Genomic DNA, 144,179 nt, shown 5'->3' with positions numbered 1-144,179 from the left:
AACTATTCTTCAATACATCATTTATTCTCAAACAATTCTCTAATTTTTTTTAATATGGCTTCAGAAGTTCATTGAAATATATAACAGACTTATATAAACATGGTTTTTTTTTCAGTAGAAAATTAAGGAAACTGTAAAAATTTACATCATTTAATCGAAACCATTTTGTAGATATAAGTTCGACAAATGACTAAAATGAAAATATAAAGATTGAAGTGGGTATTTTTTATTCATATTCAATAGAATAAGCCTACTGGTAGTATTCATTTCAGTTATTACTTTGATGTGTATACAATATTATATAAGATTTTTAAAAGTGACTTGTTCACACTTTCCCATATAATTATCTTTAATGTCAAAATGGTATAAAAAAATCCATACATGACCATAAACAAACTATCTGTATTAATTATCTTTTTTAGCCTATACAATACATAATTTTGTCCTTTGTAATAAACTTGCTATATAAAATCTCATCTCAGATGTTTTCAAATAACAAATTGCAATTCGTAATTTTAACAATCCAGTCTCCAAACACTTCCTAATACTTTGTATTTTCAACCCTTTTAACATTTTCATTATTTAGTTTTAATTTAAAATAAAAGAGTATAAGATCAAGATGACTGGAAAAAATTATCCAAACTGTCTTATGTATATTTAAAAGATAAAATCTGGTTAGATTGAAATATCCTATCAGTTATGAGATGTTGTAACTTATATTTTACCTTTATTCCAGTTATTAGATAAGTATAATACTGCTGTGTCATCTGCATAAGAAATAATTATGGAATCATCATCTGAGTTAACACTAAAAATGTCATTTATATAAATAATAAAGTGGTCCTAAGGCAGTACTGTGAGGTACTCGCATTTCATTGTAAAAGGCTCACTTTTAGTATTTTTTTTTATATTTACTACCAGTTGCCTATTTTTTAAATAATCCTTTACAAATTCTCTAGTAACAACTCTTATTCCAATTTTATTAAGTTTTCAAATAAAATTTCATAAGAAAAATAATCAGTATCAAAGACCAGACCAATAAACACTACAGTAAAGAGTTCTTCCCATTTACATTTTCATTACAGGGGTGGTCAAACCTATTTTTTTTTGGGGGGATTTTTTTTGCTGTTCTGTTTTGAAAATTAATTAGTATCTAAATGGAAATGATGCTACAAAAAAATCATATCCATATTTGATTTACAACCTCCTAGGGTAAATAACTGTCATTTACAAGAAACACTGTATATCAGATACAATTTAACCTAGAAAACAAATTCTTTAACCGAAATAAACGGAGTTTTGCTCTGCGATGTATAGAGACAGTATTTTTTGCAAGTTTTCACTCCATCAGAAAAAACACTTTTGCGAAAATTGACAAAAATAACGTTTCGTTGATATTTTAGTTTTTATTTAATTTCATGCGAATTATTTTAAGATAACATCCCTTCACATCACAGATCACATCAAAATATCATGTATACATGCTTTGTTCATGCATACAATATCATGCACAATATTTTCTGTGCTAATGTCACCTGTACTTTCATAAAAAGGGCCATCATTTGGTTAATTATCTTTAATCTCAGGAGCTACAAGGGCAACTAGATTTTTTCCAAATATTTTTCGTTCATAATTTGAATTTTGAGTTCATCTTATGTTTTTGTGAAGTACGTTGTTTTGTTGGTTCCATATAATGATTTAATTTATACATTAATAAACTAATCAAATAAAAATTATAACAAATGTAAACTAAAAAAAGAAAAAAAAACAAAAGTCTGTACCTATAACCTAAATACTACAATCACATACGAACAATGTTTTAAAAATGCCACCTTATTTATCCCAAATAACTAAAAAAAGGTGGAATAAAAAACAATGATACAATGTAAATAATTTCCGTCAGAAATCCAGAACTATTTGTCAAAATATTACACAATAAACAAAAGTAAACGACACAATTGAGTAAACTAGTGAAGGTGTATTGCTACTATCAGGTAGAAAAAAATTGTACTGAACACAAAATAAGCTTAAAACCAGTCCTAAATGAACTGCTTGTTACTATTAAAACCACTGAAATATAAAAATATTGGAATGGGCACTAGCGTTAGAAATCCGCGCCAACAAAGATAGCTGATTTAGAGGTTTACCTACCTCTTTTTGTCTACAGTCCGTTCAAAATGTTTGTGATGCACTCTCATCACAAATCACAAGTTATCTTTCATAATTCAAGTTATTGTAGAAAGTTTTTATAAAAACATTTATATGATACAATGATTAACTCAACATTTATTTAATATTCATAAGCATTGAAATTTTTCTATTAATTAAATAGAATTAAGAGATTTTATCACTTAATATTAACTACAATTAAGTTTTATGGAATCACTTTCTGAAGGGACAGTACGTTAGGTACAATGCGCATGCGCTGCACTGTGCGACAATGAAAACTATACCTCTAAATCTATCTGTCTCACGTTCGTTTTCCGCTCACGTTGGACATAGGCAGTGCATTAAAACCCAAGAATTTTTTTTTTTAAATCGACAAATATTTTGTTTAAAAAGATAAAATTTCACACAACAACGATCGATAATAAAATATATTTCTTTATGAGTCAATAAATGAAAAATAATTTTTTTTTAGTCAAAAGTTTGGTTGACTACCCCTTTAACACACTGTATTATTTTTTCAAATGCATTTTGAGTTTCTACACCTCTACCAATGCCAAATTACAGATTATAAATTATACTGTGTTTATCCAAAAATGTAACAATTGTGCTATGCAATAATGTTTTTAAATATTTTAGTGAAATTAGAGAATAAAGAGATTGATCTGTAATTAGTAGCAAGTTAATGATTTCAAAATTTTAAAACAGGAGTTATTTAAGCTAATTTAAAATGAGTTAGACATTAACAACTTTGAAAATAAGATTATATACACCAGCAGTTTAGCAATATAGCAGAATCAACTTCAATGCACTTTCATATATACCATGTATCCAGTATATATATTTTTTTAATTGTAAAATAATGAGAACATCTCATTGGCAGATACTGGTTTTATAATACACTACTTCATGCTTTTTTTTTATTTTCACTGTTAGATAAATTGATTGATGAATACTTAATAATCTTGGTCACAACTTCTTCATTAACACTTACAAAATAATCATTAAAATAGTTAGTTATTTCATTATTATTAGTCATATGTACATTTTGGTCATTAATTATGACATTTATTTGGGTTATAAGTAAATTATATAAAAGAGTTACTAAATATCTACAGAAAAATTTCCTTGTATGAAGTGAAGTATCGTAATCGTGAAAAACTTCTGTTTTCAAATTTCAACAGAAATATCCATTTTGACCACCCCTGAATCCAGTTGATTACAATTACCCCACCTCCCATTTTGATTACAATTGACTGGGCCAAAAAAGCCCAAAAACCAAAACATTTGGATTTTGGACTTTTTCTTAACTGCAGTAATAAGCCCTTGTCGAGTGCTTTTCAACGATATGTATCATAAGCAGTACTTATTATAGCCAGATATAATTTTAATTAATAAGATATTTGGATCTTACAAATAAAAATGTATATCAAAAATTGGTGCTGATTCATTTAAACAAATTGAGTCTTACGTAGTTATTCCTATACATCTGAATCTTTATACAAATTATTGTATCCATAAATGTATTGACTGAAATAAGTCTTAGTCAGAGACTGGAACAGGACTACCGGAAACAGAACAGAATGCAAGGGTGACGGGTGTTTATATTGTCTCTCTACTAATTGCAGAACCTGGACAAAGTCTCTTGTTGCAGGTCTTTCTTTTATCGAGCAGATTATTGGTTGTTTGGTGGCGGTTATAAATTTTCATGTTTTATTTATGGATGAATTTGGTATTTGCGTTCCAATCCTATAGACCAGTGTGAAACGATTTACCGAGCTGATCATGAGGGACTAAGTGTGTATGAGCCTCATACTCCTGGCGTAATTCCCCTTCAGTCCATCCGCTAAAGTCCTTTCGGTGCTAACCCCTTTCCAGCTAGCAGGAATATGCCTACCAGGAGCCCTAGTTTTTGGAGGAAGCAATGCGCTCCCTTCTCCGGAGGGAGTAGCATGTGCTGGCTGAAGCAAATTTGTAGGTTTGGAAAGGAAGGTGGATAGTTGGTAAAGAGAATTAAAGAACTCCTTCTTTTCTGGCTGCCCTTCCTACTGCTTCTCTGATGGGATCTTCTACCGTACTCCAGTTGGTGGCGGTGAGTCACGTTGTGGTTCTTTGTTCTTTTTCTTCTTCTGTTGACAGAATGAAGTAAGGAGCTTGCTTAAATACTGTATATGGAGCCGCTGAATCGTCAGGAGCCGAGTATATCCGCAAGGAGCCCAAATTTAAATGTAAATAATATGATATGAGTAAACAATAAGAATCAATGAATAAATCTTTCATATAACATAGGTAGACAATATCCACCTTTCTTTTGTAATATTAACAATTGTAAAGATACAAAATAAATATCAAAAACTATGCTATTAATTATTCAGACCAGATGCTCGAAAGTCCTCCAGGCCCCTCGCATCTGATAACTTTGACTATACATATTAATTACTCTTACTTAGACAAAGTAATTGGCAAACCTCTTTTGTTTGTTGGCAACAGATTTTGTAATAATTAACTTATTATTGAAGTTCAAAAGCCCCTGAGCACGAGCCAAGTGGCTTCACTTTGGCTAGACATACTTCCATCGAAGCACATTAATATAGGAGATTGCCATATAGCTGACCATCATTTAGCTGACAGTCATTTCCACCAGCAGTGCTATTACTTAACTTTTCTGCAAAAGTCATCCACCAGTATTACAGTAAACTGATAAACATAAAACTTATTTAATTTTATTCACAAAAATTAGTCACTTCTTACTGTATGTCTTCTCATAAAAAAAGTATATATTATGACTACATTGTTAAACTGTAACAGTGTAAAACCATTGGTAAAAAATGAACCTGAACCTACTTTAAACCGCTATAAAAGATCTTGTTACTAATAACAAATATATCTTACTTACTCAAATGTTTAAGATAAACTCCATTATACTCTATTTATTCTTTATGACTTACTTAAATATTTAATTCTTATGATTTATGTAAGATGGTAAATTTTTTTTTGATTCACCAATTGTGAAAGTACTTTTTTAATATTAATGATTTTACTCCTAATACTACTATTAAGGATTTTTACTTTCAATAAACTGCCTAGAAATAAGTTTAACAGACTTAAGAGGAAAATCAGTATGCAATAATTATCGATGTACAATATTCTAAGATTACTAAAAATCAAATTACTTTAATTTTTTTAACATAACTACAGAAAAATGTAAACGTAAATCTAATCTATAAAAAATCATTTGAACGATTGAAAAGAAAATGAAGGCAAGTAAAATATAACTTTCAATAATGATGAACTTAACTATGCCTGTTTGGGAACGGTTTATGAGCGCATGAATCAAAAATATATTAGTTCAGGATTAATTATTCAAACTCAAGCTTTTCAAGCAACAAGAAAACTAGAATTGTAGGAAGGAGAAAAATTTAGTACGGAAAAAAACAGATTCAAAGCACTGAAAGACGGGCTTGAATGCTTAAAAACCATATGGCATTGTATGGAATTAATTTTGTATCAACGATATAACAAAGTATTTAGTACCATAATAGAAGAGTAAACAGTTTCAGGTTAAGAGTTACAATTGCAGGTATCACCCTTGTTTTCTTTAAAGAAATGATTTTGTAGCTTATGAAAAACGCCAAGTATGACTGGGATTCAAACCCAGCACTTTCCAGTTGGAGACAACCATTCAGTCATGAAGGTCATTTTTTGGAGTCTTGTTTCTTTATTTTATTGTATGTAGAAAGTAAAATCATATGTACAAAGTGTGCATTTTTACCAAAAATAAATATATTATCATTAATAATATTTTGGAGCGCTGTTATTTTCCCAAAACAGATGACATAGTACTTTATTATGAACTCTTATTATGCTTATAGATAGAAAATAAAATGAAGTAAAGAATGTAAAGAAAATAAATTATCATAAATTTTGGCTTAAGACCCATTAAAATATTGGAAGATACAAATAAATATTATTAATAAAAAAATGTTTAATTCTTCAATAATGGTCTTTCACTAGAATAGTTTAAATACAGGCGTACCATTAAATTAAATATCAATGCCAATTCCTCATACTTAAAAAAAAAAAAAAAAATGTTAGACGGCCTATTTGTTTAACATAAAAATTAAACAGTTTAAATTTTGAGTCAGTTGTATGGAACACTATACAAATAAACCATTTTTATGAACTAATTCTTATTGATCTAAGATTTGGCAAGATTAAATTTAATATTTGCTAAGATTTAAATAGACTTTAAAGATTAAAGAGAAAGATCTTTTTCTCATTTTAGAGTGTATTTATTTAAAGTCAGATTTTTTATTTAAAATGTTTGTAGAGCTATAAAAAATGCTATCCGATGAAAAAAAGATCGTTAGCAAGAAATAAGAAGATGAAAAACCTGTATCTTGATAAAATTTATTTTCTTAAGAAAATAAATGTACAGAAATGAAGAAAACAGATTACCACCAAGGCATGAACTAAGGCCCTCAGGAAAGTAAAAACAAATATTATTTTTTAGCTTAAGTTTCCCAAATAATTCTTTGTAATTGTTATGTGAAATATTATGAATATCAGAATTATTTCAGGCTGTATAAATGTAAAAAATTTAGATTTTAGTATTAATAAATAACAATTAAGTAATTAAGCAACAAAAAAGAAAAGTATCTTCATCATGTAATTCTTTATTAAATAAAAATGAAAACGGTTCTCCTTATTTATTTGTAAAAACAAACAATAATACCACCAAAAGACCTTCCTTTACAAATTAAAATAACATTAATATCCATCTAATTCTTTAGCTAACACATACAGGTGAATTTTCAAAGTTGCTTTCATTTATTATGTTGTAGAATTGTTAATAAAAAATAAAAATGAAAAAAGAATCTGAACAAAACTTTTGGATAAATTTTTGTTGAATAAAAGAGTTAATAATAAATCTGACCAGCTAACATAAAGCCGACAATTCTTATCCCATCAATGTAAGTTTGAAAAAAGTGAGAAAATATTTGTAAAGCATTTCATACTGAACTATAAAGGTAATTTCTAAAATAGGTAGCTAATTTATTAATCACCAAATGCAGACACAGGCAAAAGATTTTGTTATTAATAGAAACCTAAGTTTTTTTTAAACAAAATCAGAACAGTATATCAGTACTTACTTGAAAGCAAATTATTTTTATTATATATTTTTATTAAGTAATCTGTATAAACTTTATTTAATTTAAATTAAAATATATTTGTTTAAGCTTAAATATAATAATTTTTTAAAACCTTACAAAGTGTGCATTTAGTTCATTCAATTCCGATAATTCTTAAGTATTCCGATAAACCTTGTAATTAATATTAACAAACATGCAAATCACATTATTTAATTGTATACTATTTTTCTTAATATTAAATATTATTACTGAAAGAACTTACCTACTTTACATGTAAAATTCTTCTCTGAACGGTTGTTTATATTAGATTCATATAAAATACTGCTAATATACTGAATAGGCTAATTACAAACATTCAAGTAAACAAAATTTTATGCCGTTTTAAAAACGTCACTATAGATGGTAAAGAAATACATATTTACTAACTATGACAACGTTATTCATTAATAACACTTATATTAAATTAATAAGTTATCAAAACAAAAAATACAGTATTAGCTAATATACTTTGTAAATTTTGTTTATTTTCACAACATTGTTTTATATAATGGAAGCAGCTAATAATATTATAAACAAGTGTAATTTTTCATCAACGTAACACACATTTTGACGAACTGACAAGAATTGTTTTGACGAACAAGAATGAGAGTGATGCGCGCGGGCGCACACACACACACACACACACACACACACACAGCAATTAAGCTATATTGTTCCACTCTCTGTACACACTTCCTCCGACAATCGCCACTACGTACAAAGTTATCAAAGGAAGTAAATTTGTTTTCTTCCACTCCATCATTGTTCAGAAGCAACCTCTTTATTTTTTTAATGTTAGGTTTTTTTTATTATTACTTCCATATTTATCTGCCCTCCTCTATGAATCATGAGACCTTGCCGTTGGTGAGGGGGCTTGAGTGCTCAGGGATACAGAATAGCTGGACCGAAGGTGCAACCATATCGGAGAGGTATCTGTTGAGAGCCAGACTAAGGAATGATTCCTGAAAGAGGGCAGCAGCTCTTTCAGTAGTTGTTAGGGGCGTGAGTCAGGACGACTTAAACGGCCGTATCAACATCACTCAGTCCTCTGAGTACTGCGCAGCTGAAAGCAATGGAAAACTACAGCTGTTTTTTTTTTTCCAAGAAAATGTGGCTCTGCATTTTCAAAAGCAATAATGGAGGCGCCTTCCTTGGTAAAATATTCCGGAGGTAAAATAGTCCCCCGTTCGGATCTTCGGGTGGGGACTACTAAGGAAGGGGTCACCAGAAAAGTTAAAAATAACATTCTACGAGTCGGAGCGTGGAATGTTAGAAGCTTAAAAAAGGTTGGTAGGCTAGAGAATTTAAAAAGGGAAATGGATAGGGTAAACGTGGATATAGTAGGAATTAGTGAGGTTCGGTGGGAAGAGGAAGGCGACTTTTGGTCGGGTGACTTTAGAGTAATTAACTCAGCGTCAAATAATGGGCAGGCAGGAGTAGGTTTCGTGATGAACAAGAAAATAGGGAGGAGAGTGGAGTATTTCAAGACGCATAGCGATAGAGTCATTGTAATAAGGATAAATTCAAAACCTAAACCGACAACGATTGTTAACGTCTATATGCCTACAAGCGCCCATGATGATGATGAGGTAGAATGTGTATACGAAGAGATTGATGAAGCAATTAAACACGTAAAAGGAGATGAAAATTTAATAATAGTTGGAGATTGGAATGCAAGCATTGGAAAAGGCAAGGAAGGAAATATAGTGGGTGAATACGGGCTGGGCAAAAGGAATGAAAGAGGGGACCGACTTATAGAGTTTTGCACGAAGTATAATTTAGTAATTGCCAACACCCAATTTAAAAATCATAATAGAAGAATATACACTTGGAAAAAGCCAGGCGATACTGCAAGGTATCAGATAGATTATATCATGGTTAAGCAAAGATTTAGAAATCAACTCGTGGACTGCAAAACTTACCCTGGAGCAGACATTGATAGCGACCATAATTTGGTGATAATGAAATGTAGATTGGGGTTTAAAAACCTGAAGAAAAGGTGTCAGATGAATCGGTGGAATTTAGAGAAGCTTGAGGAAGAGGAGGTAAAGAAGATTTTTGAGGAGGACATCGCTAGAGGTCTGAGTAAAAAAGATAAGATAGAAAATGTAGAAGAAGAATGGGAGAATGTTAAAAAGGAAATTCTTAAATCAGCAGAAGCGAACTTAGGCGGAATAAAGAGAACTGGTAGAAAACCTTGGGTTTCAGACGATATATTGCAGCTGATGGATGAACGTAGAAAATATAAGAATGCTAGTGATGAAGAAAGTAAAAGGAACTATCGGCAATTAAGAAATGCTATAAACAGGAAGTGCAAACTGGCGAAAGAAGAGTGGATTAAAGAAAAGTGTTCAGAAGTGGAAAGAGAAATGAACATTGGTAAAATAGACGGAGCATACAGGAAAGTTAAGGAAAATTTTGGGGTACATAAATTAAAATCTAATAATGTGTTAAACAAAGATGGTACACCTATATATAATACGAAAGGTAAAGTCGATAGATGGGTGGAATATATTGAAGAGTTATACGGAGGAAATGAATTAGAAAATGGTTTTATAGAGGAAGAAGAGGAAGTTGAGGAGGATGAAATGGGAGAAACAATACTGAGATCTGAATTTAAGAGAGCATGAAAAGATTTAAATGGCAGAAAGACTCCTGGAATACACGGAATACCTGTAGAATTACTGTGCAGTGCAGGGGAGGAGGCGATTGATAGATTATACAAACTGGTGTGTAATATTTATGAAAAAGGGGAATTTCCGTCAGACTTCAAAAAAAGTGTTATAGTAATGATACCAAAGAAATCAGGGGCAGATAAATGTGAAGAATACAGAACAATTAGTTTAACTAGTCATGCATCAAAAATCTTAACTAGAATTCTATACAGAAGAATTGAGAGGAGAGTGGAGGAAGTGTTAGGAGAAGACCAATTTGGTTTCAGGAAAAGTATAGGGACAAGGGAAGCAATTTTAGGCCTCAGATTAATAGTAGAAGGAAGATTAAAGAAAAACAAACCAACATACTTGGCGTTTATAGACCTAGAAAAGGCATTCGATAACGTAGACTGGAATAAAATGTTCAGCATTTTTAAAAAATTAGGGTTCAAATACAGAGATAGAAGAACAATTGCTAACATGTACAGGAACCAAACAGCAACAGTAGCAATTGAAGAACATAAGAAAGAAGCCATAATAAGAAAGGGAGTCCGACAAGGATGTTCTCTATCTCCGTTACTTTTTAATCTTTACATGGAACTAGCAGTTAATGATGTTAAAGAACAATTTAGATTCGGAGTAACAGTACAAGGTGAAAAGATAAAGATGCTACGATTTGCTGATGATATAGTAATTCTAGCCGAGAATAAAAAGGATTTAGAAGAAACAATGAACGGCATAGATGAAGTCCTACGCAAGAACTATCGCATGAAAATAAACAAGAACAAAACAAAAGTAATGAAATGTAGTAGAAATAACAAAGATGGACCGCTGAATGTGAAAATAGGAGGAGAAAAGATTATGGAGGTAGAAGAATTTTGTTATTTGGGAAGTAGAATTACTAAAGATGGACGAAGCAGGAGCGATATAAAATGCCGAATAGCACAAGCTAAACGAGCCTTCAGTAAGAAATATAAGTTGTTTACATCAAAAATTAATTTAAATGTCAGGAAAAGATTTTTGAAAGTGTATGTTTGGAGTGTCGCTTTATATGGAAGTGAAACTTGGACAATCGGAGTATCTGAGAAGAAAAGGTTAGAAGCTTTTGAAATGTGGTGCTATAGGAGAATGTTAAAAATCAGATGGGTGGATAAAGTGACAAATGAGGAGGTATTGCGGCAAATAGATGAAGAAAGAAGCATTTGGAAAAATATAGTTAAAAGAAGAGACAGACTTATAGGCCACATACTAAGGCATCCTGGAATAGTCGCTTTAATTTTGGAAGGACAGGTAGAAGGGAAAAATTGTGTAGGCAGGCCACGTTTGGAATATGTAAAACAAATTGTTAGGGATGTAGGATGTAGAGGGTATACTGAAATGAAACGACTAGCACTAGATAGGGAATCTTGGAGAGCTGCATCAAACCAGTCAAATGACTGAAGACAAAAAAAAAAATTTATCTGCATTCATTAGTTTTAATTTTCGAATTAATAGTTTTTTACATTATAATACTTTTAATCTATTTTCAATACAATTTATTTAAAAATGTATTTTTTAAATCTAATAAATAACTTTTTCACAAAAAATGGTTTAATTTTGCTTTAGATTTTATTTTCAATTAGAATTGCATTATCTTAAATGAAGTGTAATGGTTTTCTGAGAAAAATAAATTATAACTATAAAAAAGTAATCAGGTATACTATGTTGCTTTCCAAGCTGTTAACTGCTACCTGTGAATGGTATTAAGTAATGATTTTACAGCCTAGGAACTCTTTATAACCGTATTTGAAAATATATAAAGTTTCATGCGATAAGTATGAAAAAATTCCTCAATGATAGATAGAAAGCTTAAAATCACTGAAGAGGAATATGCAATAATATATTAAATTACTAAGTACTACGATTATATCAGGTAATGACATTTAAAAAATAATTATTTTTGTAAAATACTTGAATAGAAAAAATATATATAATTCTTCTAATTGCATTAGAAAATAATTAGGTATGAAGAACCGGATAATCGACTGTTCCGCAAATATTATTTTCACAGTACGCTGTACTTATTTTGATGAAAATATTTAATCATTAATCAAATTTCAAAACGCAAAAATACGATAGATTAATAAATAAATTATAGTGTTGACTCTTGTGTTTAAAAAAAACCGTTTGAAAATAAAAGTATGTTACAAAAGGGGTCTCGCTTCGAGTCCCAATCTGGCTCAATATTTTTACACTCAAAAAATTAATTTCATAATTAGAGAAAAAATAAATCGATATTAATATGTTCAATTCAAATTAATACATTATATAAGATAAGTAGATATGAATATTTGTTTTAGTAATGCGTGATGATAAAAGTTCCTTGCCGCGCTGCCTGGCCGGCGCCTGGTAACTTGCTAACGAAACGTTTTCGGACCTATGTTTATATGAACTTTTTATTTTTAGCCTCTAGAATGAGTTGTCAAAGTATTGCCCTATCCTCCTGAATCACTCTGTATATTGAGTTTGATTACGAATATAAACTGATTATTAGATGATATAAATAAATAAATAAGTGAAAATCTCGTTATAAGCTCCTTTGTGTATGGTTGGCTGTTATAGTAATACGTACATTCATAGTTTAAGTGAAAAGTTATTCTCTTTAATATTTTGTGTAATTATAAGTTTGTCAAGACTGATAATAAATTATAATAAAAAAAATAAAATAGTTTAATATTAGACAACATATAACGGATGGTCTGTTGTTAAAAAAAAAAAAAAAACTGATCGTGAATGAAACAGTTTGCGGACCAAATTTTACATGGAGTAATTTTTGATGACGCTTTGTTGTTTATAAGTAGAGGTTGTTGATGATGTATGTCGATGTCAGAAAAACATGATGACTGTACAAAAAAACGTTACGAAATCTAACCAGTTTTGTACTTATTGGCGGGGAATTGTCGGTAGAGTATTACTCAATACTACAGTGCCTCTAGTCGATATTGTTGTTTAAACCTAACTGATTCACTTGTTAATGTATCCAGTTTACTTTTTAATGAGATATTATGATTAAAGTAAGTTTTATTTTTTCGTTAATATTATTACAATTTCTGAAATGAAAATTTGCAATTGCTTTATTCTTTGTTTGTACTATTCAAATTATTTATCAGGTTAAAAATGTTAGACTCGAGATTAAATTCATTTATTTTTACAAAATAAATTAATAAATTAAATTTATTTTGTAAAAATAATTTACAGTATTTATCTCTTAATAATGTATCCAAATAGTTCTAAATAGTAGCAAAACAATATAAAAAAAGCAAATAAAACGAAACAAGTTAAATATTTGGTTATACTTTGGGTTATTTGACCATTAATTAACCAAAGAAGTAAAATACGTCCATCGTATATCAAATTTAACAGTACGTGATATAAGCAAAGTGTATTTCTGTGTAAAAAGAAAGTTTTTAAACATGTAATTTTACATGTTTTAAGTCTGAAACATACTAGCAAGAAGAGTGAAGCATACTAGCAAGAAAAAAATTCGTATCTGTATCGTTATTAAAAATATACTGATTACTGAGGCTCCTGGGTTCAACTCCCAGATAATTTACCATTTGTCCGCCGATATCAGTTCGTGTCGTTAATTATTTATAAATCAATATATACTTAGGAATAACACAAAAAAGCAACTAATTTTTGCTTGGAAAGGAAGCAAGATATAACATTTTAATAAATTTGTATAAATATATTTTTCAAATTTATCGGCTTTGGTAGTAGTTTTTATTTAAATTATATATATATAAAGGAACGGAGCTACCAATAAAATTTTAACGAAGTTTATACAAAAAAAATTTAGAACATTCTATCAGTTTTTATTTTTGTAATTACAAAGGTTTTGCTATAACAAATTTGAATGAGAAAAAAATAAATTTATACAGAGTAATACATTTCAATATATATAATTAAAATTGTGCGCGCAAGTGTGATTATACAAATAAATAAATAATTTAATTAATATATTATTTATAAAGAGATAATAAGGTTTACTTAAACTGAAAATTACTCCAAAATTATGTAAGACACCCGTTCGCTTAGGTTAACGTACAGACATTATTGTCTGTATAGGGACAGTATAGACAGTATTGTCTGTTAATAGGGAGTTGTATTAATAACACAGTTCTAACATTTACTGATGCTATGACAGACGCTATGTTGCCATTTAAACTGATTTTGTTCCTCCCTTGCCAGAGTACTCGTCAAAGTTGGGTATCAGATAAATCGCTGCGTTGCATTTGTCTTATATCTTATTCAATTCATTTTCATAGAATAAATCTTCCAACAAGCTATCCAGTAAGGAAATGAATAAAAAAAAATTTTTATTACTTATGGTAAAATTTTTATAATTATTTTTCTTAATTTAATAACGAATCATTATATTATCATTTTACTATTTTTTATAAAAAAAATATAAAAAAAATAAATAAATTTCCAACAATATTTAAAGTTGATGTTATATTTTCCATTTGCAATACGGTTGTACTCGAGTTACCAGAGATTTTCTTATAACAAAAAACAGAAATTAATTCTGAATCAAATTAAAAAATATAATCTGAGATTGATGTTCATTAAAACGTCGATTATTCAGACCTCCATATCTAAAACATTTTTCGACTTAAAAGCGGTGACAAATCTAAGAGATAGATAAATATTAAAATATTGTTTGTTGAACCAAGACTCGGATTTAACCAAGAGTGTATTTGTAACGAAGTTATTAGTTACGTAATTTCACAGCCGATGGTAAATAATGACGTAATGCGCTAGCATTTCACTTAATCAATTTTACCTTCTCAATTCATAGATTTAAAGCGTATGAAAAATACCAAATCTTACCGGGATTAAACCCAGAACTCTCCACTGATTCTACCGTTCTTTCCGTCGTGTGTGTTTCCTCAGTTCATTCAGGAAATGTTATTCTGTTTTATATTTGCGGTAGATATAGGCCGACATTTTTTCATTATATTTTATTCATTTACTAATTATTAACTCGTAACAAAAAATAAAGCTAATTAGCCAACCCGTTAATTTAAATAGTTATCGATTCTTCGACTGTTTTGTTCACAAAAACGTTTTTCTGCAATTACACTCTCAAACTGTTCCTTCATAAAAATAAAGATTATATGAAAGTAATTTGGAAATCATAAAAGTTTTATAGTCATTTTACTAAAAATTAATTAAACTTACAAAATTAATGATCTTCTCCACCAATAGTATTTTATGGGGACTGGTGCATATAATTTTTTAACGTCTTAAAAAATTATTATTTATTATTTTCATTTCATTAAAATTAAAAAATAATAAACTGTACTTAAATTGTAATATTTTTTTATTGTTATAATTATCCGAGATATGATTATGCATAAAGGGTGCATGACTGTGCCGCAGGGTTGAACATAGAGCAACGCCCGTGCGAAGTTACGTTGGGTAACTAATTGTAGTACTAGACTGCATCTTAAGCGAAAAATAATATTACTGTCTTTTTACCTCATACCGAGCGTGGGAACACATGCACAGGTAAGGAGTATTTCAGACCTTTTTTACTTCCTTGTACGAAGTAAAGGAAGTATTGTGATCGCGAAAAATTTCGCTTTTCAGATTTCAACCAAAATATTCATTTTGACCATCCCTGAATCCATTTGACAGTTTCGGCGTGACCTCTGTACTTATGTATGTATCTCGCATTACTTAAAAACTATTAACCGTAGTATGTTTAAATTTTGGATTTAGGACTGTTGTAACATCTAGTTGTGCACTCCTCCTTTTATTGCAATCGATTGAACCAAAAGTGTCCAAAAAAGCCCACTATTTCTTAACTGCAGTAATAAGCCCTGATTGAGAGCTTTTCAACGATATATCATATATGGTACTTATTTTCATTGGTTCCAGAGTTATAGCCAAGTAAAAGTTTAATGAAATATTTGGATTTTACAAGGAGAAGGCACATCGGTTTGAATCAGACTTCATCTCCTTTTTTTAACTTCTTTTATTTAAATATGTTGATTTATTAATTTATTAAACTCTCATTGTAAAAAAACTTTTACTATGAATAATAATTCAGTAATAACCAAAAAGAAAAAAAAATATCATGAATTTTTATGAAATAAAATTACATACTTTTTCATTTAAAAAAAACGTGTAAATATAATTTAATTTATTAACCTGTGATTGTAAAAAAATTACAATAAATAATAATTCAATAATATGAAGAAAAAAAAATCAAAAAATTCTTTATTAAAGAATTAGAGGATCGTATTTCACTTTCAAATGAAATAAGTTTATACCAAATGAAGCAAAAAATGTGTATATGTAATTTAATAGGCATACAAGGAAGTTATGTGGTGTCCCACATCAATTTTTTTTTTTTTAATTATGACAGTGAGGTAGATAAATATTTTCGTACGTAAAAAATTAACGGGATTCGGATCCAGAACCTTTTGGATATAAATCAATTTTGTGATACATTTAATCTGATAAAGTAAAATGAAGTGTACATTGTTTTGTCAACCAGAACGGTAGTAATAAAAAAAACAAAAAAAACAAGAAAATTGTATCCTGTTACCATTTTAATACGTATTATGTGTTGACTGTTAGTGAAGCGTGTCAATTGATTTAATTTCTAATGCAGTAAATTTTTTGTAAAAAAATACTCTTCCCGTACATTTTTTGGGTCAATGAAATCAAAAGAATGAATTCGTGATGTACAAAAAATTTCAAGTTTTAAGACTGTTGCGTAATTAAAGAATAATGGAGGGGCGCGCGCTCACACACACACACACACAATGTTTTATTAACTTACTCGTATGTATTGTTAAACCAGTCAGAGTGACGTTGCATCTGAATTAACGTTCTTTTTGTATAGTAAAGAATTCTGGGTTCGATTTCCGGTTACGTTATCTTACATTATTATCAAAATTCATAACATGAAAAATTAAAAATCATAACCTAAATAAAATTGGGTGAATAGTAACTGACGTTTGTCGGCCTCCGTGGCGCGAGTGATAGTGTCTTAGCCTTTTGTCCGGAGGTCCCGGGTTCGAATCCCGGTTAGGCATGGCATTTTTACACGCTACAAAATTATAATTTCATCTCATCTTGTGAAGCAAATACATAACGGATGGCCCGAGGAATGGAGCAAATATATATATACTTTGTATGTTGTCAATACGATTAAAATAAATTAAAAAAAAAGAAATGGTTATAAATATTCGTTTTATTTATTGAGAGATAATTTTACAAATTACACTGCGCTATCGTAGACAAAACTGCTCGCCGACGCGCTGTCTACTACTCCAGTTGCTATGAGACGTACAACTGTTTCAAGGTTAAACTACACAACTGCCGTCTCGAACGCGCGGCTGCATAAAGCACGTTTAACAATAATAATAATTTACAAATGTTTAATACTGTAAAGTAAAGCCATTCGGTTTATTTCTTTTTCACACCCTCCGAGATTTTTATTCTACTTTTTATTTTTTTATAAATTTTATAAATTTTACCTTTATAAAATTATTTTAGTTCATTTATAAAACTGATGAATTAATTTTATAAAAATTTCGCGATATTGATATATCAACATCAAAGAAAAAAAAAATTAAAACACCCTTCTTATTTTGAATAAAAAAAATTTGTAAACTGGAAGATTATTAAATAACTAGAATAGATTTAAAATTTAAAAATATCATTAAAACACGAGATTTCATCTAAAAAAAGTGCATCATATAAATTGTAGCAAGGTACTTTTAAAAATCATGTTGAAATTTTAATTTAGTTTTCATTAAACTATAAATGAAAAAAAAGAAATGTTTAATTTTAAACCGATATATTAAAAAAAAAAAAAGTTGTATACAATAAATTAAATCAAATGTTCATAAATTTAAAATAATTTCCTAAACTGTGTGGATTTCCTTTCTAGAAAATTCTTCAGTTACCATACAAACGATATGCATAATAGTAACCGATTTTGATGAGACTGAGAAATGTCTCTTAATTGGCACGACATTATAAGTTTTACAAACAACTTTATTACTTTTCTTTGTTTTTGGCTGGTCGACGATATTAAGAGTTTACTCGCTATATTTTATGTTCTCTAAGACGGAAAAGATATTATTATTTCATCAATTAATATAATGAAAATTGGTAAATATAAAATTAATTTGGTTATAAATTATTTTCTTTTTTTTAAATTTAAATTAAATACCTTAGAATAAATAATTCATAAAATCATTTTATTAAAACATTTGCAGTGAAGAAATTCGAAAAATTCAAATTAGCTTAGTATGGTTTTAGGAGTCAACTACTGATTTCTGTTGAAAGAGGAAGTTAAATCCGTGCGTAAATATTTACTTGATTTACTGATAATCTATTTTTAACAATAAAAATAGATTACAAAATTGTAATCTGTACAATTACACTGTACATCTGTACCTTACACTGTACAATTACAAAATTGTACAGTTTTTAGGTAAGATAATATTTAAGTTTATTATTTTATTTATTAATATTATTTAACTACGTATGTTTCGTAAAAATCATGTTTGTAACTTTCACGTAGGTTAACAATAAATTTTAATCTATTGTAAGTTTAATATTGGATAAATTTATATTCTCTGAGAAAATAAAAATATAAATTACAACTGTAAGTAAAATAAATACTAAAGTTTATAAATATTTTTTAAGGTGGATTATCTACGTATTACAGTTTAATTGTCATATAATTAAAACACTCAGGCAATTTAATAACCTAATAAAACGATTACGAAAGTTCTTGTTATAACAGACACCTTTTTCTTTTAAGATAATTAAATCATTACGTTAGTTAGAAGTTTGTGTGTGGGAATATGGGAAGGAAATTTGTAGTTTGTAAAATAAATACTATGCCTAAATGATTTTCGATCCTGGATCTTCTAGGTGAAAGGCTGAGTTTTTACTACTCTACCATAAATATCAGCGAAGCGATAATCCTACTTAAAAAAAAAACGATTAGAAGTATAGATTATGTTTGTTTAAAATAATTATCAGTTAAAAATACGTAAAAGTAAACAATTTAATTAAACGCTTACCGTATTGTAAATGTGATGAGTTTTACCAAATATTAGTATGATTATTTAAAAATAATATTATTTCTGAATTGCTCTTGATTAAACTGAACTAAAATAGAAACACAATTATGTTATTTTTAAATACAACTATTTAGTAGAAAATAATATTTTCCCTTACAATAAAACCACAATTGTTATTTGTGCTTGAAATATAAAAAATAATTTATATGTATACGTGTACTAGGGGTAAACTAACTTTTAAAATAATATAAAACAAGTGTTGATTTATTTCTTCATCGCAAAGCTGAACAATTGCTACTGTAAAACAGTTAAAAAGATTAAACGTGTGTCCAGTTTAGTCACGTCTTTCTATACCCCGCTTATTCTTTTCTCATTTTACTCCCTCACTCCTTTCAGTATGTTTTTTTTTTATTATAAGCTATAGTGTGTGTATCTTATTTCATGTAGCACGTACTCATTTTTGTCCTTGAAAATTGACTAAACAGCATTTTTTGTTTTAAATATTACCATCAAAACAACACAGAGTTTAACTTTATTCTTGACCATATCATCAGACATGTTTTTTATGTACTTATAAAAATACAATTAACAACTATACTACATCAGCCTTTCTTTTTTTGTTTTTATCCCTCACACACACACACACACACACATATATATATATATATATATATATATATATATATATATACACAGAGAGAGAGAGAGAGAGAGAGAGAGAGAGAGAGAGAGATAGCGCAACATATCAAAAGACTTTGCTTTAAAGGAGACACAGAAGCGACTAATGGTTATAAATAACTGGTAATCTATTCGATAGTTTACAATAGAAAATGAATATAATTTTATGCTACCGTTTTTTTTTTGTCTTCAGTCATTTGACTGGTTTGATGCAGCTCTCCAAGATTCCCTATCTAGTGCTAGTCGTTTCATTTCGGTATACCCCCTACATCCTACATCCCTAACAATTTGTTTTACATATTCCAAACGTGGCCTTCAATCGACAAAACTATCTGTCGATCAACGCTCTCGCCTTTTAATTATGAGCAATGAAATTTTGAAAAACGGAAAAATCGCGATAGAAATAAAACGAGTTAAAATTCCCCCGTAGTAACTTTTTTATTACGTTTTACCTTCAGAATTACATCTAGTGACAAACATTATTCGCTAACTAATTAATTAGATTCGCCTAATTAAGGTCATATTTTATTTAGGCACATTTGTTAACGATTAAAAAATAACATTTGAATAACATTAAAATCTGGAGTTAAGCTTCCCTCATCACCCCTAACATATGGAAAAAACATCAATCGGTAGGTAAGGATTTTCAAATAAAAATACAAATTGACTGTAGTAATTCGTTTAACTATCAGAAGAATAAAATACATATACATACACAAACATGCGCGGGCGCACGCAAACTCACACAAAAATACAAAAAAAAACAATCAAACAAAAATCAACAATAATTTGATGTTTATAAAGGATTAGGACACACAGAGAGAGAGAGAGAAAGAAAGAAAGAATGAAAAAGAGAGAGTGTGAGAGAGAGTGACCGAGCGAGAGAGGGGTTTTAAACAAATTATTCAATACTACTTTTTAAAATATAATACAAAAACGTAATACTTTACATTCTATATTAACTATATAATTAAAAAACGAAACATAGGTGACCACTTAAAAATTAAATATATACGTATTTTAATTAAAATCCTTATGTTTTAATAATTATGTATTAGATAGATCAAATAAAATATGTAAAAAAAAATACATACCAAGATGTTAAAATAAAGACGTTAATTTTGTCTATACAAAGCAACACACACATTTATGATACGTAAATTTAACCCTCGACTGGATCGGGTGAGTTAGACTGTATACTGTATGTTCGTTCATCTCCGCGTACAATTGGTGATCTTCGGTTATACACGTCTTCTTAACTTGAACAATACAGATTAATGTTACTGTTCTTGTGGTACAGTTTTATATGAATTACGTAACACACGTGCGCGCACCCTCACATATACACTCGAGATCTATTTAAAACATAAAATAAATGATTAAAATAAATCTTACAATAAACTGTTAAACATAATTTAAAATTCATTTTATGCGTAAATATTTTTATTTATTAATAACAGTTAAATAGCAAAATAAAGGTTTATTAAAAACAAAAAAAATATATTAATATCAAAAAATTAAATTAAAAAACCATTTAGAAATCGAACCCAGGTTTTAGAAAATATACTGATATAAATTAAGCATACCACTCTTCTGATCACCGTAGCGGAGTGGTAGCCTCTCGGCATTTCATCTGGAGGTCCAAGATTCGAATTGTAATCAAAATATATTTGATTACATATAAAAAATTATTTAAAAAAAAACTTAACTAATATTTATATTAACATTAATATAAAAAAGGAGACATATTATAAAAACCCTGCAAAAAGTAAAAAGTAAGAATTAAAACAAATTGAAAATTTTAAACAAAAAAATATAAAATATTAACAAATATAAGAAATAAAAGAATACCTTGTGATCTGGGGGTGTCCAAGTTAAAAATCGATCCCGAAACCTTCAGTACATTAGTCATTTGCTGTACTATCTCTACTAACTGTGTTACGATAACAGTATATTATCAAAATGAAAATGAGACACAGTTAAATATTTTGTTCAATGTTAACAGCTAATTACTATATAAGAACGAAGTAAGACAAAATCTGAACAAACATAGATTAAATTTCAAACATTACTTTTTGTTAGATTAATAAAAAATAAATCTCTCTTTGTGTGTGTGTGCGCGCGCGCGCGCGTAAAGTAGTAATCGGCTACGATAGATAAATTTAGAAATAATGAAATCATATCATTACATCCTTATGTACCACTCGTTAATCTTTTCTATAATCTATAATAATTTGTAGTTCAGCTGTTTTTCTTTAAAATAATTAGCTATTGAAGAAGTTACAATCTAATTGTGGAAAATTCTTCACATACTAATTTGGAATCGAACCCAAGACCTTTGGTATATTATGTAGCAAGGAAGTACGCTTTCTGTGACACGGTCGCGGCGACATTACATTTTTATTGTTAATTATAATATTCGATTTTTTAAATTTCTGCTTTAAATTAAAATAAAACAATGTTTAGTAAAAAAGAAAAATTATAAAAGCACGCACGTGGTGTACTTTTATATATATGTGCAATAATCACGTTTACGTGCGTGGTTATAATTAATCGAATATTAGGTAAAATTAAATAATTGCAAGCCTCCACATCATTACTCGTTTATGTACCGTTAGCCATGTTCTTTAGCTAACAGATACAAGTGAATTTAAAAAATTGCTTTCATTTATTCATTAGTCTAGTCTTTTTTTAATAAAAAAAAGTAAAAAAAAATGAAAAAGAAATTAGAACAAACATTTTGGCTAAATTTTTGTCGAAAAAAAATTAATAATAAATCTGACCATGTAACATAAAAACCGACCGTTTTGATCTACAGAACATATCAATGTAAATTTCAAGAAAAGTGAGAAAATATTTGTAAAGTATTTCATATGAATAACAAAGGCAATTTATCTTTCTAAAATAGATAGCTAATTTATTAATTACCAAATGTAGACACAGGCAAACGGTTTTGTTGTTAAACAGAAATCTAAATTTTTAAAACAAAAAACAGAACTTCAATAGAATATTGAAACCCGAAATAATTAATAAGTAAAGCACATTTAAATAGAAATAATACGTAAATAAAACGTTTAGTCTACAAAAGATTCAGCAAAACCCCTCTTATAGTGTATCGGTACTTACTTGAAAGCAAATTATTTTAGTTACATATTTTTATAAAGTAATCTGTACTTAATTTTAATTAAAATAACAAGATTAAAAATATATTTGGCTAACCTAAAAATAATCATTTTTGCCAAAATAAAATGTTTAGTTCATTAAACTCCCAAATTCCTCCAATATGTTAACCAATATAATCACATTATTTAATTGTGTACTAATTTCTTATTACAAAATATTATAATTTGAAAGAACTTACCTCATTTACACGTAGAATTATTTTCTATACGGTTGTCAGATTCACGTAAAATATATTTAAATATACTGAATTCTCTAAATACAAATAATCAAATAAACAAAATGTGATAACGGTTTTAAAAACACAACTACAAATCGTGAAGAAATAAACAATTTACTGTATGACAACGTTAATCTTTAATAACACTTTTAATATATTAATCACTTTTAATAGATTAATATCAGAAAGAAAATGTTAGATAATATTATTATGTAAGATTTTTTGATTTTTTTACATCGCTGAATATAATGGAAACAGCTAATAATATTATAATCAATTATAATTTTTCATCAACGTAACACACATTTTGATCTACGTAGTTGTTTTGATGAATTTCGACGCGAAACAGGGGGAGAACGTGAGAGTCAAATGCATTCACATTCTCTCTGCTTTCTCCCCCTCTCCAGTCTCCATACGTACAAACTAACCGCAGTAGTAATATTTTTCCTCCCTTCGATTGTTCAGAAGCCATCTTTTTTTTTATATTGTTAGGTTATTTTTACTTTTAATAAATTGAATCTCGTGTATTAAAAGTGATTAAATACGATGACTGAAGTTTCGAATTTTTTTTAAAAATATTTTTTGTCCAGATAATTTTTTTTTGTGTGTAGTGACAGAGCTTGGGTTATTAATCCTAGGATATCATATTCGAATCCTAATCAGACTCATTAAAATTGTACGAACCACTGTTTTACAGTGTAAAATTTATTATGATGTTTGGTCATCATTACTTTCAACGACAGTGTAATATATGTCTATAATGTCAGTTTAAACTTCAAAATCATCAGTTAAAAGTTCTGATCACTTTTAAATTGATAACGATGTTTTGAAAAAAAAATCGGGCATCATTACTTTCAGCGAAATCGGTATGATAGGTGATAAAGGTTGTAAATTGATTTTTTTTTATGATAGCTAATGACGTTATCTTATATATATTATACATAAGAAAGGGTATATCTTATATTAAATAATGATTTCTAAAAAAAGGGCGTATCTCAAAAATGGTCCACACAGACGATTTTTAACGAAATTTTGAAAGGCTTACTCGAAAGTGTGTTTTCCAACTTCCTGGAACGATAGCCGGCAGTTTCATGTGTCTAGGTCCAACCGTTCTCGACATACTAGCGCGAGCGAAATTCGCATATGTCAGTTCACCTTATGTAAATGAATGAAAGGTGGTTTTCATGCGATTTTTTAAATTTATAATTTTTTTACGACCATAACGACGCCCGACGTTATGGATCGGGCGTCGTTATGGAATATAATTTTTCATTAATATATATATTTTTTTAATTGTGGAGAATTATAATTTTTCAGTAGGGAAGAAGCGGAGCTACAATAGAATTTAAGGAAGTTTATAAAAAAAAAATAAAAAATAGTAAATTTTATCAATTTTTATTTTTGTAATTACAAAGGTTTAGCTAAAACAGATTTTAAGAGAGAAAAAAATTATATTTATATAGAATAGTATATTTTAGTATTTATATATAATTAAAATTGTGCGCGCGTGTGTGAGTATACAAATAAATAAATAATTTAATATATTATTTATTAAGAGATAATAAGGTGGTTTACTGAAACTGAAAATTATTATGACACCCCACCCCGTTCGCTTCGATTAATATACAGAGAATCCTATTCTTAATACGGAGGTTGTATTCATTAAACACAGTTCTAATATTTAGTGGCTATGTTGCCAATTAACCTGAATTTTCCTTCCCTCTTGGCCCCTTGCCAGCCAAGATTGGCATCAGGTATGATGCCAATTTCACTGCGTTGCGTATTTGACTTACTCAACATTTGCATAGAATAAACCTTCCTAGCTATAACCGGTAAGAGATGAAAAAAAAAATTTTAATTTTTACGGTAAAATTTTTTTTTTTTTTTTTTTTTTTTTTTTTTTTATTAACGAATCAGTATATTATACTGATAGTTTTACTATTATTTATATAAAAAAAAATATATATATATTTTCCTAAAATATTTAAAATCGATGTTATATTCCCCATTTGACAATAAATTATTTGATATTTGTCGTTTTATTTAGTAGTGTTAAAAAAAATCATACTTAATAACTTTTTTGCTTATTTTAAGTTTTGTGTTATATAATATAGTTAGTAAAATAATCACTGATTTTATCATCCGACCTCTTAGTTAACCGGAGTTACATACTTTATTATCCGTAAAATTTACATAAATTATTGCTTCTTGAAGTATTCGAATTATTTAAGAGATTTTCTTGTAGATGATTCAGAGATTAATTATGATTCAAATTAAATATAATCTGAGATAACTGTTTGTTAAAACGTCGATTATTCGGACCTCCATATCTCAAATATTTTGCGACTTAAAAGCGATGACAAATCTACGAGAACTTTAACAAATCTTAAATAACTTTTTTGTTTATTTTAATTTTTAAAGTTTTATAATATAGTTTGTAAAATAATCACTGATCTTATCCATCGGCTCTCCCAGTTAACTGGACTTACATGTTTCATTTATCCGTAAAATTTACGTATAAATTATTACTTGTTTTAAGTACTCGAGTTACCAGAGATTTTCTTGTAACAAAATTCAGAATTAATTCAGATTCAAATTAAATATAATCTGAGATTAATGTTTATTAAATTGTCGATTATTCGGATCTCCATATTTCAAACATTATGTGACTTAAAAGCGGTGACAAATCTGAGAGAAAAATAATTATTAAAATGCTGAAAAAAAATCGCTTGTTGAATCAAGACTCAGATTTAAGTTTGTAACTATCACGCATCTTATAAAATTGTCTTTTATAATTTTTTTAATTTCAGAAATTAAAAAATAATAAACTGTATATTTTTTATTGTTATATTTATCCGAGAAATGATTAGGCATAACTGTGCAACAAGGTTGAGCAGCGCCCGTGCGAAGTTAGGTACGGTAACTAACTGTACTATACTGCATCTTAAGTGAAAAATAATATTTTTTCTTTTACCTCATACAGAGCGGGGGAACGCATGCGCATGCGCAAGTAAGGAGTATTTCAGACTTTTTTATTGAAGAGAAATGAATTTGTGTAAGTCTCGACATTTTTTTATCTTACATGGTTTTGGAAGCAGGTCGTGTTAAATGTAATTAAAATATTTAATATTTCCTTTTTTAAATATGAATGGAGCCAACGGGATGAGATTCAGGCAATTCCGATTGTCATTTAGTATTTTTGTTTTATTTCACCAATACGTAACGTTAAATTTTTTTTTTTTAATCGATGCGTTCCCGTAAGCTGCGAGGTATCATTTTTGAAAAAAAGAATGCAACATAGTAAAATTTCTTATGCGAATGTGTTTACTTCCAATAACAAAGGAAGTTTTAATATTAAACTGTCTGTGTCGGTCGGTCGATCGTTATTATGAGAAATGAAACTACAGTGTAGGACATTTTAGATGGTGTGGTTACTTTCACAATTATTTAGCTGTGGCGGTTGAGAAATTAGTTGTAGAGCGACGGCAATTGCAGTGGTGGAGGGCGACAGAGATATTACATATGTGACACAGTATGGAATCCAGTGGCCATCATGGGTTGATTACACAGTTCATTGACTGCGGTAAGTATTTTTATATTATTTTAATATAGCATAAAATAAGTATCATTATTTTTGTATCTATAGTTTACCTATTGTACCCATACTTATCACGTAATAAATTTTATAATACAATTTGCACTCTCCTATTTTTACAAAATAAATTAACTAATTCGTATAGCCAAACATTTCTAACATTGTTTTCTAATTCTAATACCGGCAAAATAATATCCCAAAAATAAACCAACAGAAATGAAATGACTTATAAATTTTTCGTTATCCTGGTTATAAGTTTTACGTTAATCGACCAATAAAATAATCGAGGAAATAAAATTATTGCACAGTCTAAACGAACTGGTCAAGCAAAGTTTGTTTTATGTGTTAAAAATAATTATTTTATAATTTTAGATAATTTACAATTAAATCAACAGCTGACATTTACTTAATATTTCTTATAAATCTATAAATACATAAACTGTTTCATAATTATTATTCTTTTATAAAAGTAAATATTCAGCTAGCCTATCATATCAACTGATAATATTAGTAATTCATTTTTATTAAGGTACTGTTCAGCCTAAATTTAGAGCTCTTACTGTCAACATACACACACATTAACATGTATCTTTTTTATCAATAAAGTAAAATTATTTAAATGTTAACATGTAATAATCATTATAACTTATTAAAATTAATACTTAATCATCAACTGGACAATGTCTTTTATTGACTACAAAATATGAACCAGAAACGTTAATATGTAGGCTAATTACACCTAACTGAGATATTACACTGAAGCGGTTAGTTATTCGAACATATTTTGCTCCTCAAACACGGTTATTGAAGGTTCTGCAATTCAATACTTAAATTCATAATTAATAGCAGAGAAATGATATTGGAGATTCAGATATTATTAATCATTGGAATTGGGTTTGTAACAATTCATATTTAAATTTATCTTTATTATTATCAAAAACAATTTGTATACAAAGAGGTACTTTCATTAACTTTAATTTAATTGTGGAATAAGTGAAGGTTGATACTGTAAAATTTAATATTTTTTTCAGCTATTTAATAAAGTTTTTTTTTCTTATAAAGTAGAAATACTAATTAATTAAATACAGGATCAATGCCACTTTTTTTTTTGTTTTCAGTCATTTGACTGGTTTGATGCAGCTCCAAGATTCCCTATCTAGTGCTAGTCATTTCATTTTGGTATACCCCCTACTATATTTTAAATTAACTGTTCTTTCTACAGTAGTAATCTATGCCTTTGTAATTGTCATTTCAGACATTGTAAAAAGACAGGAGCAAATGTTATAAGTACAGCGGCTTAAAACAAACTAATGGTAACTTACTGAGACAGGCTTTCTTGCATGACCCCACATCAAAATGAAATAAAGTGTATTGAGAATGGACCTAATACAAGGTCCTCAGATATTATTTGCAAACAAATTTTCTTCAAATTTATTCCTGTCAAATATTCCATATATTCCTACATCTATTTCAGAATTAAAAAACACGATTCAAACAAAGTTTAAGTAGAGAATAGTTTAGAATTTAAACATTTTGTTCAAGGTAGAAAAAATCATTTATAGAGAAGATATCTAAAAATATTAAGAGATAAACTATTATGGAGGTTTTAAATGTCTTATATTCATTAAGAATAAATAAAAAATAGATTTTGCTTTTTTTTTTGTCTTCTGTCATTTGACTGGTTTGATGCAGCTCTCCAAGATTCCCTATCTAGTGCTAGTCGTTTCATTTCAGTATACCCTCTACACCCTACATCCCCAACAATTTGTTTTACATACTGCAAACGTGGCCTGCCTACACAATTTTTCCCTTCTACCTGTCCTTCCAATATTAAAGCGACTATTCCAGGATGCTTTAGTATGTGGCCTATAAGTCTGTCTCTTCTTTTAACTATATTTTTCCAAATGCTACTTTCTTCATCTATTTGCCGCAATACCTCTTCATTTGTCACTTTATCCACCCATCTGATTTTTAACATTCTCCTATAGCACCACATTTCAAAAGCTTCTAATCTTTTCTTCTCAGATACTCCGATTGTCCAAGTTTCACTTCCATATAAAGCGACACTCCAAACATACACTTTCAAAAATCTTTTCCTGACATTTAAATTCATTTTTGATGTAAACAAATTATATTTCTTACTGAAGGCTCGTTTAGCTTGTGCTATTCGGCATTTTATATCGCTCCTGCTTCGTCCATCTTTAGTAATTTTACTTCCCAAATAACAAAATTCTTCTACCTCCATAATCTTTTCTCCTCCTATTTTCACATTCAGTGGTCCATCTTTGTTATTTCTACTACATTTCATTACTTTTGTTTTGTTCTTGTTTATTTTCATGCGATAGTTTTTGCGTAGGACTTCATCTATGCCGTTCATTGTTTCTTCTAAATCCTTTTTACTCTCGGCTAGAATTACTATATCATCAGCAAATCGTAGCATCTTTATCTTTTCACCTTGTACTGTTACTCCGAATCTTAATTGTTCTTTAACATCATTAACTGCTAGTTCCATGTAAAGATTAAAAAGTAACGGAGATAGGGAACATCCTTGTCGGACTCCCTTTCTTATTAGGGCTTCTTTCTTATGTTCTTCAATTGTTATTGTTGCTGTTTGGTTCCTGTACATGTTAGCAATTGTTCTTCTATCTCTGTATTTGAACCCTAATTTTTTTAAAATGCTGAACATTTTATTCCAGTCTACGTTATCGAAAGCCTTTTCTAGGTCTATAAACGCCAAGTATGTTGGTTTGTTTTTCTTTAATCTTCCTTCTACTATTAATCTGAGGCCTAAAAATGCTTCCCTTGTCCCTATACTTTTCCTGAAACCAAATTGGTCTTCTCCTAACACTTCTTCTACTCTCCTCTCAATTCTTCTGTATAAAATTCTAGTTAAGATTTTTGATGCATGACTAGTTAAACTAATTGTTCTGTATTCTTCACATTTATCTGCCCCTGCTTTCTTTGGTATCATAACTATAACACTTTTTTTGAAGTCTGATGGAAATTCCCCATTTTCATAAATATTACACACCAGTTTGTATAATCTATCAATCGCTTCCTCACCTGCACTGCGCAGTAATTCTACAGGTATTCCGTCTATTCCAGGAGCCTTTCTGCCATTTCAATCTTTTAATGCTCTCTTAAATTCAGATCTCAGTATTGTTTCTCCCATTTCATCTTCCTCAACTTCCTCTTCTTCCTCTATAACACCATTTTCTAATTCATTTCCTCCGTATAACTCTTCAATATATTCCACCCATCTATCAACTTTACCTTTCGTATTATATATTGGTGTACCATCTTTGTTTAACACATTATTACATTTTAATTTATGTACCACAAAATTTTCCTTAACTTTCCTGTATGCTCCGTCTATTTTACCAATGTTCATTTCTCTTTCCACTTCTGAACACTTTTCTTTAATCCACTCTTCTTTCACCAGTTTGCACTTCCTGACGTTCATCACGAAACCTACTCCTGCCTGCCCATTATTTGACGCTGAGTTAATTACTCTAAAATCACCTGACCAAAAGTCGCCTTCCTCTTCCCACCGAACCTCACTAATTCCTACTATATCCACATTTGTCCTACCCATTTCCCTTTTTAAATTTTCTAGCCTACCAACCTATTTTAAGCTTCTAACATTCCACGCTCCGACTCGTAGAATGTTATTTTTTAATTTTCTGGTGACCCCTTCCTTAGTAGTCCCCACCCGGAGATCCGAACGGGGGACTATTTTACCTCCGGAATATTTTACCAAGGAAGGCGCCTCCATTATTGCTATGTGAAAATGCAGAGAGCCACATTTTCTTGGAAAAAAAGCAGCTGTAGTTTCCCATTGCTTTCAGCTGCGCAGTACTCAGAGGACTAAGTGATGTTGATACGGCCGTTTAAGTCGTCCTGACTCACGCCCCTAACAACTACTGAAAGAGCTGCTGCCCTCTTTCAGGAATCATTCCTTAGTCTGGCTCTCAACAGATACCTCTCCGATATGGTTGCACCTTCGGTCCAGCTACTCTGTATCCCTGAGCACTCAAGCCCCCTCACCAACGGCAAGGTCTCATGATTTATAGAGGAGGAGATTTTGCTATTGAGAACCATTTCATTAAATTTACAAATACCTTTTTATGATGAAATATTATTTTTGAGTCCTTATATATTACAATGTAAAGTTTTTATTGAATTTACCATTTTATTTCAATTCACATCATTTTCAATTGATTATGAAGAACGATAGAAACATTAAAGAAATTTTTCATCTGCTTTAAAAGTTTTGATTAAGATATATTTATGAATGAGTGACAAGTATCAATATAGGTCTGCATATTTTAGATAACAATACAGAAAAAACATTCTTTGGAAATTAACAATTTATTATAAGTTCAACAATTAATTATTCAGACCATTAAGGCTAAGAATGGATCTGAACAAGTGTAATCCTGATCTAGTAATAAAATTTATTTGATTTGAGTGAAAGCTATCATTTAAACACTAGTATGCTAAATAATTTATTAAAATTTGAATTATCATTCATTTTATGGGTTACAGAGCAATGACCTAACAACAAATATGCTAATGCATATAAGATTTTTCCAGGTTATTTTCAGTATTAAATAGAGATCTCAAATGACTATGAAAAGGTGAAGTAAAAGAGATGTTTACATCAATCTAAGATTTAAAATATGCAATAGGTGCTCTGTTGAAGACATCATTGTTGCAACACAGCTTGAATTGCAATTCAATTTCAAATAGTAACATCTGTTAGATGAAGTTAAAGCAAACAAAGCAGTTGTTAATAATACCAATAAAAACATATAAGATCTTTACTTAAATTTATCAATAATATCTGTTTGTCAATTAAGCAGTGTAAATTTAATTGCAGTTTGATGAATGTAAACAATTTCTTAATGCTACATCATTTGCTGTTATTTGATTATTGTAACTGATACACTGAAAGTCGTCCTATTATAATAAATACTATCAAAGATTTCTTAATCCGGCTTCTAGTCAAGGCATTTATTACAAGACAATATGGTTTTTAAAAATTCAGGCTTATTAGCAATATTAAAAAAAGCTTACAATAGTTATTTGTTCATTAAAATATTTTGACATCTGTAAATAATCATTTTTCAAATATCACATTACACTTGTGTTCAGTTCACTCAAGAGTCGCATAGCTGATTTTCAATTCATAATCAGATAAATACAAAAATAAGGATGATCATCATGTTGAAGATTCATTGACTAATCTACAAATAATTGTGGATTTTAGATTAGTTAATGATTGATGGTAAAGAATTAATTGCTAAAATGATCAAACAATCTTTAATAGTACACAGAGATAGCAACAGTTTATAATAAATTTGTTACTGTAATTTGATTATAATTTGTCATTATATTATATTTAATTACAATATTGCAATATGTTTCTAAAGTAGTTGTTTCTTTCAGTAGTTGTTAGGGGCGTGAGTCACAATGACTTAAACGGTCATATCAACATCACTCAGTCCTCTGAGTACTGCGCAGCTGAAAGCAATGGAAAACTACAGCTGCTTTTTTTTCCAAGAAAATGTGGCTCTCTACATTTTCATATAGCAATGATGGAGGCGCCTTCCTTGGTAAAATATTCCGGAAGTAAACTAGTCCCCCGTTCGGATCTCCGGGTGGGGACTACTAAGGAAGGGGTCACCAGAAAATTAAAAAATAACATTCTACGAGTCGGAGCATGGAATGTTAGAAGCTTAAAAAAGGTTGGTAGGTTAGAAAATTTAAAAAGGGAAATTGATAGGATAAATGTGGATGTAGTAGGAATTAGTGAGGTTCGGTGGGAAGAGGAAGGCGACTTTTGGTCAGGTGATTTTAGAGTAATTAACTCAGCTTCAAATAAAGTTGAAGAACATAAGAAAGAAGCCGTAATAAGAAAGGGAGTCCGACAAGGATGTTCCCTATCTCCGTTACTTTTTAATCTTTACATGGAACTAGCAGTTAATGATGTTAAAGAACAATTTAGATTCGGAGTAACAGTACAAGGTGAAAAGATAAAGATGCTACGATTTGCTGATGATATAGTAATTCTATCCGAGAGTAAAAAGGATTTAGAAGAAACAATGAACGGCATAGATGAAGTCCTACGCAAGAACTATCGCATGAAAATAAATAAGAAGAAAACAAAAGTAATGAAATGTAGTAGAAATAACAAAGATGGACCACTGAATGTGAAAATAGGAGGAGAAAAGATTATGGAGGTAGAAGAGTTTTGTTATTTGGGAAGTAGAATTACTAAAGATGGACGAAGCAGGAGCGATATAAAATGCCGAATAGCACAAGCTAAACGAGCCTTCAGTAATAAATATAATTTGTTTACATCAAAAATGAATTTAAATGTCAGGAAAAGATTTTTGAAAGTGTATGTTTGGAGAGTCGCTTTATATGGAAGTGAAACTTGGACAATCGGAGTATCTGAGAAGAAAAGATTAGAAGCTTTTGAAATGCGGTGCTATAGGAGAATGTTAAAAATCAGATGGGTGGATAAAGTGACAAATGAAGAGGTATTGCGGCAAATAGATGAAGAAAGAAGCATTTGGAAAAATATAGTTAAAAGAAGAGACAGACTTATAGGCCACATACTAAAGCATCCTGGAATAGTCGCTTTGATATTGGAAGGACAGGTAGAAGGAAAAAATTGTGTAGGCAGGCCACGTTTGGAATATGTAAAACAAATTGTTAGGGATGTAGGATGTAGAGGGTATACTGAAATGAAACGACTAGCACTAGATAGGGAATCTTGGAGATCTGCATCAAACCAGTCAAATGACTGAAGACAAAAAAAAAAGTTTCTTAAGTGTTAAAACTTAAATTGAACATTTGGTATTTTCAAGTTTATAGGTACTTACAATAATGAATCTATTGATTTCTCATTTATAAATAGTACCATGATTGAATCTGTCAAATTGTGATTCTTCATGGCAGGCGTAGGTTTAAAATCGTGATCAATTGTCATGGTTTTTATGTTTCATTACTAAGACTTATCTCACCCTTTGTCTTGCTAACAAAGCTATTAATCTGGAATTGTATCTGACTTGAACCTTTAAAAGATTCATATCAATTAGCGGTATACCTACTCAAGTCTTTTCTCACAACAGTTTTGAAAAAATATATTAATCATAGTTTATCATTATCATCATTTCCATTGGATTCTTCATATTTTTTCTTGAACCTATTTTCCAAAAAATTCCAGTTAATCATTTAGGCCATTGCAATTACTTCAAAAATTCATGCAATCTATTTGCAGCAATACCATTTATCTCGTAACGTTTCTGTTGGAAATTTGGTGTTGATCAGCAACAAGAATACTTCACCGTCCATTGGAATCAAAATGTTATTCAGATTCTGACAACCTAGCAGGGTTATTGATTTAAATTCTGTTAATGGTCAGCTCCCAAGACCTATGCATAAATTATTTGCTGGCAGTGTCTGACGGTTAATTGAATATTAATTGAAATTAAAAAAAAAGTAACTTCACATGTAACTGAGAATGTTAAAATAATTTTGGTGATAGATATTATACGTTATTATTGTGATTTATATTACGGTTATAAACATTAACTTGTTATTAATGTAATATTCTGTATATTTATATCTTACTCATATGCTCTTCTAACACTACTCTACAGAGTGTACATATATACTATACACACATATGCTGACAACACATAAAACAAGCATTCTCGCACATACATATGTATAACACACAGATATTGTGTGTATGTTAGATGCGATAAGTTGCTAAATGTGTAATAAATCATTTATACATTCTACCCGATAGCCCCATGGTTATTCAAACCATTGGACACATCTTCCGCTGCATCATGAAGAAATTAAAAAAACCCTAGTCGCTATAGATTATAGGTACAAGTGAGTGATAATATGTATACGTTTACCTATATTAAAAGTTAATATTATGAACATAATGATTATTCTTATTATCGTTACATATTTATGATTATCACATAGATTAATGTGTCTATACAGCATTCACTTATTTTATAATACATTCATTTACATCATATTATTGTATGACATATAGAAATAACAAATCAGTCATTACTCTAAAATTTCATTTTAATGTTATAAAAATTTATAACATGATTTTTGGCGGGCAGTATGTTCAGACTCAAGTATCAATTCTTATTATAAAGAATTGCTGCCTTCTTCTTACTCGTTAAAGTATTAAGTTGCCTCGTTCTTCTTACTCTTTTGTAAAAGTAAATAAATTTGTATATTCATCTAGCCTTTTGTCAGCTGAATTCATTATTAATTCATTGTTCAGTCTAAATTTAGAGCTCCTACTGTCGACATACTCATCTTTTTCAACAATGTAATGTAGAGTTATTAAATAAATTAATACTTAATCGACTGGACAATGTTTTTTATTTACTACAAAATATGAACCGGCAAAGTTAATAGGTAGATTAATTACACCAAAGGTGTTAGTTATTCAAACATATTTTGAAGTAAATAAAAGACTGTCTGATGTAGGCTTAATTTACTGTACATTCCATACCGACTGGAGACTGTGTGCAACACATTCTTTCCTGAAGAAAGGGCTTATTAATTTGTCGAATTCTTTCTTATGATTGTGATTAATGTAAACAGTCTGCAGTATAGTTGGAACTAATTACTTTCTTTGATAGTAATGATGCTCGGTATAAGGAAGTGAATATTTCATTTGTACGACTGAACATCATTTCTGTTTTCAGAAGGTTAGTACATTGTAACGCGACAATGTATAAGTGAAGAATCTAACAGGAATCGGCCTCTTCCTAATTCTAAGTACTTCTGGGTGGCTTCTTCCTAAGTTACTAACAGTTTCGAATTATGGTCAGAATTGGCTTTTTTATACGCTTTATTAAAATTTAAAAAAATAAAAGTAAATGATTTTACTTTTAGACCGAATTGATTGTCGGTCTATTGTCGATGTAAAGGAATTGTGTTAGAAGTAGCATTAACAAAAATATGAAATGACTATCTATCAACCGTAGTTAGCCGCATTACTATGGAGACAACACCGCCCCCTCCTCAGACTAATCGTGCTTCTATTTCAGGTTTTTCCATTTTATTACAGCCTTTATAAGAAGATTATTTGGCTTCACTTTGAGCAGTGTAGTACTTATTCCTCCTTTCAAATACCTATTCCTATAACACTTTATTATGTTTACTGGCAATCTCTTTAGTGCCTGTACCTCTACTTTTTTCATGTTGCTGTTTTTACTTTTTTTGCACATAAGTTTATACTGTTCTGTTTTTTCTGAATTTTCTACATATGAGCAGTCTCACAAAGCGATTTCTTCTTTCCTTTTTGTGTTGCCCTTTTTAATTTCTTATTCAGTTTTCTCCATGATCTCTTGTCGTCATATTTCTTGTAAGAAGAAGAATACTCCATGGCCATAGAGATCGCTTCACTCGCCATTCACAATTTGCCAAGGGGAGCAGCACCTTGGACATCCACAGAGCTTGCTTTGGTCACAATTTCCATCTAACCAGATGGCTCAACTCCCTCAATCAACTCACTGTACGTTATCCTCATGGTTGTGAGAATTAATACTGATAAATAATGTTTTTAGTATTCAATCTTTATAGAAACCTGAAAAAACTAAAGGTAGAATAATAGTAAGTATGGTAACTAAAGCACTCAGAACTTTGGCAATGAAAAATTCATAACTAACTTCTGTTGCCATAGTATGAGAAATATAAAAGAAAAGGATTAATTCACCGTTTCACCCATCTTGGGAGTAAAGAAATAATGAATGTTTTTATTATCTTAATCATATACACATTTCCGAATAACCGTGATCTGTTAAATCGAGAGTGTACAGGATGAATGCAAAAGTTAGCCTTCAACTTGCTAAAAAATAACCTGTTTGAATTTTGAAAATCAGACGATTGTTTGGAGAGATATTATAAGAGCACCCCCATTGCACCTTCCAAAAGAGTACCCTGTTTGTTACCACTTTATGGTGATGATTAGTCTAGCCTCCCAGGAGGAGCCCGCATACCTTACCACTCTAGTCTCTTACACAGCCCCCATGGGAGGCATATTATTACTGTGAAAAAGAAATTTATTTAATATTATTTTAAGTAAATTTAATTCTATTACTTTTATAATATTATTCATTCTACTGATTCGAATCATTCAATTCAAATGCAGCTCACACTGTGATAGACTCACAGTTCATTAATTCAAGTCATTAAATGACTTCCAGAAGTAATCTGTATTACTATTGGAAGGTAGAAATCTGTTAATCATTTGTTTTTGTAGCTTAAAATTAACTCTGAAGTATTGTAAGTTTTATGTTTATTTATAGTTTGTTTAATTATTACTGTTTGAGCAACTTAATATTATTTTGGTGATAACCGTACTGGTACCGTTGTATCCCATAGAACTTGTAAATTATAAAAGAGTAGTGTATGATACTGCAATCAATTTTTGTTTTATGTACTGGATACTTTTTTATGCAAATTTAACTACAGTTGACATTAAAAATGTTAGAATGAAAAATAAAGCCGACCTCCGTGGCGCGAGTGGTAGAGTCTCTGTTTTTCATCCGGAGGTCGTCCCGGGTTCGAATCCCAGTCGGGCATGGCATTTTCACACGCCATAAAAATTGTCATTCATTTCATCCCCTGAAGCAATACTTAACGGTGGTCTCGGAGGTTAAAAAAAAAATAGAATGAAAAGTAAATGGTAGAAAAAAAATGAGTCCACCGGGTTGGTCTAGTGGTGAACTCGTCATCGCAAATCAACTGTTTTCGAAGTCGAGAGTTCTAAGGTTCAAATCCTAGTAAATGCAGTTACTTTTTTTTCGGAATTAAATACTACCCACAGGATTGGTCTAGTGGTGAATGGGTCTTCCCAAATCAGCTGATTTTGAAGTCGAGAGTTCCAGCGTTTAAGTCCTAGTAAAGCTAGTTATTTTAATGCAATTTTAATACTAGATCGTGGATATTTTGATGGTTGGATTTCAATTAATCACAAATCTCAGGGATGGTCGACCTGCAGCTATACAAGGCTACAACTTCATTTACGTTCATATATATTATATATATTATATATATATATATATATATATATATTATCCTCATTCAACCTGCAAAGTAATACCTTACGGTGATTCCGGAGGCTAAACAGAAAAAGAAAGATGAATAATGACTGACAACTGTCTAATGAACGAGCGATCTTTCGATTACTAAGTTGAATGTTGACCGTTACACTGATATGTCTGTTTATTTTTGTTTGTGAAAATTCTACTATGCAAAATTATGTACGCCAGTCACATATATAGATAGTCGCTAATTTAACATCAATAACAAAATTAAACTACTGGGCCATTGTACGAATTCAAATCCTATCAGGATTTATTATACCTTTAACACAGTGAATCCTAAGCCCGTGCGTGGATTTTATGGGATATCGACATTTTTGTAGTAATCAGAGCCTTTGAAATCCACGGGCATTCTTATTTAATTTCGTTATAAATTTCATACAGATAGCGTTCGTTGTTACGTTTTACGTTTCATCGGTTAGTTCTTTATTTTATTTGGAATGATTCTTTTGCTTTATTCCCCAGTCTGCCGGATATTTTTGAAAATATCGAGTATAAACTATAGGTTTGTTTTCGTGTTTGAGGTTAGAGATGTTTGTACTATTGAATTGGTTGTAAACAAAGTATATATGTTTTTTTTTTGTGTAATCGTTTATTTTTATTCGTAAGTAAAAATAATAATTATTGACCTGTATTTTAGTGCTAAGTTATGTCGTTATTAACAACGTAATTAGCCTTAATTAACCTAATACAAGCTTTAATTAGGTTCACTTTAATTAGTCTTAATTGCCAATGCCTTTATTTTTTACTGGGAATCACGACCATCACCCTGGAGGCATAAATGTGATTTAGAAAAATTTATTAACTGTGTAGTTAGTTAATTTAATCAAATTAACACGAGTATTTGTATTACGTAGGTTTTTAATATATTTTTACATTTCAATAAATAAAATGAATTAAAAAAACAATTGTTTTTAAATAAATTGTTATCAAATGATTAAAATTGTTCAAATGTTCCTGAATTGTGTAGATGTTCATACTTAAACTAGGATATGGTATTATAGGTTATAATGTAGTTAATGTAAATTATTAAATTTTGTTAGGCTAATATCTAAAACCTAACAAATTTTTTGTTTATTGCTTTAATTTTCTGTTTAAGATTCCCTTCAACTTTGATATGGGTTCCATTGTTTTTACGTATTTGAATTTTCTTATTCAATTATTATATATGGTGTATTGTTTAACAACAGATAATTTTTATTTAGTACATAAATTATAGAAAATATTTAATTTCTGATTTGTGTGGTAATTTTTAGTAAAGTTGTTTTTAGTATGTATTTATTATAGCTTAATTTATAATTGTCTTTGTGGAGTTCCCCTTATAATATTATGAACCATGAAAAATTTTGTTTGCAAAACATATTTATTTATTTGTTAAAACAAGTTTGTTTTTTATTTATCAACTATAGGTATTTTCTTTGTTTTTGATGATATTGTCTGCTAAGATCTTTAGCCACTAAAATATGCCAAAAGCATTAGGGAAATTATATTCAGAGTTACCGAGTCTATTTAATGATATATTGAGTTTTTTTTACATTTGTATCAATTCTACTTTTTAACAAATTAGGTAATTTACAATTTTTTTCTCTTCAAAAAACAAAATTACCATTTACACATTTACAATATTTTTAAAAAGGTACGTTCATTATAAATATTTCATAGTTGTAAAATTAATAGATAGCATTCATTTATAAAATTGTGACTCATTCATTAAAGAGTTCACAGTTTTTTTATATCTTTTCAGTTTTGCAGAACAGGTTGTTATAATATATAATAACAATTTAGATATATTATTTTTGTAAAATGATTTAAGGTTGTTATTTCACTGCATATTATTTTACATCAAAAATAATTTTTTGAAGCAAAGCTTCTTAATGCAGGCCTTGGGATGGGGAGTCAATTGAGAAAAAAACAAGTGTATTTGTTAAATATTATTAACAATATATTAAGTCGCTGTAAAAAGATTCACAATATAATTTTTTTTTTTATAAAGCCTGTAGTTATGTTATTATTGAGTTTGCAGGTATTACTATTTCAGGATATTGTAACTATAAAAATGAGTTGTTAATTTTCCGTTATCATCAATGTACCATGAAGAACCAGTTGATGTTTCACATCAACTGGGGGGTTAGTATTTTCAGTCAAAAATACTGTTAAGACAAATTAGAATGAAGAATCAATTCATATGAAGTAATTCAACCAAAATATTTTTGGCTGCTTCATCATTTTTTATTTTATTTCTTTTATAAGTTATTGCCTAACATACTGGCAGTCCAAAACATGTCTTTTTCTATTCTTATCCCAACCTGCTTGTGACTGGTGGCCATGCTTGTTTTTAGCAGCACATACTCATTTTTGGCTATGCAGACATTAGCATAAACTTTAATGTTTTTGGATTGGATTATGCCAAAAAATTGCAACATATAAACATTTCTTTTTCATCAAATTCTCCTCTTTAATTTGGGTCCTTTATATTAAAACCTTTTAATAGGTAAAAATGACCACCAAAATTTGATATCAAATAATAATAAATTCCCATTTTTACAGTTTAAATATGCAATGAAGGGGTGAAATATCGAGTGGATTTTTCTTTATATTACAAAAGCCACGATACTGACCGTAGAACATTGATAAGTGTTCCTTTCTTTTTTTATTATTATTTTTTTAATTTAAACTTTTAAATCTTTTGAAAGATTGAGGCTTTTTATTTCTGGTGGGGGGCTTTGGATAAAAACCTAATTTTATCAAATAATATGCATCTATGTAGAGCCAATTACAGTAAAAATTTTAATATCTGATTTTGAACAAAGTTAATGAATTATCAAAATATGCACAAATCATGTGCATTTACGCCATTATTAACCACTCTGAAATTTATGAAATATTTATTTATTTTACAAACTTAAATCATAGAACACTTTGTAAATCTGATATTTTGTTTTTAGTACTGAGTAAGCTTTGGAATTAGTCTACAACATATCTAATTTAACTAATAAAAATGAAAAGTTAATTAATCAAATAAAAAGTACAGATTGAAAAAATTAAACTCATTTAAAAGTTTGAAAGTAATTAAGAATAAGTATAGCAGCTAAATACAATGAACACTCAGAATAGCGAACTACCAGTAAAATACTGGAAAATGTGGACAAGATTTTGGAATTCATCTGTGAATTATATATTAATTTTGTAATTGGGTTTGGGGTTTAGAAAAAATCTTAACCAAAAACTTGAGCATGCATCCATCATTCATATGACTGTGAAGTTAGTCCTCGGATATTGCCATCCAAAAGCAGCAATGTGTTCAGGAGAAAATGTGCCTGTTTGTTTAGTATAATTTGACATTTAGACAATATTTCTTCCATCTTTAGACTTTTTTTTCAGGAAATATTGATAAATTATTTGATGAGTTTATTCTAAAATAGTTATATTACATTAAGTCAAACTAAAGTTAAAATTGTTACTAAAACCTAAATTAAATAATAAATTATTTAAAACAAAATAATGTAATTAATACGTAGCAGTTTTGTTATGTTTAATTGCTTCATCTTAGTGTTATTGGTTGTTTGGAGCTCCAAGTTACCAGTTGATTTGAGTGTTTGTAACTACAAAATACCCAGTTATGGACAGAGTGTATTCCTTTTAGTTAAGTTTTAAACAACATGTGAAGTATTATTTGATTCTAAAGCATTTCCAAGCTATTCCACAGTTAGTGTTATTGTAATTTTGGTGACTGTAAATTTAGATGAAATTAGGTCAAATGACTATTAAAGCCAGTTATTTTTACACGGATTTGAATACTAGATCGTGGATACCGGTGTTCTTTGGTGGTTGGGTTTCAATTAACCACACATCTCAGGAACGGTCGAACTGAGAATGTACAAGACTACACTTCATTTACACTCATACATATCATCCTCATTCATCCTCTGAAGAATTATCTAAATGGTAGTTACCGGAGGCTAAACAGGAAAAAGAAAGGTCAAATGACTATTACATATCTCTTTATACCATTTTGAGAGCTTTGCAAGAAATTTTAGCTTGATGTCTGGTAACAGTTAAGGAATTTTTAAATTGCATTAGGAACAAATTATATGCACATCAAATTGAGAATTTTTTGTTCTTTGAAAGTCTTAAAATATGAGTATTTTAAAGTATTATGATTAAAAATATATTTTTTAATATGACTGTTAGTCATTATTGTTAGTAAAAGGAGTGATTGTTGGGTTTACAAACTGTAATAAATTTAAGTAATGTTTTAACACTTATTATTCATAGGCTATATGATTTTGGTGTGATGAAAACTTTCAATGCCAATAGTGAGAATTGATTCTGATTGTTTGTGATGAAGTTCTGATATGTGAACACATTCTTAATAATATAATTTAGTGGATAAATCTCAGAGAGATGCTAGCTTTTGTAAATTGCAGTCGGGCCCATATCCTTACATTCCCTTACTTGCCAATTTTGTCCCTTCTCCTTTTGATATTGACCTTAATACCTGTCACACTTTTCAACATATTTTCCTCTTCTTGCCTCTTGAATATTTGTTGCTCTCTCATCTTGTCCAAAATACTTCCAGTTTACATTTCAGCTTAGTTCAACAAAATATACAGTAATACCCCCAAAGACCACATTTACATTACATGTAAATCTCCATTACATATGCCATACTTTCCTTGCACTTGCACTCCGGTGCATACAGTGTATATTCTGCTTTTGAATCCTTTACAACAATTTTTGTTCTTCAAAGAAACTGATATGCTTTACTAGTCATCTGGTGTTTATTCAACATCTGATTTCCTCTGTAAATTTCTTGTCATGTTGTCTTTAATAAGAAAGCAGTGTTATTTACAGAAAGTAAAAATGATAGTTTTGGACACCGTTCTTATTGTTTAACAATCCTGTTTTATTTGTCTGTATTCTGTCCTCTATGTTTTTCAAGCTCTAAAATTATGCCAAATGAAGTGGTAAGATCTTTGTGGTTTTCCTTCAATGGTTTCAACATAAATATCATTGTTTTTTTGTTTTTCATGGACCGTGATTGATTTAATGTGAAGCCCCCTTATGGATAGTCCATTATTGATTCCATCATTTTTTCAATTGTTTAATTTTCAGTCTTCACCATTCTGAACTAACTTATTTTTATTTGCAGGAGGGGGACAGATAAGCATTTTGTATGTTATATGTCAGTTTTACATATTATATGTTAGCTATTATTGTAGAGATAATAATTTTAGTAGCTTACGTCCATTTTTTTTATAAAATTAATATAATTACTACTGTGTATCGGTTTCTATTTTAGACACTTATTAAATGGGCCGAAAAATTTAAAAAGGATGAAAAAAAAGCTTTTCTTGTTTATTTCTTTGTTATATATTACTGGTGGTGTAAAAATATGCAAGTTTATTGAAGATGACAAGAAATTTGCTTCGCTTTTATTCACTTGTATAGTAAGCACTTGAGAGAGTACATACCCTCTACTATGGTAGTAGAAGGTACTAAGGTAGAACTTACCTTATCTTACGAGTAGTATTATCTTACTATTTTTTATTTCTAGTTATTTAAAAACATCTTGACTTAATTTTTATTTAAAGTGTGGATAGACCTATAAAAACAAAAAAAAGTTTGTAAGAAATGCAAAAATGAAAAAAAATTGCAGAGAAATAATGTAATGAGATTACTATCAAATTTAAGACAAGGCTCTCTCAAATGAAAAAAATATATTATTTTTTGTGCAACTATCAGAATGAAATCATGATATTTGTCGTTATAATAATTCAGTATTAAGCAATGACAGGAATAAATTAATGAACTATTTCTTCAGATTGTCATGTAGAAAATTTGTTTTTTTTTAACCTCTGGTACCATCATTAGGTATTACTTCATAGGATGAGATGAATGACAATTTTTGTAGCATTTAAAAATGCCATGCCTTATCGGGATTTGAACCCGGACCTCCTCATGAAAGGCCGAGGTGTTACCACTTGTGCCACAGAAGCTGGCACTTCTTAATTTATCTGAACATAACGGACAAGACCATCAGAGGAAGTTCTTTAAAATAGAATGTCTGCTTTATGAGGAGTATGATGTGAACATACATAGATATTCATATATAAATTTCATAAAAAAGTTTTTTTTTGTTGATTTCACACTTATTTCTTTATATTAGTTAAAAATAAAGAAACACCTTTCATTTGGTACAAGTAAGTTTAAAGAAATATATATATATATTTAAAAAAAAATATTTTACTGTTTGTAAATGTAATAATTTGATATGAATGTCACTATAGGCCAATGAAGGAAGAAACTAGAGTTTGAGCTTTTATAATTTTATTACGAAGTCGAAAATAAAATAATATTCATGATATGAAACCTTTTATACTGTTTTAATGAGACTAATTTAAACAGCAAGAAATTAATTATATGAAAACACATATAAAACTTATTGAAATAATACATTCATAGAAAAACATTGGAAAACTTGATTCTCATCCCTTTTAAATCTTTATACATTTCCTATATGAAATTTCAGATCTTTTACATATTATGTTTATAAAATATTAATTTCAAGTTGTTTCAGTGATTATTTTGAAGATAAATTGGCCATATAAAAACATAAAGTAATAGCTATGTATTTATTGTGTCAAAACTTTTCTCTTTTACTTTTCTCGGTGTATGCAATTTCTGAGCTGTATAACTTCTGCTAAAGTATTCTACAAAATACGTAGTTAATTTACATTCTAACAATTATTTATTTAAGGAACGGGTGTTTTGTGATTGAATTAATTACATTTTATGAAACTCAACTGTCTACAGCAAATTAAGCATTTATCATTTAGTGGTATTAACAAAAATTCAATTTTCTAATGACAGTGTAGTTTATTACATTGCTTTTTCTTTTGTAAATTAATATTAGAAATTCTCATGAGTCATCTCATTTTTACATTTAGTTAATATTGTTTTCAGCGATATTTGTGGATATTATTCTTTCAGAGAATAAACATTTTGTTTACAGCCAAAATTATTGGATCAAAAGTATTTTCTTTGCTGTTTTGAACCAAACTTAAAGCACATGACTAAGTGCAACAATAAATCTATTTGTTTATAATTAAATTTGCTACTTAATATTAAATTTCCATAATGAAGGTAATATTGCAATGAATAATATTTTTGAACGATGCACTTTGAGAAAATAATTACCTTGAATTACTACTAAGGCCTCATTCATTTTGAGAAAAACATTGCTATTCATTAAATATTATCGTTATATCAGTTACCTCTAGAACATGTAGTTTTTAGAATTATTAGCTAGCTCATATAGAAAAATTGGAGAAAAAATACTAGGGGTATTTGAAAATTTGCTGTTCCAACATTTTTAATTGGATGGTTAAATATAAACCAGTTACCATAATTACATGTTGCACATGTATATCAGTAGTCAACAGTCTGTAATGTCTATACACCCCATATCTGTTGTTCGTTCTTTTGACTGGTAAGTAGATCATGGATTCTGGTGTTCTTTGGTGGTTGGGTTTCAATTAAGCATACATCTCAGGAATGGTCGACCTGAGACTGTACAAGACTACTCTTCATTTACATTCATACATATTATCCTCACTCATCCTCTGAAGTAATACCTTATGGTGGTTCCGGAGGCTAAACAGAAAAGAAAAATTGGTACTAAGAAGTGATATCATTGAAAATTGGAAACTCATTGTACTACTGACTGTGAGGTATGTAATACGATTACTTTTGCAAGTAGGTCACATTGATGATTATGTTGCTTTTAGGGTAAAAATGTTATGAATAACAGCACGGAAAGATCAGTGTCAAAAATTCCAAGAGGATGAGAATGTAAAAGAGACTGATAAATTGTTTCAAAATTTTGAACGTGACTGCTAAATTAAAAACTATTTATACAAATTTTGAAAATGATTGTTTTTTTAGGAAACAAGTGAATGTAGAAGAGATCAAGCAACATCTTGAAAGTTGTGCACGATGTGAATGCAGTGGTGGCATAAAAAAAAGTGTATAGTTACAGTGATTTGGGAATTTGTAGAACTTAGAACCATAATAGTATCAGAAGTTTATTTTAATATGCTGAAGAAGCTGTGCAGGATACTCATTAAGGGTGTTCTTATGTATGAAAGAACATGGATGCTGAAAATTGAACAGTTCAAATGAGAGATTTTCATCTGTTCCCTGTAGCTCAGATGTGATGTCACGAGGTACTATTATCTCTTTAGATGTGATTGGCTAAGTATGCCAGTACTTTTAAAGTAACGAAAGTTTGTTACTTTATATTTTGGTAATATGACAGTTTGAGGGTTGTGACTTAGTGGAGAAGTGATTTAGTAGTTGTGAAGGTAACATATATTTAATAAAATCTTTTTCTTTTTTTATCAGGCAATTAGAAGTTTTTGAACAGCCCTATACATAGATTGGCCTTTAAGCATCCTTGTTTACTCAAACCTAGTGGAAGATGTAAAATCAGAGGGCCAAGAGACTGACAGGCAGAACAGGTATAAAAGCCTTTTGATGATATTGTCTCGTATAATTTAAAAAAACAAACAGTTAAACTATGTTCATAATTTGTATGTACTAATCCTAAGACTTTGTAGAAAAAAATGTTTATTGGTCTATTATGCTTTTTATTATCCAATGTAGATATAATTTATTAATGTAAGTAAAATATTGCATTGAATATATTTCTGAAAATTCTAAAATTACTTATGCAATTTATTTTATCACCGATCATTTAATATAATTTGTTAGGTTTTTATGTTCTGGATATTGTTATTAAAATGTAACAAAATATAACTCCTTAACTAAGTACGTCATTACTAGTTTTTCTGTCCTTTAATGATATCACTTAAAATTCCTTTTACTTTCGGTTCAAACGGAAATAAATGGCACCTGACAATAATGAAAATTTCCCTTTTGTTTTGAAGTAGTTTATAATTGATTCTACATTATATACATCATTTGAATTAATTTAGTAGTTTCATAATTAATCCTAATTTCATTAGTTACAACATAAAGATATTTATCTTCTCTTGCATATATCAGTCGAGAAATGTTACTATTTTCATTTACCTTACTAGAAAAACCAATCTGGCACAAACTTTCTTTTACACAAATTATTTGTTGAAAATTTCATAAATTCTTTGAAAAATGCTGAAATGAACTACATTATTCATATATAGAGAATCATTATCATATTTTTTTCTTTTCGATAACAAGAAAGGGTCATTGGACATTTTCTTTTCTGAACATTTGCTTTCCCTTCATCGAAGGATGAAGGAAAAATTCTTGAATCTAATTTATTTATAACCTCACCACCATATATTTTCATTAACTGCATATAAATAGTTACTGGCCAAAAAGTTTCCTGAATTTAAAAACTGTACCGCATTTCAGAATTACATATTGCAATTATAAAACGTAGTGCAGGTCAGACTGATACGGAGAATTAACCTACTGCATGATTGATGATGGAAGGTTGACTTTGTTAGTGCTACTTGCATATTCTTTATTTTTCTCAGATGAATATATTATGTTAACATATCATACCATCGAAAAATTTGATTAAAGGATTTAAAATTTTTAGCATTTCGAATCAAACAGTAAAATAAAAATAAACATCAGCATATAGTACGTTATTGGTGAAAGCTTTTACTTAACTTGTTTCATCAGTCGTATGGGTTATCAATAATGGATTTATTTTTGTTTTACTCTCTGTTAAGTTTTACCTTCTCAATATTTTTCTACTCCTTTCAAGTAAATAATTATTTAAGTAATAAAATAGTTATTAAAATCTATTTAAAATAGTTATTTAAGAAGGTAGACTCTCTTTACTTTTCTTCTTTCTCTCCTTTATTTATTTAATTCCAGATTCTTTAGCTAAAGTGAGTCATTCTTTCTCCATAATTTTTAATACTTTTAAATATATCAGTCCGTCTTGGCCTTTCATCCAGAAGTCCCGAGTTCGAATCCTGGGCAGGCATGGCATTTTTACATGCTACCTCATCATTCATTTCATTCATTCTATCATTCATCTCATCCTCTTAAACAATACCTAACGGTGGTCCTGGAGGTTAAAAAAAATAAATCTGTCAATTGCTGAGCTGGTTAAATGATCGAAGCAATTTAAAAAAAAAATCTTGTTAAATTTGAAGCTGTTAAATAATAATAATGATAATAGTAATAATAAAATTTGAAGCAGTTCAATAACAATATTAAGAATAGTAGTAATAAAGAGTTTTCCTTTTCAATTTCTAATTTTATTATAACATTTTAAGAAATATTAATCTATTGATTTTTATTGTAAATGGTACAACTTTTTTAAATATCAAATTTTAAATATAACCCTGTAAGATCACCAACTTAATGTACAGGTGTCCCGAGAAGGTTGGCCAAATTTACAACGTCGAAGTAAACAAAAAAATTAAAGTAGAGAAATGCCATATCTCTGTTATTTTCACTCTCTATGCCATTTTGTTTGTTCAATAAAAATGTACATCTTAGAACAGATTGAACTATTTTAATGAAATTTGGTGCACATGTACCTTTAAAAAATTTGGATTTAAATTTTTCAATCAAATTCTGTATTAAATAAAATGTTAATTTTTTTTATTATGAACAAAATTGCATTTCATTTGTTCAAATCCGTTTATAAACTATTGATGTATGGATAAAATCGTTTAATATATTAAATCTTTCTATGTAATTCAAAATTAAAAAAAACAACTGAAAATATTTGAAGAAAAATCTGTAAATTAAAATAAAGGATTTTTAAACTTACCTTATTTTAGATTCAGTGTCCATAATTTAAAATGTTGGAAAATATAATGTAATTATACACTGCTATCAACTGTTACTCACTGTCTGTCTTAGAATTTATTTTCCATATTTCTCCAGATTATGTACTCGTGATTTCTATTTTCAAAATTTTTATGAAACAGATTTTATAATTATTTTATTGTTACTTTAATTTTGAATGCTTTGAATTATTAATATTACTTTTATTATTACTTACAGTGTACAGTTTTTACTTATATTAACGTAAAGCACTTAAGTACTTGCCCTTGCTAATTGCAGCTTTGGTTTTTGATTTATCCAGATACTGAAAACTTTTGACCAGATCATTAACTAAAAAAGTTTTAAAATAACCATTTTAAATTGGTTATTTTTAATATAAAAAAAGTAAAATGTTGACTCTGATACATTTTTGTGGATGTAAATGACAATAAATTAATCCAAAATTAACAGATTAATTATTAAATTATAAAACTGAATTATCGATTTTAACTAAAAATGTAAAAGTTAGCCGATAACAAAAATAATTTTACTGTATTTATTCCAAATTAAAAATGACCAAAATTTCAAAGAACACCATGCAAGTGACCATTGGCTATTAAGGAGACATGTTTATTAGTTTTTTTGTAGGATATTTAATTCTATATTTTAAAAATGAGTTTCAAGAATTTGACGATCTGATTCATTAAAAAATTATCTTTTAAATGATAAGGGCTAGAGCTGTTCTGGTTGCCACCAATTAGTGACTCATTCTGTAAAGATTTTATGAAAATTTTTAGATGAGTACTTACATCATTGTAGTTAGTAAGTAGATTACTATTAAAATCTCATATTGCATATGAACAAATTCTATGTTATAAAACATAAAGAGATGAATTGCTAAAGATTACTAACAGCATCTTGCATCATACAGAAATTAAAATAAATTTCAAAGTAAATTCTTTTATAAAATAAGTACATACAAATGTTACTACATTCCTATAAGCATATGTACAGCACGTCCTAGGAAGTGTTGGCCAATTTTAAGGGTTGATTCAGAACAACATTCAAAATGAGTTAGTGATTTACGATCAAAATCTATAACTGTTATTTAGAAAAAAAATTATGAACCACCGGCCAATATTGATTTTTCTTCTAATATTGATTTCCTTTGGTATCACGACACAGATATAATATAACATCTTGACCAGCATAATCAAGACAAGCTTCATTACTCTTTATTTCATTGATTTTACTCAACATCTAATATTGTATAATGAATAATACGCAATACAAAAAAAAGTGAATAAATAAAAAGTAATCAGTAATTATTAATATAAAAATTATTACCACCCTATAAAATTAAATAAACTAAAATGTGTATGTATTAATAATATAGATGTACTATTTGTATTAAAACACACACATATATATATATATATATATATATATATATATATATATATATATATATATATATATATATATACACACACACACACACACACACACACAAACACAAACACAAACAATTATATAGTACTATGTAACCAAACATTAAAATTTATGGTTTATCAAGATTACTGTAGTGTAGCTTCAAGATGTAATCTTTTTATGACCATATCTTGGTAATAATTATTTTTATATCCAAGGTGTAATAATCTCTTTTGAGATTAGCTGTGGAAAATAACAAATGGGCGTCATTCTAGTTAAAGTTGTTATATGATCTTTATTTATGTCAGAATTATTGGTTTCCAATTCCCTTTAAAATGGTGTATTATAATCCTATTTCTTCATGTTAAATCAATATGAGTTGCTCCCTATGGTAGTCGTCTGAGTGTTGTGGTCTCATACAAAAAAAAATTATTTAGAGGTAGGAAAGTTTGCTAAATTTCACTTTTCTGTGCTCCATGGTTGAAAAGCTATTTAAGGATTACAATACCTTAATGAAGATTCTGTGTATGTAAAGCACAAATGCTTGAATACTTATAGACATACTTATAGACTTATAGAAATTCATATATGCTTGAAATAATAGATATATATGGTAAATATGCGAAGATATGTAAAGGTATGAAAAGATATGTAAATAAAATAAGTAGAAAAAACTTTAGTAAGCATTAATGAGAATTCTGTAAGCACACAATATTTTTGAACATGTACAAAGATGCTGAAGATTCAAATTTTTTTATTCAAATATTATGTTATAAGTATTAAATTAATAAACTACTTGCTATTTTTGTAAAAGCAAATCATTTTGTTTTATTTAAAATAAATCGATAAGAATTTATTAAAAATGATGATGTAAAGATGCAAATATTTTTCATAAACCTATGTATCATACTGTGTTAAAGCAGAACAGTTTTTGTTGTCTGGTGTGATTGAATTTAACAGTATTACTTTTTAGGAATAAATAACTGATATTATTTTTTTATAAGAGAAGTACACTATATTTGCTGTAAAATAATTCCAAGGAAAAGAAAAGAAATATTGAATTGCTAAATTTTGGTCTAAATGATTCATACTTATAGGCACCAAATGACCTGGCCATATTTTCTATCTTGTAAAGTGTTTTGATTTTTGAAGGAATTTTCTTCTAAGAGATTTTATATTTCATTGCTGTTAATAAAATGTACAGTGATAATAAGCTTTGTGTTTTATTAAAATAATTAGAAGCAAGTAATAATGTGGGTTAATTTTGTTGCAAACTAATCAATTTTATTGTACCACAACTATTTGTTAAATAAATACAAGTAAAACAAAATTTACAAAAATAAATGTATAAACAAATGTATATGAATAAATACTATAAATATATATATATATTGAGTCTGCACTTTTAGTTAAAATACTAACAGCATAACCACATTTGAAGCATATTAATCTTGATAAGTGTCGATTGAAAATTATTAATATCTAAAAACATTAATATACAGATAGTATTTTTATTAGCGTTAGAAGTATCTGAAACTTAATTGCTAAGTTATTATGGACTTGAAAATTAATATTTCCTGCTATGATGGAGCATTTTCTTTTATATTTGGCCAAAGTTTTATACTTTTAATTTTATAACTGGTTTATGGTATTTTCCTTAAGAGAGGAAAGTAAAAAAGCATGTGTATCAACACTGTACATATATATATATATATTCACATCATTATTTTTTATAGTTTTACAGTTATAATTGAACAAATATAGCAAAAATTTTGTCCATAACAATTAAAAAAATTATAATGATCTTTGCTTATGTTAACATATTTTTTGTATCGCTAAAAGCCTACATGAATCTGTTAACCCTGTTTGTGTGGCAATGGTATGTTGTAGGATTGTCATGTATGTTTTGAGGGACATAACAAGCAAGCCTTTTGCTTAATTACAGAAAATTCAGTTTTCATGTAATGTAGAAAAAGTAGTGCAATGAAGTGTAAAATTTTAAATTCTATTTGTGTACTAATAATTACGCACATTACAATAAAGTAAATTTAAAAAATAAGCTAACATTTATATAGCTGCTATAAGTTGATTAATCACTTATGGGCATTACGTACATACTTGCCCAAGAGTTATGAGTATTTGACTCTTGCTGAATCAACCTTCTTCTTTATCTAAATTTAATTATTTATTTTATTATTTTCATTCATTTTGAAAATGATCATCTTATTTTTTTATTTAAGGATCATGTATTGGAGTTTCAAGTATGGATGAAGTGGTGCAAGCTATAGGCACTTATAATCATGAAAACATACTGTTGATTTTTGGAAAACATGTAGTTTAACTATGTTGGTGTGCGTGAATTAAGTCAATGTTCACAACGTGAAGAAGTTGATTTTGAATAGTGGTAAGTAAATTTTTAAATAATTTGTATTTGGGATTGTCTCTGTAAATGTGTAATCTACGTTAGGGTGGCCATGGTTATTGCATAAACAATTACTTAATACGAGAGGTGAGCAAGTGTAGTAAGATGGATTTCATATCTTGTTACTACAATTATTGATTTAAGAAATTTACATACCAATTTTTTAAAGAAAAAAATCTGCAAATTATACAAATAGAATGTGCTTTTAAATGAATATAAAAATAAAAGATTTAAAATGTATATTGTTATTAATAAAAATCATATTTAATTAGCTTACCTTCACACCTGTATAATTAATTAATTAAATTTAATTATTACATAATAATTATGTATTCAGTGTATAACTTAAACAGTATATATTCAGTCAGTATTGTTTGACAATCAATCAAAGTGATTGTGTTATTTTAAAAATGTTATTACGTACGATTGGCAATACCTAGGGGTGTTACGAGTTTCATATTGAGATGTGTTTCATATCTACATGTACTTCATAATATGTGTGCTACGATCTAATTGTGATTGAATTTCTTTTACACGTGTTGATGCAGTAGTCCTCCCAGTTAGTAGTAAGTAAGTTAGTAACCCGGCTATGGCAATGAATGGCAGAAATTGGAACATCGATCAGTCATAAAGTTTCTGACCAAAGAAGGTAAATCTCCAAAGGACATCGATTGTGGGATGGTGACTGTGTATGGTAATAATGCGCTTTCGTAATACCAAGTGAAATTCTTGTCCAAACAATGTAATTGGGGCAGGGGATCCATCGAAGATGATTTCTGCAGCAGAAGACCTGTGGAAGGAACCACACACAACATCTGCCAGAAAGTGGATAGATTGGTTATGGAAAACAGGCTTGTTAGGGTTGCAATACTTGCTACAGAATGTGGGGTGTATGAAGGAACCGTTACAACAATATGTAATGACCATTTACACTTGACAAATGTCAGTTCCCAATGGTTCCCACAAAACCTCACACCACATCAGAAGCAATGACATGTGCAATTGAGTGCAGAGAACTTGCAGCTGTGTGAAAGAAATCTTATGGGTTTTTTAGCAGGTTGGTGACCCAATTACTGGATCCCAATCTAGTAATTGGGTCACCAATTACTGGATGAGGATTTTGGGATCAGGATCCCAATTACTGGGATCCTGAGACTAAATAAGAGTCCATGTAGTAAAAACACGAAGGATCCCCAATGTCCAAAAAATTCAAGACCCAGCCATTGACTGGGAAGATCATGGCCACAATTTTTTGGGGTAGAGAGGCAATTTTGTTGATTGAATTACATGGAGCATAAGCAGATTATCACTGGTAATGTTTACGCTGAGTATATTCAGAAGCTATGGGCAGCAATAAAGAAAAAAAGGCGAGGGAAGTTAACCAAAGGTGTCATGCTTTTTCCTGACAATGCTTCAGTCCATTCATCACGTGTTGCAAAGTAAACTTTGAAGGAGTGTGGATTTCATGAACTTACTCACCGTCCCTACAGTCCGAACCTGGCCTCCAGTGATTTTTCCTGTTCAGAAACTCAAGAAAACCTTCGGGGTAGTGTTCTCACGGCGATGAATTGAAAACAGCTGTTTCTGGGTATTTTGAGGAGCAAGATAAAATTTTTTTTACTCGCATAATCTATGCAGGCTAAATGGAGTAAGTGTGTGGAAGTGACCTATACTGAAAAATAAAAATGACATTACCTCCAAGCACCACTCTTTTTAAGGTAGGTAGATAACGTTTTGAGTGCTCCTTTTAGCTTGAGAAATACAGGGTGTGTACTAAGTCATAGTGTGTTTTTAAATTGCTATTATTGCTCAAAAAAATGATTAAAAGATGAAAAAAACATTAAATTAAACAGAAACATTTTTGAAATTATATCTCTAATGAAGTTTTAGATGGAACGATATGAGAATTGATCTTTTTTTATACTGTTTGATGAATGGTTCCTGAAATCATCAGGGTTAAGAACTCTGGGTACACTTCAATGCTGTTGGCACATTTTTGTGAAAAAATTTAATAAACTGAACCGGTGTTGGAATGGTAACACTTCCATCGTTCATCCATAAGGTTGTGGGTTTGATTCCTGGTCATTTATTGTATTTCTTACAGCTTATAAATTACCATGTTTCATTTTCTTTAGAAGAGTGTCGTTATCCAACTACAAATAATCCTGTCTAATCCCAGAAATAAAAATAGGGAAATATATTATGAGGAATAATAAGAGGACTGTCCAGAAAGTAACTAGTTTATCTCTAAACTACTTTTCTACATAGTCTAGACATTTGTCTCATATCTGTAGTAGAGTTTTTGTATCCCTTAATCAAAGATTTTTGCCATCTTGTTTTCAACCATTCAGTAACACTTTCTGGAGCCCCTCGCTGTCATCAAAGCACTTAGTTGCCAGCCATTTTTCATGTGAGGAAATAAATTGTAATTGCTCGGTGGCAGAGCTGGGGTTGTATATAGAATGATTGAAAATTTTCTATTCAAACTTTCCCAAAAACTTGTGAGTTCAGTGAGCTGTGTGTGGAAATATACTGTCATGGATGAAGAAAATCACAAAAGTCAACATGCCGTGTTGCTTGTTAGATTGCTCTCAGTAGATTTTTTAGGGTCTCATATACTTCTGCATTTGTTATAGCACCAAAAATTACTCTTTTTCTTTCCCAGAAAACTGTAATAATCATTTGCTGACAGTGTTTTGTGGCATTTTTATTGAAGAGTATGTGAAGTTATAAAAAATACATATATGACTGATTTCTTAATACAAAAATATTAACCAGATTTTGGATATATTAGACAAAAACTATGCCCTGTATTCTTAATTTCAGTGGTTACGGGACAGTTTCTTTGATATGACTTTTTTCGTTGGTATTTTACTTAATTTTAACACCCTTTAATTTTCATGAAGCTTCTCAATGAGGTATTCCAGGTGTTGAACAGATTACTTTTTTATATTCCCCTGACTAAAGCAGAAAATGTATTTTTGTGTTCTAAAAACGTACAGCGATTAGTTAATTCTTTTATTGATTTATTATGAACTATCAACAAAGTTTTATTATGGAGAAAATGTTTGCATGCAAACTATTGCTTACTATGTGATTATTGGGTTGTACTGGTTTATTGACTCTTGAAAAGGGTGTGAAAAGTATGCAGTCAGATATTGAAAATAATTTTCAATATTTTAAGCTAGTAACAACTCCACTATAAGGTAGGTAACATTATTATTTAAATGGTTCCTACATGAGTAATGATTTGACTATCAAAGCTGTACATTCACGACATATTCTAACAAGATAATCTGTAAACCATGTATTATATTGTGGAATGATGGAAATTCTGTTTTTGGTAATGTATTTTTTTTCTCAGCAGTTGAACTTTTATATCAAGGAATTCACTTTAGTTTTCACTTGTAATTGAAAACTGGAAACTGTAGAAAATCGATTTCTGAACAGATAACATCTATTATTTATGCATTTTGATTCACAAACAATATTTTAGTATCCAACCTAATCAAGGCCAATTTGAAATCAGTCAATAAATAAACAATAAACTGTTAAAAATATTTTAACCACTTATTTTGTATTTTGAAAATTCTTGAATTTTGGAGTAGTAAATTTACTTCAATAGGAAGCTTTTTTCTTTTTTTTTTGTGAAACTATAAAAAGCATTTGTAATCTGTAAGGATTTTATTTATTTTTTGGTTTATAGAAGAAACTATGAACGTCATAGATGAAGCCCTATACAAGAACTTCCTCATGAAAATAAACAAGAACAAAATGAAAGTAATGAAATGTAGTAGAAGTAATGTAGATGAACCACTGAATATAAAAATAGGAAAAGATTATGGAGGTAGAAGAATTTTGTTATTTGGGAAGTAGAATTACTAAATATGGATGAAGCAGGGGCGATATAAAATGCCGGATAGCACAGGGGAAATGAGCCTTCATTCAGAAATATAATTTGTTTACATCAAAAATTAATTTAAACATCAGGAAAAGATTTTTGAAAGTATATGTCTGGAGAGTAGCTTTATATGGAAGTGAAACTTGGACTATCAGATTGTAAATAAATTGTAATTGTATGATAAATTGTAATGTAAATTAGAAGAAATAATTTCATCTGATGTTTGTTTTATGAATTATATCACATGAGAGTATTTCTTCTAATTTACAGTACACAAAGAAACGAATTTACAAAAACAAAAAGTATAAAATTGTCAATTGATAGCTCAACAAAATTACAGAGATAAAATTAAATTACAATTTCTATTCTGCCATAATCATAAAATATTTTTTGATATATTTAAAGATTACTTAATTGCTCAAGATTCCTAATTAATATAAAAATTACTTGAAAATATTTTCAGTTCAATGCTGGCAGCATTAGAGGAAGATCACAGAAGTGGTTGGTAGATTATTTTATCTCCTCATTTTTACATTTTGTAGACAATGTATACAAAAATACTTTTATTAACTAAACTTTTTATTATAAACTTGTGTTGCTGATTAACTAGGTAAACTTTATGTGATGAAAAATTGGATAATGATTCAGCTACTTTCCACTTTTTAGAAAATAATTTAAATAACAGAGATATCAGAAAAATCCCCTTTCCTAATTTTAGCTATCTCAGTAAACTATTCAATTTAGTTCTACATGTCTAATGAAAAAAACTTAATTCCTATCATATCAGAGGATGTTGTAAGAAATTGGCATTATATTCAGTAAGGATGGTAATATCATTAACTACTAGTTCTACGTAAAGATTAAAAAGTAACAAGGATAGGGAACATCCTTGTCAGACTCCCTTTTTTAATACGGCTTCTTTCTTATGTTCTTCAATTATTACTTTGCAGTTTGGTTCTTGTAAATGTTAACAATTGTTCTTCTATCTCTGTAATTAAACCCTAATTTTTTTTAAATGTTGAACATTTTATTCCAGTCTACGTTATTGAATGCCTTTTCTAGGCCTATAAATGCCAAGTGTGTTGGCATTGTTGTTTTTCTTTAATCTTCCTTTTGCTATTATAAACTGAGCACTAAAATTGCTTCCCTTGTCCCTATACTTTTCCTGAAACCAAATTGGTCTTCTCCTACGCTCCTCTCAATTCTTTTGTGCAGAATTCTAGTTAAGATTTCTGATATTTGAAAATAAAAGTAAGGCTTTTAATGACAGAATTACAAAGACTTTGGGCAAACCTGTAAAGGTTTTGCAATGATAAAGCTGTACAAGGTACTGCTTTACAAACATAACTGGGAAAGTCATCATATACTTTTGCCATGCATGCAACATATGAAAATGCCATGCATGACTAGGATTCGAACCCAGGATCTCTGGATGAAAGGCCATGATCAGCGGAGTGATTTCACATAATTAAATTTGTTTTTATCCTTTTCAAAAATTCATTCAAAATGAATGAAAGATTATATTTCCATATACTTCTCAAATAGAGTAGAATAATTTGTATAACAGGGATGGAAAGTTAGAAAAAGTAATGTATCATTCACAATTTGATGTGCTAGAATGTAGTTGTTCAGTGTTGATTAGTTGCTAAATGGTGAATGAACTTCATAGGTGGTATAAACAACATTATAAGTAGTTGATTGCATTCTTCCATCATTTCAACAGTATTCATTCAAAACTATTCTGCTGACTCCTCTCTGATAATGGACTGTTTCATAAAGAATGTGCAAGCATGATCAAGTCTTATGAAATCTTAATGCCAGTGAGGAATGCAAGGAAACACATTGTGACTGAACATGCAGTTCATCAGGTTTAGTGAGTAACTTCTCTGTAAATGTAGCTCTCAGTGATTTCAGTTTTTCTCATCTTAAAATTTAAATGAATTAAAAACATTCAACACTCTAACATCAACAAGACTGCCATAAGTAATGTTTTCAAACATATGAAGATCATTGACCGAATTTTATTTCAGTATAAAGATTACACTTGAAAAAAATAACAACTAGAACTAAAATATAAAATATGTGTGAAATATTTCTATTTTAAACTTTAAAAATTGGATATTTTTAAAGAAGCCTTGCACTTATCTTTTTATATAAATAAACAATAAAAGAACATATTTTAATTTTTTAAATGATGCATTGATAAATATTTTGAACAGATGTATGTGAAAATGTAATAACAGTAATAAAATATTTTTATTGAAAGAAAAAATCAATGTTTTATTTTTTTATAAAACATTATTTTTATTATTATAAATAAAGCATTTACTAATTTGACCTGTAAGAAGTATTGTGTTCACACTGTCTGATTATGTTCATTTACAAGATAAGATAAGAGTTAGAATTAAAATAATACAAGATATTTTTATTTCAATACCTTAACTTAAAGATTTGATATCTTTAAACAGATCTTTAAAAAACAACATTTTACAATATTTGAACAATGAAAATGCCATTTTAATGTTTAAATTTATTGAATTAAAGCTTTAATAAATATTTAGCAGATAAATATGAATTTTTTAAAGATTAATATTTAATATAATATAAATAAAATTTAAATGATTATGAACTAACAATAAATCACCGTAATCTTTATTAATTTATAAAGAAATTTTTATTTATTCTTAAATGTTCTTAATACGTGGAAATATGTATATGCTGCTTTTAACACCTGTAACATAACATTTGGTATTATAATAAAAACATCCACAAATCTTATCTTTTACATTCAATACTTTAAACTATTCATTATGTATGTAATCACATCAAGTCACAGCTGAGTAACAGATGTTTGTAGAGGTAAGTCTTTAACCCTGTTTCTTATCTTTCTGAAATAACTTTCATTTTGTATTATTTTTCTGGAACTGATCTAGTATTGATTATTTCTTTATACTACTTTTATACATTTTACTCGGGAAACATTCTTCCTGGTATTGATTACAGTGCTCGTTTAGAAGTTATTGATTGTAATAGCATGCAGTGAAAATTTACCCACCTTGTTTAAACTTTACTGACCTATGCATTTTATTAAATTACCCAAAATGCAATTACCACATTGCCCTAAAGATGTAGTTCACCCAGTAACCCAGTCTTAACTGTTTATACAATAATAAACGGAACATTTCTTTTCAAACACACGAGGTGTGTTCAAAAGTAATAAGAATTTTGAAATTTCGCGGGTTGTATTAGTCAGATTGTTGGGATTTTTTCATTGTTGTGTGGGTAAACATGTCTGAAAAATATCTGTATATGTTTAGCCATATTGGATGTTTAGTCTGTTATCAGATGTCAAAAGGATAACGTGTTTTGGTATGATCGGCGATTTTTTATTTGTGTAAATAATGGATCAGAGAATCTGTATTAAATTTTGCCATAAGAGTGGAATAAGGTGTAGCAATGTTTTAAATAATGTTAAATATTGTTTTTGGTGCGACTGCTATGAGTAAACCAAGGTTTTACAATTGGTATAAGCATTTCCAAGAAGGTCATGAAGACATTGAAGTTGACGAGAGCCCAGGACACCCAAGCACATCAACAACTGGTGAAAATTTGGAAAACGTGAAAGAAATGATTATGAATGATCGCCGAATCACAATCAGATGATGATGATGTTAATTAATTATATCATCAATTGGCTCATACCAGAAATTTTTTCAGATGTTTTGGGTATGAAACGTGTAACAGCAATATAATTGTATTTCGAACGTAAAGAGCAGAGAATGGAAGTTGCTCAGGAGTCGCTAAATGAAGTCAGCAACAATGCAGAACTACTGAAACGTGTCATAACATGGATTTATGGATATGATGTCGAAACTAAGGCTTAATTGTCCCAGTGAAGGTATTCTGGGTTACCAAGACAGAAAAAACTCGACAAGTATGGTCACATGTGAAGGTGTTCTTCTAAGGTGAATGCTCGCCATATTCTTCAATTTTAATAGCATAGTGCGTCAAGAGTTTTTGCCACAAGGTCTCAGTGATACCTCATTATTGAAATACATGGATTGTGATACGGCAAAAAAGTAAAGAGTAATATTGTGAAAGAAAAGATCAATATTGTGAAAGAATCTGAAACAGAAGCTAAATGTTCATTATAAAGTATGTAAAGATGAGAATCTTTGTGTATAATCTAATACAATATTAGATACACAATTAACGTAGGTGAGATGAAATTAAAACATAGATTTCTGCCTTTCCAATAAACATTCAGGATTCAAATTACCATCATTAAACGTAATATTACGATCCATTGGCCAAAGGGAAGAAGATTGTAACAGCGAATGAGGACCATGCCACCATAGTGACATATTAAGTAATTTAATTGATGAACAACCTCTAGACAGTACATCTTCTGGATTATCACAGGATTTGATATAATTCCAATTGGTAATTGAAGTGATTTGCTGAATTTCAGAAATTCTGTTTCCTATAAATACTTTTCAATTCAAAGAATGCCCATGAACTCAGCAAAGTGCTATTGTGGAATCCGTGTATAAATGTATCTCTTCAAATTGTATCCGTAACGCATTAGATACTTTCACTAATAAATCGTGAGTAATAAACAACCACAGAATTCGGGTCTGGGTAATATGATTTGTTTTAAGGGTGTTAGTTTTGATTTAGAACATAGTAGATTAGATGTAATTATATGGTTGGCGAATAAGGTGCGTATGTAAATGCAACCACTGTATCCTTAATGGAGGCATTGGAATTTCCATGCATTTGAATTGAATGAATTTTACTATCGTTGTTAGGATTAATAGATCTATTTATTTTAAATAATTCAATTAAATGTAACTGATCGTCTTTTAGTTGAATAATTTCATTTAGGATATTTGAACCTGTAATGAGATTGACATAAAAATAATTTTTAATAGCTTTAGAAGCTTGTGGAAAATTATTTTCATTTTCAATGGATATTTGAATGAGACATCTTGTGGCTAAATATGGTGCACAAGAGGTTCCATAAATTACAGTTTGTACTGCATATTTATCTCCTAATCTGGAGAATCTAGCCAGAGAATCTGTTGTAAATTATAATCACTAGAATTAACTTGAACCTGTTGATACATATTTGTTATGTCAGAGATAATGAAAATGATGGATTCGAAATCTTAACATTATAGAAAACAAGTCTTGTTGGACTACAGGTCCGACTAGTAGAGTATCGTTGAGAGATGAACCATTAGTAGTTTTAGCTGATCCATTGGAAACCACTCTAAGTTTAGTAGTCAAACCAGTTGATTTAAATACTGGATGGTGACGGAAGTAACACATTTAATCTGTCTATTAACTAATCATCAGAGTGACATGTGACCCAAATCTATATATTCTTTGAAAGTGGAATAGTCACGTTTAAGATTGGGATTATTGTTTAGCCTTCTTTTTAACGATAAAAATTTATTCTTTGCATTTATGAAAGAGTCACCAAGCTTTATATTATCAGGTTTACGAGGTAATGATACTATGAATCTGCCTTGACTGTTTCGAGTAAAATTTAGCCGAAAAGGTTTTTTGCATGTAGAACTTTCATTAAATGGATTGGGAGTATTGATTTCCTTGATTTTCCAAAAGTTCTCAACTACAGTTGAAATAATTATAGAAAATTTATGAGAAATAAAAGATGCAATGGTATTATAGGAAAGCAACCACTGAGAATATATCCCAGTTTGGTTTGTTGCAGATCAGGATATTTAAGGTTTCAAATAAATTTCCTAGGTAAAAAAAAAATTCAAATAAAATTGAGCTCCAATAAGGATGTCAATGTCATTTGTTAAATTCAGGATCTACAAAAAACAGATTATGAGGTAAATCAAGATGTGAAATATCAAAGGTGTATGTCTGTAGGATATTTGTTATTTGTACCTGTTAATTTAGAATTAATTTTATATGAATTAGAGTATTATGTTTGAGAACAAATCTCACGTTTACTACTAAAATAACATTTGTTAACAGAATGACCCTTACGTAAACAAAACAATTGTTATGTTCCAGAAAAATGTAAAAATTCGTTACAATGTAAATAGTGATTAGAATTACAAATTAGACATTGCTTATAATTAAATTTTGAATAATACCTAAAATTATTTGCCTGATACTGCTTGTTAGCATTTATGTTAAAACATTTACTACAAGATTTAGTTCCATTGCTGTGTCGTTGTCCCTTGGAGTTATTTCTTAAGATGTCTTGATGGTTTGGCCTACTTGCATTAATATTTTCAAGCACCTGTCTTCTAGATTCAAGGAATTCTATGAAATCTTTAAAAGTGGGAAACACCTTTGATTTGAAAGTTTCTCCTTCCAACTTTGATGTTAACAACTGAACAATAAATTCATATGTATAGATTGAAATATGCATTGCTTCAAGCGCATTCACATATAAAGATACTTCGATAATACATTTGGAGAAATTACCCAAAGATTCTCCCTTTACAGAATTTAGTTTTAAAATACAATTTGCATTATGAGATAAAATTAAATACTTATTGTCAAAACGTCTTTTTAATAGATCTAATGCAGTTATATAATTTTCATTTGTGATTGGTAGATTTTTAATAATAGCTAAGGCTTTTGAAGGAAGAATGTAGATAGTGGAGTTTTGGTAAATAACTTAAATCATTTTTATTATGTTCTAAATCACTAAATAAACCATAATAATGTTGCCTGTCAAGAATATTACCTCTGAAAAATGGTAAATTAATCTGTTGCAGTTGTGTTAGCTTAGTTGCTGTAACTACATTGACTTCTTGATCAATTGAAGTTTGCTTGATATTATCTGTCAAACATTGCAACTTACATTCAAAACTGAATAAATGTTCTTCAACTTGTACATGATCTGAACAAATATCCTCATCTTCTTCTATTTGAAGTCGCGTTTGAATGGCATGGTATTTGCCTTGCAACTCAAGAAGGTTTCTTAGTTTAATTTGTAAGACATGACTATCAACTTGGGAGATATTTTTCAATGAATGTACCAGTTCTTGTTATAGAGAATTTAACTTATCCTGTCTGTCTTATTAATTGTTCTTTGTTAATTAAGATTACTAATCTTTTTAATTTTGTAATTACTAATGCTAAATATGAAATATTAATTAAAAAAAGAAATAATTAAATGAAATTACTTAATGGTAATGAATAAATAAGTTGTTGTAGTTGGCTGATTTTCATTTGAATAGTTAGCAATTTGAATAAATCCCTTTTTTGATTAACCATAAATTCATATAATTAAGATTTTTAAGGTATAACCCGGATTGTCTTTGAATTGAAGAATGCCACAATAAAAATACTTCACATTATCCATATTCTGAACTTTACGGCGCTAGATCATTTATATCTTTAAATAAATTCATTGTTAGTCTGTTGAATACATTATGTTTATTTTTTAAACAGTCTTAACACATGTATATTGATTATATTACATTTACATAGGATATCCTTTACATTTTATATCAGATTACAAATGTTTAAATAGTATACAAGTTTATTCATTATGTGTTAATATTTTTTTTTACTCTCCAGGACCACCATTTGGTATTGCTTCAGAGGATGAGATGAATGATTTGTAGCGTGTCAAAATGTCATACCTGACCGGGACTTGAACTCAGGACCTCCAAATGAAAGGCCGAGACACTACCACTCGCGCCACAGAGGCCAGTATGTGTTTGTTATTAGAATCATTAATAATATTTATATTTATTAAGAGTTAAGCTAAATGTATCAATGTATGAATTAGACTAACAATACAATAAAAAAAGGTAATATATAATAAAAGTCAGCTGGTGAACTCTTCAACTTAAATAAGAAATTTATATTCTTTTATGAAATAAGAAGAGACAGTTAGTTTGTTTACCATCAAATAGGGAGGAAACAAAACATGATACTGAACAAATATATGGATGAGCTTTGATGTACAGACATTCACCACATGTGCTCACACACATACAACAAATATTTATATATACACACACTTTCATTAATTAAAATTATTGTAAAAATTAATTTACCGCTACAAATGTATCTACAGTCATCGAAAAATGATTCAAACCAAATGGTTTTAATTCTAATGTTTTTGCTGATCTGATCATCATCAATAAAATTGAAGTTTTAAACCATTTTGGTTTATCAACCCAGTTACATGCAAATAAGGCTCTTCTCATATTTTCACTCTGAAATTTTGTAAAAGCAGAAATAAAAAATAAATAATTATATAACTTTTAAAATTAATTTATTTTTTGGTCTATATTGTATCTATATTGTATCAGCTGCTTTCTGTATTCCCAAATTACATAAATATTTAAATGCCCTCTTTTGTAATAGATCAAATTTACTTTTAAAAGAAAAATATGAAATTATATGCTTTACTAGCTTTTCACTCTGAAATTAATCATTTTTTAACAAATTTTATATATGAAACACAAAGTAGCAATATTTTTGTTTATTTACTTATGATTAAGTGTTCTCAGCATTATAAGTTTTTTCTTCAATTTTGCTCTCCAAGCACTAAGCCAAGTCTACTCTCCAAGTCATAGATTAGTTCAATATAAAGGACGTAACATTATTGTAAATGCCTGATCGTGATTAATCATACAGTTAATCATTATGACAATCTGATAGCATAAGTGTCTTAATAGTAGCTTTAAATCAATCAAAAGAAAAGGATTTTAAATCCATAATAATCATTCCCTATTAATCACGTCAAAACACACACACACACACACGCATGCACACATACATACATATATATATATATATATATATATATATATATATTCCCTTATTCATTTTCTTAAAAATTAGTACTTAATAAAATTAATTTTTTCACTTAATGCTTTGTTTTTTATTCAATTTTTAATATTTTTGCAGAAATTTTGTTTTGCATAATATTATTTATGAATATGATTTAATTAGAGAATATTAAAATCACAGAGAGACATGTGATATAAAATAAATTATTCTTCTGCTATTATCATCTATTGATAGATAATGAAACTAATGTTGTTTTTGGGTTCATAATTTGAAAATAAATAATATTTTTAAATAAGTATAACCGATTAATTTTAACAAAATGAATTATTTCCGTAGTTCAAACAACATGTTCAAATATATTTCTTGTCCATTTATTTATATGTTTTTTATCCTTGAGAACATGCATTAATTTCCCTTTATGTAATCACTGTAATTGGATTTTTGTTTTTTCTGTTTATATGGTTGGAAATACCAGTTGTCTGAAAATGAACTCTGGGGTTCCAAGAACAAATATAGTTTTTATTTTGCAGCACTCAGTAGTGTTTTATGTGTAATCTTAAAGAGAAAACAATTTAGTTTTAACATATTATCTATCAGAGAGCTGCATTAGACTGTTTGCCAGACCAAGCTGTTGTGAGCCCAGGCTTCAGTACCATAGTGTCATCACAAGAGAAAGCAATTGGTTCACAGAAACAAAATCAGTAACTGTCATATTAAGAAATTATATTTGAGTCTAGAAATCTTCCTAGTGACAAAAAGTATCTAAGTGTGATGAACAGTTTTTAGGAACCTCAGGAGTGTTTTGAAAGTTTGAAAGGACACTCATCAGGTAGGCTTAAAACAAGTACCAAAAACTCAAAAAGAAATCAACTGTCCTTCCAACAGTTCCTCTAAAACATTCCTAAAAACACAGTGTTGTTGCAACAACAACACAGTGTTTGCAAACAATTGGAACTTTGTGCTTATAAACGCAGCTACTTTATGAAATTAAACGTAATGATAAGCCAAAGCGAGTTTAATTTGTAACAACTATATTTGACTTCATTTCTGCTAATTAAAACTGTTTTCAGCAAATTTTATTTTCTAATGAACGGACATTTCATGTTTTTGGAGTCGTGAATTGCCATAATTATTAAATATAGGGATTGGAAAAACCACATATATCAATGTAATTCATCTGCATTTATCCACAAGTAAATGGCAGGTTTTGAGCCACTTTTTTCCCATGAGTAGACTTTCTTCTGTTGCGGCTACATAAAAGACATTTTATACCAAAAAAAATCCAGTCACTTGACCACTTGTGCCAAAGAATAACAGCAGCCATTGGAAGTGATACCAGCAGATATGCTGTTATCACTAGAAATATTAACTTTCAATATACATATATCAGCTTTTATGAATGGTTTAATTAATAATTGTGTGCCTTCATAAATATTACTTAGTATTATAATTAAATAGTAATAAAAACTTCACCACCTTAAATAAGCCTATGATAAATAAGATATATATTTTTTTTCAATAGCTATTAAAGCATGTAATATTAAAATTTACTTAGCATGGAAAAGTCATTATTTAAATTTAAAAAATTTTGACAGTTTTTAATAATGATTTTATTGTTCAGCAGCACATTTTTTTTTGCCTGTTTCATGTAATGTTCACACATTTTGCTAACATAATCTTTCTATATTGTAAGTTTCTACACTATACCAAATTTACATTTTTTACAAAAATAAAAATTTTTAAAGAATGTTTAAAAAAATGAATTTACTGTTGGGATTTGTGAAACAATGTACTAAGACTATGCTGCTTGATAAGTTTATGTCCTAAGACGACATAAAACCAGTTACAGTAACTCAACACATAAAAAAATGTTACTAACAGCAATGAATAGTTAGACGCATTTTAAAATCGTCTGTTGATGTAATAAAAAATTTATAAAATAAAAGGTATATAAAACAAATAAAGTAACCAACATAATTAAGACTTTTGAGCCTATTTTAGTCAAAATTTATAACTGTTACAATATTGATAAAATCTTTGTTAAATATTTTATTTAACTAAAAATAATAATAAATGGAGAAAGATTTAGAATAGGTAAATTTTAATTATTCTTGCAACAGAAATTAAGCTAGAAAAATTGGGAAACCTATATTCAGAGACAAAAGTATGTAGGAGAAAATTTTAATCTTCCAAAAAAATATCTGTCTGGTTTTTTATGTTTTCTTTATAAATTTTTAATGAATATTTTGACTTTGATGATAATTTTTCATTTTATAGATGTTCTAGTTCTAAATTTCCTTTAGTAAACATAAATGGTTGATGTTTTAAACAAAAAAGGAGGATATTTTCTTCTTACATTTGTCATCACTAATTTTAAAGTTTTTTTAAATAATGTTTGTTGTAGTCTGATGTCACTGATAAAGAATTTTTATACAAAAATTAAAAAAAAATTATTTGGAAAATTTAGAGTAAATTAGTCAATGACTTAACAATGAAAGAAAAGATTTATATTAAGGAAACAGGACTGCAGAAACATATACAGAGTGTTTCTAAAATGTTGAGCTGGTTATAGTTTTTGAATTCTACTTGTAAACTAAACAAAAAATATCCTTAGAAAAATGATCTGAAGAAGAAGATGAAGAAGACCCTCTATGTGACCCGACGTTACGGACAGTAGTCCGGAAAAGAGCCCAGCAGAGATGCACCGTGAAGGGCAGCCATTGAAGAAGTGGATGAAGATCTTCTCCTTATCCATTCCTTAAAAATACTTACAATTAAATAAATTAAATTAAATCAGCAATTGCGACTCCCTTCGAAGAAGGGGTGGATTATTTCCTCCAAACAATTAATGCCCAGTTGTGGCGTATTCCTGCTAGCCTATGAAGCGTTAGTACTGAAAGGACTTCAGTGGACAGTCTGAAGGGGAATTACGTTGGGAGCACAGGTTTTAAAAAGCCTAGTTTCCCGCGGTCGGACCCAGAAATGGGTTTGAGAATGCTGGATTTGAACAGATATGGAACGCTATTCAAAATTCCGTCCATAAAATTAAAACAAAACTTTAAATTTAGACCCGACATTAAAATAAACCCTTGAAACACGTCCAATTAACAGAATCATACAGCAGCAAGGGACACTTTCTAGGCTCTGCGATTCGAAGGGAGAAATTGTGAAACTCCCGCCACTTTTGCATCCCGTTCCCTTAGGAAAAATGGCAATTTCTCCTTCGTTCTTCCCCTGTCCCCTTTTTGTTATTTTTATATAAAAATTTATATCTCAAGTTTGGATAGACGAATCACATTAATACTTTGTAAGCGTCTATTTAATAAAGTTTTAAAATTAGTAAAAAATCAGGACTTAAATAACTTTGCAAATTACAAAATGGTAGCCATTTTTATTTTTAAATCCGTTATATCTCCATAAATATAGTTTTATCAAAATGAATGTTATATGCTAAAATATTAAGCCTTTTATTTTGAACGAAATGATATATATTTTTTAAAATCGGTTAAGAAATTCGATGCTAATTGACAATAAATAAAAACAATTAATATTTAATCGAATTGAACGTAAAGTGGAGGACATGAAAACAAGACACATAAATACAACATCAATTATCTGCCACAACTCGGCTGTTTCTTAACCGATTTAAAAAAAATAAAAGGCATGATATTTTAGAAAATTACCTAAATTTTGATAAAACTAATATGTATGGAGATATAACGGATTGAAAAATAAACATGGCCGCCATTTTGTCATTTTCAAAGGTATTTAAGTCCTGATTTTTTGCTAATTTTAAAACTTTATTACAAAGACGCTTACAAAGTATTAATATGATTTGTCTATCCGAACTTGAGATATAAATTTTTATATAAAAATAACAAAATGGTAGAAAGTGGGAGAACAAAGGAGAAATTGCCATTTTTCCTAAGAATATTTTTTGTTTAGTTTTACAAGTAGAATCCAAAAAAAACTGTAGCTAGCCAACCATTTCATAAATACTGCATATTTGCATACTATACAGTATTACCTAACATTCTGTAGCATTCTACATTATTTCTCAACATTTTTTGGATTTTTTCAAAATTTCAACATTTTCAACAACAAAAATTTCAACATTTTTTCTCAACATTTTTGTCCAAGTGCAAGTTTCTTTCTTTGTGTTCTTCCAAAGGCATTTTTTTTTTGTGCAGGCCATATTTTTTTATGCCTATATTTATTTAATACCTAATATACTAAGTAATTTTTATTTCCAAATAACTACAAGAGAAATGACAATTTTTTTAAATTTCCTGAAAAAAGAATCTTTTGTTGCATGAAAACAGATTTTTTAAATGATAAACCCTATTATAATGCTTATATAACTTTATACCTTACCTCATCAACCACTCCTTGACCATTAGATAGATATAAGTACAGCACAAGCACACCAGCAGGTAAAAACAAACCGTATTCGATCATTTTTATAACACTGCTGGCCTGAAATTTAAAATAGAACTTTGTTGTTTTGTTTCTTTTTTAGTTATTTTTAATTATTCAAATAAGTTAAAATAAATATTTTATTCAGTTTAACATTTGATTATATTTTTCACAATATTTTATATTTCTGCTAGGATTATCGTGATTAATTTAAGCATTATTTTCTGCCATCCTAGCATTTTCACTCTGACATTCGTAGTTGGGAATCCAATTTAGGAAGACTCAATGCTAAAAGTAGTTTTGAGAATGAAGGTGCTCTAAAACACATAAACTACAAATGTTAGAGTGAAAATGCTAGGAATGGCAGAAAATAATACTCAAATCAAACACAATTATACATTTTATATCAAAAAGTTTAGGTGTTAACCCATGAACAAAAAAAAGTAAAAGAATTGATCTATCACTTTTCCAGAAGTTTGAGGAAAGCTATATGAAACCTTAATCAATGCAGCTCAAAAACAAAATTCAAATACAAAAAATATAAAATTCAAAATACAAAATTGATAATAAAAAATTGGTTCTCTATTGATATATAATAATTATAACAAAAAACAGTAAAGCACATAAATAAAAAAAATAAAATAAAATAACAGTTTTTAAGGGATTTATTGAAATTGAGTACATATTTTATTCATGTTAAATGAGAATTAATAATAAGATTAGTATTTGTTAAAATTTTTTAAAGCGATGTGTAATTTTAATAATAATTAAAAAATAATAAAAAACTTTAGCTCCCAGGTACTTTTCTGTATCACATTACATTTTACATCTTAAATTTTAGACCTAATGCTTTTAGGAATTCTTTTTGAAAAATGAAATTCAATTATTTGTTTATTTATTTAACCAGTTTCTCTGATAGCATAACAATTAAGTTTTTCATTAGTCAGAAATTTAAAACTGAAATGAATACTTTACTGAGTGGTTAAAATTAGGAAATTGATTTTTTATATTATTATAATATTTTCTGATAGGTGGGACAGCTAATAAACTCTTACACTAAGCAGACTCACCCTACAATCAGTAGAACCATTTTTTCATAATTCAAGTTCGTCTAGTTACTCCTGAATACCAGTTAGAAATGAAAAGAAAAAAAAAATTGAAACTAAATATTTCTAAATGTTTTAATTTTTTTTTAATTTGCAATCTTTAGCAGACTTCTTTCTGTGGCAAAATTTAATTACAGATATGATGAATTTCAATTGCCCACCCTTTTAAAATGTCAATTGAGCAGTTTAACAAGTAGAATATAGATGGCTTTTGTCTTCAGTACGTGACATATTCAGAACAAATTATTGCATGGAAGTCAGTGTTAGAATATTGTAAGATGATCACCTTGAGGTTAGCTAATCATTATACGAGGAAGACTGTCAGCATTTGTAGTGCATCAGGTAAACACAACAATTACTCATGTTGTCTGACAACAGTCCAATGTTCCCACTGGGTAATTACTATTTAATGTTTCATTTTATAATTTTTGATTATGTATTTTAAATGGTTCCAAACAAATCACAACATACAGAATTGGGAGCATTCTATTTGTTGCCATAAAATAAATACTAACAATAAAAAGTAATAATAAATAACACTAAAAAAACGAAGAAAAAAATGAAAACATTTTCAAATAGTTAGTTTCAGAAACTACTTTTTTTTTCATTTCTAACTGGAACTATTTAAATTATCTTTTTATCTTGAACTGTTCAAACTTAAAAAATTAAAAATGTTTACTTCAAAAAGAATCCATTAAATAATAAAAAAAATCATATTTTTAAAATTCTTTAATTTTGATTTTGTGAATGCAGCATCAAATTAAGTTAATGGTAAATGGGTTTTTTACCAATTCCTAAAATTTAAAATATAAATAAAAATTGAAAAGTATTGTTTTTTACTGTAATCTTTTAAGATGTCTTTATTAAAGTTTATTTTATTTTAATATACATTGGGCTACCCAATTTACAATTATGGAAGATATTTTATGCAAAATTACAGTTATGGAATTGCAGCATCTCTTCCTATCATCTGGAATATTCTGGATTTGAATTCTACTAGTTTGTCATTTTTCAAAAATCACCAAATGTAATTTCTTGTCACAGAAAATGTATTAGTCCTTTCTCACAGTTACCATGAGAATAAATAAATGATAGTTAATATTTAAGTTATTATCTAAATGAAGTAAATTATAATTACCTCAGCAATCCAAAATAAAGATATGCAAGTCAATAGACATATTGCTGCATAAATGAATAACGAACTTATACTCAGACTTTCATTTACACTTTTATGCATTCTGAAACAAAAAAAATTCTAGTTTATGTTTGCATTTCTAAGATTATTATAGAAGTATTTTTTATTAAAAATTAAACAAAAGGGTAAACCATTTGAACCAATAATTTACTCATGCATTCATATATACAAGAATGAGCAACTAATGTTCCATGTTACAACTTGTTTTTCTTCGTCTGTGTTGAAAATTGAGTCTCCTTGATGTCCCTCTTTAGTTGGTGAAAATCACTAAGTACTAAAACATTATCCCTACTTCCCAGCTGATAAGATACCTTTCAGAATATCATTAATACAGATCTTATAACTGTAATTTGGTCATTTAAACAAACAGTTGACTTATACTTATACTTAGTACTTTGTTCCCGCAACAACAAATAAATTTTCTGAAACTAATGTATGGATCTGGTGAGAAAATTATCTTGCTGCAATTGCTTAATCTCATAGTAACCATGTTTGAAACAAGTTTACAATTTCCTTCTTCTTGTTCACAAAATCATTCATGACCACAGTTAATTTTACAGATTATACAAAATTTTATCATCCAACAGGAACATGACTACGTTATCATATATAATTTAATTAATTCAGCAAAATCAAGGTGTTTGGTTTCAAAATCGAAAAATTTTGCCACAAAGTAATTTAAAGTAAAATTATTATCTGTTGCATAATCACAAAAACAGATTTTTTGTCAAAAGTGATACCAAATTTTCAAAAAGATTTTTGTTCATTCCTTTTAATGATAGATTGTTTTTTAATGCTTATGTCTTTATGTACATCTAGATGGACAATTCAGTTTATCCGATGTACTTAACAGTTTATCTGATTTAATTTTCTTATCTCTATTATAGTTTTCAATGAATATACAGTATGTTATTGATTTTAGTGTGTGTGCGCGCGCGCGCGCGCGCGCGCGCGTGTGTGTGTGTGTGTGTGTGTGTGTGTGTGTGTGTGAACACTATTTGTCTCTGATTCTGACTTCAAATTTTGATTGTATTGTTGGAGGATTACAAAAATACATGATTACCTTAAAATGGTCACCAAAATTAAATTTTTTTAATATAATCATGCAGTAACAGTGGTATGCTATCAAGTTGATTTAAATGTACTAATAAAAAGGTATACTAAAATGCATAAAATATATAAATATTAATTTTATAGATCAGGGAAGACCCCCTCAAAAATTGCGAAAAATCTAACTTTTTAATAATTGAAAAGAAATAAAATATGTCATTAAACTGGCAAAACACAAGATAAATAAATTATATTAACTTAGCGTATGTAGTGTAAGTAGAAGTTAGATAAAATTCTCTCATTTCTAACTTTATTAGAAATGGATTAATAATTAAGAGAACAGCAGTAATAACAAGAATGTTTGTTCAGGGATGTCTTTCTAGACTTTTCATTAATAACAACTGGTTTATTTTGTAATTACTCATGAATTTAATAATGTTTATTAATTGATGTTTGGAAATAAATATTATTGTCATTATTATTTTATTTTTATTAATGGCTTCACTGATTTTTATACATGTCCATCACCCAGGTGCAACTGAGTGTTGTCATTACTAATACTGAATCATAAAATATACCTATATATGTAATCTTGATGTTCTGCTACTTGTTCAAGATATTTTTTCAACTGATATTCAAATATATTCTTAAATTTTTTCTCTTGTTTTGTTATAAGATTATTATTTTCATTAAAATTTTGATTATTTAAATTAATTTTTAATTCTAATTCATTATTTGAAGTTAAGTAATTATATTTATCATCTATTTCGTTTATTGTCATACATAAGATTTGAATTTCTTTCATTAGATGATACATTGATATTGTTGATGTTGATACGATACAAAATGCATTGAAACTTGCCAGTAAACAATAAAAATATTGAAATATATATAGCGGTATGTAATATTTTATATTATCTGAATCAAAAGGATAAATTCCTTCAAAAGGATATCTCTTATCGTAATTTTTTGTATAGTTTATAATTGATAAAAATAATGATGGTAATGTCATATTAAAAAAAAAACATATATATAAATTTCTTATTCTTTTAACTATAATTTTTTCAGTTTCATTTGATTTTTTTATGAATAATTGATATTTTTTTGATAAAGAATTGTAATAATTTTCACAAAAATATTTCTTTTCAGCTGTTATAAGTAATGTAAATATATCTGATGGAAGCAAAGCGAATTCTGTAAATACTGCTGTACTAAATAAACTGTCATTTAAATCTTCTAATGATATAAATCGTAACTCAAGCTGATCCCAGTTACGTACTAATGCTAAAATTGATTGAATTAATATGTATAATGATATTATCATTAATAGTTTTGCTCGTAACATTGAATTTTTAGAATTTTTTACACCAACATTTTTTAATATTTTCCTTACTAAAGCCATACTCCCAGACATGATCAAACTGTAACAAAAGAAAATTATCATTATACTTTTGTGTTTATGTATTATTTGTATTAGTTTTTTTTCTTTAAGATTGTGTGAACAGTTTTGAAAGAGGTTCTTCTTCTATTTGTTAGTCTTAAAGTCCTTCAAATTATAACCCCAATTATATCAGATTGACACTAATTTAATGTATTTTCTCGTGTTCCACACCTCAACTTTAGGCTATCAGTGTTTTTTATATTTATTAATCACAGTAGGGTCTTTATTACAAGTTGTAAATAGCTACTTTAAGATCAAGCAGAAAAAGAATAAATGATAACGTGAATCAGCAAGAATAAGTTTTTTTTTTAACATTGATAAGTGCAAACTTAACAGATAAAAAACCAAAATTATCTTTAATAAACATGAGAAATAAGATAAGATAAAGGAACTTATGTTCTTGGTGTTGTACTTGCATCAGGATTTTCCTTTGATTTGCGTATAAAAAAATATTGTTAATAAATCACTTGAAAACCTTACATTTATTACTATAATTTTTAAAAGTTTAACCATAGTTCTTCTTTTTATTTAATTTATATTATACACTAGTTTGGTTGATTTTAGATTACAATTCTACTCTATGAAATACTTTTTCCAAAAATAATTTACAATTGCTTAAAAAAATTCAACTTAGATATTTAAAAATGAATTTTGTTGGACAGTAGAGAACAAAAAGGTTTTGAGTGCCTCTTCATAATTTATTAATGATACACAACCAACCTTCTCTAAGGTACAGGCAAAAGTTCAGTACCTTCATCTACCTTCATAAACATTTAAATGACATTCTTTTATTAACCATGGACATAGAGGTCGATGTACATATTGAGTGGTTGTCCAAGATAACTTTTTTTTTTATTGCTAGTAAACCTTGCAATACAAAACAGTGCATTACACAAATTATTTTAATGAAATAAACATGAAAATAAACATTTTTATTAATAAAAATGATTGTTAATTCCACACAATTTAAGATGATAATATTTTATTTTTTTTGACTATTATTTTCGTTTCCTTCAGATGTTATATTAGTGTCATTAAATGTACTGACTTTATTAGTAAGTTATTATTGTTTCTGTAATACATAATAAAATCTTTGATTGCATTTTTTTTTTTAATTATACAAGTGCTTATATTTTACTGTAGAAATGCATTATTATTTGAAAGAAAGAAACCTGAGGATCTAAAAATAAAAATGGAGTGGGAAGTAGCTGCAAAGGATAAGTGACCATCAATATTAAATGTGACATACACAAAGCAGTTAAATAATGAAGAATGAAAAAGTGATTGTAGTAGATAAAGTTCCTGTAAAATGATATATATGCTTAAAGAAGGAAGGAGTGGAAGAAATAGTTGAACTGTATAATAGCGTGTAATGCATTGGAGAATGGCTGAAAGACTTGACAATGCTAGCATGTTTGAGACGGAAATGGATGGAGACAGCGGTGGCATAAGGGACCTGCCCAGGCAGAACACCAGATGATGACAGTATTATTTTTTTAATCTGGCTTAATTTTTTTCATGAAGAGTGTCAATATTATACAATTAAATTTTTTAGGAAATTATGACAATTAACATAGCTCATTATTGGAAACAGGCATTTTTTTAATCTATTAATTTAATTTTAATCAATATTTTAGAATACATTGTACTAGCATCTACTAATTAATTAGTTTTTTAATCTCATTTACATGCATGTTTATAACATGGTATGGAACTGTGAATGTGTATACAAACCGTAACTGGTCCTTACTGTACAATTTGCAGCTGATAATAAATAAATAACTACTTTTAGGAAGTAATAGATATCATAACTTTTTTCTAAATAATGGAAATAAGACTATAATTTCAAAAAAATAAATTCCCTGGTAACATATTGTTACTGGCACATATTTTATTGAAACATTTTTTTTTACAAGGTAAATTGGATGCCGCCATGAAATGAAGGATTATTGAATATCATGTTAATCAGAAGTTGACTAATTTTGAAATATAAATAGTAGTAGTATTGTCTTATTTCATAACCGTACGTACTTATGTTGTCTTTTTATAATTAGGTGGCAAAGATTTAAAATGTATCCATAATTAGTCATGTAATGTAACTGTATTATTGAAAATAATTATAATATATCTCATCTACTGTTATTGTTACTTGTTAAATCTTGTACAATGTTAGAAACTTGTATGATTCTTATTACAGGCTGTAAATAAATAAGAACAATAACATATAATTGGTAAGAAAACTTACTAAAATTTTCTTCATATATATATATATATATAGTTTCTAAAATTTGTTTGATTAATATTATAAAATGTAATTTATAATAGACAAAAGATGATGTAAGAATTTCTTATAAAAAAATTTTGGAAAAAATTAAGATGTTGATCTTTAATCCAGTTTTAAAAAAAATAAATCTCACAAAAGATTTTCTCATTTTTAGTTGGTGAGGGGTACATCTCCCTGAAAAGGTTTTATGTGTGTTAAAAAAAATATGTGTTTAATCACTAATAAACTTAAAATTTTTTGATAAGAAATTAATATATTAAAATAATTTAGAAATACATTTTTTCAAATGCATATGGAGATCTACCATCATATTCATATAGCCTTCTATAGTCGAACAGATCTAAAAAAGAGAAATAAAAGTAACTTAGTGTATGTTATACTTACGTTACAGCTTGAGTGTAGGATTGTATAAGTGAGGTTTAACACAAAGACATCAATTTTTATATTCTTCCAAAAAAGGAAATCATGAATTTTCCATTTACCCAGTTTAAGTAATGTATGTGTTCAGTGCTATTTTGAGTTCTGACAGTACATACGCACTTTTTTAAGGCTGAGCTTTACATTATCTAAATTTAAGCAGTATATACATGCTGTTTTAGTTCTGACAATACAGACGTACTTACTTTTTTAAGCCTGAGCTTTACAGCAACTAAAATTATACCATAACTACTTTTCTATTTTGAAATATTATTTCCTTCTTGGCTATTTCATCAGAATTTTACGCACATTATTTGTCATAATAATTTATAGTAGTATTTTGGTTGTATATGTACCACTCTTTATAGTAAATCATGAGTTGTTTTACTAGTAATATGCATATTTATAATTGAATATTTTTGGGGTAAAATTGAAATAAAAATTGGCAAAAATTTTATTGTCAAGTCTTAAAAAGTTTTGAAAAGATTAATACAAAATATTCAGCAAAACTAGACAAACTGTTCAATCTGCAGACGTTAAAAACATATTACATAAAAGAAGTTAAATTGCTTCTTAGAGAGAAAAGAAGAGAGCGATGGAGGGCTTTCCAAAGTTTCAGTTTTCAAACCACCAAAGCTAATAAATTGATCGTTGGTCTCCTCTCCAGTCATACACACCTTGGTTGACAGCACTACTCTTCCACAAACAATTTTCATAACATATCTTATTAAATAGTGTAGTTTCTAGTTCCAATCATGATGTTTTTATCTAGGTAACACTACAAATGGATTATCCAAGAACATTTTCCTTCCTACCTCATAAATATCTCATTCTTCCAGTCAACCATCATTTCCAGTCTTACCAGTAGCTCAGTAGGTATGAATGAATAGCATTGTATTGTGATTAACATTTATACTTTATATTTTTCGCTTTTATTCCACCTTTATACCTAATGTTTGTCTCTGATACCACTCGCTATTGTACTACATATTAACTTTCTCAATACCATTAAATAATAGAAAAATGGCGGACCTACAGCCCACTGAGAAAATGTTACAAGGTTTATGTTTCATTACACATGATTTTGTTAAATGTTTTTGCCAATTGTAGCTAAATAATGTTCATCCATTTAGCATACTAACAACAACAAAAACTTTTACAATGAAAAGCTTCAGTAATTTAAAAAAAAATTGCAACATCAGTGAAAAAATAATAAAAAGAATGTAATTTGCAAAGAATAAAATTTGCAATAAATTTATTTTATTTTTTTCAACAGAAAAAAGGAGATTTTCCAAAAAAATAAATAAAACAAATGCAGTTTGCTTCTTTGTTTAATTTTGCCAAGAATTACAAAATAAAAATGTAAGCACATATAGCAAATAAAGCAGCAATCCCTCCTTGCTTCTTCATCTGTTTGACTGTGATCATGATGTTCATTTTTTCTATTTTTTTCTAAAAAAAAAATATATTGCAAGTACCTTCTCAGTAGAGTTATTAGTCAGATGTCAGTACTACTCAGACAGTGTCATTACTAGTCTAAACTAACTTTAGTTGAGTAAGAGATTTAATTGTGGTTAGACATGTTGTCATTATGCTCTTTGTTCTTACTCTTTTTACTGGGTTTTTCATTGTTTTTTTTTGGATTGCTATTCTCATTGATTTTTGGTTAATGGACTATCTTTTTATAGTGATTTTAAGTGTTCGACCTTATTGTTATATGTAATAAGAACTGATAGTTGGTTCTATTATTGCGGTGCAAATTTTTGCAAGTATATAGAAGAGACAAACAAGGACTTGAAAAATTTTTCGCTTCTTCTCTTATACAGTTGAACGGAATTATTCAAATTCCTGTGACCAGTTACAAGGAGAAATACCTTTTCCTGTTTTTTTCTCTCCCCTTCCTCCAATCACAAAATCCTCCTGGATCTATTCAATCAGGTCAGGGACCTCCATGACTCTCCGAACCCTTCTCCTCCCAAAATTTTAGAACCCATTTTTGGGGGATACCTTTCCTTGATCCCCCAAATTTCTTTAGGACCCTCCAATTTTTTTTAATACTTTTTTCTTATTATACATTTTCCAACCCCTCCCCCTTGAAAAAATTTCCCCCTTGACTTCCCCAAAATTTATCGAGTAGGTACTGTAATTGTAAGGAATTGTGCCTAGAATAAGGAACTAATATAAGATCAGACATAAGGTCCATCCCTATGGAAGAAGTAGCTGAACAAACCCGGCAGGAGCTGGTAGTGTCGTCGCAGAAGTCAGTGGACTTGAAGAGAAAGAAAAGGTGCCGTTTCATGCATATGAAAAAAGCTTACGGCTGTTTTTAACGGACTTAGAGAGTTGACAGAGATGTCACCACCACTAGAAGGGATCACACAGGCTACCCAAACTGATCCTTTTAAGGAACTGGATATGACCGACATACTAAAAGCGGATTTGTCAGGCAAAAAGATAATAGACCTGTTACCGCAGCAATGCCATCTGAGTGTAGTAGTAGGGTGAAACAATTGAAGACCCTTCTCACTGAATTGGGCAATACCTGCAGCTTCATCGATCTGAGGCATGCAAAGACAACTGACAAAGAGAAAAACAAGACATCAGTCCTCAAGCCTGGGGACATTGTTCGTGATGTTACGTCAATTATGAGTGAGGGCTCTGCTTCCACAGAGAAATGTAAATTCAAGATCCACTATAATTCCTCGGCGGATGATCGAGCATCAGCAGAGGTCATTTTGAGGACGTTGTGATGAGAATTGCAGGAGTAAGAGTCTCCGGTGTTTATCCTACTTGCAGGCTATATTGGAAATCACATCAGGAAGTTAAGGTCTTTCTGTTTAAAGAACTGTCTGAACCGGTGAGTACTTTGGCATTGGGATCGGTGGGCCCTGCCAGGCAGATACAACCTGCAGCGGGCGGCCCAAAAAGATCAATACCTCCGGTGGAGGACAGAGTTAAATGGACACTCTCCTGGGCTGAGTAATACTTCACTGTTTATCCGGTCCGGAATTATTTTAAGAAATTGACTGGGTAGTTTAACTAGTAAAGAAAAGAAAAAGATGTTAGTTGTTTTTATTTTCATCCCTACTTCCCAACTAACATCTTCTTTTTCTTTTCTTTACTAGTTAAACAATCCAGTCAATTTCTTCAAATAATTCCATTTTGTACCAAATTTTTAATTTAATTTTATCAATCCAGTTTTGTTACAGCGATAAATTTGTTAAATTCATTATAAAACAAGTCAGTCGTTTTTTACTTTTTACAGAATTACCATTTTAATTTAATTACCAAACTTATTTAGATATAAAATTAGCCTCTTTTCTATGATTCACAAAGAAAATATTAAACTCCTTTTATAATCCAGAAGTAAAAGAAGGTAACACATGCATGAGAGCAAACAAAAAATTTAAACTATCCTAGGAAATTTTGATTATATGTATACCAGAACATCTAATGCTTCTGCCAATACTTTTCTTAAAATTCTAGAGCTACTGTGCCAATCTGGATTTTTTTACTGCTGAATCCATTAAAACTTAAGATTTTGAGTTTAAATTTGTCCAGATAACATTATGAGTTGAGCCATATTTGCTCACTCTACCTTTTGGTTTGTAAACCAAAAGCATTTTATATTTTATCGCTTCATTTTTAATGTAATAATAAATTTAGTTGCTGATTAAATCTCCTTCTGTAAGATTTAGCTATATAGCCTCTGTGAAAGAAATTTAGATAGAAATTGAACTTAATTTTACTTTTATATTTCATTTTTCAAATCAAGTTAAGTGCTCTATAGATGTCAAAGATGTAATCGAAAATCTGGTTATTCCTCATCATTCATTGACAGCAATCTTTTAAGCCTTATTTTACAGTTAGTAAACACAAACTTAACAAAACAGAGTAAAATTGAATACATGAATGGGCTGGATCACTCTCACTAAAATATAAATTACAGAAAATCTATTTGCATTTTACATAAACAGAAAAAAATTAATGAAGGTGAATGCCACAATTTTTTCTAGCATTATCTACATGCTAGTTATATAATTTAAAGTTTTGTCTAAGTTGCAAAAGTTCAGTTCGTTTTGTTGTTGTCTTTGTGTTTTAAAAACATTGAAGTAAAAGGCTATTGTTTTTATTTACTTTTGTGTTTGTATGGAATTGAACTTACTTTTATACTTTAACACTTTACACATTTTAAAATTGTAAACATGAATGATAAAAACTGTTTCCACATAATTTCCTTTAAATTTTCTAAAGGAGGCATGAATTAAGCAAATAAAGTTTTCAAACAATTTTTTGTGGAATTTTGACTGGTAGTTCCTTTCAGGATGATTATTTAATAATTCCATTCGTATTGATATTTGTGATAAATTCGCACAGATCAGATTTGAGTGTACTCAGGTTAAAAATAGTTTTGATCTTGTTCTATTGTACAAATACAAAGTATAATATCTCATCTTAATAGTACAATGTATTATGAAATTACAAAAAAAAATCTATAAGCATAAAATAAAAAAATAAAGTATTCTGTAAACTTGCTAAATAATATTGGCTCATGCTATAGATAATTCTTTTATACAGAATTGTCACAATACAGTTTACATCTTCCAAATAGTAATCTAAGACAAACTATAGTATCAAGATGAATACTGACTCAATGTTATTGCAAAAATGTGGCATAGCCCAATTATTGCATAAATGGGTTATCCTATTCAGTTGGTCATCATCAAATTCTTGTTGCATTTGGTAAACAACAAAAAACTGAAATTCAATTCAGTTATTCCTGGATAGGTTTTTTAAAAGAATATGAAGTAAATATTAATTTGCTTAACAATCCCTAAATAGTTAGAAAGGCGTTAGAAACCAATTAGAGAGAAGATTTATAAACTTCACTTAGCATAAGTTAAAAACAAGTATCAAAATTCACAAAATATTACTTGCAAAAGAACATACTTGAATATTTTATTTGGTTTTTTTTCTTACTCTTTTATAATAACAAGTAAAGTACAGTTTTAAGTTGTAGATATTTCCTGCAGCAAAGTAATTACCATTTACTACAGAAAATTTGGCAATTTCTTGTTTCCTTCCCCACTACTTACCTTATCTAATAAAAAAAATAATTATTTTTAAAATAACTATTCATCGTAAATATCTAATTATTTTGTTACAATGATCTCATAATGAATCAAACTATATCTCATGTCCTTAGGACCTATAACCACCGAGCAGGCAGGGACTTCATGAAAATAAAAATGTATAAAAATTAGATGTTTGAACTGTAGCATATCTATTAAAAAAAAAAAAAAACTAGATTTTTAGCCTTTAAAACTGAAGAAATTCTTTTGTAGAATTTACCAAATTCTGCAAAATTTGAAGGCTAAAATAGGGTCTTCTGAATTTTTCCTCTACAATCAGGTCTTTCTTTGAATCAACTAATTATTATTAATAGTACTGAAAAAAATAATTTATCATTGGAAAAGTATACATATTTGACATAAAACCATTTAAGCCGAATGATTTTAATCCTAACATCTTAGTTGAGCAGTTCATCATTAAAATTGAAGTTTTAAACCACTTTGATATATTAACCCAGTTGCATTCATTTAAGGCTATTTTCATATCTTTAGTAGAAGTGTACATATTTTCATTTCCTTTAACTTCTCTGCTTTTTGTCGATATATGTACTTCTACTGTACTCTAACCTGACCTCTTTATTTTCATTCTTGGGATTTTGTGAGAAATTATCTTGGGCAAATACTATTTGTTTGGTGTCCATACCAAGACAGTTGCTTCTGCTCAATGTTTTTTTACAGTTGTACTTTTTTGTTTCATTCTTCTCAAACCTACACTCCTTACTCAGCCACCTTAGATCTACATCAAATTCATCTTTCAATTCATGTCCTTATTCATATTTCACACTGTATCATATGGCAGACAAATTTCTTCCAAAGCACTCTTCATTTTTAAACTACTCTTAATATCCTATTTTTACAATAGATGATATATCCTTGCAAGAGCTTGTTCCTGATTAATTATCTATTTAATATTACAATGATCATAGCTCTCTGACAACAGTACAACTCTCATATTTATCCGAGTTCTTTTAATTTGGTTTATGATAACTGCATCAAATAATAAACTTATATATATATATATATATATATATAGGTGTGAGTGTGTATATATATATATACATATATACACATTCACACCAAATAATAATAAATTTTTACTCTACCTTCTTTTACTTTTTTTCCTAACGTGTATGTTGCAATCTCAACACTCTGATTTCTCACTCTTATGACAAGGTTTACACTTCTGTAATCTATATAATTACCAATTCTATCATATACTTTGTCATAAAACTGTTTATTTGTTTTGTGTTTACAGGAATTTATCTAAAAATTCATTCATTCAATGACTTATGTTACAAACTACAGTACATGTAACCTATTTGGTGATGCTCAGTAAAATTTTCTTAATTTGAATTTTATTTATAAAGTCAAGTAGTTAAGAAATAAAAATTTTCTTAATGAAAAAATAAGTATCACCATTTAATTTCCTTCACCAGAAGATAAAATTAGGAAAAAAGGGGTAACCTACAGCTAAAAAAAAAAACCGAGGAGAGATTGTTTCATTTGCAAATTACCTGACTAGTCTTCCTACTGTTAGAAATCAAATTATACATTTAATTTTTCTCCATGTGAAAATCTGTCAACTGACTTTATAACCAAACACAATACTTTTTGTTATTCATAACCAGAAAAGCAATATATATATATATATATATATATATACAGAGTGATTCAGGAGCAAAGAGCAATAGTTTGACAACTCATTCTAGAGGCTAAAAATAAGAAAAAAGTTCATATAAACATAGGTCCGAAAACACTTCGTTAGCAAGTTATACAAGGTGAAAAATTTCGCCCGAGTTTCAGTTCCTCTGGGTAAATTAAGGCTTTCTGAAATTCTGGGAAGGACAATAAGGGGTAAATTCAATTGTTTCTTATGGTTTTTAGAGCTGCGAAATCGAAAAAATAGGTCCCAGAAGTGTATCTCTCTTAGTTTCTATATCCCATGTAAAACGCCAAAAATAGGATTAAAAAACACATTTTTTTACGCTTGATGTACAATAACGTTGTTAAATTGGCAATAAATCATACATTTTTTAAACATAAATTGTAGAGAATTTAATTATAAGAAGAATGATGTAAATAATGTCAACAAAAAAGAAATAAAATTTTAAACATGTCGACTTTTATTAACAACAGAACCGATGAAAACTTAGAAGAAAATGTTACAAAAAAAGAAAACAGATGTGTGTAATAGGTACAATAATTTTAGGCCTATGGAAAACAAGTTGGCAACACTGATTTTTTTCATCACAATTTGTTTAAATACTACTCATTGTTGTCAGTTAATTTTGGTAATGTGTTAAATAACTTTTCGCTAATGAATCATGTTAGGAGTATTATGTAGAATTCTTATCGTAAAATTTCAGAAAACTGTTAAGAAGTGTAATTTTGTATTCATTTTACAGTGCATAAAAATCAAGTCTGTTAAAAAAGTGAAATTCTGTTTTAGTTTTGTTTTGAAAAATGCTGCTTATCTTCACTAATGCTGAATATGCCGACATGATTTTCATCTATGGATTTTGCAATGGAAGTGCTGCAGCACCGGTTATGGAGTATCGACATAGGTATCCTGGTCGTGTTGCACCAAATCGTAAAGTATTTATTAGAATTTTTAATAATCTTCGTGAGAATGGTACGCTTCCCAGCGCTCATATTTCATCTGAACGACAAGCAAATCATGCTGATGAAGGTGAAAATATTCAGTAGATAGTTCAACGTAGTCCGGCAATGAGCACACGATTAATTGCAACACAGCTCAATATTTCACAAAGTAGAGTATGGAGGACATTAAATAATGGATTGCATCTTTTCATATTCAGAAAGTGCAACATCTCCAGCCTGGTGACTACGCCAGCCGGCTGCAGTTTTGTCAATGGGTTAATAGGAATCAACATTTAATTCCATTTATACTATTTTCGGATGAAGCTACTTTCACTCGTAACGTAATAACACATGGAATGCGCATCAGTGTTTTGTTGACATTATTTACATCAATCTTCTTATAATTAAATTCTCTACAATTTATGTTTAAAAAATGTATGACTTATTGTCAATTTAACAACGTTATTGTACGTCAAATGTAAAAAAATGTGTTTTTTAATCCTATTTTTGGGGTTTTACATGGGATATAGAAACTAAGAGAGATACACTTCTGGGACCTATTTTTTTGATTTCCCAGCTCAAAAATCATAAGAAACAATTGTATTTTCCCCTTAATTGACCTTCCCAGAATTTCAGAAAGCCTTAATTTACCCAGAGGAACTGAAACTCGGACGAAATCTTTCATTCTGTATAACTCGCTAACGAAGCGTTTTCGGACCTATGTCTATGAACTTTTTTCTTATTTTTAGCCTCTAGAATGATTTGTCAAAGTATTGCCCTATCCTCCTGAATCACTCTGTATAATCAAGTTAAATAGCCTCACAATCTTCCACCATCTTTTATTAGAATGGTTGTTTTATTATTTGTAGTGATAGTACACTGATTCATCCCACTGACCTTAGTGTATCAAATTGAACTAAGAAGAGAATAAAATTAAATTTAAAAATGTTTAATTTTGCAGATATTTTTTATGGTAGTTGCTAACATTTACAAACCTTGAAATACTTTAAAAATCACAACTGAAACAATATTATCAATATCTGCAGGATGCCAGGTTTAAACTAAAAACTTGTAATAGAATAATATTCTGATGTGTGCATGGGAGTTATCAGCATTTTTTTATCAACTATAGAAGAAAAAAAATAATGGAGAGAGAACAAAGCAATGTATAACTGTAACTAGTACACTCGAGAATTCGTATGAATTTAATTATAACTGTTATCCCCTGCTGAGGAGAAACTAAGTATAATAATATAATTTCTTGACAGAAAGGATTTACTAATTTATTGCCTTACATTACGTCCCAGATTTTCTTGTGACTGTAATATTTGTAAAACACATGAAGTACAAAAGACATCAAACAAACTATTTTTAGTTTTTTTCTGAGAAATGTTTAAAATACAGCCAGTAACTGAGTTAAAGAGTATGAAAATGTCATTATAAAGTTTTATACCAGCTGCGTTTCACAGAAAGATTCATTTTCACCTTCCTTAGTAACCTTGGCATGGGTGGCTTATTATTTTGAGAATGGCTTTTAGAATTTCAGGATTGACTTACATTAAATAGGTCACCACATCTAACCTTTTTAATTTCAAACAATAAATAAATGATGGCATACAGTAACAAGACTTAAATGTACTTAAATAACAAAAAATAAGATCCAAATTCTAAATTTCAGATACACAGCATCATGAAAATATGTAAATATAGATTATTTTTATTTACTTGTGTAATTGTGCTATACTTCTATCTTACCAGTGGACAGAAAAAGTATATGAGGTAAGATGTGTTTATAAAATGATGAAAGCATTCAAAATAATTAATCTTGAATTTGATAAAATATTAAAATAGTGTGGATCGTGGAATATTTTACCATAAAGATCTATATTTTATTAAAAAAATTTCTTATGTAAAAAAAACGTATTTTGACTTATTTTACCATAGAATATATTTTACTCTAGGACAATTTAGATGAGCATACATTACAATTGTAACACATAACTCACTGTATAAGTAAAGACAATCATAAATGTACATCTTTTGTTTTTTTATTTATAGTATTTTGTTTATTAACACTATCAATGGTAAACAGTAAACATCATAAACCAGAGTACACTGTAGAGAGCACATACATATTTGCATACCAAAGATTGTTTCCTTACCACCATTTGGTTGCTGAAATCTTCAACACATCCAGGTTAGGCTAACCAGGCATGAAACAAGGTACAGATTTGCTCAACAAATGAACAAGAGACTGCCTAGAACTCAAATCAACTAAGCTGCATTAGATATTTGGAGAATTCTAGATTCAGTATGAATTAATTAATCTAACAGAAATAAAACTTAAATACAACATAGAGAATTATGAAAAATATAATAAATATTAAACAGCTTACTTTCAAATCAATGGAGCCCTTTCTTTAAATATTTTTGTACTGACAAACTCGAGTTTGTCAGTGTAAAAAATACTGTATTATACTACGATATTGTTATATTAATCTCATTGTACTCCTGTACAAAGGAGACATAAGATAATTTTGATGGTAAGATGATTAGATAATCATCTACTTATTAGATGATTTATTATGTGGTTATTCGTCTGGTACGTGAATTTAAATTTATTGTTATCATAATCCTTTGCAATATGTTGTTTATCAGTATATACATATTTTATGTTGATGGATCTTCCTACATCCATCAACATATTACAATCCTATTTTTGTTTCACTGCTGTATATAAACATAGTAATATCACACTTCTTTGAACTCATCATATTAAAAGTAGAGAACAAACATGCTTTAAAAAAAAGGTCCTACAGCAACTTACATATTTTTCCATTATATTAACATAACACAAGTGTGTTCCTACATTTAATTTAAATGTAGGAATTATTTTTCTTGCTTCCAAATTTTTTAAGTTCTGTTCTTTTAAATTATTATTCTGAAATTGTTAAAGGCACACATATTAAAATGCTAATAAAACTAAAAAGTATACAAAATACTGCAGTTTTTAAGTTGTTACCCATATCATATCATTGCAAAGCCTTTGTTATGTGAGTCAGAATAAAATTGGTAGTACAAAGAAACAGCTGTGCCATGAAGAAAACAAGCGCAAGAGCATACGTACTGTTCTTCATTGAAAGATTGTCACCATTTAAGTGTATATATATATATATATTATTTATTTCATTAGATCAATCAAAGTACAGAATAAATAAAGTAGAATGATTTACCTTATTCCACTATATATACAGGAGTGCTTTTGCAATTTACTCGCATCATCAGCTGCATTTAATATTCATATGTTCATCTCAAATTACATTACAAACTTCATGAAGTATAATAACATATCTTGCATTTGTTTATTTTATCTAAAATTTAAAACCTTTAATTTTTTTTAAAACTTTTATTCATTTAAATTAAAAATTAAAACAAAATTTAATATGAAAAATTAACATTAATAATTAAATTATAAAAATTTTTACATATTTAAAAATATGACATCAAGGCATAAAATCAAATAAAAATAATTTTAAGTAAAGCAATTATGCATGTTGTACATTTAACCGAACCTACTTTACTATACTGATTGAAATATATTAAATTATATATCGCTATCAAAATAGATAGTTGTGCCATCTACTGCAGCTTTCAAAATACTGTCATCCTCATATTCTGTCTGAAGGTTGATCATATTAAATCTGTTTTTATTTTTATATGTATAGTATCTTTCTAAAATGTGTAATCCCTTACTATTTGTATTTATATTATATTTTTTAATTTGTCCACTATTTTTAAATTTGTCCTAATATCAGATATTGTATATTTATTCTTAATCAGATGATCAGATACATTAGAGAAACCCAGTCTACCTTTTTTATAATTTCTAAAATGTTGTAAGAATTTAGCTTTAAATGATCTAGTGGTCTTTCCTATATAAATATGGACACAATCATTACATTTAATTTTATAAATACCACTCAAATTTTATAATTCAGATGAATCATTATGTTTATTACTTATTAAATGTTTTATTACATGGTTATTTGGCTGGTACGTGAGTTTAAATTTATTCTTATCGTAATCCTTTGCAGTATGTTTATCAGTATATACATATTTTAAATATACATTGTCATCTTTTTGAGTGCTGTTTAATATTATTAAATGTGTATTATTTTTAATTTTTTACATTTGTTTATTATATATATTATCTACTAAAAAATTATCATGACCATTTTGTAAGGTAATTTGTTTTATATGTGAAGTGTTGGGGGGGGGGGGGGGGTGTTTGTGTATGTGTATGTCTGTGTGCTTAACATCTGTCTTGAACCACTTGGAACTGGGAGGACCAAAAATCTTCAAATTTCTTCTTCAAAACAAAAGTCTTCTAATATGGATCATTAATGCAAGTAAAGTTGATTCAAAGGATCTGAAAGGGGTAGGTAATAAAGGCTATTTAGAAATCACTTCTTCAGTGGATTTGGTTTAATGCAAAATATGCTCATATCAGTTTTGAGTTATTTTAAAATGAAGAAGATATTTTCTTATAAAATCTTTCTGATTCCCTAATTGAAAAAACAATTTTAGTTGTAATTTTCAACTTCTACCAGTTACTTGTTTTTTTATTCATACTTGATTCATATATCTGCAGGTGCTGTCATTAAACTTTGAAATTTGGGTCTCAAAAAGAGTAATTAAGTCAAAAGTGTTGAAGTTACATATGAATACTTGTATGTTTTAAAGCCTAGTAAGCCAACACTTTTAAACTATGCTTATATTTAAATATCAAACAGATTATTTTGCTGATAGAAATGAGCCAAGCCATCAGTGCTGCCTTTGCAGACTACCTGCTGTATTTACCAAGGTACTATATGCTCACTGTCCATTCTATTCAAGGCAACACTGGAATAATTTTGGTAATATTTAAATTAAAAATCTAATAATATTGAAATATATTTTAAATCAAATAATATTTTGTTAATACTGTACATCTGCTGAAATCAAAACTTTCTCAAAATGAAAAAAACAAGTCAAAAAATATGGGATACAGATTGAAGCATTTGTAAGTAAATGAAAATATATTTGCTAGACATAGTGTTTTTTTTTTTTTTTTAAATATTATATTAAGTAAATCTTGGAATTATTCCTTTGGGAAAATAATTAATTTTTTAAATAAAACATATTTCTAATTAATCCAGTGTAATTGTAATTAGTATACATTGTGTTTCATACAGAGATCCTGGAAAGGGCTTAATTATAGAAAACTGTGACTACATTATGAGAATAAATGTAGTTGGTTACTGTATCAAGGAAAATACTCTGAGTTGTCTGAGGTAAAAGAGCCATCACCAACTTCCATTCAAGACAAAAGTTTCCGGTAGAAAGGGGGATAATGACATCATGTAAGATTGCAATTTTCTGTTGGAAATGATTCTCAAAAATCTCTATTCTTTACTTAACCGTAGAAAATTTATCATTACAATATTCCATAATGAAATTCTATCAAAATTAGAAATAGCTAAAATTCATTATATTTATTTATTATTTAATTAAATAATTATAAAAAACTTATGTTCAATTATTTATAAAAAAATATTTTTTCAAGAAAATGAGTAAAGTAATGAAAATATACCAAATGTGTATTAAAATCACTACAGATGTTCAAAGTGGCCTCCTTCTACTTGTTGACAAAATCCTGTACGCATGTAAAAATTATGTACATCATTCTGAATTGATTATCTTAAGATTTCAGCAATTTCAGTTAGAATTCTTTTTCTTAGTTCTTCCAGATTCTCTGGATTAGTTTTATAAACTTTGTCCCCAGAAGAAGAAGTCTAATAGTCTTAAATCTGGTGATCATGGAGTCCATTCAACTTGTCCTTTCCTACCAATCCATTTTAGGGAAAATATCACTCAAGAATGTGTGAGATTGAAGAGAATTATGAGCAGGAGCTCCATCTTGATAAAACCATGAATTGTCAAAATTTTATACAAAATAATCTTCAACAGCTGGAGTAATTTGATTTCAAAGTACACCTTCATACAACTTGCCTGTCAAATTTCCTTAATTACAAATTACCCAATTATTTATCCAATACAATCCTGTCCAAACAATCTTTTTAGGATGCTGGGTGAATTCTTCTCATAACCAGTGTGTATCCTCATAACTCCAATAACAATACTTATGTCTATTAACATTTCCAGTCAGCATAAAAGTTACCTTGTCTGAAAAGACAACATTTGTTATGAAGTCTGGGATTTTCAATAATCCTGTTCATCATAATTTCACAAAATTCAACAAGCTAATCAAAATCATCCACGTTAATCAACATCAATCCTTGGTGTAGCTAAAATCTGTAAGGCTTCGTACATTTTCTAAAAAAAGTGTTTTTCTTTTAGTTTCTAATGTTTACTGCTTGAGAACTATTTACCTTAAAAATGTAGATCTTCAACTAAACTTGTTCTAGAATATAAGAATTTTATTTATTAAAAATGGAATTTTTTTTAACAAAAACTTTGTGATGCATAAATAACTATAAATAACGTTTATTGTTGATAGAAGATCCATCTGTTTTGGTGGTTTCATGAATAACACAGAAATTGATAAATCTTCTCTGACATCTGGTACATGCTCACTGGAACCTTTTTGGCTGTGATGGAACTATATTAGATACAAACATTTTAACAAAAACAAAAAATATATTCCATTCATGAAAAGTTACATGAAATAAAGTAGGGTTGTTCAAAATTTAGTTTAACTGCATCAGTTAAGTATACAAGGAGAACGATCATGATTTGATGAATGAAGAAGAAAAGATGTATCTAAATGTATTACAAACAAGTAACAGACTGTGATTAGAAAAGGAAATTGTAATTAACTATAAAAACTGTAATTTACAGACTTTTTATATAACTATAAAAAAAGTAGGCTGCCTAAGTGATGTAAAAGATATCTTTACTTCCATCATGTATATATATATATATATATATATATATGTATATGTATTATTATTATATTTTTAAAATCAATTCTTTTAAGAATTATACTCCTCTGTACTATATACAAATATATTTATTTTATTAGATCAACCAAAGTACAGAATAAATAAAGTAGGGTGACTTACCTTATTCCACTACATATGCAGGAGCCCTTTCTTGATTTACTCGCATCATCATAGCTAACCATCCTAGTTTTATAACTAATTTTTAAGTCTTTTAATTTATTTATTAATTCATATCCGTTCTTTATATTATATTTGTAACCTAAATTTATTTTGTTTCTAAGTATTTTATCAATTATTTTAGAAACAATGTAAGAAGGAGCGGTTTTGAAGTTGCATAGGTATACCCGGTTTGTGCATTTTTGGTACTCCAGTTACTATGATATTTGTAATATGTATCCTAGTATACCCATAGAAAAACCTATTAACATAATAAAAAATAAATTAATACAAAATCATGAAGGTCCTTTATCTGTTGCAAATATTATTGTTATTATAACAAATATATGCAAACAGAATAACGAGTATTTTAAATTTGATGACAAATAATACACCCAAGAAAACACTCTACCAATGGGTTTTTCTCTGTCATCCATTTTATCTGAGGAGTCTGAAAGTAAAGTAGTTTATGGGATAACTCATACGCATGATATTTTATTATGGACTAGATATGTTGGCGATATTTTTGTAGTCTATAATCCAGTTATATGAAACGAGCATTTAATAATTTTGAACAAATTAAATTCTGACTGTAGTAGACTGAAATTTACCTTTGAAACTGGTAATAAAAAAAAAAAATTATTTGGATGTTAATATTGAAATTAATCATGAAAATAATCAATGTATAACTTCAGTATATAGAAAACCCACATGTAACAACAAAACCACTATATATAGATCTTCAAACACCCGTGGTCACACAAAATTAGTACTTACACAAACACAGTAAATAGAGCAATTAATTATACAAAGTATAATGAAAATAGAAGTAAATAAAACAAAGAAATAGGTATTATAAAACAAATTACCTTACAAAATGGTCATGATAATTTTTTAGTAGATAATATATATAATAAACAAATGTAAAAAATTAAAAATAATACACATTTAATAATATTAAACAGCACTCAAAAAGATGACAATGTATATTTAAAATATGTATATACTGATAAACATACTGCAAAGGATTACGATAAGAATAAATTTAAACTCACGTACCAGCCAAATAACCATGTAATAAAACATTTAATAAGTAATAAACATAATGATTCATCTGAATTATAAAATTTGAGTGGTATTTATAAAATTAAATGTAATGATTGTGTCCATATTTATATAGGAAAGACCACTAGATCATTTAAAGCTAAATTCTTACAACATTTTAGAAATTATAAAAAAGGTAGACTGGGTTTCTCTAATGTATCTGATCATCTGATTAAGAATAAATATACAATATCTGATATTAGGACAAATTTAAAAATATTGGACAAATTAAAAAATATAATATAAATACAAATAGTAAGGGATTACACATTTTAGAAAGATACTATACATATAAAAATAAAAACAGATTTAATATGATCAACCTTCAGACAGAATATGAGGATGACAGTATTTTGAAAGCTGCAGTAGATGGCACAACTATCTATTTTGGTAACGATATATAATTTAATATATTTCAATCAGTATAGTAAAGTAGGTTTGGTTAAATGGACAACATGCATAATTGCTTTACTTAAAATTATTTTTATTTGATTTTATGCCTTGATGTCATATTTTTAAATATGTAAAAATTTTTATAATTTAATTATTAATGTTAATTTTTCATATTAAATTTTGTTTTAATTTTTAATTTAAATGAATAAAAGTTTTAAAAAAAATTAAAGGTTTTAAATTTTAGATAAAATAAACAAATGCAAGATATGTTATTATACTTCATGAAGTTTGTAATGTAATTTGAGATGAACATATGAATATTAAATGCAGCTGATGATGCGAGTAAATTGCAAAAGCACTCCTGTATATATAGTGGAATAAGGTAAATCATTCTACTTTATTTATTCTGTACTTTGATTGATCTAATGAAATAAATAATATATATATATATATACACTTAAATGGTGACAATCTTTCAATGAAGAACAGTACGTATGCTCTTGCGCTTGTTTTCTTCATGGCACAGCTGTTTCTTTGTACTACCAATTTTATTCTGACTCACATAACAAAGGCTTTGCAATGATATGATATGGGTAACAACTTAAAAACTGCAGTATTTTGTATACTTTTTAGTTTTATTAGCATTTTAATATGTGTGCCTTTAACAATTTCAGAATAATAATTTAAAAGAACAGAACTTAAAAAATTTGGAAGCAAGAAAAATAATTCCTACATTTAAATTAAATGTAGGAACACACTTGTGTTATGTTAATATAATGGAAAAATATGTAAGTTGCTGTAGGACCTTTTTTTTAAAGCATGTTTGTTCTCTACTTTTAATATGATGAGTTCAAAGAAGTGTGATATTACTATGTTTATATACAGCAGTGAAACAAAAATAGGATTGTAATATGTTGATGGATGTAGGAAGATCCATCAACATAAAATATGTATATACTGATAAACAACATATTGCAAAGGATTATGATAACAATAAATTTAAATTCACGTACCAGACGAATAACCACATAATAAATCATCTAATAAGTAGATGATTATCTAATCATCTTACCATCAAAATTATCTTATGTCTCCTTTGTACAGGAGTACAATGAGATTAATATAACAATATCGTAGTATAATACAGTATTTTTTACACTGACAAACTCGAGTTTGTCAGTACAAAAATATTTAAAGAAAGGGCTCCATTGATTTGAAAGTAAGCTGTTTAATATTTATTATATTTTTCATAATTCTCTATGTTGTATTTAAGTTTTATTTCTGTTAGATTAATTAATTCATACTGAATCTAGAATTCTCCAAATATCTAATGCACCTTAGTTAATTTGGTAGTGTCATAATATTTTATTATTCTGTACTTACGTTGATTGGATTAATATAATTTGTTAGTGCAGAAGAATGCAGTGCATTCTCGAATGCACTGATTTTAGAAAAATAAATATATACATAGTGAAGAAAATTTACCACTACCCTTTTTTAATTTAATGACAAATTTGATCCCGTAAGTTTAAAAACCAAAAAGTGGGTCCAATGATTTTGTCATGAATAGCCCTTTGTTATAGAATTTACTAATTTGAAATGCTATAAAGTAAAAAAAAACCTGTTTATCTCAGGCCTGTTAATTTATCTATCTGCTGTGAAAGTTAGTGTAATTAAGAAAGTATTGGATTAGTACTTTTTGTACAGGTGCTGCTCCTATATTTTCCTTATCTATTCATAAGTTGGCCCCCCTTCACCCCGTATTGCGCTACAGTTTTATTGATTGTTTCAGTATAGTTTTGATTGACTCAAGTCATATTCAATGTTTCTCTTTTGGGTAACTGTTTTTTTCTTTGCTACCTGCACTGTTTTCCCCCTTTGATCCAATGGATTAGGCAATTCAGAAATCATCAGTCCTTGTAATGAATGATGTTATAATGACTAATAATGATATAATAGTGATGTATGAAAATAAAGATATACAATTTTTAAAGTTTTAACATTTCTATTTACAGCTCTTTACAGAATTTCTTGGTGAAAGTATAAGAAGAATCTTGTAAAATGTAACTGATTTGATAAACTGAAAGCAATTTTTAATTATAATAGTAATTTCAATTTTATACATGATCAACTTCAATTTTAGTCATTATGAACCGATCAAATGTAAAATAGAAATTTAAACCACATAGTTTTATAATTGATATAAATACTATTACAATAGCAAGGTAAGCTGGAATTATAATAACTTCAAGGGTTGTTTCCTTATGGTCTGTATAGATAATAAATATGTTTTTAAAATGTTTTCTAAGTAGGTAAACGTTTTTGTAAATCTTCACAATATTTTATACCTAGGATTATCATAATTGATATGAATGTTATTTTCTGCCCTTACTAGCATTATCACTCTAACATTCGTATTTGACACATCTTGGTATACCTCCATTCTCAATACTACTTTTTGTATTGAGTTTTCCTGGAACAGAACGCAAGGATAGCAGGGGATACATATCCCTATTAATCACTTGTGCTGAAGATAAACCAAAATTGTGAGGTGGATTGAAAGAAGGATGGTTGGTGAATTTAGGTTTTCTTAGAATCTTCTTCACTCTCGGCATCTTCTTCATCTTGCAAGTCTTCATGAGTTGTATCATCAAATAAGTAGTAATGTAAAGTTCCGCCTACTCCCCAGCCCTATTGTTATGGTCTCTTTTGCTTTGGGTCTGTAGCTTCAACAGTTATATAGATTCCTTGAAACTAATCCTTGTAATTGTTTTTTATTTTAACAATTTTAGATTTTTTAACATTACAGTGGATTGAATGTTTATTTGTTCATTAATTGTAGAACCATTGAAGCCGGAAGGATAGAGTAGAAGAGTTCATGACAGTAGGAATGGGATATGGAAGAAGCTTAATTCGCTATTTATTTGATGATCCCAAATCAAAAAGACTCAGTGCTAAAAGTAGTTTTAAGAATGGAGGTACTTCAAAATGTGTCAATTACGAATGTTAGAGTGACAATGCTAGAAAGGGCAGAAAATAATGGTGAAATCATTTTTGAAAATATTTTTCTAAAGAAAATTTCCAGTTAACATTATTATGTAAACAATTAGATTTAAAATCCCAGGATTAGATATATCTGATGGTTTTCTGAAATCTCACACAGTAACCAGAAATGATAATAAAGGGTATAAAATAATAAAATGTAAAATACCAACAATCATAGCATGTAATAAATTAGTTCCTAACGATTAACGGAGTTAAAAAGTGCAGTAAAACAATCTCATTAGATCCTGTTGAGATTTGTTTGCTGGATGCAGACGTCAAATAGAACATCAGGAATAAAACTGTTGATTTTGACATAACCATGCTATGTTGTTCTTAAATCCTTCTTTCCTTATTCTCAATTAGTTTCTTATAACAAGAAGAAGTTTAACAGTGAAGCTTGTGTTCATCATAAAGGATTTTTTTTTCATATTTTCCAAAAGTGAATCATTAGTGCCTGCCTCCATGGTGAGAGTTAGCGTCTTGTTCTTTCATCCGGAAGTCCCAGGTTTGAATTCCAGTCAGGCATGGCATTCAAGTCATTCATCTCATCCTCTGAAGCAATACCTAACAGTGGTCCCAGAGGTTAAAAAAAAAAATGTTTGAGTAATTCAACATTAGCCTACAGAATTTACATGACACTATTTTACATTACTTTTACAAAATTAGCATTACCTTTCCTGACATGCTAACATGAAGCCGTGTGAAATTGAAATTCAGATTAAGGATTACCATATGATTATTGTATGTGTTACTTGCTAGACAGCATTTTAGTCTTGGTTGATATAAAATCTCCCTGATGGGAAGTCTTATTCTTTAACTTTGGCGTCCCCACGGGCCTAGTCTCTGCAGCTTTTCTTTCCACTACACACAGAGCTACAGAACACTTTACATTATATACATACACTACACCAAGAACACTAGACAGATTACAACATATACACTTACTCAACTACATGACAACATCCTACATTATTTCTTCTTACACGTACACTCGGTGGTGTGACACCTTACAAAATGCAACCTTAACCCAAGATGGAAACTGTCATGCCGATGGGTAGATGGCTCTATGTAGTGAGTTTCTAACGATGGCCTCTGGACACCTGGACGAATCCAGTTGTAATTAGCTAGCTTCAATACATGTGTGCTCTGCTGGAGTGGTTTGTTATATATATCGTCAGTACTCGTAGGAAATATATGGCAGTCCCTATCAAAATTTTTGAAGGTTGCTTGTCCACCTGAAAAACCAACAAACTGGGAAGTTTGAATGGACTTTGACCAATGTTATCAGCTGAACTTATTTATTAGAAAGGGAGAAACTTTTGCAAAGGATTTTCCTTCCTCACTGTGTAACACACGAAACCGAACACTTGTTAATTTACCATTCTCTGGTAAATTTTGTGTGTCCATTTCACTAGATACAACTGCAGCAGACAACTTGTGTTACACAGTGAGGAAGGAAAATCCTTTACAAAAGTTTCTCCCTTTTTAATAATTAAGTGCATGATAACAGCCTGTAAGTCTCTGAAATCTGTTAAGAAGCTGCACTACTGATTGAAGTATTTAATGAAGACCAGTGCAGAAAAACTTCTAGTCCTTAAGAATGTAGGGAAAATGCTGTGGTAGTAGAACCCCATAATATGCTGAATTTCAGCAAGAGAGTGACTTTTGCTGTGGTTAGCTGATACTGAACTAGCGAAGATATCAGATGAGCTATCACCGCAGGCCCTTACATGTGCAAAACATTATGAGAAGGGAAAATGGTGTTGTTGATGTACCAATGTTCTCGCTCATTTTAACATTTTCTGCTCCTACCATTCCTGATCAAATAAAATCTTTCTGTTCATATGTGACCATACATACAAAATCCCAGATGCTACTTCATTATCAGGGTTTTTGTCACACCAAACTGGCTTGTCAAAAGAACAGGTTTCAAAGTTTATGCACGCTCCAGCTGTACGGGACATCAAGATACTACATGCCCTGCAAAAGAATAGTGTATTAACTGCAAAGGTCCATATTCGGCACGGTCTAGGGAATGCCCGCTTTACAAGGAAGAAAAGGCAATCTTGAAGATCTGAACTGAGCAGAAAGGGTCCTTCCCTGTGTCCTGTCGGGAATGTACAAAAACCCTCAGCATAAGGAATTCTGTACAGCCAGGTGTTATTTATGGGCAAGTTATTTCAAACGATGTACAAAAAGAGAAGAAATGCGCATAGTGTAAAGAACTGTCTAAATTGGTAGAAGCTTTGTCAGAATAAGTGAAATCACTCACGGCTGCAATTACAGCACTGAGAACTAGTGATTTTGATACATACCGGCAACGGTGTACCGAATACCACTTCAGTTTGTACACCACCAAATAAAACTCCTGCTGCACCAACAATGCAGCAAGCTACTAAGATTCTGTTGAAGGGATCTACAAAATTATTGTCGCCTGGTGCGGTATCTCCGGCCTCCTGGCTTCCAAATCCCCACCACCATCTCAAGATACCATTGAGCATATGGTGGCGGATGAAGTGTCCGAAGAAACACAGCATTTCCTTAAAATCTTATGCAATAAAAAGAAAAACCGGATAGTTTTGACAAGTAATTTACACGCAGTTTTTATGTATAACAATTTTTCTATGGCTACAAATATTATTCAGTAGATTGTTTTCAGTCTCCGTTCTCGCCATGATAAGATTAAAATTCTATTAAAGGAAGAAAATCCTTTAATACTGTGTCTGCAGGAGACCTATCTCCGTCCCCAGCATAATGTTTCCTTTCACGGATACGTTTGCGAGAGATCAGGGCAGAGGACGAAAAGGTGTGGCTGTTTTCCTAAAGGAATTAGTGTTAGCTACGCGGATACCAGTATGCTGGTGGAAAGTGATGAGCAATTCCTTTCTAATAGACGGAATCAAATGATTTGTACTTATTTAGCTCGTATTAAAGCGCAACAAAATCATCCAACGTTTGATACTAACCAACATCTAATTCTATACCAAGAACAGCCGAGATCTACTGCTCCACTAAGCATCAGAACTCACCGCCTTTTCTCAACTCTGAATATACGATTACCTCCAGTCCTTAATGGTGCTCCATGTTATTACCCCCTTGGCAGCCTTCTCTGGTTAATTAATTCTTTGATCTTTGTCAGTATAATAAAAAGAAAACAAATCCGGTTATCGTACAAAACGAGTTTTATAATATTAGAAATAGCATGAATCCTGATGTTTATACGGATGGCTTAGAAACATTAATTCAGTTATGGTTTTGTGATTGACAACACAGGCCAAACATGTACCATGTTTGGCCTTCCCAGTATTTGGCTAAACCAGTATTCAAACCAGTTCCATGTTTGGCCAAACCAGTATTTTCGTCGCAAACTGTATGACATTAATAAGGCCTTTCACATGGTTTGCCCAAAATTTTGACATGTTCTTTTTTGCTCAGATTCCATGAGTGCCTTACAGGCAATTAGTGACATATACTCCATACATATACTTATTGTTTATGAGATATACATATTGTATTATGTCATATTGTAGTAACATATTCATATTGTTTGTGAGATTCAGTGTGTTATTTCGTAAATGACTAGTCATTATACAATAGTGAGCTTCTGGAATATAGCCATATAGCAAATTGAGGCAATGAATGTGCAGCAGAAGAGGCTTGTTTTCAGCCTCCTTTTTCCAGTTGTGTGTTGCTTCTAACGATGTTGATTGCTTCCTGAAGAGGGTAGTTTATGGTGAATGACAAAGTGAGTGGGATGCTACCATGAACAATAATAAATTCGCCCAATTAAAAACACAGTGTCACTGTAGACCTCCTCATGCAGAAATAACTGTCAAGAGGAGGTTATTATCTGCCATTTGCGAATAGGGCACACTAGGCTCGCTCATTTTTATCTGATGACTCAAACAGACCCACCAATTTGTGCTTGCTGCAACTGCCGACTGACAGTGCACCACATCTTTGTAAATTGTATTTATTATGCGGCATTGCATTGCAAGTTTAAACTGAGGGGTTAACATACAAACAATTCTAGGGGATACTGAAGTGTTGTCTTCTGTTTTATGATTTCTTAGAGCCGTCCATTTATAATCAAATATACATATTACTGTGTAATGTGTTTAAAATATTCATGCCATTTGCTGTAATGCACATTGTGATTTTATTTTTTGAGATAATGTGATATATATCTTGTGTTTTTATTTCGCTTTTAGCATGTATTACGAGCTTCTTACTTGAAGATATATTTTTGCGTGTTGGGGTTTTTAGTTTTTAATTAAATTTTATCTGTCCAGTTTTTGTAGAACAAATATCGTACCTAAGCGATAGTAACACGATAGTGTTTTTTGGCCTGAATAAATTTTAAAAAAAGATCTAAATTCTGTTTCATTTGACTGTTAAATTGTGTACATTGTATCACGTTGACTGATGTAAGGACTTCTCTCAAGACCTTAAAAGGATTAAAATATGTATCCTTATTTTTATACATAGAATCTTGTAAAGATATTGGATAATATTAAACAGGAAATGGAGTGTTTATTTTTACAAAAAGATCTCTGATGATTGATTGCAGATGAAATAAAAACCGTTATTACAATTTTAATTCAACACTTTATAGCAGCAAGCGTTATCACAAAATAAATATAAAGAACAGTGTTTATAAAAATAGATTTTTAGTAACTGACTTTCTTAATACATTGAAATATATTTACAAAAGTCCTTTATTGAATTATAATGCAGTTCTTTCATCAGTGATGTTTGTTCCTTGATACTTATTCCTGAAGTAGTTAAAAAATGATTCATATACAGTACTTTTTTAACTGTTAACAGCTATTTATTAATTTTCTACTAATTAGCAAGTCGTGTTTTATGAATGCAACAGTAAACTTGTAAATTCGTGTAATGATTTTAATGATAATCTAGTAATTGGTACACCTGTTGCTTAGTCATGATTAACAGGCATCTGTTTTCTTGAAGTCACCTTATCCATAATATCTATGTTCACCAGGGCAGGATATACTTATTGTTAACTAGAATCTAACAACAAATGATGGCCAGTATGACTAAGTGTCCTAGGTTTATAATTTTGTTGATTTCTACTCAGAGTGGCAAGTGCTTAATCACTTCTCTACGCTGATGATGGCTTAAATAAATTATTCATAAAGCCTCAAATCAATAAAAGGTATTCATAAAAAAAATACAAAAAAGAAAATCAATTCTTTTATAGCTGTGCATTTTTACGGAGTTGTTTTCAACAGACACAAACAAATTTAATTTGCTGCAGCTTGTATATTGTCTATATACATTTTTTGATAATGTACTAAAACCCAAGGCCTATTTATTATAATTTTTTTCTCAGAGATTTTTAATTTTAAACCTTTTCACACTCCCATACTCTCTGATGATTCCTCTATTAATAAATGTTATTCATAAAGTCATAAATATTTAAGAAATACAAAAAAAATAAGCAAATCAACTACTCAATAGTTGCTTTTTCAGAGAGCTCTTTTCAATAAACACGCGATTTGGTTTAATGCAGCCCATACATAGTCATTTATAGATTTTTAATATCCTAATAACCACAGGCTATTTATCATAATATATCTATTTATCTTTTCTTTTATAACTTTAGTTTACTGATCTCTGCAGAAGAGCAACAAGACATCAAGGAATTGTAATCCTAAATAACAAAACAGTTTTTGTTTTTGGTTTATAACTAAGGCACAAACCATTTTTTTAAATAATAAAAATAATTAAAAAAATAAAATAAAAACTGTACGTACAAAAATAAAATTTAAACTAAGTAACTAATATTAAAAAATAATATGAGGTTATAAAAAAAAAGAACAAATAAAAACACTGTTATTTGTAAAAAGAATAAAAAAACACATTTTTACCAATAAGTAATACAGTATTGCTTTGAACAGTCCAATTCAAAAGTAGAAGATGATCTTCGACATTACAAGATTTATTATTTTGGTACTTATGTATTATAATGGCACCACTATGGTTGGAAGGTTTTATATATATAGGTCTGTAAATTTATGATGGTTGTTGGAATCTGTTCAGAATAAAGTAGAAATACAAAACTAGAAATTGAATTATTTATTCAAATTAACCTAACTTCTTTTATTCTTTTGTTTAATCTGCAAGACCGCCATTAGGTATTACTTAAGAGAATGAAAGGAATGACTTGTAGCGTGTATGAGAATGCCATGCCTGACCGAGATTCGAACCCGGGACCTTCAGATGAAACACTGAGACGCTACCACTCGCGCCATGGAGCCGGCACTTTGTCGTCTTCCTGATAAGAAATAAAACATACTTATTTAACTCGCTACCAGTCGCGCTGTTATAACCTTCCAATTGTAGTGGCACCGTTATAATACACAAGTACCATTATTTACTTTGGATGAGCTGAAGTCAGTGACGAGGAGTATAGCTGACAAAAAGAGTCCGGAACCAGATAAGATCCCAGCGGCGGTCATTAAGGGACTAATCCGCAAAGCCCCTTGGGAGATGGTGGAGGTAGCCAGTTATGGATTGATAAATAAAGTTTTCCCCAGTTGTTGGAAGGAGGCCAGGGTCATGTTCTTACCTAAAGGTGCACCAAATGAAGGAAATATAGCATATAGACCGCTGAGCCTACTTAATACAATGGGGAAATTTGTTGAAAAAATGCTGGCTGCCAGGATCATTCAAGAGCTGGAGCAAGGAGTAGGGATTAGTCCCAATCAATATGGCTTTTGGAGGGGACGCTTGACTGTAGAGGCCATAAGTAGAATTATTGAATGGGCCACCAGAGAGAACAGGTACCTGGCGTACCAGGAGTATCCCTCTTTTGGTATCACTGGATATTAAGAATGCTTTTGGCTCCATTAGATAAAGCCATATCATTCAGGAAGTTGCAGAAAAGGGACTGAGTCCATATCTTTGTAGACAGGTCGAGGGATACTTGAATGACAGGAAATGTACAGTCGAAGCTCAGGAGGAGGCCATAGAGTTCCTAATGAATAGTGGTGTCTCGCAGGGGTCGGTCCTGGGCCCTTTGTTATGGATTATAGTCTTTGACGAGCTGTTAAACAGTGAATTCCCGGTAGGCGTAGAAGTTATTGCATATGCCGATGATCTCGCAGTCTTGGTAGAGGGAAAGACAGTTGTGGAGTTACGGAAAAGGGCAAACGCTACTGCAGACATAATACATCAATGATTATGCTCTACGGGTCTGGAACTGGATATAGAAAAATGTCGGTGCATACCTTCACTGGCAGAAGAATTTTGGATCGAATAGAAGTAAGAATTAATAACATGGTCATTGAAGAAGTTAACTCCCTGAAATATCTAGGAGTTATTTTACAAAAGAATTGCAAATACTCTGAGCACATTGATGGAGTATGCCAAAAGGTTGAGGGTATGATTAAAAGTTTGAACATACTGATGAAATCACAGAAAGCCCCTAGGGCTTTTAAAAGAAGACTGATAGCATCAACAGTAGCGTCCTCGCTGCTATATGCTGTACCGGCCTGGTGGAGTGCCTTCTCCATTAAGAGAAATAGAGAGAAGCTGGCGAGGACACATAGAAGGGTGCTTCTAGGTGTTGCAGTGGCCTATAGAACAGTATCTTACGATGCCTTATGCGTCCTAGCAGGAGTACCTCCAATAGAATTGATAGCCAAGCAACACGTTGATAAGGCGAATGGAAGGATGGAACAGGAGATTAGAGGTGCAGTCATTGAAGCCTGGCAGGAGAAGTGGGCGGAGGATGGAGTTGCCTGTTGGACCAAGACTCTTATACCAATGGTTAAACCCTGGCTCATGAGAAACCACGGCGAGGTGGAATATTATTTGACCCAGTTCCTCACAGGGCACGGATGTTTTAACAACTATTTGCACAAGGTTGGGAGAAGAGAAAATCCTGGGTGCATGTACTGTGGGGAACTGGATGACGCCTAGCACACCATCTTTGACTGTAACAGATGGGCCGAGCTAAGGTTTAATGCGGCGCTTACAGAATTGGAACCAACCAATATAGTAGAATTTGTGTTAGCTAGCGAAGAGAATTGGGGAAGAGTTGCTGACTTTGTAAAAAGGTTATCTCCAAAAAGAATGAAGATGGGGCTATTAGGTTTGGGTGGATAGCCCCAGCAGGGAGGGTCGGCATGCCGAGGTGTGTCGGACCCGATGAGCCGCTGGGGACTCAAAGGGTATGAGATAGGGTTAAGGAAAATAAGTGATTTAGGAAAAGACCCGGCACCACACCATGACACACGAGGTATGGTGTGATGTCTAAACTTGGGCAAAAATGAATGATTACTCTCTCAAAAGAGCTACACCGGTAGGCTGACCTGCCATGCCGGTATATAGCCGGTAGGTGGAGAGGCCTATTAGAGTTAAAAGACACTCCCCTGAGCGGCGCAATACCACCAAGTAAAAAAAAATTTTTTTTATTAATATTTGCTCATTGTTTTAATTATTTATGCTGTGTTTAAAAAATTTTAAGCTGGGTTTAATAGCGTTTGATATTGGACACTTGTTGCAAGAGTTGCGAACTGCATAGTAAAAATTGCTCATTCTTCAATGAGTGATTAGAGAATTTACTCTTACCACTAATTTTACCTAGTAACCATTTGTTTTACATCTGATTTTATACTAAGAATTGTACATCTGATACTCAATGAAAAAAAAATATATAAAAATTATACTGGAATTGTAAATATTGTTAAGTTTATATCTAAATATACCATAAATATTTTTTTAAATATTTCAAAATTAATAATATGTTCAGTACAAAACGGGTAAGTGATAATTGTGTCTCTCCATAAAGCAATAAATAAGTAAGGGAGTGATATTTTTTTTATAGCATTGATATAAAAATAATAAAATTATTTTTTTAAAGTCTTTCCCGCTTGCTTAGATAGATGTTAATGTCAATTTTGTTGTGAAATAACTAGCTTTTTTTGTAAGTTATAATAAAAGTATTTATTTGTTGTTCTTCCTATCTAATGTTCGACTGCTTATCAAAGCTGGAATTTGTAACTGTTTTTGTTAAGCCCCATAGATTCAAGGATCCTTTGACAATTTTACTCAAACACAACCTCAGAAGAACAAGCCTTTTCAAATTATGGATCAACAAATGCTTTCTTTTAAATTATTTTGTTACCTAATAACAGTAAGTAATTCATAATCTTATTGCATTTAATGCTAATTAAAATTGTTATTGTCGATGTTTTATGACATTTTATCAAGTGACAGTTTTGTATTATGTCACCTAAACCATTACGGTAATGGAACTTAATAATCATATGCATCTACCTGTTATTCTATATTTACAAATTCTTTTGCTACAATGAAGATTAAAATGAGTTATTGTTGGCACGGTAATACTAGTCAAAGTTTTACTTTACAAGTGTATACATCTCCAATAAATTTTATGCATTTAACTTTGTACATAAAAAACAACGATAATGTGAAATTCAATTTTAAAGAAATAATAAGTTATAAAATATGAAATGCTTTCTGTTTTAAGTTTTACTGCTCACTGAATAATAAATTTATTAATATGGATTTATGCTCAAAGTTTCAAAGAATATGTTATTAAAAAAATCATTCAGGTTGATCTTGCTGATTTTAAATCTTATGCGAACACCAGATTTTCTAATCATTGTTCTAATTATGCTTAGTCATTAGTTTATTTTTTCTTTCTTTTTTATACAAAATCTATGTTTGTGAATGTAGATCAATGTATTCACTTGAAAGAAAATAGATAACTTAATTTTGTTCAATCACTAAATGTGCTAATATATTAACTTATTTACCGTCAGAAATATTTTATACAAAATAATTTATATTTATTTTCTTTATTAAACTTAAATATGTAATTAATCTTCTTATACCAAACAGATTGCCCCAGTTTTGTTGCACTATTTATTCAATAAAAGATACTTATATTTTTTCTAAAATAAATTATTGGACTCTGTTCCAAAAGTTTGTTGTAAGAATTTTAGCAATGTTTCTAATTTTGTTGTAGAGATTCAATCAGTTAATATGTATTAACTGGTAATATACAGAATGTTTCTAGAATGGTGGGCTGGCTATTCTTTTTTAAATTCTACTTGTAAAACTTAACAAAAAATGGCAATTTCTCCTTCGTTCTTCCCCTGTCTACCATTTTGTAATTTTTCTATAAAAATTTGTATCTGAATTTGAGATAGAGGAGTCACATTAATATTTGGTAAGCATCTTGGTAATAAAGTTTTAAAATAGGCAAAAAATCAGGACTTAAATACCTTCAAAAATTACAAAATGGCAGCCATATTTATTTTTCTATCCGTTACATTTCCATAAATTAAGTTTTATCTAAGATGAATTTCTATATCTGAAAAGATTATATATATATATATATTTTTTTTTATTTATTTATTTCACTTTCTTATGGACACGATAACTGCTGTAATTTTGTGCCATTCACTTTGAAATCGATGCATAAAATATATAACGACCCAACATCTCGGTCGAGTTCGTTAATGGGAAAAATCGGACCATGGGAGTGGAAATGGGGGGTAGGTTTTTGAAAAAACAAAATATTGATATAACTTTCTTATTAAGTAAACTGTCAAATTCATTTATAGGTCATTCTATTCTTTGGATAAGGGCTTAAAACTTAAGTAAGTAAAGTTTTTTGATATCACCAACCATTGGCCCAGGAAGTGGAAAAAATGGGCTATTGAAAACAAACAAAAAATCATATCTCTTAATAGGCACAGTATCAAATCGATTTAAAGTGGTGGTTAGCCCTCTAAACAGTACCTAAAATTTTTGTATGAAACAATTTTTGATATGACCAACCCTTATGGCAAGGGATGACCAAAATGTTGCTGAAATTGTAAGAAGATGGGGCTTGTCGTATGCTGAACATGTGAAAATTTTTTTCACATGCAACCATTGTTGTATAGAGTAAATAAAAAATTTTTCTTATCTTTAAGGTGGAAATATTTTTTATCTTCTACTTAGTGAAATCTACTTCCATTTCCGGTGTGCGGAAAGGGATTTTTTATTTTTTTTAAACTATATATTTTTTAGTTTATTTTTATTTTAATGTTTAATTTAAATTTAATAATTGATGTGACATTTCTATATATGTAATATTTAATTTAAACATTTTTAAATATAATATAAAAAATAATTTTTAATTTTAATATGGAATTTGATGTGAATAATTTATAAAAGAAATGTAATGCAATTGATGATGCGAGAAATTCGCATAAGCGCTTTTGCATGTATAGTGGAATAAGGTGTCATCTTACTTTATTTATTATTCTGTACTTAGGTTGATGAAATAAATATAAATTGTATATTACAATAGAGGAATATGACTCTTAAAAGAATTGACCTTAGAAAAAAAATATATATATGTATATTCTACTAGTAAAGAGTAGTAACACTGCATGTTCAAAGCTAAAGTGGTACTATGAATTACAAAAACCAAAAAAAAATTCATGAAAAAAGTCTGATGAAATTTTACTATATGGACAAAAAGGAAGTATACCTCAAAATAGGCATACTGAGCTAAGTCTTAAATAAAAAAGTAGATGTCCATATCATCAATAAATCAAACAGGTCATGTTACTATTTCCAGAGAAACTTTATGTATAATCCATCATTTTTTTTTTTCTGTTAGAAAATATAAATGTAAAACCCTTCTGATAGAACTCACTTTAACTCTTACAGTGAAGTTTAATGTAAGTATGAAATACATGATTAGTTAGTTATTAAATTTTTTTTTCTTTTTTGTACGATATCTATGAGTAAGAATATATATCAGTGTATGTACTTGAAAAAAACATATTCTTAGACTTTTTTAATGTGTTCTATTTTTTATTAAATTTTATCTTTTCAGATAATGTTTTAAGATCTAAGGTTTTATGAGAAATTTTTACTCTCACTTTTTACTGCTGATTACAAATTCAATTTCTTACAACATTCAAAAATTTGAGAAACTTTCAGATATATGTGGAAAAATTGGATTAATTCTAAGAATTACTTATTTTTCGTTTTATGTAATTATTATTTACAGTCTATGATAAAAAGGATAAAATTTTCTTCAGACAATTTTTTATTTTAATTTTATATTGATTGATGAAATAATTCCTCACAGAAACTTACACAGACATTTGTACATAGGAATTGGAAATGGAATTTTGTGGCATATGAAAATTGCCTAACTGGGATTCAAACCCAGGATCACCGGATGAAGGTCGGTGAATCACTTTAAAATAGAGGTCGGAAGAGTGATTACCCACATACATGTTTTACACGATTAAAAATGTATACACGTATTTAAAATATTTACTACCTAATTGTAAATGAAACTTCAAGCCTTGGTCATATCATATAATGTTAAGCGTACTTGCTGCCTTTTACAAATATGATTGATTTTAACGTATAAACTTACAAATACCACTTAGTTATTAACTAACTAATCTTCTTCGCTTATAGTGAAGAACCCAACAGGAGAAACCACTTCACTCCTTACTTTCTTAGTAACCTTATTTGGCGTAGATCTTGAAATTCTTAAAGATTGCTATGTCATTTTAGGAGTGGTTTGCGACTCATATCAGGTCATCTACCTGATTGTGTTTATGAATTTTTTTTATATGTACAATAAAATAATACCTTTTTTCCTCATTTTTTCGTTATTAATTATTGTTGTTAATTCCCTCAGAAAAAATTATTCATAGTATATTTTCAGCAGATTATTACTGTTAAAACTTTTACTATGCAATTTTTTACACCTTAAGCTAAAACTTATTCTCAGCACACCTTTTGTAGAACAATTATTCTATTCACTAGTATTTTTTCATCAATATCCCATAACTTCATTCTCATAATACCATCCTGTTAACAGGATTCTTAAATATAAATGCTTTTGAAGGTCTTTTATAAAAAACCATCATTAAATCTCTTATCTCTTACTGTCAACATGGTGGTAGCAATACTATATTATCCTTTCTATTTTAGAATACCTAAGAAACTACAACTATCCTGTAAATAAATGTTTCTAATCATCTCCACTACTTACTACTTTGCTACAATGCTACTTTTTGCATCTCCTACAATGCATTGCAATTTTTATCTCCTACAATGCTACTTTTAGCACTGGAATGTAATTACATTCATGTATCCTCTATTAATTTAAAATATGACATAAGAGGTACCAGTGCACTTTCCTTATTTGCTGGTAGGCTTGTGATATCTTCTTTTCTTCTTTATTTTTGTTTCATGTTGCTAACGTAGAAAATAACTAATAGTTTACTTATAATAAAACTCTAAGGGATGACTTATTTTAATTAATTGTAAATCAGTTTAACTTTTTTTTAACCTGAGCGACTTTTTAATCCTGCAACTAAGCAACTTAATTATTTTTTTATTATGGATGAAATTTGTCATGGACAAATACACAAATTCTGTTGTCCAGTATTCAACATTTTCAAAAAAGAAGATGGTTTCAAAAAATTAACGAAGTTATAAATAAATATGCTTTTAGTGTAATTATAGAATTTAACAACAAAAGAACAACTGAAGATGCAGGGTCCAGTGAAAATTGATTCTTGAAATCTATTTGGTGTTTAACTTATTTATTTACTGAGTTTTGGTGGTTTGTATTTATTTAATATCAAATTGTATTAGCACAGTGGTCAATATGTTAATGAAACATTTTAATTTTCAAAAAAAAAAAAAGTATATATTTATATAACCACTTACTAGCAAAACAGTTTAACTTGTAAAATTAAATACTCTTAAGAAAAACTATTTTTTTTTTTTTTTTTTTTTTTTTTTATATACATACAGATAAGTGTTAGTAGAATAGAATACCAACAAACTAAGAAATAAACTGTCAGTAGGCGTTTCTCAAGAATAGCTGTTACTGAGATTGGCTCAACTTATTGCACTTTGATTGGATATATTCTCACACTGAACAATTCTAGGGATGGGCAAGGATTTTACCTTAAGTAAACCAGAGTCTGTTTCCTAGTGGCTGTTAAGCATCTGAAGTAAAACTGATATTTGTAGTGTGTATTTGAGTTATTGATGTTAAACTGTTGATAAAAATATAACACTTTCTTTCCGGGTAAAAATACTTTAATCTGTTTAGAATTGTGGTAAGATTAACACCCACTATGTAGAAAAGGCCTTTAAAGAAAGTAATGTGGTCTGCTCTTTGGGTCGTGGTCTTCTTGTCCTTCTGTCACGGACAAGTTCTCTCTTTTTATTGATTCACCCTTTCCCTTATCTTTAACTTTTTCCTTCCTAGTGGTGTCTTTTTTTTAGTTTTCTTGGCATTTCTGCTGCCACCACCCTATTTGTTCACTTCAAAGCATAAGACCGAATGTCTGTACCACAAACGGCTACTGAGCCTTGAAATAGTATAGCGACCATTGTCCTAAATAGCTCCTAGAGCTTACCTAACAGTGTGAGCAAACTAAGCGCGGTGCCATACACTACTGGCTTACGTGTCTCAACCGTTCACTTGTCATATATTTACTGAAATGGGTAGGCACAACTAGGTAGGTCAACTACCAAAAAAATATATGACAGCCATAAATTAAAATTTACTTTGTCTAGATAGCAATTCGCTGCCATGTCTAGGTTGCTGAATCCCAGCAAGTACCTGTCTACCATATTAAAGCGTTTGGAGCCCAAATTGGCTGGTGGTCAGCCATATATTTCTAGGTTAGCTTCCGACAGCAGTGCGGTAGAAGTCTTCCCTTAGGTAAACCACTGGTGTCAATTGAACATAGCAACCGCATCAAGAAACTCCCACACGGTCTGACCGTTTGACCACTCACCACTTGTGAGTGGCCAATTTTCCCCTTGACCTCTAAGTTCCAGGGTGGTCTTGTCTGACCTCTCAAGAGCAGGGCAGTCAAACATCAGGTGTTCATTTGACTGGACCTCCCCGCAGACATACAGCTCATCAGCTGCCAGGCAGAACCGAAACAGATATTGGTTTAAATTAACATTGTTGCTGAGCACCTGGGCACGCGTTGCCCTTATAAATGAACTAGAGGCATACCATCCCCACAGATACTGTATAAACTTGTATAGGGATCTTCTCTTAGTCGTGGTGTCCCATTCCAGCTGCTATGCTTCCATCGTGAGGCACTGCAGCCTCTTCCGCAGGTGGGAAATGGGCAACTGAATGAAATTTAGATTCGGTGCATTGTGATTCCATTTCAGTACTGGCCTGGCTCAAAACCGCATCCCAAATACCTCAGCCTCCTGGTAAAAATTGCCAAAACATATTTACAGTCAGCACTTTCCACCAAGAGCATTTAAGATGTAATCATTGGTGCTAACCCCATTCATGAAGTCTTGTAAAGTAAAGCTCCCAAATAAATAAATACAATTTAACGAAACTTTTCAAAAATGATATATCATACTCTGTCTAGTAACCAGTCATATCTATCAGACAAACAATCCACAGAATCAGTTATAAGAATTTAATTACAAAAATTTGTCAGTATGATTAAAAGTACAAATAGCAGTGAATTTAATCAGTTTTCGAATATAAAGACCATACTAATAAAGTATTAATAGAAATCAACTTGACTACTAATTTAATGATTAACTATGTATCTTCTAACATATTCAGACTTCGAAATCAATCAGCATATTTTTTCATTAGTTAAGATTCCACTTACTCCTGTTTTATACATTATCATATTTATTAAAATTCCCTATGAAGTACAGGAAAAGTAATCAGGTTTTTTATGAAATAATAAACTAAATAATAAAAATATGTTTTCAGAATATATTTTTAAGACTACAATTGATTTTTATAATTTTATGAAAGTGTTGGTAATAATTGGGAAAAGAAATTTAAAAAATCTGATACTTATCAGATAACAAGCATCACTTTTAATTACGCAATCTGTAAAAAAAAATATATATATATAAATAAATATTTTTATTTTGTTACAGTTGAACCATGGCTGGAAATATGGTTTTAACAAGGAAATTATTAAAAGTTATTGGCATAAAAGATTCTAAAAATGTAATGTTACGAACAAAACTATTCACACTAATGTCAATATATATCTTAACTCAATCAATCTTAACAGTGATATACAAATGGAATCAATTCGATTTAAGATTTATATCATTAGAAGATTCAAATGACAGTTTATATAGTACGGCGATATTGATAGAATTTGTTCTTCTACCATCGCATATATTTACTTTACTTAAAACAGCTGAAAAAAAATATTTGTGTGAAAATAGTAATTTTTTAACAAAAAAATGTCGCTTATTAATCAAAGAATCAAATGAAATTGAAAAAAATATGGTTAAAAGATTAAAATATATATTTATATGTTTTTTTCTTAATTTATCATTACCTTCATTGTTTTTGTCAATAAAAAACAATATAATTACAAATAATGATTGTGGAAAAAATAAGATGTATCCTTTTGAAGGAATATATCCTTTTGATTCAAACAACATAAAATATTATATACCACTATATGCATTTCAATGCTTTTATTGTTTACTAGCAAGCATTGATGCTTTTTGTATTATATCGACATCAACAATATCAATGTATCATTTGAAAAGAGAAATTCAGTTGTTTTGTATATTAATAAATGAAATAGATGATATTATATATAATTATTTAATTACAAATAAAGAATTAGAACTACAAACTAATTTAAATAATCAAAGTTTTAATGAAAATAATAATTTTATAACAGAATCTGAGATGAATTTTAAGAATATATTTAAATATCGGTTGAAAAAATATCTTAAACAAGTTGCAGATCATCAAAAATACATTTACAGGTAAGTTTTCCAGACATCACTAATAGCAGTATCAAATTGTTGCATTTGGATGGTGGTCATTTACAATTAACATTATGTTTAAAAACTGTAAACATTTGAAAATTATGTGTTTACAGGTAAGAATTTCAAAAATATTTCTTTTAGAAAGATAATAATTTTAATAAGTCAATAATGAATTTAGTACAATATTTGTTAATGACTTTTAGTTGATTAAATGTAGTTTAAGTGCAACAGTTAGAGGTGACCAGACATGTATCATAGGTCATTTCCAAAATTGCTTGGGAATCTTTAAGAATGACAAACATTGCTTGACAGGTTTACTAGAGAAAGTGTGAAATGAAATGGGTTTACATTGCTTAATAAGCTATGCATAACAATATTATGCTAAGCTGCCCACTGAAAGGCACCAAATAGTGAACATATAAACAACATTTTATTTCATTAAAATGTATTTAATGAATTCATTTTTACCGATTTAGAAGAGATACGGTATTACTTTTGGTTGAAAAGTGGGAGTGGAGAGTGAAAATGAATTTTCTTTATATTCTGAGATATGAGGAGTAGGAAAATACAATTCACTTAAATTGAGGTTTCCTTACACATATAATATATAATATATAGACCTATGTATAAAAATTTGTGGCTCAAAACCCAGAACTACTAGATCAATTTCAATGAAATTTTGATATGTGTAATAGTATCTGAAATTGTGCATGTGAAAATTTGATGACGATTGGTTGAGTCTTTTCTTTTAGTTACGCTCTATTTAAAGTTGAAAAAAAATTTGAGGTTGATTATGCAGTGGTGTATTTTTCATACATGATTATGCAGTGAGTCACAGTGATGAATGAGTTGAAACTTGATGCTTGTGTGGAGGGTTTACTCGTTAATCGGATGTAGTAGTGCATTGCACTCTGAAAATCAGTATATTTCTGACTGTGAAATAGTGAGAATGTCAGAAACGAAATGTTGGTCTTCTTGCACAGAACTGTAGAAGTGTGTTTTTTTTTAATTATTACTTTATTATGTTTACTTTACTTTATTATATTTAAATATGTTATATTATAAAAGGAATATTAATAAAAATTGTAATTATGTAAGCAATAATTACATAACTAAATATTTCATTCTAGTTAGTGAATAATTAAATATTATACATATATCACATCAGAAAGAGGTAGGTATGCTAATCAACAAGAAAAAGAAGAACCTTGCATTTGCCAGGATTGATCAAAGGAAAATAACAAATATTTTTCAAATGCAGATGACTATTTGTCATCATAGCCAATATCACAAAATGATTTATGCAATAAAAAAACATAATAATGAAAATTGTTCATTCCATATTTTGAGTAATATTTGAAAATAAAAAGTATGTAAAGATATTAAATAAAAATGATAACACAGAATAAATAACAGTTTATAAGAAGTTAATAAAAATTATTTAAATACATAGTTGTATATTTTAAATCGGATATAGAAAATTAAATGATTTTTTTTTTTATTAGTTTTTTTATTTAGATTAAAAAAATTGTTGACAGAATAAAATTATATCTGTAAATAAAAATCTTTAAATTTTATTTGAAATAAATTACTGGGGAGATGTTTTGAAAAAGTTGATTACACAGGTCAACAAAAAAAAAAAAAAAATTTGGAACTGAGATAAAAGTAGGTGAATTAGAATGTATTTTTATGCTGAATCTCATAATGAAATCAGTTTTTCTTTATCACCCTCAGGTTTTTGGTTATGACACTTTAATATTGAGAAAATTCTTAAATAATAAAATACAAAAATAATAATAATAATAATTACAAATAAAATTCCTACCTTTATTTTGCAGACATTTACTTTTATCTTACTTTTTTTTCTTGTTTTCTTTTTGGGGTCAGTGAAGTCTTTTCTTTTTATCATCCAGTAGTAGTCGCTCATCATAGATTCAAACCATCTCCTTGATAATGTTGTTCCATCTGCAATATATCTTGGTGGAACCTTTTATTTGTTTGTCGCTGGTGTTACCCAAGTTTAAAAGTTTGGACTTTTTTTGGGAAAAATTCAAATGAGAATGTAAAAAATGAATTTTCAATGACATTCTGCAGCCAAAATTTTCATAGTTCACTAAGAGTTCATTTATAAGCTGATCATGGATTTTAGATTTTTTGTTTCGAAGAAAACCAGTAACGACATATGACCTCCATGCTGCTAGTTCTTTAGGATTCAGTTTTCTCACAAATATATTTTCACGAATTAATTTATTTGTTTGTAGCCTGATAAATAGTCCTCCCTCTTTTAATTTGGCTTCGCTTAATTGTGAAAAAACTCAGCTAAATACAAAATGCTTTTACAAAATTCTTCATCAGGTTTAGTTTTATGTGTAGAGGTGGTAAAATAATATGATCTGCTTTAACAAGGTGAATATTCACAACATTTACCTTTTCTGGGGTAAACTAATTTTTTTTTGGCCAGTATTTAACTGCATAATGTTTATCTGTAGCCTGACTATCCCATAAACACAAGAAACACATATATTTTGTAAAGCCACTCTGGAGACTGAGAAGAAGCACTATCACTTTCAGGTCAGCAATAATTTGCCATGAATGTTCATCATACTTAACAGCTTTTAAAATGTTTGACATACTTTCATATGTTTCTTTCATTCCTACAGATGTGCTAGCGGTAGCACACATAGAAGAAACTTATTCGAGTTATGCAACAACACTGCCTTTAAGCTTTTTGATGAGTCGACAAATAAACACCAATCATGAATAACATATTCAGTGTTCGTTTCAGACATTAGCCCCCTAACATCATGGCAGCAACAAATTAAACCATCTCTTCTAAAGTAATTCAGTAAATTTTGTTTTCGATCTATATAAACTGAAATTTTAGTGTCCTTGTTTAATAAATTCCATTCTTTAAGACATGAACCTAGGAGTTCTGCATGTTGCTTCGACAAATACAAGTCACAAATTAGGTCGCTCAGTTCTGCTTGTGTGATGAGATGAGGTTCAATATTTGATTTTTTTAGGAATGTAATTAATATCTTAAATTATTAAGTTGAGGATTCATCGATTGAGCCTTCTAGGGAATAAGAAATATCTTTCTAAGAAGTTGGAATAATCGGAATTGCTAAATCAACTGAAGGTTTCATAGCTGAATGAACATTTGGGTATGCAATACTGCTTTTATTGTTTGAATTGAAACCAGTAACATTTGTTAACCAGAAATAGCAGTCATCATAATGTTTAGTAGGCTCTCGCCAAATCATAGCTACGCCAAAAGGCAAATGCTGTGTTTCTCCTTTAACTACCAGGTTAATTTAACGTAGCACTTGATGCATGCTTCATGTGGACCCCAGGATTTATCTCAGTCTCCCAAGAGATAGTCAAAATATTGTTTTGTAAGCAGTTTTCTGCAGATTCGATATTGGTTTTTATTGACTTTTTGTGGTGAATTCTCTGCAAACATAACAAAAAATATTTGGAGAATTTTTACAAGTCCAATTTTTATTCATTGTAAAATTCAAAATGTTTTAATGAATGAAATTAAACTGAAATATTACAAAAATACTTACTTAATTACAAAAATTATTAAGTTTCACTTTATAAATATTTAATTACTTAAAATAGTTCATAAAATTGTTTCACCACGTAGTGCTATAAAACACAGTGTGAAACACACTTGTACAACTTAAATCTTGATGTTCAATAAAATAATACCCAAAATTGTTCTGTCATAAAAATCTTTCACTAAATCTATGGCATCACTTATGAAACAATGTTTATAATTTGCATTTTATAAAATCACTACCACAACTAAACTAACATACTAACTAGACATACTACTAACTAGACCACAACTAACTAGACATACTAACTTATTTGTGTTGTTTGTTCCACGAATGATGGAACAAATAATTTAAGGGGTTGTATCTTAAGAACATTACGTGATGGGTTGTTTCAGTATACATATTCAGATTCAGCACATAGAATACTATATAGAAAGAACACCTACTCCTTTTTCAGTCCCAAATTTTATATTGATCAGTGTTATTTAAAATGTCCAAAAATGCATCACAAGGCCCTTTCTCATTTTCTACAAATATAAATCTTAGATATTTCATAAACTTTGCTTTAGCACTCGCTAGTAATTGTCACCTATTTTTCAATCTCAAACGTAACATCAAAGAAACTTATTTAAATGATGAAGTGAAGAAAGCAGTACAGTTAGTTATAAATCATAAGTCACCTGAAATCTTCATTGACAATATGCACCAATGAATTAATGATAATTTGCTTTATGAATGACATAATTGTAATTAAAAATGCAAGGATATGCAGGACCCCAATAATTTTAATCTAGACAAAAACAGGAAGACAATCGGTGACATTAATTTCATAGAAAGGCAGTTAAGATTAAAACTAAAAATGACTCATCATTATTATCAGCTAAAAGAAGTGTAGACAGTTCTGTAACAATATCATGTTTACAAATATAATGAAAAGGTTGATATTAAATGTTACATTAGTTATTTTAGTTTCTACAAACCTGTCTGAAATTAGTTGAATATAAATTAAAAAAAAAAAAAATTGATAAATAAAATAAAATGGAAAATAAAATAATGCTAATTTTTCATATTTTAGAATATAATTTTCTACATTAAACAAAATTTTTGATGGAGAAATTTCATCTGTAATTGAACACCTTTTTCATTCTTAAAGTAGCTTAAACACATGTTCAATTTTTCAGCCCACTCAATATTTGAATAGCCATTAATGAAGGTAAAAATTACTTTGCAAGATTTTTCACTCTTGGGTACAAAATAATGTTTCTGTATCATTGAAACAGTGAAGGAAAATAAATAAACAATTACTTTGTTTTCAGGATGCATAAAAGTTTAAATAAAAGTGTGAGCATAAGTTCATTAATTTTAAATGAAACTGTTTGTCTACTGGGCTGTATGTGCTTATTTTGGATTGCTGAGGTAATTAGAATATTAAAAGAATTACATTTTTTAATTTAAAAAAAAAACTGATTGGTAATTTTAATGAATGTCACATCAAATTTTTACTAGTTAATTTCTAAATCTTTTTAGTGTTATTTAAATTTGTTTACGTCATATGTTATTGAGGTAAGAAAGAAGAAAGTGCTCCTTTTTTGCCATCTTGGTAAAACGCTATTTGTTCATTTATATATGAAAATGCTATACTTGTAAATTAGGTGAAATTTTTACTAAAAGGTATATTCAAATTATCTATATAAGCTATACATTTTTTTATTAATATATATATATATATATATATATGTTTTTTTTTTGAAAAACATTCAATTGTTAGAAAAAAAATGTTACGTTAGGGAAATTGAAAAAACGTACTATATTTTTTTTTTTTTAAATCATCCATTTATTTTTAAAGCTTTGAACATTAATTAAGTCATTAAATATCTTGATAAGAAAGTAGCTGAGGTAATTTTTAAGATGACCAGCTCTAAAAGATAAGCTAATTTTAATGAAAGAAACAGTTTGGTTGAATGAATCTAAGACTTTGCCTTAAGAGTCTATTAACATTCTGCCTTAATAGAGTTATTTTTTTTTCTTCAGTCATTTGACTGGTCTGATGCAGCTCTCCAAGATTTCCCTATCCAGTGCTAGTCGTTTCATTTTGATATACCCTCTATATCCTTCATCCTAACAATTTGTTTCACATATTCCAAACGTAGCCTGCCTACACAATTTTTTCCTTCTACCTGTCCCTCCAATATTAAAGCGACTATTCCAGGATGCCTTAATATGTGGCCTATAAGTCTGTCTCTTCGTTTAGCTATATTTTTCCAAATGCTTCTTTCTTCATCTATTTGCCGCAACACCTCTTCATTTGTCACTTTATCCACCCACCTGATTTTTAACATTCTCCTATAGCACCACATTACAAAAGCCTCTATCTTTTCTTCTCAGGTAATCCGATCATCCAAGTTTCACTTCCGTATAAAGCGACGCTCCAAAAATATACTTTCAAAAATCTTTTCCTGACGTTTAAATTAATTTTTGATGTAAACAAATTATAGTTCTGACTGAAGACTCGTTTCGCCTGTGCTATTCGGCATTTTATATCGCTCCTGCTTCGTCCATCTTTAGTAATTCTACTTCCCAAATAACGAAATTCTTCTACCTCCATAATCTTTTCTCCTCTTATTTTCACATTCAGTGGTCCATCTTTGTTATTTCTACTACATTTCATTACTTTTGTTTTGTTCTTGTTTATTTTCATGCGGTAGTTCTTGCGTAGGACTTCATCCATCCCATTCATTGTTTCTTCTAAATTCTTTTTACTCTCAGCTAGAATTACTATATCATCAGCTAATCGTAGCATCTTTATCTTTTCACCTTGTACTGTTACTCCGTATCTTAATTGTTCTTTAACATCATTAACTGCTAGTTCCATGTAAAGATTAAAAAGTAATGGGGATAGGGAACATCCTTGTCGGACACCCTTTCTTATTACAGCTTCTTTCTTATGTTCTTCAATTATTACTGTTGCTGTTTGGTTCCTGTAAATGCTAGCAATTGTTCTTCTATCTCTGTATTTGAACCCTAATTTTTTTTTAATGCTGAACATTTCATTCCAGTCTACGTTATCGAATGCCTTTTCTAGGTCTATAAATGCCAAGTATGTCGTTTGTTTTTCTTTTAATCTTCCTTCTACTATTAATCTGAGGCCTAAAATTGCTTCCCTTGTCCCTATACCTTTCCTGAAACCAAAATGGTCTTCTAACACTTCTTCCACTCTCCTCTCTATTCTTCTGTATAGAATTCTAGTTAAGATTTTTGATGCACGACTAATTAAAGTAATTTTTCTTCACATTTATCTGCCCTTGCTTTGCTTTCTTTGGTATCATGACTATAAAACTTTTTTTGAAGTCTGACGGACCTTCCCCTTTTTCATAAATATTACACACCAGTTTGTACAATCTATCAATCGCTTCGTCACCTGCACTGCGCAGTAATTCTACAAGTATTCTGTCTATTCCAGGAGCCTTTCTGCCATTTAAATCTTTTAATGCTCTGTTAAATTCAGATCTCAGTATTGTTTCTCCCTTTTCATCCTCCTCTTCTTCCTCTATAACACCATTTTCTAATTCATTTCTTTCGTATAACTCTTCGATATATTCCACCCACCTATCGACTTTACCTTTCGTATTATAAATTGGTGTACCGTCTTTGTTTAACACATTGTTAGATTTTAATTTATGTATCCCAAAATTTTCCTTAACTTTCCTGTATTCTCTGTCTACTTTATCAATGTTCATTTCTCTTTCCACTTCTGAACACTTTTCTTTAATCCACTCTTCTTTCACTAGTTTGCACTTCCTGTTTATAGTATTTCTTAATTGTTGATAGTTCCTTTTACTTTCTTCATCACTAGCATTCTTATATTTTCTACGTTCATCCATCAGTTGCAATATATCGTCCGAAGCCCAAGGTTTTCTACCAGTTCTCTTTGTTCTGCCTAAGTTCGCTTCTGCTGATTTAAGAATTTCCTTTTTAACATTCTCCCATTCTTCTTCTACATTTTCTACCTTATCTTTTTTACTCAGACCTCTTGCGATATCCTCCTCAAAAATCTTCTTTACCTCGTCTTTCTCAAGCTTCTCTAAGTACCACCGATTCATCTGACACCTTTTCTTCAGGTTTTTAAACCCCCGGCCGTAAGTTTAGCCATGCAAACACAGAATTTACATTAGCCCAAATGTGCAATAATATATCCTACTCATTCTATCGATATGCCTTTTTGGGTGGCGATGCATTGTTGTGTAATGCGACAGTCGTTTTGAAATGATTCATTCACCACCTTCTGGTGCTTCTCATCTATCATAGAACCTGATCAACCCCAACAAGGTTCATCTTAAATATTTGCTTTACCAATTTCTGGTATACAAAATTTTACTGCCCATTTATTCACAGTATTTTGATCAACAGTTTCATTGCCATAAATGGATTTTAGACGTCTATAAATGTCACTAGCATTCACTTTTTCTCCTATTAAAAATTCACTCGCTACTGGTTGTTGTAGGCAAGTTGATATAGAAGGCATACTAACAGAAATTGTCAATAACAATTGTGACTGATGGAAATGAGAGAGCATGGATCAATGAGTTTTTTGAATGAGAGTAGTAAAAGAATTAAACTATAAAAATTGGGCTTTGTGTGACTTTTTTTCTCCTGTTATGTTTCATTGTGCATTGTATTTCAGCCAAATCTTAGAAAATATCTTGTGAATTTAAAAAATTTACAGCTTTCAAAAGTGTTAGAAAAATTATGAAAAAAAGATTATAAAATTTGTTGAAATGCATAATATATTGAAAAAACTGCAACGTGGCTTTAGGAAAAAAATTACCTATTGACAGAGCCATTTCCTAATTTTTAAATAGCAAAGATAACAAAAAAAAATTACTTTTAAATGTTTTGTTATTTCAGAATAGGATTCAATTTAGTTCTGCATTTCTTATTGATGAAAAAGCTTATTTACTAGTATTAGAAAAGCAGCTCACAATTTTTTTAAAGATATACCTTAGTAAAAAGTCAGGATGAGTTTGCAAGATACAAAACTGGTTTATCAAATTGCATTCCTTAAATATGAATGAATCATATTGTCTGAATTTAGTAAGTTAAAACTTTTAACTTATCCATGAATCTGCAAACTTTGCAAAAAAAAGCAATAATCACTTATTATTTAAAAAATAACCAAATCCACTTGTATCAAACCAAACAACAGAGCTATTTTCATGTACTAATCACATTTATTTGGCATATGAGAAATAGTCTTATTATGCTTTTCTTGCTATTTTTAATAAATAGCAAGACCTTTTACTAACCTGTGTGTGTACTGATCTGTGTAAAAGATATCTCCCAACAAATTTATTTAAAATTTAAAATAAAAAAATTTATTTAAATTTTTTTTAATATACTTTCAGACAAACAGCATCATACAAATAGTCGAGTATGCTTTGTTTTTATCATCTGCAGTAATTGTTCTATATTTCTACCTGTCCTGTGGACAGAAAATAGTTGATGAGGTAAGTAATTATATAATTAAGTAAATATTTTGAATGAGTGGTCTTATTCAAAATCAATAATGTCTACCAAAAATGTTTTTAATAAACAAACAAGGAAATTTCAATCATAGTGGATATTTTGCTTCGTGAATTAATTCACCACAGAAGCTAAGAAAGGTTGCACATGAGAATGGAAATTAAATTTTGTGGCACAGGAAAGATGCCAAATATGAACGCGATTCAAACCTGGGATCCCCAGAAAAAAAGGTTGAGATAACCTCAGTAGGGTAATCAAATCTCATTTGCTTAATGAGATTTATTTTTAATATTTAAACTAATGTTTAATAAAAGTTATTTGAAATAAGTTGATTTTCATGTCTTGATAGTTTAAAATTATAAAAAAAAAAGTTTGCTACTTTGTTTTTCAAAGTTTTCTTTAAAATTATTATTTATTTGTTATTTTTTGGATGATTAATTGGTAGTATCAATTAGGTAACATGTAACTTGTATGATAAATTAACAATATTCTTGTTTAACATAAAAGCATATCTACGTAAAAAATATTTTGGTAAATTGAAAAAAAAGCTATTTTCTCCTTTCTGCCCAGCTCACGTCTAGCACTAAACTATAATCTTCATCAAATTTGAATATAAGTACGTTAATAATGTACTCTTTTAATTTGTATTTCATTGTAAAAATAATGAAATAAATGGATTATGCACCAGATAGATACATCCTTATTGTTAATAAGCATATGGATTGAATGAATGAATTTTTCAGATAATTTTCTGCACGACATTATACAAATTAACAGTAATGTAGAATATTTTGAAAAACAAATAAAAGTACACAGTAGATCTGAAAAATTCACTAACTAAATTTCTGTAGTTGATACAAGTTGTGCCGTCTCTCGGATAACCAAGGAACTATGTACAATGTCAGACAAGTGTGTGCGCAAAATTTCATCACATTTAGTCACTGCAGTCTCGAATTATATTCGGCCGCGTACATTGTGTTCATGTGACCTTATGCGAGCTAGCGACATGGAACAGAAAAACGCGATAAAATTTTATGTTCGACTTCAAAAGGTTTTCGTTGACACATTCTATGATACAGCAAGCATTCGGTGATTACGCCACATCTCGTACTACAACATGCACTTGGTGGAAGCGGTTTAAAGATGGTAGAGAGTCGCTGGATGACGATGAACGAAGCAAGAGGCCGTCAGCAGCTGTTCATGACGAAAACGTTGCGAAAGTGCGCGCGCTCCTCCTCGAACAACCTAATTTTTCCTTCGGGCCATAGCAGAAGCGCTAAACATCGGTAAAGACGTGATACGTACAATTCTAACAGAAAAAATGAACCGCCGAAAGGTTGCTCCCGTTTCGTTCCACATTTCTTGACCGAAGAACAAAAACATGCGTCTTTCTTGCGCTTAAGACTTCGTTGAAACTACCGATAGCGACCCGAATTTTTTGAAAACAATTCTAACTGGGGGTGAAAGCTGCTGCTTCATGTATGATATGGAAACGAAACGTCAATTCGCTGCTTGATTGAGTCCTGAAACACAAAGGCCGGCGAATGTCAGGCAGCAAGTATCAGGAATAAAAACGATGTTGATTGCATTCTTCGACTCAAAGGGCCTGATTCAGCATGACTTTGCCCCACCTAATCAAACCATGAATTCAAAATTCTATTTGGAAGTATGCGTCTCATTCGTCGAATCCGGCACGACTACCGGGATCCGGGCAGATGGACTCTCTTGCACGACAATACCCCGGCACACATAGCAACAGTTATTACGTCGCAAATCAAATCACCGTCTTATCCCAGCCGTCCTATACACCCGACTTGGTTCCAACAGACTATTTTCTGTTCCCGAAAGGCCGTTTTTACGACGACATTCCGTCCATCCAAAGGGCTCGCACCGAGCAGTTGGAGGCGATCCCACAAAGTGATTTCTCCAAAGCGCTTGACGGCTCTACGGCGCTGCAACGAGTGCATAACTAGAGAAGGGTTCTATGTAGAGGGCTGATGTGAGTAAATTCGTTTATCTTTAAATCTGTATTTTTATTTAATTTAGTTCAGGAACTTTTCAGACATTCTCTGTACGCATTCTTAAAAAAGGTGCTAACAAAATTTGCTATAAGCCATTATAATATTAAATCACAATTATCTCCCATAATGCATCCTTGATTAACAAAAATAGGAATAAAAAAACAACACAATACAATTACCTGTGAATGAAAATGTGTTACTAAAGTAATCATACAGAATGTGGGATATTTTTTAATAGTAAAATGTAATAACTTTTTAATGCTGATAATTTAAAAAATTTTTTTAAACAATGGTTTTTAAAAAACCTAATTTCATTCATCAGATTTATTATATATTAATATGCCAAAATGTTTTTCATAAGGGAGTAATCATTTTTTGCAGGCTTTCAATTCCTCAATCCTTTTAGAAATTTATCCTATATTTGTAAGTTCCTATAGTTTTATTGAAAGTGTTTTCCTTTCTTCTTAAAAGTAACATATTAGAAGAAGAATTAAAAGGGAAAGTACAGCTGCAGCAAGCACTGAGCAGAAGCAACTGTTTTGGTGCAGAGACTTATTGAGTATTATTTACCCAATATAGCCTTTACAGGATCCCAAGAATAAAAATGGAGAGCTCAGACTAAAGTATGGTGAAATTCAACCATTACTGTATCTAAGGAAAGCAGAGGAAGAAACGAGTTAGTAAAACAGAGACATTGGGGTGTAATGTATCAGAAACAACCTTAGGATAATAAACACCTTGTCATTGAAAGGAAATATCTAAGAGGAATAATTTTACATACTACTTATTCATGCTGTGTATGTTAAGAAATAGATCTTTATATTTGTGTGAAAGATCAATAATCCATACAGTTTCATTGTTTTTTAGAAAAGAAGAATTTTATCAATTGTGTAGGAATATAGGGTACTTATGTTAGATGTTACGGGTGTACTGGGATGTGTTCTGTTGCTGCTTTTTGGGAGAAATAAAAAATTGCACTTTTACAAAACCTCTGTTTTAACTTAGAGGCTATAAAAAATTAAGTATAACCTAAATTATAAACATCAGACCACATTAAAATGATCCTTGCTTTTATATATCCATAGGCAAATGATTTTGAAATAAGTCGCTTGAAATCTAAATTATTGTAAAAATTAATATTTGACATGAAAAAAATAAGTTTTGCTTATCCTTATTTGTGTAAACATAAATAATGAATATGCATTTTTCATACTATTATTGTCATGTATTATTGTATATTATTACTATTATTGTATATTCTTGAGTCTGCTAAATACAAAATCAAATGTTCTGGTGCTGAAAAATTTACTAGTGCACCCCTGTCTGGAACCAATGTGTATTGCCAATTGTACAAAATAAAGAGAGAAATTAATTATTTTAAATGTTTTATAATATTTAACTTTTTGTAAAATTTCAGGGTGAAAATATGAGAATAGCCTTATATGAATGTAACTGGGTTGATAAACCAAAATGGTTTAAAACTTCAATTTTAATGATGATGATCCGCTCAACTAAAATGTTAGGATTAAAACCATTCGGTTTAAATGGTTTTATGTTGAATATGAATACATTTTCAATGGTAAATTATTCTTTACAGTAATATTATTAATAATCAGTTGTGAGTTTGTGAGCATTCACACACACACATGCACACTGTGCATGCTTACATACTCATCAATAAAGTTGTCTGGACTATAGATTTTTCAGAATTATTTTTCAATGTGTTGAATAACACAATGAAAGAAATGCCAAGTATGAATAGTTATAAATTTATGATAAACGTACAGTCACTCTTACTGCACTAAGAGCTAAAAGAATTTCGTAATTCTACTCAGGATTGCTTTTGTTAAATAAAAACTGAACTACTCCATAATTTGAAGAACTATGTGTATTACAAAAACTATATTTATACAGTATATATTCTTGAGATAAATTGTAATACTCGTACACTTTTAAGTTCCACAGTTATTTTTTTGCACATACGTTTTCTCTAGGATGAAGGTAAGCTTGATGAAATTTTTAAAAAATCTACACGATGTGAATATAAAATATCAATTCATTTGTGATTTATATCATAAGCAGGTAAAATTATGACAAAAACTCAGCCCACCCCAAAAAAAATCACTCAGGAGGCACTTAGTGTATGCTCAGCTTTAAACCAGTTGTATTTGGTGTCCAACCAAACCAATACTCCTTCTCTTTCTGAAGCCTTTCTAGACAAAAAGCTGAATAAAAAGGTAAAGTCAAAAACTAAAGTTAAACCAGAAATTATAAATCTGTCTGTAGCATACACATGTATTGTGTATTTTCCTGTCTAGAATGGCAAATTTTTAGGGCACCAAGTTTTTGTTGAAATTGAATATTCTTTGCATATTTCTGTTTTTATTACTCATTAGATTCTATATTAAACTTAGAGAAAAGAACTTGTTAATCGAAAAAAATAAGTTCTTCCATTATCTCTTGTGTACTAAAAGATTTCCCTGACAATTAAAAGTTCAAATAAATAAGATAAAACTTCACATGAATGCAATAAAATCACTGGTTTTATTGTGCTCAATGTGTAAAAAAAAAAAAATATTGACTAATGCATATAAATACTAAGTGTGGTTTTTCTGAATTATGGATGTACTTTACTCAATTAATGAAATAATTCAAAGACTAGATTTATGTTTTTAGCTTTTTCCTCATGATCTTTAATACTGGTAAACTTGTTTTGCTAATAAAAATATATTGCAAGATACTTCTGGAATAATGTGTTGCATGTTTTTATAGGGGAATAAACTTCTCTAACATTTTATATACGAGTTTGTGATATGCTCTGTGTGTTATCGTGCAAACAAGTAATTCAAAATACTGGCTAGACAGTGGACGGCATCCCTTAAAATAATTTATAGCTTTACAAAACTTGGAGGATCTCAAGATCCTGGTAATGAAGTGAGATGTTAAGATATAATTCCATCATCCTAAAACCTCATTTCATAACCTATTTTCTACGGATCAGTAAATTTAAAAAAAGTAGATTAAATGAGTTTCACAGCAGATCATTTCAGTTTATAATTCAATAATGACTGACTATGGCACTAAAAATTTATGAGTAAAAGTAATAGGGAAAATTGGAAACAGTGGTCTGTTAGGGAAAAATCCAAGATTTTTCTTCAAAAACAGAAACATGGTCACTGGCACGGTTCTGAAACTAATCTGTCACTTATATATGACAATTAGTTACTAAACTACATTCATAATGAATGATTTAAGCTATTGAATGTAAAATACAAGAATTATGACTCTTTATAATAACACAATGTTATATTACAGGTAATAAAACGAGCTTATACATATTTTAATGTATTAAGAACATTTAGAAATTAAATAAAATTGCATAATGAATTTATTTATCATAAATTAATTAAGATTACAATATTTTTATTGTTAATTGTTCTCATTCATTTAAATGTAAAAGTATCAAACGTTAAGAAATTAAAATAAAAATGTTACATTATTTTGTTCTAACTCTTACCTTATTTTTAAACAATACATGATTTTTGTGAATGAAAACCTAACAACCCCAGTACTTTTATATAATTGAAAATATATATTATCGTTCAATATGTTCATATAACATATAAAGAAAAGGAAGCGTGATCCTTTTCTCTGGTGGCTATTAACTATCTAAAGAAAACTAATATTTTGTAGTACGTATTTCAAGTGGGTGATATAATGTTATCATTTAGAAATGAAGCACTTATTTCCTGTAAATTTATTGTGATATTCTAAGAAGCTGTGGAAGGACATTGGATTGATGGAATTGCTCAGAACTGTATAAAAGGACCTTGAAACACTTTTGGATGGATTACATCGTTTTGCAGTCCCTCTATAAGTAGACTGTTCCTTTCTCTATTAAATTTCCCTTTATTTATTCTTGATTTCTCTTTCCTTGGAGTATTCTGCAGATGTTGGTATCTGTCTGTATATGGTAGCAACAAGTCTACCTACAAACCCATTTGCGAACTTACCTACCTCAGTACTACTAACATATTATATGAATAAAAAGTAACCACAAAACTATGGAATATATAACTAAAATCATCTTAATACTAGCTGAAATGGAAGAAATTTTTTCATTTACAATAATAAATAGAACTTGATCAGGCTTACAAAAAGGTTTACTCATTTCCTAGCTATTTGGCTGAAATTTTATAGTACTTAAGAAATTTTCTCATATTATGAGAAACACACAGACAAAATATTATACTGTGACATTTGCCGTGTTAGGATGATGTCACATTCCATCACAAAAGCAACGTAGGATAATCTCATAAGACAGCATCAACAAATTATATTCCAGTCTAGAGTTCATTGCAAAATATGACACGTTACGTTACTTCTTTGGCCTCACTAAACACAAAATATAATAACAAGCATATTATATTCTATTGTTGTATAATATTATATATACAAAAATCCTTTCAATATTGTATAGAAAAACCTTGCTTATCCACAACGCATCGAACCACTTTGTTCAGCACAATCGTGCAATTTTCTGACATATATCACATCACCTAATACTACATTAATGCATAATTGTAATGATGAACTTATGAAGGTGGAACTTCTTATGATTTCTAGACCCTAACCTTGTTCGTGGTACAAATTTAATTGCAGCTAAAAATGCCTTCTCAAGCAAGGCTACAAATTTACAACGTTATAGAATAATTAAAAGAGCGTGTGGGTTATAATTTTATATATATAGTATAACTTTGCTTTCAATTTTTTTAAATTTATTTAAACATGTATACAGGTGTTTCTAGAATGGTGGGGTGGCTATACTTTTTCGGATTCTACTTGTAAAACTAAACAAAAAATATCCTTAGAAAAAATGGCAATTTCTTCTTCGTTTACCCCCTCGACATTTTTTTTTATATAATATTTATATCTGAAGTTCGGATTGATGAATTGTATTAATATTTGATAACGAGTCTTGGTAATAAAGTTTTAAAATTAGTAGAAAAATCAGGACTTAAATACCTTTGCAAACTACAAAATGGCGGCCATGTTTATTTTTAGTGATCAGTATATTCCGTTGCCTACTTTTTGGTTATAGTTCATTATTTTATGAAGAAAACAATCACATAAATAAATGAAAAAAAAACATTTTTAGAACACCACTCTTAAATCAAACGCGCTAAAAGGTAAAATATAATTTTAGTAAGGTATCTCAGAATGGATTTGATAATAAGTTTTTAGTTTGTCTGGTATTTCTCCCACACCACCCCACTTGGTCGCTCTAAAGCGTAAGAACGAATGTCTATGGCACAAACGGCTGCTGTTCCTCAAAACGGTGTAGCGACCATTATTGTAATTACCTCCTAGAGGTTACCTAACTGTGTGAGCAGAATACGCGTGGTGTCCTGCACCACTCGCTTGCGTATCCCACCGCTCACTTGTCATATATTACTAAAATGGTTAGGCGTACCCCGTCTACATACTAAAATATATGAGTTGTCAATAAATTAAAATTTATTCCGTCAAGATCAGCAGTTTGCTGCCACGCCTAGGTAGCTAAATGCCAGCAAGTCCTGTCCACCATATTATAGCGCTTGGAGCTATATTTGACCGATGGCCAGCCATTTCTCGAGAGTAGCTTCCTACAGCAAGCGGTAGGAGTCTTATATCCCTTAAACTACTGATGCCGGTTGAACAAAGCAACGGCATCAAGGAACTCCCACACGGTCCGACAACGAGGTTCACGCCACATTGACTCGCCGTTTATGAGTGGTCGATTTTCCCCTTGACCTCTAAGTTCCAGGATGGTCTGAATCCTGGCCCCTCCAAGAGCTGGGCAGTCGAACATCATGTGTTCGTTCGACTGGACCTCCCCACAGACGTATAACTCATCAGGTTCCAGGCGGAATTGAAAAAAAATATTGGTTAAAATTCGCGTGGTTGGAGAGCATTTGATCTCCCGTCGCCCTTAAAAACGAACTAGAGACGTACCATCCCCCCAAGTCCTGTATAAATCTACACAAGGACCTTCCCTTAGTCGTGACGTGGCTTTATTGCTGTCATGCTTCCATAGCGAGGCTGTAAAGCCTCCTTCGCAGGCGGGAGATGGGCAACTGTTCGAAATTTAGAACCGGTGCATTACGATCACCGTTTCGCTCCGGTACAGGCCCGACTCAAACAACATGGTTTGATGGTGATACGTAAGATAAGTCATAGCTTCAAATTAAAAATTTGATGTTTTTGCCAATTCTTTCTCTTTGGGTTTCTTATGCGTGTTTGCACCCCACTCATAAGAATTTATCACGCATAAGAAAAAATTGGCAAAAATATCAAAATTTTAATTTGAAGCTATTACTTTCACATAATCTTACATATTATTTATTTTCTACTTTTTAGTCTTCTAAGTTTATACTTTACAGCCTCGCTAGTGCAAAGGTTTAAGCATTTAGCGAAAGATCGGATCGGTAAGTTTTACGGTGGATGAGCGCAATAAAAACTTAGGGCTAAACGATCTAATTTCAGGGTAATCAATATCCGGTCGATCAAGCGGTTAGAATATTATCGAGGGGGTCGAAAAACTTTTTCTGAGCGCTAGAACCGACCGTTTTCGAAATATTTGCGATTTTGTCCAAAAATTCGTATCTGGTTAAAAAGTGCTAAATTTTCTCAAAACTTCCATACATATTTCACATATATATCGATATATATATATATATATGGTATATTGATATATAATAATAAGTATCCACTTGACCACCACGAGACATGTACTAACGAATCGGGTTTTTCCGCTAGTGATCGGTACATTCCGGGGCTAAGCTATGAGGGACGCACACATAGACACATGCCGTTTAGTAGAATAGGATTTACTTTACTTATCAAATCGCCCGTATAATGTAGTGTAATATGTTTGTGAAGGAGAAAATTTTTAGGATTAAGAACGGATCATGATGTAGATATGAAAAGTTTAAATAATGTAATACATATTAATTAAACTTTAAGATAAAAGAAAACAAAAACCAATTTTATTTTTAAATAATCGTGCATTATTTATTTAATTAATTGTTTGAGAATATACAAATATTATCCAAAAACTACTCATTTATCAAATATTCAACTTAGTTTACAAAAAAACTATAACAAACATCCAATTACAACTAAAATACAAAAATAATTGTTTTTTTAATTTAATTTAAAATGATTTCTTTTAGCAATTTATACAATAGAAATTAATAATAATGTAATACTTTACAATATAATACAATACACGGTTAATCAAACTGTTAAACAGTTAATACTCTTTTTTGTCTTGGATGAATAATTGTGGAATTCAACATTTCTTTGTTATCTTATTTTTGAAACTATAGTGTTCATAATTATTTCCAATATAATATATTATATATTTACAATATATAATTATTTCCAATAGTAATAAAAATATAATATTATTTGCATTGTAATTTAATAAGAATGTTATAATATGTGTATATGGCGTTTATTGACTGAAACAAAAATAAAAAAAAATAATCATATCATAAATAAAATGTATATCTTATCAAAGTTTAGAAAGCTTTGTTGTCGGCGAAGGGTGGGGATGGATGTTAAACCGACTGGCTTCTTTCTATTTATAACGTCCTATCGCGGTACACTATCCCCTCCACTGACGTTTAAGCTGTGTCAACATCAAACACCACAGTTAGGACTACTGCGCATCAATATGTTTACTCTTTATAAATTCTGATAAATAAAAATAATGGTTAAATGCCATTATATATCCTCGTATAAGAATTGGGAGGAGAGTGGAAGAAGTGTTAGGAGAAGACCAATTTGGTTTCAGGAAAAGTATAGGGGAAAGGGAAGGGATTTTAGAGCTCAGATTAATAGTAGAAAGAAGATTAAAGAAAAACAAACCGATGTACATGGCATTTATAGACTACGAAAAGGCATTTGATAACGTAGACGGGAATAAAATGTTCAGCATTTTAAAAAATCTAGGGTCAAGCATAGAGATAGAAGAGCAATTGTTAACATTTACAGGAACCAAAAGTAACATAAGAATGAAGCCATATTAAAAAAAGGGAGTCTGACAAGGATGTTCTCTATCCTTGTTACTTTTTAATCTTTACATAGAACTAGCAGTTAATGATGTTAAAGAACAATTAAGATACGGAGTAACAGTGCAAGGTGAAAATATAAAGATGCTACGATTTGCTGATAATATAGTAATTCTAGTCGAGAGTAAAAAAGATTTAGAAGGAACAATGGACGGCATGGATGAAATCCTACGGAAGAACTACCGAATGAAAATAAACTAGAGCAAAATGAAAGTAATGTAGTAGAAATAACGAGGATGGACCACCGAATGTGAAAATAGGATGAGAAAAGATTACGGAGGTAGATGAATTTTGTTATTTGGGAAGTAGAATTACTAAAGATGGACGAAGCAGGAGCGATATAAAATGCCGAATAGCACAGGCGAAACGAGCTTTCAGTTAAAAACATCAAAAATCAATTTAAACGTCAGGAAGACATTTTTGAAAGTATATTTTATACTATTTATATTACGAAAGTAATGAAATGTAGTAGAAATAACGAAGATGGACCACTGAATATAAAAATAGGAAGAGAAAAGATTATGGAGGTAGAAGACCTCCATTTTGTTATTTGAAAAGTAGAATTACTAAAGATGGACGAAGCAGGAGCGATATAAAATGCCGAATAGCACAGGCGAAACGAGCCTTCTGTCAGAAATATAATTTGTTTACATCAAAAATTAATTTTAACGTCAAGAAAAGATTTTTGAAGGTATATGTTTGGAGTGTCGCTTTATATGGAAGTGAAACTTGGAGATCGGAGTTCCTGAGAAGAAAAGATTAGAAGCTTTTGAAATGTGGTGCTATAGGAGAATGTTAAAAATCAGGTGGGTGAATAAAGTGACAAATAAAGAAGTGTTACGGCAAATCGATGAAGAAAGAAGCATTTGGAAAAATATAGTTAAAAGAAGAGACGCACTTACAGGCCATATATTAAGGCATCCTGGAATAGTCGCTTTAATATTGGAGGGACATGTAGATGGGAAAAATTGTGCAGGCAGGTAACGTTTGGAATATGTAAAATAAATTGGTAGGGATGTAGGATGTAGGGGGTATACCGAAATGAAATGACTGGCACTAGATAGAGAATCTTATAGAGCTGCATTGAACCAGTCAAATGATTGAAGACAATAAAAAATGCCCGCAAATTTTTAAATACTTTCTATACACTTATATCAATGAAAATCTTATATTCGTTTTAATGTAATTGTAAACTTTGTATTGTTATTGAATCAGCAAACTTACATATTTGTTACTGTGACGGCCAGTAAATACTGATGTCTTCCAATGTACACTTAAATGGATTCGCGTCTACCGATAATCTTTTCCTCCGCATAAATTGAGACAAATAATTTTCTATCATTTGTGCGTGAGTCCATAATGCCGTCTAAAATAAGATTTCTCAATACCCCACATATTCTTTCATCAGTCTTAATGTGTCCGCCTGTTACGGGATCTATGAACTCTAAAACATACTGCAGAAAAGATCCTGACAATCTATGAACTATTTGTGTGGTTGACCTATGTTTTAATTTTTTTATATGTTCCTTATACCATTGTATGATGACCACCGGTCTGAAAAAAGGTAGCGAAAGTCCACTGTTCTATTTTTTACAATAAACAAAATACACTCACCCTTTCACACCAAATGCCTCCAAAACCCCATTGCTATTTAACAACCTGGCCGACATATTTGCAAATATGTTTTGCAAATAGGGATTCATCGATTTCGACATTTAACTCTACTTCTTAATTTAACGGTACACATTTCTAGCAAATAATTACACCGATCCACAACAACTATAAATAAACAATTCTTTTCCATACGATAATCTTGAATGACCTGAATAGGAATTAGACCGTAACTGAACAATTTGTTTACACTTAGTTTTATTGTAACATCACTTTTCTCGTCTTTCAGTTATACTTAATGTAATATTTTGTCCTGGATTACATGTTTTCTCTTTTAACAAAATATTACACGTTAGAAAAAAAGGAAATACATCATTCTTTAAATTTACAAAAACCGTTCAAATTGAAAATATTACTAGGAACCTTTATAACTTTTCACAAAATCACATATTGAACAGAACTTGATGCAGATAAAAAATCTATCCGATTTTAGAACGAGCATTAAGTGACCCCGGCATGCTTATAGCAGCAATATGATTTGATAACGTCGGCTTCCTCTCAGAATTACAGGAAACACTTTAAATTAACGTCTACTACTTCCTTTATTACTGTAACAGATGTTTAGCACACGACAAGCCCCCTTTTTCTTACAATTCCAGCAAAATTTTGGTCGTCCCTTGCCGTAAGGGCTGGTCATATCAAAACTTGTTTCAGATAAAAGTTTTAGGTAATATTCAGAGAACTATCGATCACTTAAATCGATAGTGCCGATCACTTCGATTCTGTGCCGATTAAGGGAGGTATGATTTTTTTTCTCTTTGAAACCCCATTTTTCCGCCTTCTGAGCCAGTGGTTGATTATATCAAAAAAGCTACTTAGATATCCAAAGAATAGTGGGAACTTTAAAAGAATTCGATATTTTTCTTAATAAGAAAGTTATTGCGATATTATGTTTCTTTAAAAAAAAACCCCTCAATTTCCACCCCCGTGGTCCCATTTTGGCCGTTAAGGAACTCGACCGAGATTTTGGGACGAGTTATTTTTAAGGAACAATTTGAAAGTGATTGGCGCAAAATTACGGAAGTTATAGTGTCCACAAGAATATAATATAAATAAATATATATATATATATTCCACCGGATTGGTCTAGTGGTGAATGGGTCTTCCCATATCAGCTGATTTGGAAGTCGAGAGTTTCAGCGTTCAAGTCCTAAAAAAGGCAGTTACCTTTATACGGATTTGAATACCGGTGTTCTTTGGTGGTTGGGGTTCAATTAACCACAAATCTCAGGAATGGTCGAACTGAGACTGTACAAGACAATACCTTCATTTACACTCATACATCCTTTGAAGTAATATCTAAACAATAATTCCCGTAGGCTAAACAGGAAAAAGAAAAGATATATATATATATATATATAAACTTTTGAGCTAACAGTGGTTTTGGAGTCTGGGGGGTTGTGAAACGCGAAGATATGTCGAAATTTTCCGGAAGTCGAATATGGTTCCCATTACACTTGGCAGCTTTCTTATAAAATTTACCTAAAACAATACACTAATTAATAAAGATAAATATTGAACAAGATAAACTGTGCAACAAAATCAATAAAAAAACCCCGTTTAGTAAGTGTAACAAGAAAGTTTGCCGTTTTGTTAAGAATGTAGTAGCTTATATATTTTGCAATTCACGGTAGCAGCCGACGATTTAACGGTTGTCGCACCCTAAAAACAATACAAACTATAAAAACCATAAACTATCAATAAACCATACTTTTAGGTGTCTACCAAAGATAAAATCTGTTGAGTTTATGTCAGGTTATCTTATGCGCCAAGCCCGTGGGCCTACTCGACCGATGATCATCTTTCATCAAGGAAGTAATCGTCCAGGTACCGGTAGACATTGATACTGAAGTATGTTAGAGTAAAATCTTATAAGAATCACATATTATTCCTAGTTACGAAAGGAATTCCATCCCGCTAATTCAGTAAGAAGTTTTCTACCAAATGGTAATAATTCTTACTGTTCAGTTAGTATGGCAAGAAATGTGGTTTAATTAATAAATTTCCGATGAAACAACTAAAAAAAATTACTGAAAATGATTGTGGAAAACTCGACGACTACTTAATCGGTTGAGAATTTTCTTGTGCCCAACGATGGTTATTTTGAAGATCGATTCCATTTTGGTTGTATCCAGGTTCAACATTATTGCAATGAGAAACTGCGGATAAATTTGTTAGTTTTTCTAAAATTAAACTAAAAAAACCCTTATCTTGGAAGATGATAATTTTCATTAATCGCTTTATACTCTTTGTACATGATATAGATGCCGCTATTGGCTTTGCAGAACTATCCAAACAGTGACACGATTAACTTCAGGGATGCAGTCGTACCAGAAGGTGCCGGAAAATGTTCAGGTGCTGCTTTTTGGGAGAAATAAAAATTGTGCTTTCATATAAAATTTGTTTTAACTTATGAAGTCTTATCTAAGTTTTATTTCAACATTAAGTATTTATTTGTAACATATTTTTTAACGTAAAATATTATAGCTTTGTTAAACTATGTATGATTAAGGACACTACTGTAAATTATAAAACAATCAGATCGCATGAAAATAGTCTTTTGGATATTTTTAGGTAAACGGCAACAAAATAAGTCGCTAAAAATGTAATTTTTAGCATTTTTAACATTTGTTTTGCTTCTTTTCAATGTGTACATCGAAATGAATGTGCACTTTTCATAACGTTGTCATGTAGCCAGCTGTCTGTGGTTGTAGAACATATTCTTGCAGTCTGTTATAATATAAAATCAAACGTTCTGGTACTGGAAAATTTACGAGTGCAATCCTGATTAATTTATTTACGTAACGTAACCGTTCCAGTATTATCCTCTGGATTTTTCTCAATATGTTCCATAAATACCAGCGTTTTTATAACTGTCTTGCCTTTTAAATGTATATATATATATATGTACGTATGTGTGTGTGTGAGTATGTGTGTGTGTGTGTGTTAGCTAAAGTATGTATTAAGTATAAGTGTAAGTCTAAGTATAAGTAAATGGGTTAAATATAAGTGTAAGTCTTAGGTATATATCTTAAGTCATGACACAAACATCACATATCATGTCATCATATGAAAGGCAGAAATTCCCAAAACTAAGCAAAAATTAAAGAATGCATTTTTTTTTTGCCTACAGGTAAGGGAATCGATTACAGATAAAATATTTAACAATTACGAAGCTTTTCTGGGTTTCAATAAATCACAAAAATCAGGATATAGCAATAATAGTAGAATTTATAAATTCATACAGAACTATAGTATGTAATCGGTCCCTAAAAGTCCAATTCCTGAATTTCACATCTGGATTTCTTCCCGCCAAGCCTTGGCTGTAAGTGACGAATACGGTGAACGTTTCCATCAAAATATTCCATTAGGAGAACCGTTTGAAAGGCAAATGGCAAAATAATATGGTAACTAATTAATGTTGGACTTTTAATTTGAGATGTACTGAGTCTATTCACAAAAGGAAAACGTCTGCTAAGAATCTTTAATGTAAGGATGACATCCCATAACATTAGTTATATTAACATTTATAGATCCTTTAATGCCATTTCATTAGAAAGAATCTATTTATAGATCGTAATTCATTCAAAAAATACAATTAAGAGAAAGGCATCACACTTTGAGAAACGTTTTATTTTGTATATCAATGTCATCAAGATATCAGAGATTAAAAAGTTTTGAAATTTGTGAACGTATTTGTATAATAATATCCATTTTTTTTGTCGAAAAAGTTGGTGCAAATATGTGTACCAAACATCATAATGATTAATCAGCCTCATTGAATTGCAATTTGTAATTTCTTAAAAAAAAATAAAAGTAGAGGAAAAAGGAAAACAAAGTCATTTTTTTCACAAAACATTTTTTGTTCATTTTGATTACTTAAAATACGAAAAGCAAAAGTAAGGTACAATTTTCTCTTAAATTTTATATAAAATGGAAGGCAATTACTTTTAATTTTTCATTATTTCATCAAATTTGATCGGTCTAACTCAGTGATTCCCAAACTGTGCGCCGCGGCCTCTTCACAGGACGCCGCGAAATAATGTAAAAGCTTCATAATTAATTGAATCAAGACATTTATAATTATTGATTTAATAAAGTAAAAAAGTAATGAAAATATACGAGTGTTATTTATTTTTATCTCTTACTTACAAGTAGTCATAAATTTTACTCAGGGTAGGGCGCCATGGAAAAATTTTAATTGAAAAAGGGCGCCGCGACTCGGAAAAGTTTGGGAACCACTGGTCTAACTAAAAAAAAGAAAAGTTAGTGAATTATTCAGTCACTTATTTCTTACTTGTTCTATCCAGTTTCTTACTCTTTGTTCTATCCAGTTATAAATTAATAAATGAAATATTGTTATAGATCATTACCGCAGCGAAATTCCTTAAGTTCATTACAAAAAGTCCATACGGATTAACTTCAATCTGAATGTTATTACGTGTTATCGAAACTAATAATGCTTTTTTAAACCAATCCGGTTTATTTATCCAGTCGCATCCATATAAAGCATTTCTTAAATTTTCCCACTGTAATAAGAAAAAAATAAAATAAAACAGTTATAAATATTAAAAATATAATAATAAATAATTACGATTATATAGATAATATAAAGAAAAGTTTGTGTTCATTGTAAAGTAGCTTCACTTAAAAATCACTACTTTTTTTTAATGAAGACATTATTTTAATTGTCCTTTTCTTATTTAGTTTGATTGTCATCTTTTCTACTGTACTGCAACAGCTTTTGAAATTTTACTTATAGATTAATTTCAAATTTCTTTGAAATTATTTACGAAGTAAATATTAGCTTTGTATCTTGGTCAACTAAACGCCGAGATAAATTGATGTTTGTAAAAATACCGCAAACATCAGTTTAGAGCATATATATATATATATATATATATAATAAATAATTCTGATTCTTCTCATTAAAATACGTAACATCATTCGTAAGGTAAAGAAGCTGCCTAAGTAATTACATGACTTTCCCGGTTAAGCTGGGGTTCCAAATGAAGGGGACTATTTTAATGACTAATGACTAAATATGATTTAAAATTAGTTTTTAAATAAATTAAGATCGAAATCCTTTTTAATTTTGTTTTTACTTTTAATTTTGTTTTTACTTTTAATTTTGTGGGCTCCCTAACCCCAGGAGAAGTTAGTTGGGTAAAATTAATATTAAAAATGTAGCCCTTCAGTGACAGTACTAAATTAATAACAATAATAATTTGTTTTGTTTGTGCAACAGAGCAGTTACACAAAACCTTTGTATGTTGCACAATATTACATAAAATGACATAAGAATAACCACAAGTCAACAATCCACATATAAATTAAAAACACAATATTCAAAACACAATAATAATAAGAAACACTGTCCTAATAAGAAGTCGTCCAGAACGTGCCTTGTGGACGATATTTTGAGCACCTTAGTTCGTCAGAAATGTCACATTGTGCCAAGAAGGTGGTATAAAGACTGTATCGGAAGCGGGTATGTCACATAGGCGGAGACTCTTTGGGAGGACTACCGTGTTCGAGCATCAGCATCTCAGAGACATCTGCCGAGAGGATCCTACCCCACAAGGAGTAATAAAGAAAAGGTTGTCCTTGACGAACCACCCTGATTGGTGAATGGTGATTGGCAGGGCCAAGAGAAATCGGTTAACCCAAACCAGTTCGGGACCCTCGCTAATGGGTGTTCTGTCCACTCTGTAGTTGTTTTTTTTTGTAGATGATGGACGGGCATGCATAACACCGACTGAAATCACCGGAAGTCTCAGTGATTAAGTCAGGTGGTAAAATCAGAAGTTAACATTTCATATTGTTCAAAAACTAGGGTCCCATCAGGAGGATTCTTGCTAAACCGAAACTCCTTCAGCAGACGGACTGAAGGGTAATCGCGCCTGGAGAAAGACTCACATATCTTCTTAATCTCCCAAGAAATAACCAAAGGAAAAATAACATTCAGAACCTGATCTACAAAGGACCGGAACGCAGTCCCCAACTCCGTCTATTTTAAAATAAAAGAAATACATAGTAGCCATTAAATAATTAAATACCTGCTCGATAATCAGAAAGATCCAGCAACAAGGGACAGATGTCCAGGCCCTGCGATTAGTAAGGGTATAAGTGTACCTCCATACTCTTGTGATCCGATCCGATAAGGTGTTCATGGCGCGGTTAAATTATTTTATTTTGAATTTCTTAATTTCTAATATTTTAATTTTTTTACACAAAAAGAAGTATCAAGACGAAATTATAAATGTTCCATCAAATTATTGTTAAAGTAAATATTATATATTTAATTAAACGCACCTCAGTGATAATCTGCTCACCAGTATTATCACATATATATATAAGATAAAACATAATAATACAGGAACATCCCTCTGTTAACTTGAAAACAGTATCGTTTTTCTGGGAAAAGAAAAAAAAATTAAAACACTTTTAATAGTTAAGTTTTGTAGTAATTTAGAAATTCGAACCGTTTTCTACGAAGAGAATAATGATGTGATTGTGAAAAAATCTGATTCGAACATATCTGGCTTCATCAAGATTGATTTTTTCTTCATCGGCAAAAGTTGGATCGATTACTTACTTGAATAAGACACTTATGATCATTATTTATATTGTAACGGATAGAAAAGCTCCCAGAAGAAGAAAGAGAAAGAAATATATATATATAAACATATCTAGTAAAAATATATATATTATATATCTAATAAAATATATAGATTATATTCTTTGTAGAATATAAATTCTTTTAGATTTTATGTCCCTTTCCTTCTTCCTTCCCCATTTTCCTTTTCCATTTCCCGTTTTCCCCTATTTTCCTTTTTTAATTTTCCTATTCTTCCCTTTTACCTTTTTCGATATTTTCCTTTTCCGATTTTGCCCTCTTTTCTTTTTCCGATTTTTCCCTTTCCCCCTTCTTCCCCGCGCGTAAACTCTATAGCAAACACACATATCGGAAACATTGAAATGGAATCGTAAAATATTTAGTATGTTGCTTTTACGTCCAACAGATAGCGCTGTTAACACGAAATTAGTTTTTTATCGATTTGAACCCCTTAAAATCAAAATTTCGCAAAATTCTTTCTTAGTGCACGCCTACTTAAAGATACGAAGGTACCCTGAAAATGTCAAGTCTTTAGCTATAATAGTTTTGGTTGTACGTTGATTATGAGTCGGTGAATCAGTCAGGACATTCTCTTTTATATAAGAGATTACTGCTTAGTTACCAGCTGAGATTTATGTACTATGTCTAAGGGCTCGTACAAATGAAACGACTGTCGCGACGTTAATCGCGCTACTGCAAAATAAGACGTGCATACACATTCAAGCGTAAATCGCGCGATTTCCCAATACTACTGTAGCTGTTCACAGGGCAATTTCATGTCATTTTTAAATAAAAAATTGAAGTTGAAGAGGTTGTAAGTTTGCGGCCCTGTTACCAGCGATACCGTCGTCGCAGGCAAAGACAGAGTCAATATTGGGTGCATCCAGTTTTAAGAGATAAACGCGATTTACGCTTGAATGTGTGTATGCACGTCTTATTTTGCAATCGCGCGATTAACGTGACGATAGTCGCTTCACGTGTACGAGCCCTAACTGTATTATTGTAATTACGTAAGTTATTTTTTATTCACTCATCAACACACAGACATGAATAGATATATTCAACATACATCTGCGATATAATGTTGAGTTGAGTAATTAAAAGATTATAATATGAGTAAGCTGTAAAGAAGAAATCAAGTGTTTTGATTTAAAAGCTAAATACCAGGAAAATTCATTAAATGTCCTAAGAAAATATTATAAGCATTTTATTTTGTTTGTTTATAAAAAAATTCGTTGTTTTTTTCCATTCATTTTGTAATTTAAGTAATGAAACTGTTTAATACAAAATTATATTAATTTTACAGTACTTACCTGTACCATGAAATAAATTGACATACAGCAGTAAAGACAACCTCCACATTTCAATACCATTGATATATCTTTAACTCCTTTATTAATCAATTGAATTTTCCTGAAAAAAAAATAGAAGTTATAAATTACTTAAAACTGTCAATTCACATTAAAATATAGTGGCTTAACATTTTTAGCCACTAAAAATTTAAATTTTCAAGTAGAAACAAAAAATTCCGGAATGAATTATTTCATTGATAGCAATATTTTTTCTCCGGGTTATAACTACCGGAAAAAAAACAAAAAAAAAAAACGTATATAACTAATAATTTTTGATGGTCGGTCGATTAAGATTTAGACTCGTAGGGGAAATTCCTTAGGAGGAAAATTCTTATTTTGCTTCCAATTTGTTTCAATCTGTCTTTATTGGTTTGTGTTTGGTAATTTTCCTTTCTGCCACTTTAGGATAGGTCTTAGGTATAACGTCACTTTATACGTGGGCAGCGATTAGGTTTCGTTCCATTGTTTATTTGCTGTGATCGGCGTAGAGATTCCACCTTGCCCGATAAGTTAGTTGAAATCGACATAATATATCTCTGTACGATCGACTGACTCGTATTGTGATGCGTGGCAGAAATATCGTTCCGATTAGCCAGCAGGGTCCCCGCCCTGAACCCATACTGCGTTCATTAACCTCATGCTTGTGAGAATAATACTGATAAATAACAATTAAAGCCTATTCAATTTATAAAAACCATCAATGTATTATAATATCTTCAGAGAAACCATTTGGTCGGCACAAGACTCGAAACTTTCTAAAGTGTGCGGGATTCAGATTAGTCGACCCCCATCTTATAGCTGGATTACCGTACGAAGGTAAAAAGGTATTTCGCACGGTTTTTAGTGTTGCCCGAAGAACACCACGAGAAGGTGACTCCGTACTTCGTTTCGTATTTTTTCAGTTTTAAGTAAGCTTGACTACCAAATGGCTGCACACGGGTGCAGCCGTGTCGCATGCAGAATAGCCGCGTCGCACCTTTAAAGAGACTTTTATTGATAACCGAGATTATCGAAAAAGACAAAAGAGACCTTTTTTTTTACAGAAAATTTAATTTCAAATATTATTTAATTTCAGATACTGAAAGTGGTTTCCGAGTTTTATTTCACCAACGTTTGAACATATAAACCTGAAAATCGGCAAAAAAAATCCGGTTGTTACCGCAAGCCATTTAAAAAGGACATCATCTTGAAACGAGGAAAAATTTTGTAACGGTATTAGCCCTAACTTCTTTTCAGGTATAAAAACCTATATTTATGTAAAATTTCTGCCGGATCGGTTCATTAGTTGTTTCTTGAAAGAACTTTTCATTATTTTCTACTTTTCTTTTTAACGATTAGTTCTTCACATAAACTCGAGCTAGTACCGTGGGAATACAAAATGAACATTTTGTAGCGTATGCAAAATGACATGGTTGACCGCGCTATTCGGATCCGGGATTTCTGGATCTGGATGAAAGACCGAGACACCACCATTCCGTTTCGATATCCCGTTTATTTGATTGATCTGTTTCGACTTAAAATATTATAATACTCGCACCTACAGTATTATCCTTAAATTCAAAACTTTGGTTTCTGGTTATCCTACCCTACTAAAGGGCTAGTTTCTGGTTATCCTAGCCCTTCTAAAGGGGATTTTTATGAGGGTCTGTGTATGTGTCCGACACTAGTGGAAAATCTCGATTCGTTAGATATGTCTCGTGGTGGTCAGGTGTAAACTTGTTATATTATTATACATCAATATATCGCATATATATCGATGTATATGCGAAATATATATTATATTTTTTTATTTATGTGAATGTAATGACTGAAATGTACCGATCTCTAGCGGA

At 29.7% G+C, this 144,179-nt stretch overlaps 1 protein-coding gene and 1 long non-coding RNA gene across 3 annotated transcripts; both read left to right on the top strand.

The window, feature by feature from the left end:
* The first annotated feature begins 25,685 nt into the window (after window positions 1-25,685).
* On the top strand, window positions 25,686-112,890 carry LOC142333066 (uncharacterized). Of its 2 annotated transcripts, none has more exons than XR_012758508.1 (5): window positions 25,686-26,771; window positions 46,352-46,467; window positions 52,417-52,580; window positions 64,075-64,209; window positions 112,624-112,890. It is a non-coding gene; the product is annotated as an uncharacterized LOC142333066 (long non-coding RNA). The 2 variants fall into 2 exon arrangements; XR_012758509.1 differs by lacking the exon at window positions 112,624-112,890 and adding an exon at window positions 75,653-76,097.
* A 349-nt stretch (window positions 112,891-113,239) lies between these two features.
* Window positions 113,240-126,188, top strand: LOC142333380 (uncharacterized). Its single transcript, XM_075380402.1, has 4 exons — window positions 113,240-113,481; window positions 118,364-118,463; window positions 122,450-122,551; window positions 126,006-126,188. The coding sequence occupies exons 1-4, from the start codon at window positions 113,240-113,242 to the stop codon at window positions 126,186-126,188; spliced, it is 627 nt and encodes a 208-aa protein (XP_075236517.1).
* Window positions 126,189-144,179: the final 17,991 nt, after the last annotated feature.

The sequence above is a fragment of the Lycorma delicatula genome, chromosome 12 (assembly GCF_047948215.1).
Source record: "Lycorma delicatula isolate Av1 chromosome 12, ASM4794821v1, whole genome shotgun sequence".
Classification (NCBI taxonomy): domain Eukaryota; kingdom Metazoa; phylum Arthropoda; class Insecta; order Hemiptera; family Fulgoridae; genus Lycorma; species Lycorma delicatula.
Note: the sequence above shows the minus strand (reverse complement) of the source record. Positions and strands in the feature narration are given on the sequence as shown.

Bases quoted from the DNA above. Each gene is read 5' to 3' on its own strand.
- LOC142333380 (XM_075380402.1), top strand. From the start codon at position 113,240: ATGTATCATTTGAAAAGAGAAATTCAGTTGTTTTGTATATTAATAAAT. The intron at 113,482-118,363 runs GTAAGTTTTCCA...CTTTGTTTTCAG, and splicing joins CATCAAAAATACATTTACAG to GATGCATAAAAGTTTAAATA. The intron at 122,552-126,005 runs GTAAGTAATTAT...GTAAAATTTCAG, and splicing joins GACAGAAAATAGTTGATGAG to GGTGAAAATATGAGAATAGC.